At 36.5% G+C, this 144,179-nt stretch overlaps 1 protein-coding gene and 1 pseudogene across 5 annotated transcripts; one reads left to right on the top strand and one right to left on the bottom strand.

Annotated features, from left to right (window-relative positions):
- Window positions 1-26,306: 26,306 nt before the first annotated feature.
- Window positions 26,307-138,759, top strand: SCAMP1 (secretory carrier membrane protein 1). 4 transcript variants are annotated; one of them, XM_081289798.1, is made up of 9 exons: window positions 26,314-26,541; window positions 45,471-45,548; window positions 84,349-84,447; window positions 85,794-85,905; window positions 88,046-88,174; window positions 92,858-93,017; window positions 113,538-113,639; window positions 115,066-115,183; window positions 135,161-138,749. In XM_081289798.1, the coding sequence occupies exons 1-9, from the start codon at window positions 26,485-26,487 to the stop codon at window positions 135,323-135,325; spliced, it is 1,020 nt and encodes a 339-aa protein (XP_081145924.1). In that variant the 5' UTR covers window positions 26,314-26,484; the 3' UTR covers window positions 135,326-138,749. The 4 variants fall into 4 exon arrangements, with proteins under 4 accessions (XP_081145925.1, XP_081145926.1, XP_081145924.1 ...); XM_081289797.1 differs by having other exon boundaries at window positions 26,462-26,541; window positions 85,794-85,902; window positions 135,161-138,752; XM_081289799.1 differs by lacking the exon at window positions 45,471-45,548 and having other exon boundaries at window positions 26,307-26,541; window positions 135,161-138,759.
- On the bottom strand, window positions 77,153-80,425 carry LOC308652511 (large ribosomal subunit protein uL30-like; annotated as a pseudogene). Its single transcript has 2 exons — window positions 80,392-80,425; window positions 77,153-77,776 (listed from the first exon to the last, which is right to left on the bottom strand). The product of its transcript is annotated as a large ribosomal subunit protein uL30-like (transcript).
- Window positions 138,760-144,179: the final 5,420 nt, after the last annotated feature.

The following is a 144,179-nucleotide window of genomic DNA, read 5'->3' as shown; positions in this document are numbered from 1 at the left end:
AGCTGTTTCTTCTTGATAAAATAATTGTCGTTTCAAATGGAAAATTATTATGTAGGGCCAGAATAGAATGAAAATGGGGTGTCTTAGCATGACTTGATTTAGTGGCATATAAATAGGGTTTGAGAAAGGAAAGTGTAACATTAAAAAGTATAATCATTATGAATGGTGGATAAGCACTTTTCCAAAGGACCAAAGGGAACAATGCCAGGGAGATGTGACATAAGACTGAACAAAAATGCATCATATGTCAAATCCTTGCCTGTACATATTTTCTAACTCTATTTCATTGAAAGCACACACGCAGTGAGGACATTTTAAGCAATCTGCTTTGCTCAGACTAAAAGCTTAGTTGCTACTGGTAGCACAAGAAAACTGGCAGGGACAACTATAAGTATGATTTTTAGATATTTTAAAGGGCTTGGGTCAAGTATTAAGCTGTAATTTGCCTGCAGTAACTATTAGCTGAAGAAAGAAAGAAAGAAACGAGGGATGCAGCTATTTCTTTTATGTGTATCTGCAAAGAGCAGTTGAAAGCACAGACTGCTTAGGTCCTAGGGTGAGAGGGGGACCTTGGGAACCTGAAGAGAATAACTGCTAAGTGAAAGAAGCAGAGTGTGGGAGAAGGATTTCAATCCATGCTCCATGTCCTGATGCTTGGTGTTCTCATTCTGTGATACCTGGCCATGGTAAAGACCCTGAACACGCTGTACGTTGAGAATTCTTATGTTCTATATTATGGGGAGTGAGAGGGCCAAAAAGTATGGGTAGTAAAAATTTCAGAATGAGGAGAGCCCAGACATGGAGGCTGGGTAACTAAGCTTTTTGAGTTGCCAAATCCCGGAGTAGTGTAACCTGTATCCAGGGACTGATGCAGCTCTGCAGGCATAGCTCTCCCTAGTGCTCCTTGTCATGCCTCATTGAAGACTTCTGTACCTCATGCCTCCACCTTGACACATCCCAAAGAAGATCAGAAGTGAGAGAAATAAGCTCATTCATCTTTTCTGTCAAAGTAGAAATTGTCTTATATGCTACTCATTTCCTGATTACCATTTCCTTACAATGACTTGTTTGCCCCTCGCCCTTCACAAATTGCGTACATGCACTCCACCTAGAGAACACTCCTGCCACAGGGGGACAAAGGGAGGTGGGGATAACTAGTGGGATGTTTCTTTAAAAGATTCAAATAGAAGACGGGACCATCTACCCAGACCAACAAGGGGCAGCTGAGTGTTTCTTTCCCTCCTTACTGGTTCATGCCAAAGATTGTGTGGTCAGCCTCCATCAATGGGCAAGGGCCAAGTACCCTTGCATCAGGGATAAAAGTTGAGCACACTGCCTGCTCAGCACACCTGATTTTGTTTTGATGGCTATGTGCCTTTCTGTGTGTGGAAGTAAAATTCTTGCCCTTCTGACAGAGCTGGTTAGTCTCCGAGTGTTTATTCTTGTTGGAGTATCCAGGATCCCATGACCCCATTATTTCCAACAGAAGGAAGTCACCAGAAGCTCTGCTCACTGGGATACATCATTTGTTTATGCTGTTCTCACTCCATTTTTTTTCATGAAAGTTATGATAAAATAACCATAATCTGTCCATTATTGTTCTACTCCTAATTCCAACTTCTCAGACTTTGCCCTGAGACACCCAAAGCCCCTTTCATATTTTTATCCAGAGACCAGAGTAAGTTAAAGATAATATACCTCTCCTTTCATTTATTAATAATTCCTCTTTGCCCTTTTCTGTTCTTATAGTTTGGGGCTTCCTGCAATTACCTCTTTCTCCACAGTGCCAATTAATGAAATCCTAGGGCTTGACTTTTAAAAACTGGTGGCACTTATAACTGTTTCCTCTTCCTGAACTTCACTAGAAAAACCGGTAGTATTGTGCATCATAAAGCTGTCCTTATAGCTGGGTGTGGTGGCACACTCTTCACCCCAGTGGCTCAAGAGGCTGAGGCAGGAGGATGGCTAATCCAAAGCCAGCCTCAGCTGATTAGAAAGGTACTAAGCAAGTCAGTGAGACCCTGTCTCTAAATAAAATATAAAAAAGGCCTGGGGATGTGGCTTAGTGGTTAAGCACCTCTGGGTTCAATCCATGGTACTAACAAAACCAAACAAAACAAACCTGTCCTTATAAAAGATATTTCAAAGAAACTTCTTTTTCTTAAAGAGCCAGATAGAAAATATTTTAGTCTAGCAGGCTGTGTGGTCTCAATTGTGACTACTCAACGCTGCTGTCGAAGGGTAGAAGAAGCAGATATAGATAATATGTAAGTATATGAGGGTAGCTATGTCCCAGTAAGGTTTTATTTATAAGAACAGGAGGCTTGACTGGGCAGTAGGTTGCTGACCCCCATTAACTGCAATTCCCATTAGACATCTGGATACCTGAGATTGTTTTTCTAGCCTAAGAAAGCTACCCTTAACAGATTATAAACTGTCATACTTAAGAATGTGTAACTCTAGAAATAAATAAATAAACCTACATCCTTGTATATTTCTGCAATAATTTTTAAATATTTGTGACTTTTCTTTGTAGAACAGAACAAGATCATTGACCTTCCATCTTGTCCTCTATGTATGAAAGTAAAATGGTTGTTGTCATGTCCAATGAAATGATTGTTGTCGTGTCCAATGACTAAACACTCAGGATCACTCCAGGTAAACTGGCTGGCACGAAATAATCACACAAAGACAGAGAAATACCTTTTTCTTTGGGTTCTTTGATGGCTCCTCTGACCTTAGGGGTCTATGGAAAGAGAGAGAGGAACGCGTGTTGAACCCTTTTATTGGGTAGAAGCCATTCAAATGAGGCAAGGGATAGAATTACAAAGGAAGAGGTGAGTATAGCTCAACCCCTGCGGGTGACGCCTACACCTGAAGACATGACTTGCTCTGAGCTGGGACAATGCCCAGGTCACCACGAAATATAGTGAATGGTCAGGGCCTCATGTTTCAGGACTGGAAGGTGTAGTCATTCAGAGTGGCTCCCCACAGATTGTGTCATGGCTTGAGTTCTCTGGAAGCAGAGGGTGAGGCAGAGTTTCAGGAAAGAGATTTTATTGAGATCAACTTCATTGGGATCAATACTTGTAGAAAAAAAAAAGGAAGGAAGCAGACTGGGTAGAGGGAGTAATGGAATTGCTGTGCAGGACCAAAAAGCATGTGAACTGACAAAGAAGTTGGAGAGAATAATGCCCAAAGTGTTCAAAACCATCCCCCTGCCTCACACAGCCACCAGATACATACTGCCAAGGGAGAGGGAGGTTTTGGACAAAGTAGCTTCATGGGAGAAGCTCATCGCTATACACTGTCTACCCAGGGCTGGGCATCAAGTTCTTGCTTGATGGGTGTATGGGTAATGAATCTTCACATCTACTGCAGACAGCTAGATTTCTTAAGAAAACATAAAGTCTGAAAGTGAATCTCATAAAAGTTAACATGATGGAATAACCAGGCAAAGAACAGTCCCAAAGTCATTGAAAAAGTTAATTTGTGGGCTGGTTTTGTGCCTTGGTGGTAAAGAGCTTACCTAGCACATGTGAGGCATTGGGTTCGATCTTCAGCATCACATAAAAATAAATAAATAAAATAAAGTTGTTCATCTATAACTAAAAATACTATTGAAAAAGAGAAAAAGTTAATTTTATTCTTTTCATTCTGTTCTGTTTTTTAATATATAGAAGTGTGTGTGTGTGTGTGTGTGTGTGTGTGTGTGTGTGTGTTTGTTTAATGAAGGGAAGAAAAGACCACTGTGATACATAGACATCATGATGGAGACCTGGACATCTTTTTTCTCATCTGCCTTCCTTACCCTAGTTGTTATTTATCTCTGCACTGCCTTCCTCCATGTTACCTCTTACCTTCTCAATTACTTACTCACTAAGTTCTATACTTGCCTGGCTGATAGCTTCATGTATAAAGCAGGTCCCATAGCTTATAATCAAAATAAATTCCATACACTATATTCCTTGCTTTTGGTCACTATGTATACGAATCTTCTTTTCTTCTTCATTTTTTAAAAAAACCACTTTATTGAGGTATGACTGACATATAAAAAGCTGAACATTTAACATCATTACGAGTTTTGGGGTAAGTATTTCCTTTAAAACCTTTGTCAGAGAGCTCCTTCCTCCACAAAGAAGGATCAGACAGTGGCCCCTCGTGTGGGTGGGATGGTGTTTTCCTTCCTGGGAGTTCATGCTCCTTTGTTGTGGTCTCAATCTGGTGATGGATGGGAGGGGCTGCTTGTTTTTCCTATTGAGATGTTTAAAAAGGTCTCTGAGTCCATAAAATATGGAAGGGAAGGAAAGCTACCCAAGTCATAGTAGCTGGTATTGAGCGTGGAAACCAAGAAGAATTAATTAATAACAAGGATCGTTAATCCCCTGAGCAGGAAGCCAACAGCACAGATAATAGAATTTCAATTATTGGAAGATTTCTTGTCTATTGAAGTGCTTCTGTTTCTACAAGACAGCGTTTAACTGCCATGCACTCTAGGATGTCCTCCCAGCCACCCCATTGTACCCACTTCTCCTCATTCGGTCAACTCTGTTCTGTTTCATAGTGTGTGTGAGTGTGTGTGTGTGTGTGTGTGTGTGTGTGTGCTGTATGTGTGTAACAGAGAGAGGGAACCTAACCAGATCCCAGAAGCCTTGAGGGTAGGAAGCTGGGCACACACTAGAAAGAAGGTTGATGACATTAAACATGAAAGATACCCAACTTCACAGCAATCAGGAAAATGCAGAGGAAGGTGATGTTCCACATTTACCCATGAAATTGGTGGCATGCACAAAATTAAAGATTGATAATTTCTGGTGTTGACAGGAGCATGGGAGTAATCAGATCTTTTCACAAACTGCTAGAAGAAGGATAATTTTATACAGCCTTTTTTGGAGAGGAGTTTGACAATTCTACCAAAATTTAAACAGCATACAACAATGGCTCCACAATTTCACTTCTAAGACTGTACTACAAAAATCTTTACACAAGTGGGCAAAGACACATAGTTTATATGACCATCTCTAGTGATCCATTGGAGATGACCCAGTGCCGATGCATATGGGAGTGAGCGCACACAGGGCAGCTGTTGATGCGATGGAATGTTATCCAGTTCTCAAAGAGAAACAGGGTGATCAAATGAGATGATAGAAAAGTTCTCCAAGATGCATTTATGAGGTGAAAAGAGCAAGTCACAGAAACATATATGTTGCAGGATCTTGTCTGTTTTTGAAACACATGCATATATGTCTACAAATGCTGGCTAAAGTTTCCACAGATACAGTAAACAATTAACAGTGGTTACCTCTGTGGAATGGGAGGTAGAAGGAAAATAGATACATTCTCTTTTATATTCCACACCTGTTAAAATAGTTTGCATGCATTCATGTACTCGGCTGAATTTTTTAAATGAATATAAAAGAAAAAGATGGAAAGATGTTAACACTAAGCCTTTGTGGACCAAAGGGTCATAAGTGATATTTTCAGGTTTTGTGGCTCATCAAAATTTTTCTACGATAATTATGGCTACGTGTGCAATTGTGAAATTTTTTATTTGTAAGAGGGAAGATATTAATGGAATATTTTATAATAGAGACCACTAAGCAAACTGCAGGAACCAGCTTCCTATGTATACCAATCTTGGTGTGAACATACATTTTCAATATCCATGGGTATTGTGCATGGAATTGTTGATTTTTATGGTTGGTAACTCTATGTTTAGTTGTCTGAGGAACTGTCAGCTGTTTCCCAAAGTGACTGAATCATTTCACCTCCTTACCAGCAATGTCTGAGTCTTTCAGTTCCCCTACAGCCTTGTCAAAACCATTATTGGGTTTTTTTCAATAATTTTTTTAGTTGTAGACGGACACAATACCTTTATTTTGTTTAGTTATTTATTTTTATGTGGTGTTGAGGATCGAACCCAGTGCCTCACACTTTTGAGGCAAAAGCTCTTCCGCTGAGCGACAATCCCAGTCTCTGTTATTGTTTTTTTTTTTTAATAATAGCCATCCTAGTGGGTTTGAAGTAGCACTCATTGTGGTTTTGATTTGTATTTTTCTATTGACTAGTGATAAGCATAATTTCATGCTTTGTTTCATTAATATCATAACTTAGAACAATCTAGTTTGTTTGTGCATCTGCCCACCCAGTGCTGCTGGAGCAGGCACAATGAGCTGCATGAATCTACTGCAGGGTTGCAGCAGCCCCTGCTACTAGGCCCTCACTTAACCATTGGGAGTACCCCCAGCAACATGGGCCAAACCCAGGATGTTGCATGCATTGAGCAAGTGCTCTGTTGATGAACCAAACTCATTATAACCAAAGAAGCCTCAGGGAGAATAAGAAGTCCAACTGGAATCAAAATCAATTACTACACAATAAACTAATACTCCAAGACACATCATCAGGAGAAAGATGCTTACTAAGAAGGCCCTCACATAAAAGTAGAAGAGATATTCATCCCAACAGATGCACAAATAACAGGGAAATACAAAAAACATGAAAAAACAAAATAACATGATACCTCCTAAAGTTGATAACTCCACAGTAACAGATATCTATAGTAAAGATATCCCCATGGGTAAAATGCCAAGGAATTCAAAATAATGATTTTTATAAAGCTCAAAGAAATTCAAGAGAATACAAATAAACAGTTGAATTAATTAAGGAATACAATAAGATACAGGATATGAATAATCATCTCAACAAAGAGGTAAGAGATTTTGAAAAAAAAAAGTGAGTAGAAATCTTGGAAATGAAAAGCTCAGTTGAAAGCCTCAATAGCATATTGAATCACACAGAGGAAAGAAGACTGGAGCTTAAAACAACTCTGCCAAAATATTACATCAGACATCAACAAAGAAAAAAACAAGAAAGAATGGAGAGAACATACAAGATCTCTGGGACACCATTAAAAGAACAAGCATTTACACGATTGGCATACTGGAGGAGAAGAACTACCTGCTGACGACCTCTCTCTCTGCTTCCTGATCATCCCGTGAGCTCATTCCCTCTGCCACACTTTTCTGCCATGATGTTCTGCTTCACCTTGAGCCCGGAAGAATGGAGCTGGCCTTCTATGGACTCAGACCTCTGAAACTGTGAGCCCTCTAATAAACTTTTCCTTTCCTCTTATTGTTCTGGTTAGGTTCTTTTAGTCATAGCAGGAAAAAAAAAAAGCTGACTAAAACGATTTGTTTGTGTTTTTTCTTTCCTCTCAAACTCTCTTTACATATATAGTGTATACTTGATGATGTCCAAAAGGTCTCTTAGTATCTATTTATTTTTCTTCATTCTCATTTCCCTCTTTTTCTTAAGCTAGGTCATTTCAGTGGACTGACTCACTCCTTTTTTAAAATATTTTTTTTTTAGTTGTAGATGGATACCATACCTTTATTTTATTTATTTATTTTTATGTGGTGCTGAGGATTGAACTCAGTGCCTCACACATGCAAGGCAAGCGCTCTACCACTGAGCCACAACCCCAGCCCCTGACTGATTCATTCTTTATTTATTTGTTAGCTCATATCTGCCACTGAGCTCATCAAAAATTATTAATGTATTTTATTTTGTAAAAATTAATATATAAATACCATATAAGCATTGAATATTTACCCTTTCACAATGACATGAAATATTTACCCCTAAAATGGATCATAAGTCAAAAGTAAAATATCGCAAAAGTTATACTTTTTATTGGCTATATTCTTAGATTACAAAATGTACTTTTCTAACCATATTGGAATTAATTTTTTTTGTAGTTGTAGAATGCCTTTATTTTATTTGTTTATTTTTATATGTTGTTAAGGATTGAACCCAGTGCCTCACACCTGCTAGGCAAGCGCTCTGCCACTGAGCTACAGCCCCAGCCCGGGAATTATTTTTAAAAAGCTATTTTCCTAAATAACTACTGGATCAAAAAAGAACATTTAAATGAAGATCACAGAAAATTTGGACATTCATGAAAATGAGATAAGACATATGGGAGTGCTTCCTATATTTACAGGCCGATTCTTAGATACAAATGCTTTTATCATTAAAAATATAAGCATGCGGGGCTGGGGATGTGGCTCAAGTGGTAGCGCGCTTGCCTGGCATGCCTGCGGCCCGGGTTCGATCCTCAGCACCACATACCAACAAAGATGTTGTGTCCGCCGAGAACTAAAAAATAAATATTAAAAATTCTCTCTCTCTCTCTCTCTCTCTCTCTCTCTCTCTCTCTCTCCCCTCTCTCACTCTCTCTTTAAAAAAAAATATAAGCATGCATTTAAGGATCTCTGAAAATAACAGAAGAAACTTAATTTAGAATTAATAGAAATTATAGCCATGAATAAATTAGAAAAAAGATAAATAATCTATAAAACCCCAAATGTGCTTTTTTTAAAAAATTACTTTATTTATCTTTATGTGGTGTTCAGGATTGAACCCAGCGCCGTACACATACTAGGCAAGTACTCTGCTACTAAGCTACAGCCCCAGTCCCCAAAATGTGCTTTTAAAAAAATACATTTTTTATAGTTTTGGTTTGGCAATGGCTATTAATAAAGATTAATGAAACAGATATATTATGGTCAAAGTAACTCTTTCATAGACAAACTAGACCACATCTAGTCAACACTACTATAATTGCTCTCCTAATATAATAATGCTTAATATTCTATAGTTTCTAGTTGGTAACATTCCTGCTTCATTCACATATATATTGTTTGTGTAATTCATACAATATCATTGTGCCCATTTTTTCAGTATCACTTCTAGGGTAGAAGTGTATTTATGAGAATTTCTACTGCAAAATAGATTAACTGAATATTGTCAGGAGAGAGATATGCACTGTTTGAAATAGAAAACCTAACCATTTTTCACTCTAACTGGGGTTTCTGAATTTTGGACTCTGTAGAATTAATTAAACTTCTAGACAACTAAATCACCAGAGAATTCAACTAGAGGAGACTCCAGCAGGTATACAATCATACCCTAGTGTAATAGATGCATGAGGGAAACTGTTTGAAAATTGAAAACTATTTGTGAAACTGAGTTTTGGAGCAAATGGAAGCTGGAATTTGTTCTTGAACCTAAAATTACCCTTCCTTATTTCCTGGGTATGGCTGCTTTGGTGAACTTTTAAGATCATGTTGTTGTCCTGGATCACTGATGGACAACTTGAACCAAATGAAGAATTTTTCCAATTGAGTTATTATATTTTGTTTAACAACTTAAACTGGATTATGTCTTCCTAGAATGAAGCTGCTACAGAGTTAAGGGGGGGGGAATCTTTTTATTAATTTAAAAAGAATTGTTATTAAGGGATGAGTGACTTTTTATTCAGTTATAATCTCACAGGAAGTTATGAGACTAGGACTATGCCAAAGGGGACATATAGGTCTCATTTCCTCTGTACTGCATACTGAAAGGAAGACTGAAATGAAACTGCACTGAATTGTTGCAGCCTACCATGGGCTGGCTAGTTAATGTCTCACATGTAATGCTGCTTATAACTGAATGTGCAAGGGTTTAGGAAGTGTACTGCTGACTACTGGGTTTCCTTTGTATAAGTTATGAGGACTAAAGAATCCATGAGGATGAGAGTAGGGAAATCTCTTCTAAAGAACATGGTGGACCCATTTTCAGTTTTCCGGAGGAAGAAGGCTTGGACTAGAGGAAGAGAGGATTTCATCCTCTCTCTTGGTGCTGGTTGTTGGTGAGACTTGCCTGGGTCAGAAGAGCATGATAAAGATACATGTTGTGGAAGATAACATTGATCATTGTGACATACAAAGGGTTCAAGAGGGAAATGTCTGCAGGGGATCCTCAGAACAGGACAATGGCTGATTGACTCTAGGACAGAGATCGTCTACCTTTCCATTTTGTATGTACTAATCTCCCTTTAATATTTTCAAGATGTCAGTAAAAAGTTAAGTGCTGCAGGTCAGTGTTATTTATGTTGTGGGGAATTTAGAAATGGGTCTGTGGGTTCACAGATAATACAGAGTAAGTGTGTGAGTTTTCCCCGATTCTGCCCCCTTCCTTACAGTCAATGTGGTAGTAGTTGTCACAAAGTTGAGTGGACATCATGGCTGATTGGAGAGTATTTGTCCATGTGCCAGACAATAGTTGAAGTGCAAGTGGACACTATTGCCAATGTAAGAGTTTCCCCAAAACATTCAGAAGGGAAATTGGTTAAGAGGTGGGGAGCTAGTCTGTTATTATATAGATGGAATTGACAATTGCTATGGTTTTGATATGTGTTTGAATGTATTGTCCAAGGCGTTATGTGTTGAAATTTAATCCCCATTGTGAGGTATTAGGAAGGTGAAAACTTAATCCAACTTTGGTGTTAAGGGGTAGGGCCTTTGGGAGGTGATCAGGATTAGATACAATCATTAGGGTGGAGTCCCCACAATTAAATCCTGGTGGCTATGTAAGAAGAGTAAGAGAGACCAGAAGAGAAATACATACCCATGTGTACTCCTTGTCTCTTGCCATGTGATGCCCTGTACCATCTTGGGACTCTGCCAGCAAGAAGGCCATCACCAGAGACTGAACCGAGGGGGCAGTCCAATCTTTTTGAACCTCTAGAATTGTGAGCTAAAATACCTGTTCTCCTTAAAACTTCCATAGTCTGTGGTGTTGTGTTATTAGCAATAGCAAGAAGTGAGAGTGAAGGCCTATAATCCGATCTATGAGGGAGGCTGAGGCAGAAGGATAGAAAGGTCAAGACCAGCCTGGGTAATGTGGCAAGACTTTATCTCAAAATAAAAAATAAATAAAAGCATGGGGATGTAGTTCAGTGGCAAAGTAGCCCTGAATTTAATCGAGAGAGAGAGAGAGAGAGAGAGAGAATATTAAGATAACTATGTAGCCAGCAGATATTTTAGAGTATGTCAATCACTTAGAGTCATTCAAGCCAGCTAGAATAACTTGGCGATTAAATTGTAACAGCTTGTGGAACTTTATAACTACCATAGAAAATTCAATTGAAGGAATAAATTATCCATGGTTAATAACTAACAATAAAATAACAGGATTATTACCTTCTCACATATGTCTAATGTTAAGAAAGAATATGACAGGAACAGAAAACTGAACTATGTTACTTCAAAAGAAAATTAGTAGGATTTTTTTTTAATGCTACACTTTTTAAAAACATGATTGGAGGGACATGCAATTCATCAAGTCATGTAGACAAATATTTATATATTAAAAACAGATATTATTTGGAGACTTTTGGTTAATGGGCCAAAGGTACAAATTCCTCCGGTTTCTTAGGAAATTTTCAGAGCACACAAGATTATTAATAACTTCGTCTTTTCTTGTGATTTTTTTTGGCATCTCAGAATTCTTATTATGCAGCTTAATAGTCTTAAGCACAGGCTGAGAGGATTATTTTCTTACTACAATAGCACTGTGGGAAACTCAAGTTGATTTGCAAAGTACTGTAGTTCTTCAAAGACATTTTAAAAAATCTAAATGGAGATGGGCAGTAGAAAGGAGTACACATGCTAATATATACAGCACATATAAATATAGTGTGTGTGTGTGTGTGTGTGTGTGTGTGCATATGTGTGTCCAGCATCAGCTTTGTCACAAAAATGTTAGAGTTCAGTTATTCTGTATATACACATATATATACTTATAAATTTTGACAATTTTAGATTCTATTTTGATTGGTAGAATTTTGCAGGTTGTACACAGCTATGAATTTCACATGCATTACAACTAATTATGTGTACATTGGTGCTGCACGGCTATTTTAATGGATTAGAACAGGTTGGCAAACTATAGCCTGAGGGTTGAATTTGGTCACACACATTTATTTACATATTACCTATGTGCCTGGAGTTAGTCAAACTGTAAGGTGTGAGGACACAGTCCTCAAACTGCCCTCACTCTGACACTAACTGCCAGTTTGGGTGATTACCAAGGAATCAGGTTTGACCATTTGCTAGGTTTTATAGAACTTCTTTAAAGCTATTATACTCATGGTTACCATTTATTTCAGGAAAATGATACAGAATAAAATCAGCCAAAAGAAGAGAAAAATAGGACACTCTGGGAGGGTTCCAAATGTGAAGGTTTTATTGTCTTTTCCATGGGGTCATGGCCCAGTGATTCCCTGGCATCAAAGTGTGACAATGCATAGGGAGTACTACTAATCAGGAATAATACCTGAGCTTTGGTGTCCAGTTTTTTTTTGTTTGTTTGTTTTGTTTTGTTTTGTTTTTGCGAGGGGTAGGGGAAGAAGGTCCTGGGAATTGAACCCAGGGGTGTTTAACCTCTGAGATGGTTCCCCAGCCCTTTTTATATTTTATTTTGTGATAAGGTCTCGATAAGGTGCTTAGGGCCTTGCTAAGTTGCTGAGGCTGGCTTTGAATTCTCAGCCCTCCTGCTTCAGCCTACGGAGCCATGGGGGTTAAAGGCATACACCAATACACCTGCCTGTTGTTGAGAAGAAATCTTTCTATGTTGCTCAGACTGCCCTTAAACTCCTGGGCTCAAGAAATTCTCCTGCCTCAGCCTCCCAAGTGGCTGGGATTACAGTCTTGTACCATCATGCCTGGCTTCATTTGTGTGTTTAATAGAATCAAGTTTCCAGAAACTTTGCACTTGGGGAAGAAACAAAACTCAGTGTTGTTCAGTAAAGCTCAGTGTTGTGCAGTGAAACTAATGGTTTTGGCCTGTGATGGGCAGTTGCATGGTTCAGCAATGAAAGGGTGCCCTTTAAGATTCTGCTGCCCAGAAAGCATGCAGGGTGGTTTTAATCTTAGCTCTGCCTTGGCTGGTGGCCTGGATACATCTCTGCAGGTTCTATCATGACCATCTTCTTATCCTTCTACCTAGAAGTGCCCAATGTTTCCCCTACTGGTACAGCTGAACCCTTCTCTCCACTCTCCCTATATTGGCAAAACTATTTGTTCTGAAGTGAAGTGTTTTCTTTCCGGGCCTGAGGCAGAGTTATCTGTTCTCAGTTCCTTACTGCGCTTCTAGTGATTGTAGCTCTTTATTTAGCCTCCTTTCTATTGCAGCTTTTCTCTCCCTGGGAATTTGGCATGGGTTTATGAGGACTGTATGGGAAGACAGTGTGAGTGCTGCAGATCACATTACATTCAGAAGTGTCCTCCTAGAATCTTCATCCATGCCCACATAAGGAGCCTGGGTTTTCCCTTTCCTCTTCTGGGACCCAAATCTTCCTTCATGAGGCATAGTGCCTGTGAGGGAATAAAGGAAGTGTTTCTGTTCCCAAGTGGCTTCAAGTCTAGTGCCTCCCCAGAGGTTGGCCATATGGATCTCTTATTCCCTTCCCACTGCTCCCCAGCCCTCTTAAAGTTGTGCTCTGGTGAGCTGTCTACAGGCTACTTTGACATGTTTAAACCCATCTGAGTTTTCAACCTCTGTTAATGTTCTGGGACTCTCACTCCATTTATTTAGAAATTATTGAACTTGATTATTTTTGCAACATCAATTTTTAGAATCTCACATCACTAAATCTCCATTGAGTTAATTTTTCAAATTCATTTGTGTATTAAAATTACAATTTAATTAGGAAACTAGTCTAATACCCTTGTGAAAATGTGATTAATTTCTTTGGAGCCTTGCTTGACAAAGTAGATGTTTTCAGCTCTTATGTTATGGTCACTGGTCTTTTGGGTGAAGAGTCAGTAAGAAAGCAAGAAAAGAGAAGACAAATTATTTTGTAATTTTAGTTTTTATACAGAAATATCAGTATTCTTAAGAAATCTTTGAAGAAACATTTACTACAGCTTTTATATCCCATAGCACATAAATGTACATTATTTCCATTATATGGCAAAAATTCAGAACATATGGTAAAAGCTACAATTAGCAGAGAAGATCATAAAAATGGGTTAGAAAAGCTGTTAGGTGAGTACAAATCCAATTTGAAGGAAATTTCTTTAGTTTTAATTCACTGTATCCAACCTTTCATCCATCTGCAACCAACCTAGTCAGATGCTAGGTATCTGATACAGGTATCAAGGATGTGAAAATGAAAGGGGACAGAGATGTGTCAAGGGGTGGAATCACCTCTTGATGTCCCACATCACACTCTTTTAGCAGCCTCTGACTTGTGCTGTGGCTGCAGTAGACAGCATTAGTGCACATTGGTGGTTTCTCACTGATAGAGCCCATTGAGTTTCTCAGCCTGTTGGCTTCAAGACTTTTCCTGAAGCAATTTGACTGCCTTCTCCCCCTCCCCACCTCTCTCTCCTGGTGTGTGTGTGTGTGTGTGTGTGTGTGTGAGAGAGAGAGAGAGAGAGAGAGAGAGAGAGAGAGAGAGAGAGAGAGAAATAACACCCTTGGAGGAGAAAGCTTAACAATGGGGAACAAGAATTGGTAGATAAATGACCCTGGTTCACCATCAATTCAAAGCCCCAGTCTAAGGAACATTGTACAGGCTTTCTCAGCAGATCTGCTCTGAAATTGAGCCTCACCTACTCTTGTAACCTGCTTCATAATTCCTCTTTTACTTCCGTAGCTCAATCTGGCTTCCCAGGAACACCACCCAGATAAATTACTTGTAACCATGTTCCTTGTCACTTACACCCCAAATCCTGCTTTTGAAAGAACATGATTCTTGGGTTACCAGTACAAGGTAATAATTTCTATAGATAATAAAGATATAAATAGGCCTCTGGTTTTAAAGAAAAAGGAACAAATAATTCCTTACATAGGTGTTACCTGAATAGACTATAGGCCAATTTCAGAAGAATTCCAAAATTGATTGTTGAAGGATAAGGCTCTTCAATTTTTTTAACTGTAGATCAAGATGAGATATACAGTCCTCAGAAGTTAGAGAGAAGGCTAATTATATATATTCTTTTTTTATTTTTATATTTTGGTACCAGGAATTGAACCCTGGAGTGCTTAACTACTGAGCCATAATATCAGCCCCTTTTATTTTTTATTTTGAGACAGAGTCTCACTAAGTTGCTTAGGGTTTCACTAAGTTGCTGAAGCTGGCTTTGAGCTTGTGATCCTCCAGCTTCAGCCTCCTGAGCCTCTGGAATTACAGGTGTGTGCTACCATGCCCAGGTAATTATATATATTCTATTATTTTGGGTGAGTCATATTTGCCTGAGGCCTCCTGGGTCTTCTGGAAGAGTCGATGATGGGATAAGATGGAGCTAATGTCCCATCCTAGGACCAAATAGTTTTTAGAACAAAGAATAGGAACAGGTATACACTCTGACTTCTGAAACTATCCCTTGACTAGGAAGAATGCTTTAAGGTGGGAGATGTCAAAGTTCTCAGGCTTGGTTTAAGAGATGATAGCTGTGATAAGTGAATGAAGAGACAATCTGCTTGCGACATGGTGTGGTAGCTTTTTACTATCTTTTAACCAAGCTCCCAATGGAGTTTGTACCCGATTCCATGAGAATTGTGAAAATTTAAAGTGTTGAATGGAAAAGTTGTATTTCATCAAAGCATTATAAAAAACTAAAATAATGAAGACTTCCCTGTGGAAGGCCCCTCTCCCCAGAAGAACTCAATGCCTTGAAAAAGATCTTTGGAGAATATGAGGTTTGAGCAGGTTCACCATGATGTAAATGGGAGAACAGCATCCAGCCTCAGATCAAGGGCCTAAAATCATGCCAAGAGGTAGGCAGAACCACAAAAATTCCTGAGGCCACAAATGGAGGAAAACCAAATGATAGCTGCCCTAGAGACTGGTTAGATGAAGGGAGACAACACAATAGAGCTGGATAGGGACTGGGACACTATGCATATCCACATCTCTGTCACTATTTCTCCTCATTATCGGGTAGTGGGACATTGGGGTAGCATGAGTTACAATTGTGTGATTAAAGAACAAACAAGATTATATCATTTTATCTTAAAAAAATACCCACATACACACACACACACACACACACACACAATAATATGCCATTTTCTATTTGGGCAATATAATAAAACCTAATGTAGAATGCAAAGAAAAACAGTATAAACCTTAGATATGAAATCTCTATTTCTCATGATAATTCTCAAAATAACTCTCAGATTTACTTCATGTTCCGGGTTCCCATTTTCTCATTGGTAAAATGGAGACAATAATACCTCCCTAAAATGCATGTGGTTATAGAAGTACCTTTTGAAGTTCCAGCATTTTAGAATTTATATATGCCAGGAATTCAAGGAAATTTAAGTGTCTCTGTTCTTTCCTCACATGGGAGAGGGAAGATGATAGCCATTTTGAATAAGTCTGATTTTTTAAAATTCTCGGCATTATATTAGAAAGGGAGAATCTGAAAATAACCTTTATTTTCTTAAAGAAATAATCAGATTAGGGAGTACTTCTTTGGGGAAATTAGAAAATGGGTTAGATTGTTATGATATTTTCTTGCTTACTAGAGTCCCCTGAAGATTTATGCCTATTTTGCAATTTAAGAATTGTAAAGCAGACTAACTTTGAAGTCGTTTATGAAATTAAATAGACATAAGTTAGTAAAAAATATGATTATATAATTTATGGTTCACAAAAAACAGAATTCAGTTTTCTGAACCTGAATAATAATAGTGTAGATATAAATACTTAGATAAAAATAACAGCAGTCCTCTTTTTGACTCTTCACATGTAGATAAAATTGAATATTCAAAATAACCCCAAGACTGTAACATTTTACAATATATTAAATATGGTATCTGATAACTGCCTTGTTAATATGTACACACACACACACACACACACACACACACACACACACACAAATGTCAGTAATGTCTTTCTATTTTGCAAAATGAGGATACTTTCACCATAAAGCGTTTTTTGTTTTTTTTGGTGCTGGGGATCGATCCCAGGGACTTGTGCATATGAGCAAGCATTCTGCCAACTGAGCTATATCCTCAGTCTCTCACCATAAAGTTTTTATGCAGACCATTCTTGGAAATAAAATGAGCTCTATAATTAGTGCTATGGTCTGAGTTTTGTTCATATGTTGAGACAATCTCCAATGCAGTTGTTTCAAGAGACAGGGCATTAGGAGATAATTGGGTTATGAGAGTTCTGCCCTCATGAAGGGGATTAGTGTCCTTATAAAAGAAGCCCAAGGGGGGCTGGGTTGTGGCTCAGAGGAAGAGCGCTTGCCCAGCATGTATATGAGGCACTGGGTTCAATTCTCAGCACCACATAAAAATTAAAATAAGGGTATTATGTCCACCTACAACTAAAAAATAAATGTTTAAAAAAAATAAAAGAAGCCCAAGGGAACTTGTTTGTTCCTTCCACCTTCTGAAAGAAAAACTGAAACCAATGCAAGTTAACATCACATGAGAATTCAATAAGAAAATGCCATCTATGAAGCAGAGAAGGAGCCTTCAGCAAACACACTGATCTGTTGGTGCCTTTATCTTGGAGTTCCCAGCCTCTAGAACTGTGAGCAATAAATTTCTGTTTATAAGTTACCCAGTGAAAGGTATTTTGTGGATTAAGATAGTTATTCCTTGCATTTCATTGACCTATTACCCTCCTGAACTTTTGTTTTGAGATATGCTGCATGATCTCCTATTGAACTCTTGTGCTCAAGCAATTCTCCTACCTCTGCCTCCTGAGTATATGGGACTAAAGCGTGACCCTGTGCCAAGAATGTCCCACACCATTTAAGATGCTTCCACAGTGTTTCTGTGAAAACATTGTTAGAATTTTGTTCCAGAAGATATTATCATAATAGCTGCATGATTCTGTTTGAACTGACTTCTAAAATGGTTGCTTTTAATCTTATATTTGGACATGCTCTGACCAAAGACGTTAAGTGGCAATATCTTTTTGATAATGCTAGAGATATCTTTTATAAGCTAAGAGATTCTAACAGTTAACACAATTATTTGTTGAGTACTTACTATGAGCTGCATGCTGTGCAAGGTCTTGTGAGGGAAGGATACAAAGAAGAATTTTTTTTCCTGCCTCCAGAAGCTCACATTGTGGAGAGAATTATAGATATGTTCAATCTCACAAATATTAATGGAAAACCTACCCTACATGAGCATGTAGTAGTAACTTTGTAACTTCATGTCCATGGGACATGGGTCTATTATGAATTCTGTAGCAAAGATATGGAATTTTCTAATGTTCTATAAAGAAAGGAAAGATTATTTTGAATTAAAGATGTCTAGTAAGCATTGATATAGAACATGTTATTTGAAAATTTCTATGGAGGATTGACTGGACTTGAAAATTGACTGGGAGAAGGATTCTTGGTACAAAGGAATATAGGTGCATGAGCAGGTAAACAGACTCAAAATACATATTTATTTTTGTTATGTTCATTGTGTTCTTATATTAATGAATACTTTTACACTATGAATTATAAAAGCATGCCACTATGATATACACACAGATCATTTGGCCTCTCAAATGACATTTAACCACTTGGGAAATGGTGGTTACTGCAGATAACTGTTGGGCTGGGGTTGGCTTAGGTGCTGAGCATGGAGGCAGTGAGCTGGACAATGGGCGGTAGTGTGAAGCTGTGGCTTCGTAGTGGTCAACTCATGGAGTTGAGGATAACAGACTAATCAACCAAAGCACCTAGTGAGAAAGCAAGAGTACTTTTTCCCCTGCTCCCTCCTGGGATGTCTTCCACAGTAGATGTGCATGGTGAAAAGGTCTTCTATCTGTGCTCTTGAACATTTGTGCTTTTGCTCATGCTTTTCCCCCAATAGCTGTGCTCCTTTTGTCCTTTCCATGCTTCATGCTGATAGCCCTGTCACTGGGCCTTCCAGGCCCAAGTCATGCCCCTCCTTTTCTGTGAAGTCTCCACAGCCTACTCCAGTTCATCACCACCCGCTTCTCTCTGAATGCCTCTGTTGCCTATTGTCTTTGCCCATCTTTTGTTTGTTTGTTTGTTTTCTTTCACTTTTAAATTGATCTTTCTTCTTGAGTTATTAATTGTTCAATTCATTTCTTGGGCTACTAATTATCCTTTAGTCATAAGAGCTACCATTTATTGAACATTCTCTGATTTAATTCTTACAATTCTAAGAGGTAATATTGGTAGCCCTATTTGATAAAATTGTTAATTCAACACACAGTTATAGACCCTTATTATTATGCCGTGAAATTGAAGATACCTCTGTGAACAAAACCAACAAAACTCCTGTGCTCAAGGAGTTACATTTCACTGGCACAGAAAATATGTCAAATGGAAGAAAGTTCTCCAGAGAAAAATGAGTAGAAAGGGAAGGAAGAAGTGATAGAGAGTAGAGGATTAAAATGTTTAAAAAGTGTCCAGGAAAGGCGTTGCTGAGAAAATAACATCTGAACAAAGACCAGGAGTATGAGGGAGATACGTGGACACAGGAGGGAACACAAGGCGTCCCAGGCAGAAGGAAAAGAAGGACAAAGTCTATGGGGTGGGAGAATGCCTGAAGGAGATGTTGAACTGTGAGGTCAGGGTGCTGGGAAGAAAGATGTCAGGAGAACAATAGAAAGAAATTATACAGTAGTGATAATGTCTAGATCCCGTATGGCTTTGTGACGTTTACTGTAAGGAAGTCAATTTTAACTCTGATCTAGTTGGGAAGCTTTCAGTTGGGATGACTTTCAGTGGCTGAATGACATGATCTAACTTAGATTTTAAAAGACCGATTTTGGCACTATGTCCATAATAATTTTAGGGGGATGAAGACAAAGTAGAGAGATTAGTTAAAAATATACTTCAGCAATTCAGGTGAGACCAATAGTCTCAGCTAGGGTGGTATTGGAGAAAATGAGCAGTGGAACCTGAGGTTTAGGGAGAATGGGCGATTTGCCCAAAATCACACAACCCAGAAGGCAGCTGCATTACTTGTTTCCATTGCTATAAGAAAATTCCCAAGAATGGACAATTGGTAAAGAAAAGAGGCTTATTTAGTTCACAGTACTGGGACTGCATGGCACTATCTCTTTTCTGCTTTGGCGAGGGCCTTGTGGTAGAGGAATCAAAATGGCAAGGGTATGTGTAAAATAGCTGATTAGGGAAGAACAGGAAGCCAGAGTACCTAGAGTCCCACAAGAACTCTATTAATCCTCTTTGAGGGAGGTTTCCGCAGTGACCTGATCACACCCCCGCTAGGCTCCACCTTGTAAAGGTTCTACCACCTGTCACATCACCACTATGGATGACACAGGAACCTTTGTTTAGGAGACACACTCAAGCCATAGCAGTGGCAAAGCAGGAAGTTAAGTTCAGCAAACTTCCTTCAAAGCTCATGGTAGAGCTGGGATTGTAGCTCAGTGGTAGAACACTTGGCTAGCATGTGAGGCTCTGGTGGCCCTAGCATCATCAAAACAACAACAACAACAACAACAACAAAAACAAAACCAAGACACACAATCCATGGTGCTTTGTAATGCCAGATTCGTGGGACCCCAATAGACCTCCTGGAGCCGAATCCCATGCAAGCACACAAGAGTCTTTATTGCAAGCTGGAGCCTGGACTCACAACCTTCCCAATGCAGCGGTCCCAGGGAGTGAGTCCAGGCCCTTTGTTCAGTGAGATTTTGTAGGTTTTGGGGGAATACTCTATGTGTCACAATATCACACAGCAAATCATTCCATACCGCGGGGAAGTAAAACAACAACTCTTAACTTCGATTAGCACATTCACTGGCTGGAACAAGATGGGTAGGGGTGATTGGTTAGTACAAGAGACGGATTCCTTGAACTGATTGGTTTAAGCCATGAGGGATGTACATGTTAAACTACATGGTTTCCCAACATGTTATCAACCGCCATAAACTACTGGGGGGTCATCTGGCATCCCAGGTATTTTCCCTGTCTCAAGCTGATTGGAGGTTGCTACGGGGTTGCTATGGGTCCTTACCTAGCCTGACTCAGTCAGGGACACCTGGCACAGCAGATCTCTCTCCTGTTATTTACAGACAAACAACTCAGCAGGGTGGTATGTGCCTAGGAGTGCTCTGTGGGTTTTTCCCAGGATAGGGTCACATCCCTTCCTTAGGACAGGCCTTGAGGTAGAAGCTGCTGTTATTTATTTATCTTCAAAAATGGAGTTACATCAGTTTCTCAGCTTCTCTGTTCTTGTCTCATTTTACCATCTTGGTTAGAAGGTAGGGGAGGGATTGAGTAGTTGCTTGACCCTGTAGTGAATGCCTTCTTAAGATTTATGCTGTGAAAAACCTCCCTGGCCCCATCCTTATTTTGGCCCTGGGACTAAGCCTTTGTATTTCAGGTTTTGTTTTAGATCCTCAACCCAGAGATGTTCGATGGCAGTTCACATACCCATTAGAAGGTAGCAGTGGAAACATGCCCCTCTGTTTGTCCAAGTGCATGTGTGTGATACTGTGGGAGAACTGAGGCTGTCCTTTGGACACAGAGGAAGGCCTCAATACTTGTCTTTGTGCTATTAGTGTAGCTCTATTAGTGTTTTGTTTTGTTGTAATTAGTTACACATGACAGTACAATGACCTTGACATAGCATACATTTGAATCAGATGGGATATCTCATTTTTCTGAGTCTTTAATTCCAAAATTTTCTTTATTCAGTTTGGTTCATTCAATGAATACTTAAAAGTTGGGCATAACTGAGAGTTTTCTCTCAGAACAAGTCAAATTACATTCATTTTCTCTTTGCATTTTTATCTTGATCTGAATGATCTTCTGCTTAGAAATCTTGGATATCAAGGAGCTGAAAGACATGACCCTTCTGTTCCTTCCATTATTTTTCCACATCCCAGTGTGATGTATTATTTTTTTTTCTTGAAGCCCTAACAAATTCACATTTAGCAGCTTAAAATTTCTATCCTATAGTTCTGTAGGCTAGAAGACTAACATTGGTCTCCCCAGGTAAAATCAAGCTGCCAGCAGGGATGGGCTTCTTCCTGGAGTCTGTAGGAAAGAACCTATTTCCTTGCTCATTTAGATCATTGGCAGAATTGACCCCTTAAGGTTGTGGGACTGATAACTCCATTTCCTTATTGGCTGTCAGCTGAGGGTTCTTCCCAGCTTCTAGAGTTCTTCCACTTGCTTGCCTTGGCTCATGAACCCTTCCTCCATCTTCAAAGTCAGCAACACTTCTGCCTTCCTACTCTAGTTTTAAGGATTCCTATGATTCCATTAGGCCCACGTAGATAATCTGGGATAATCTACCCATCTCAAGGTCCTTAGCATTAATTATATCTGTTAAGTCCTTTTATCATGTGAGGTAACATAGTTATAGGTTGCAGGGGTTAGAGTGTGAACATATTTGCAGGGCTATTATTTGGCCTATCACACATTGCCTTCATCTCCTCTAATCCCTCCTGGGAAACATAGTCAGTGGCAGAATAAGGGGCCAGATATGTTCTTGTTGGGATCTCGTGGGTATCAGTGGAAGCAGATGCAGCAGTATTTCTGGAGAACGAGTCCCTTGTAAAATATGATAGATTTTAGTTCTGACCCATCAATGAAACCAGAATCCAGTGAACCTTTTGAGGTTAAAAAAAGTAAATTTCTAACTTGACATTTCCTCAGCATTTGCCAGTATAGAAAATATAGAATTTGGATCATAACCCTTGCCCACTGTATGCACAAATTACATTATCAAGCTGAGGAAAGGCTTCATGATAATGGTGTGTAGCATATCCTAAGGGAAAAAGGAAACAGGGATAGGAAGATGTGAACCACTCTCATGGATTAATATATTGTTATAGCCATTTGAAGGACATGAGGTATTGTTTAACCACATTTAGGGCCTTTCAGGAGGTTTCTTGGGAGCAAGTCTAACCCTTGTGTCTGTTTTACTGCTTAATCCCCAGCATCTGAAATATTACTTACCACTTAGTTCGTACTCAAGAAATACTTGTTGACTGATGGACTAGAGTGGAAACTCAGGTCATGAAGGTGAATTGATACAATCAAGGTCGCTCAACTGATATGTGGCACAACTGGACCTAGAAACTAATTTCGATTCTAGATTCTTTTTTACCAAATTGAAGAGGCAGGTCCAACACCAAACGGTCTCTTGTGTGAAGACTTTCTACCTTATATGTAGCAATTCCTCTTCCTATGTGAAATTATTACTAACCAAATCAATTAAATGTCTGAGATGTGAGTCAAAAGACATGAATTCTATTCCCAATTCTCCCATTCACTTCTTCTGCCACCGAAACAAATTACTAAACCCACCCAAACTCAGTTTGTTCACCTGTTATGAGAGAGGCTGACACTTCTTTCAGCTCTCATATCCTGTAATTCTAGTTTCACAAAAGCTAATGAATAAATAAACTCACCTATGGACTTTATATCTCGATATTTTTCTCTCAGTTTCTTGAACTGTGGTCAGCACATCACTGCTATCAGAATCTTGTGGGATCCTTTATATAGGCTTAGTTTACAGTATTTAAAAATAATGAATTAGATACATTGTTATAATTTGCATTTTATTTATTTTTATTAGAGCTTAATGATTATACATAGTAGTTGGGTTCATACATGCATAGAAATAAATCATTTGAATTTTAAATGTATCCCAGAAGCATATGTTGAAAGTTTGGCTCCCAGCTGGTGGCACAATTGGGAGGCCGGGGGACCTTTAAGAAGTGGAGCCTATTTGGAGGAAGTAGGTCATTGGGGCCATGCCCTTAAAGGGTATATTAAGAGCCAGGCCCTTTCCTCACTTTCTATCTCTATCTGCACTTTCCAGCTGCCATGAGGTGAGGAGCTTTGTTCTACCATGTTCTCTGTGATGTGATATTCTGCCTCACCACAGGTCCGAAGTGATAATGGGTCCAACCAACCATGGACTGAAACCTCTGAAATTGTAAGCCAAAGTAAATCTTTTCTGCTTTTAAGGTATTTATCTTCAGTTTTTTGTTTTGTTTTTTTTTTTTGTTATAGTGATCAAAATCTAACCTATGTATAGTTGTTGATTTGGGGGGATTTCCATTAGGCCATGCTTCCCAACTCTTTTTTGCCTCACATAATGTGATAATACTTATGTGGCAAGCTGGGCACAGTGGTACAAGCCTGAAATTCTAGAGGCTTGGGAGGCTGAGGCAGGAGGATCACAAGTTCAAAGACAGTCTCAGCAATTTAGTGAGACCCTGTCTCAAAACAAAAAATAAAAGGGCTGGGGGTGTTGCTCAGTGGTTAAATGTCCTTGGGTTCAATCCCTGGTAGCCCCCAACAACCCAAAAAGAATTACCAAAAAAAAAAAAAAATTTAAGTGGCATACTGGCATAAGAAAACTTTGTCTCTTTGCTAATGCACATATTGCTGAGAAACTCTGCCATAAGTTACCATTTAGTGAGGGGAAACAAGTTGCAGAAAAATATGCATATGGTCCTATTTTTTCACAATGTCAAGATGTAGTATGAGAGTACATAATCCTGTACTATGATTATGTGAGTGGTATAGTATGTGATTATGGATATATAATATTGTAAGATTGTTCAGAGATATATATAAGATTTTTAACATAGGGAAAGAGAAGATAAACAAAAATTTTCTTTGAAGAATAAAAAAAAGTACTGTATGATGAATCCATTTTATGCATTTATATAACATTAATATGAAGACATTTTAAATATAAAACAAAAATGCAAATTCAGGACCCCTATTTTAGACCCCTTGAAGTAGAATCTTAAGAATAGGAGGTATGAAGAGGTGGGGGGTCTGCATCTTTAACAAGTATTCCTAGTGATTTTACAACAATGAAGTCTTAAATCTTTGCATTAGGTGCAAACGCTATTAGTTATAAACAGCATAAGACAGGTTCAACTGATACTTATTGTCTTGGAACATACTAGATGCATAGTAAATAGCTACCAATTATTCGAGTCCTTTGGAGGATAGGTGGAAAGAGTGAGAGCCATATTGGTGAGAGAAGCAGATCAGCTGAGTAAAGTCAAGTTCAGTAGGGACGAGGCAAAGCACATAGGAACCTTTTTGGACATTTAATAGGCTGTAAATACATTTTTATATCATTTCATTTTATTCTTAAATAACCTTTTGCAGGTTCAGAGAGGTGAAGTGAGTGGCACAAAGTACTATCAGAATTGGAATTTGAACCCAACACATTTAGAAGCACTGTTATAAGCCAGGCACCAGGCAGCTGCTGAGTATGATTGTAAGCACAATTCATTGCTTGCTTTTTCATATCTAGACTCTTACAGCTCTGAGGGGATTATTCTCATCTGTTATCACTTACTAGATAGTTGACACTTTCAGTCCCACTGCCTAGGAGAAGCTGCTTTGTTATTCCAGCCTGGATCCTATCTAAGACAGATTACAGCAAGCGTGTTTTCTTTTCCAGCTTGTGTTTTCACATTGAGGAGAAAGTATTATTTCCTAGGTGACTTTGCATAGTGTAAGCCCTCCCACCCCAAAGGCCTAGGAAGATTAAATCTAGATACTGCCAATTCTTAGAAACTTAGAAAGTCAAACTAATTCTGGCTCTCACTAGCTTCATCTGAGTGCTTTTATGTCAGCGCTGAAGGAAGACAATTGTGAGGAAAGCGATATCCTCCCAACAAAGTTCAGGAGTGGCTCAATATACACAAAAGTATTCCTTACACATGCAAATGCTAATCTCATTCCTGACGTTCGGATGAGAATAAGCAAAAAATCAAGAGGTGTATATTTTACACCCAAATAAACTGAAAGTAAACAAAAACCCGGCTTCTGTCTTTCACTCCTATTAACTTGGAGGCATTGATATCAGGACTCAAGCCCCCTTCTCCTTTCCTTCTCCAGCTCCCACCCCGTCATTTGGCGGGTAGGGGTGGATGGGAAGTACTGAGGCCCGGTACTGCGTCTCATTTCTTTCCCAAACCTCCTTGGAGCAAGTTCGGATCGTCGAGATGGTTCTCCATGATTTTGAAGCAACCTAGAATGAGGGGGGGGGGCACGAAAATGGGAGGCTAGGATTCCCAGGTTCGGTCAGGCGTGCGCAAAATTCATTATCTAGGGCTGCGACCCGCGGCAGTTCTTTGGGGACAGCTGCCGAGGTTTCTCCAGTTCCCTGACTGCCGCGGTACCTGGCTCCCCAGGTGTGCGGGCCGCGTCCCAGACCGCCTCCCCAACCTGACAAGTGGGGTCAGGGTGCTTCTTCCCCACAAAACACCACCTCTTCTTTAAAGTCTGGCACGGTGGGTCTTAGGAATCCGATCTCAAATCCCTGTTAATATAATCTCTTTCAGCCAGACCTAATCGCTCGTCTCACTCGGTCCTCGGAGTGTGGGACGCGTCACTGTCGCTCCCCCTCCGTTCCCGGCTCCCTCCGCCCTTGCTCCCTCCTCGATCCTAGCCAAAGCCCGGAGCGTGGGATCCAGGCCCGGAGGAACAGGACGGCGAGCGGGAGCAGTGCCGCCGGCCCGGAGCCCGTCGCACCGGGCATGCTCAGTGGCACGGCCGGCTGGGTGGCCCCGCGAGCTGCACCCGGATCTGCTCGGCGGCAGCGGCGGCGACGTGAGCGCGCAGGGGGGCGGCGGCCTCGCCTCGTCTCTCTCTCTGCGCCTGGGTCGGGTGGGTGACGCCGAGCGCGAGAGAGATGTCGGATTTTGACAGTAACCCGTTTGCGGACCCGGATCTCAACAACCCCTTCAAGGTGAGCTTCGGCCCCAGCATCTCTTACCGCCACGACGCGTCGTTGTTTGTGACAACAAACGAGTTCCTTCGCGCCCCCTGTGCCTGTCCCTCGGCCAGAGAGGGGATGGGGCGGCCGCACCCCATTTGGGGGTCGTACCTGGCCCCCCACTACGCTCTTTGAGGTTTGGGTTGGAACCTCCCCAGCTCTGCGTCGGCTGCCCCGCCCCACGTCACCTGCCGATGAGGGTCTTGCCCTCTCCGGGGATTGGGCCCGCGCGCAGGGAAGGGTCCTCATCCTATTCTTGGGAGCTGGGAGGGTGGCGGCGGAAAGGCAGGTGGAGCCGTCACTTGCTGGGCAAGTGTGTCTGGCAGGCCCAGGCAAGGGCCAGGAGGCTGCCCAGGGGGCCCGCCCTGGGGTGGGGTTGTCATGGGGACCCAAGGAAGCGGCAGTGTAGAAGAAGACCAGCGTGGGGGTGATGGCAGAAGTCTGGACAAGAGATGAGGGTACTGAGTATGCTGCAATTAAAAAATATATTTATATGTGTTTATTATTTAAACTCTTGTTGATCCCAGGTACCACCAGCGGCGCTGCCATGCCGCCTCCCCCTATTAGATTGAGGTTAAGGGAACTGATATCAAAGCAGAAGTTAAAAATAAATAAACATATCTGGAAAACAATAGTGCACGTGGTCGACATCTTCCTACCTAGCTGCTCCTAGCAAGGTAAAGGACGGGATATTTTCCAAGCTCCTAGTGCGTCACTGGTGTTCTGGGCTGTTTGAAGATACCATTTCCCGCAAGAGCTGCTTTGCTTCTTGGATTCGACCTAATCATCCCCAGCTTCAAAAGGGGTTGGCACAAAAACCGGCAAAGAAAGGCAGCTAAAATATTCATTATCTGGGCTTAAATGCAACTATCTCTAGAAAAGTGCTCTGGATTTCTTAATGAGGGTAAAGCTTAGAAAGTGTAATATGTTTCCAACTGTTGGTTGTTTATTAATTTCCCCTGACCATGTGCTTTAGTAGCTTTAATTTGTAGTCACAAAATAGTAACTTTAATGTGTGGTCACACAAGTGGCACTTCTGGTTTATATCTCTTTCTTATTCCAGGTTTTACTTCTTATGGAGAACTCAGGAAGAGGGGGAAAAAATGCCTGTTTTGATGGTGGCCTGATAATTTCGTGAAGGATTATTTTAATGAAATGATCCTAGTTATAGTTAACAATTTGACTTACTTTATAGAAATATGAAGTACTCAGTCACTATTCTCTTGCCCCCAATGTCATTTGAGAAAATTTAGTACAACTGGCCTGTAGCTTTTAGCTTTTGTAAAAGATGATTTGGTTGCATTTTTGAGAACTTTTCCCTCCAGAAGTTTTGTTGTAGTTAGACTCCCTTCTATGCTGTGGGGGAAAAAAAAGTTATTCTGAAATCATAGAGCTCCTAAAGAGACATTTCATAATTTGCCAAATGGGTGTTATTTTAAAATATTTTGAAGGTATAATAGTAAGAACCTGTTAGCTTTTCCTAATTCAGATATCTCATTGGTGCTGTTTATTTTTTATTTAGTCACAGATTACATGGCTCATTTCATATTAACTTCTCTTATTAAGCAAGATATTGTCGTCTTAGCTCCGACTGCTCTTTTGTGACATCTAATGTTGCCATGACACTTGCCTCTTCTGACATCCATATTGTTACTGTAGTAATTCTAAACCCAAAAGAAGTTTTAAGTATACATTCAGTGTGATATAAAATTATAAACTTTGCTTTCTTTGAATATGGGAACAATGATTTTTCAAGTACATAAAATGCTTTAAGAAATAGATAATTTAGGTCTAAAGAAGACTTAGTTGTATACATTTTCCGAATGATCTTTTTCTATTTTGTATACAACTGCTCCTGCTCAAAGTTTATATCTGTAGTACATACTTTTTTTCTCCTGCTTCTTTGATTTTTTTTTTTTTTTTGGTACCAGGGATTGAATCCAGGGGTGCTTCACCACATCCCCAACCTTTTTTATATTTTATCTAGAAACAAGCTGTAGCTGAGTTTCTTAAGGCCTTGCTAAGTTGCAGAGGTTGGCTTTGAACTCATGATCCTTCTGCCTTAGCCTCCTGAACCACTGGGATTACAGGCATGCACCACCGCACAGGCCATAAAAGTGATTTTTGAAATAACATTTTTTATATTCTCTACTTAAAGCTAAATAGTTCCTAGATTCATATGTGTGTTACCTTATGATCATCCTTCTTTTCAAATCTTGTTTGATATTTCACATTTGCTATCTATTCTAACTTTTGATTAAATCAGTTTTGATAATCATTTTGTTATTCCTTAACATTACTTTTGCTTTACCATTATATTAGGAACACTTGTGCAAACATCTTCATTTGAGCCATGTCATAAAATGATTTCTGAGTAGAATCCTTTTAGGTGATATGACTACAGTGGTTTATTTGATTTTATTGGCTGTTGCTTCCTAGATTCAATTCATTCTATTTATTTTTTGGATCACCTGCTTTATTCCAGTGGTACTAGTCATAGTAAATGGCTTTATGAAGTTTGAATGTTTTTATTCATAAAGAAACTTGAAGTAATTGAAAAACTATAGTATTCCGAAATAAATAGATAATTGTATGGAAGTTTGAAAATCCATTCTGGAGTTGTTAAGTGTAGTTGTTAAGCTTGAAAGAAAAAAATGTTTTCTACATAATAAGTTTGTATTAACAATTGGCATATTACTTATTCTTTTGTTCAGTTGTTTGTTCATTCAACAAGTTTTGAAGAAATATCTCTATCCTTAATGGATATTAGTCTAATATGGAGACAAACAAGCCTGTAAAGGGAGAGTTCAATAACCAACTGAGATTAGTTATACTGGTTTCTGCAAGTCAGGATAAAAATGTATGACTAAGGGCCAGAATTAGTGCAGTTTGTTCACCCATGGGTAGGTAGTATAGAATTGGTGTCAACACTCCTGGAGTCCTGATTACCAGTCCATTGTTGGTGGCACAATGTGTATTCCATTGTATTTCTGACTTCAAAATTATTGTTTTTATTTGGAGCCCCCCCCAATAGAAGAATTTGATATTAAATATGAACACAATGTCCATTTTGTTTTGGCCTTAAGAAGTAATTCTGCTTTTTAAATAGAGTAGTCCCCCTCATCCTATTTTAGTTACCCATGGTCAACTGTTGAGAGCCACAGCCAAATTGGGATGGCTCCTAGCCTTTTGCCAGTACTTGAGTTCTGGCAGAGTTCCCGTTGAGTTCCGGTTGAGCTCTCGCGGGGATTCCATGGAGAGTTCGGGTTGGTTGGTGAAGATCCGGTGGAGGGAGTTTGGGTTGGTGTGTGGTGTGACCTGGAGAAGGCCACGTGGGTGTGTTCCCGGGAGTTCGGAAATAAAGTTTGTTCCTGCTTTAGTGATTTGTGCCCAGCCAGACTGCGGCAGTCAACCACTTGTAGAAAATATTAAATGAAAAAATTTCAGAAGCAAACAGTTCATAAATATTAAATAAGCTTTTTTATAGTATATTATGATTGTTCTATGTTTTAGTTATTGTTAATTTTTTACTATGCCTAATTTATAAATTAAATATTATCATGGGTTTGTGTGTGTATGTATGTGTGTGTGTGTGTATATATATATATATATATATATATATATATATATATATATATATTTATATATATAAATCTCTATTTCTGGTATCTGTAGTGTCTTAGAACATATCCCATAAGAATGTCTTTTAAAAATGGCCTGAAATTTACCATTCTCATTTATGTTATGTTTTAGCTTATAGTAATTTTAGTGACATCTTAAGAATTTAGTTGAACAATTTTAAACCTTGCCATTAAAAACTGACCCATAATTCAAGGTTGCTAATCATTTGTCTTATCTGTTCAGGCTGCTATAATAAAAATACCTTATACTGGGCAATTTATAAATAGCAGAAACTTACTGCTCTCACTTCTGGAGGCTGCAAGTTTAAGATCCAGTGGCCAGTAGATTCAGTGTTGATATGAACCTGATTTTCGTAAATGGTTCCTTCTGTGTGTCCTCACATAGCAGAAGGGGAAGGTAGCTCTCTGGGCCTTCTTTTTAAGAGCATTAATGCCATTCTGGGAAGGCTTAATCACTCACCAAAAGCTCCACCTTCTAACATCATCACCTTGGTGTTTAGCTTTCAACATATGAATTTTGGGGGACACAAGACTATGCCTCCACTTGTTTTCATTTTATAACATCAAGGATGTCATCCATTTTATTTTACTACATTTATAGTGACATTTACATGAAGCTGATGTTGCTGTTTTTCTACCAATTTAAAATTTTGAGTCAGAAGATTTGGAGCCCTAGAATTAAGATGCTGCCCATTTTAAGATGCACAATTATTTTATTTACCACTATCTCAGTTATCTGTTGGTGTTCAACAGTTTCAAATGTGGTTTTAAAGCAATTCATTGGTTAGTGATTTTGTTATTTAAGCTAGACTTAGCTGGAAGGTTTTGTGTGTGTGTGTGTGTGTGTGTGTGTGTTTAATTGTTGTGTTTTAAATGCTAGAGTCAGTCATGTGGCTTCAGTCATCTGACTGCTTCACTGGATAGTTTAAGATGTACTCACTCAAGTGCCTACTCATTATCTGGAGGCATCAGTGGGGGCAGATTGATTTTCTTTCATGTGGCCTCTTTACTGGGAATAGCCTGGGCTTTTTAGATAATAGTAGTAGTGTTCCAAGAAGACAAGAGCTGAAACTACAAGACTTCTTGAGTCATATGTCACTTCTGCTACATTTTGTTAGTGAAAAAAAAAGCACAAGGTCATCTCAGATTTAAAAAGGAAGGGTAAGATTAGACTCCACTTCTGGAAGGGAGTGCTGTGCCCAAGCTGATAGAGATCTGTGAACTGAAAAGACACACCCCCTCTAGCATGGTGATACAGGTACAGGATAACCTCCATAGACATTCCCCTTAAAACAGAGGAGGAGTAGAAGGCATGTAGCAAATGCTGATCTAGAGAAGTTCTGAAATCTAGCCAGGCACATATTGTTAGTGTCCCCTATTTTGGGGGCAGCGAGGTTCCTTGGTTATGACCCGTTCTGTCACCTGGAAATGGTTCTCTCATCTGTTGCTTTTTTTCTGCTTTTGACTTTGTTATCTGAGAGGTCTTTTATTTTCCCTGTAATAAATGACCCCTCTTTGCAGGCAGGTAGCATTTTCAGCTTGCTTCCTTTGGGTCCTGTTAAGAATTAGTAATGTTGGGCTGAGGGTATAGCTTAGTGGTGAAACTTGTACTTAATGTGTCTCCAGCAGAGGTGGGGGGAGGAAGCTCATCAGTTGCTGGAAACTTGGGTTATTCTCATTATGAGAGGGGCTGTTATGAATAATGCTGGTATAATATTCATGCATCTGTTTCAGAGGCTCTTGGTCATATACTTGGCATGTAATTAATGGTTCATATGGTAATTCTCTGGTTAATTATTTGAGGAACAGTCAGACCCTTTTCCAGAGTGACTACACCATTGTATATTCCCATTAGCAGTCTGTGAGGTTGCAAATTTCTCTGCATCCTTGCCAACATCTTGTTGTTGTTTGATTTTGATTCTAACCATCCTGGTCAGTGTGGAATGGAATCTTGTTATATTGATTTTCATTCCCTTGATGGCTAATGATATTGAGGATCTTTTCATGTCTTTAGTAAAATATTGAGATCTTTTGCATATATTTAGAGTGGGCTGTTTAGCTTTTTAAAAATTGAGTTGTAAGAAATTTTTATTACTCAATAGGTATTCGGGTATTTCCAGAGTATATATTACTTTATCTGGCTTCTGACATTGCCAGCGTTTGTGTTGCAACTACTTTTAAATCCTTATATACATTAATACTTAAAAAAACCCCAATGTAATAGGTGTTACACTTACTATTAGAATGTAATTATAAATAACTTATCAACATTAACTTGATACTTAACCTTTTCTTTAAACACTCTCTTAAAAAGAAACACTTCTGTCTATTTTACAAAATACAGGTGAATTACAGAATATATTTTTATATGTCAGCAAAAACACTGGGACTCAAACTCATTAATCAAAGAACAAGTGGATATTACAAAGTGTTGGTATATTTTGAGTATTGGTGAGATTGATTAAGCATCGACTATTGGGGAGATAAAACTAGAAATAAAGGATCTGTGATAGTTTGATACTGATAATTTTTACTTGACTGATAGTAGAAGAAAACACAATTCAGGTATTTGAAAGTAAAAATGACTGAGAATATTCAGCAAGTCGGTCCCTGACCCCCCCTCTCCCCACACCCCTCAGTACTGGGGATTGAACCCAGGGCTTCATGTTCTGATGCTGAGCTGCACCTCCAGTCCACTGTGCCTGGCTATTAAGGTTTTTGTTTGTCAAACAGTGAAAACAATGTATATTGTGGGAACATTATATACATAGGAAGTACTGAAAGTTCCCACTTTCTCCAAGAGAAATAATTAGTGATGGAGCTGTATACTTTTCAATCATTTTACCTGTGAGAATCCTCTAATGATGATTAAAATGTGCACATAGTAATTTGGAATATGAGGAAAGTGGTGACAAATTAAAGTGGTAGGTGTTGAGATAAAAGCATCAGGAATATGACCAAGGGATAATATGCTAGGTATGTTTTTACCATTGTTTGACATTTTTTCCTAGAGCTCTTGATACTTGTTTGGTAAATATGTTGATGTTTCTTTTAGACTGATTTGATCAGACCTGTGGTTTTATATATGCCTAACTTTTGGTATCTGAGTCATACATTTTAGTGAATTGCTTATAAGTAAGTAGTGTATTATAAACATGCCACATATTCCCTAAGCATAAAAGAAGTGTAGTAGATGCTTTTTGTTTGAGTTTTAATGGTAATATTTAGATTTGAATCCCAAAATAGGCTAACAACCACTTAGAGCTGAATGTATAAGAAAGTGTTCTGTGAGCTTTACATATTGCAGGCAAATATTTATGTGTTCTTAGCCCAGTGTTATAGGGAATTAGGGGAAGGTGTAAATGAGATTTGCATAGGGAGTAAGTAGGTAAGAAGGTGAGCTCTGGAACCAGGCTGCTTAGGTGACCTTAGGTAAATTACTTCATTTGGTATCTTTGCTGTTTCTAGTATTTGTTATTTGTCTTGATTCCAAAGAACTATAAGAAATGTTGGGGGATTGGGGGACAAATTCTCTTAAAATAACAGAGAAAGAAAATAAATAATAGTGCAAGATTCTCTGGCTGTAACATATGATTATTTATTTTTTATTTCATCCTTAAATTGCCTGCATTTTCTAAGGCAGACTCTAATTTTTATTAACTTTGAAACTTTTTGGTATTAATAGAAATAGTAACAGAAACAAGCCATACAAATTACTGGTTGCCTTACAAAGCTCAGGGATTTTTAGAAGCTATTATGTATCGCAACTTGAACTGAGGATAACTAATTTATTTTATTTTTTTTTGACAAATCACCTTATAATATAGGTTTCACTGAAATGTGGGAGACTTCTGCACATGGTAACATAATGTTAGAGATCTTTGAAAAGATCATTTAGTGTTCCTTTTATATTTGAATTGAATTAATAGTTTTTGAAGCTGTGATTATTATTTTTTTTTAAGTCATAGGGCTAGCAGAAGATAAATCCCTGGGTTTACAATGAATGGTCTGCACCCCCCTCCCCAGCCTGCCACTACTCCCATGGATTCATTCTTGTAGAGAATGCTTGGATTCGGTGGTACTATGAGTCTTAATATTGACCTTGAAAATTGGTCACCGTTTAATATTAGTTTATAAGAAAACATTCTATGAATATTTCCACCTGAACTTACTTTCTGGTGGAAAAACTATATTTAAAAGTAGATTGCCTATAGTACAAGTGAACTATTGAGATCTTTTAAAATTTGTTCATGTCTTTGCTTGACATTTTTAATGATACCTTTAATACCTTATGCTGAATAGAAAAAGCCCGTCTTTCACTACAAATTTTATGATTCCATTGATATAAAACATCCAGACTGATGGTCACTTAGGCCTAGAGGACTTGGCGGAGTGTGTGTGTGTGTGTGTGTGTGTGTATGTGTGTGTGTTTGTGTATAGTATTCCACTAAAATGTCTTAAAAGGCAAGATAAATGGAGTTTCTGTATGATAAAACAAGCTTTATTGTACAGAAATCTGTCAATAGTTTGTGTGGGAGAGCTCTGCTGTTCTCCCACCTTTAGGATCTCAATTCAGTGTCTCTTTTCCTGTCAAAGCATCCTGACCGTAAAGGTGATTTTAGTTCATGTGTCAGTTGGACACACACATGACCCAGAATTTTCCTGTTCTACATGACCAGCCTTTTTCTTTGTACGTCTGTAGATTTCAATGCATTGTTATTGGGACATCTAACTCTATTAGCTAACCACTTGCTCAAATTTCAGAACATATTTTGGTGATTCTGTGTAACAGAATGCTAGGGGAAAGCCTCTACTGTGTGGTGTCAGTGTAGTCCCTGATTGCTCATCCTCCACTCCCATCTCTCCTTACTTCCTCCCTAGTAAGCATACCTATTTGGTTAATGAAGGCAGGAGTGAGCTGGTATTTAGATTTGGGAGACCTAAGGATTTATTGTTGTTTGGCAGCAGTTCTTCCAAGAAATATTACATCTGATTGCCTGAGATATAATCATAAGCCATACAATTAATCCACCTAGAGGATACACTTCAGTGGTTTTAAATATATTTACAGTAGTGCCATCAACACTACCATAAATTTGAGAATACTTTCTTTACCCTGCAAAGAATCCCCATGCCCTTTAGCAGTCATGCCACATTTCCCCCCAACCCCTCTATGCCTAGGTGACCACTGGTATGCTTTCTGGACATTTCGTGTCAGTGGAATCATACAATATATACTCTTTTAGGCTGACTTCTTTCACTTAACATAATCTGCTCAGGGTTCATCAATATTGTGGCATGAATCAGGACTTCATTTCTTTTTGTTGCTAAATAAAATTTCATTGTATGGATATACTACATTTTATTTGTCTACTCACTAAGTGATATACACCTGTGTTTTCACTTTTGAGACTATTAATAATGCTGCTGTGAATATTTTTGTACAAGATATTGTGGGGACACATGCCTTTATTCTCTGATATATATCTAGGAGTGGAATTGGTAGGTCATATGGTAACTGCCAAATTATTTTTTCCAAAATGATTTCCCCATTTTACATGACCACAGCAGAGTGTGAGAATTCTATTTTTTTTTTCATATTCTTGCCAACACTGTCTTTTCTATTAAAGCCATCCTATTAGGTCTAAAGTGGTATTTCATTACAGTTTTGATTTATACTTCCATGATGGCTAATGATCTTTTCATGTGTTACTGGCCATTTGTCTATTTTCTTAAAGAAATGTCTATTCAAACCCTTTGCCCATTTTAAAGTTGTGTTGCCTTTTTAGAACTGTTAACAGTTCTTTATTCTAGATGCAAGTCACTTAGACACCAAATTTACAAACATTTTCTCTAGTTCTGTGAATTATATTTTTACTTTTTTGATGGTATGATTTACAGCATGAAAACTTTTAATTTTGATAAAATCCAATGTTCTCCTTTTTCTTTTGTTGCTTGTACCTTTAGTGCCATATCTAAGAAACTATCGCCTAACCCAGTGTAGTAAAGATTTACATTTATATTTTCTTCTAAGTGTTTTATGATTGTGACACATATCTGAGGATTTTGATTCATTTTGAGTTAGTTTCTTTATGTGGTAAGAAGTACTGGTTGTTTATTTAAAGTTAATTTATTTTAAAAATATTTCTTAAGAATTTACTACAGATATAAGACATTTTGAAAATATCTAAATCTCCAGTTCTTTGCCCACTTACTTGTTTCTGTAAGAAGTCATGTGTTTGGGGTTTTGCCACCACTTTATCTTTAGACATGTTTCCTCCTCTTCCTCCTCTTCCTCCGCCCCCTCCTCCCCCTCTCCTCCCCTCCTCCTCCCCTTCCTTCCTCCCTCTTCCCTCCTCTTTTTTGCTTGCTGTGTTCCCCAGGCTGGCCTCTATTCCTGGGATCAAGTGATCCTCCTGCCTCAGCCTGCAGAGTATCTAGGACTACAAGTATGTACCACTGTGCCTGGCTTTAGACATTTTATTCTTTCTGTATGTAGTTCATGTAGCTCAGGCGTGGTGTCACAACATAGAAAGTGAAATTTGGAATAGCAGGACCCTTTACTTCAGTGGTGTCTTAATATTTGCCAGTAAACAATTAAATTTCTGTTGTTTTGATTATATAATTAATGAGATTTGAATGGACTTAATTGTCATATTCTGGCAATGGCAAGCAAAGCATATTCTCAATTTTTACAAATCATTATACTTAAAATGGAGAGTTTATGTCTTCATAATTATTTAAAATTTTGTGTAATGATTATGACTGTACTAGAGAGTAAAAAGGACTGAGCTCAGTTGTCTCCAAGAGTTTGTTACCATTGCAGTGGAACAGAGTAGGATATTTATTTAGCAAATATATGTGGAGCTCCCAAAGTCAAACTCTATGAGAGTCATTATGGATACAAAGATGAGAAGTCCTTTATGTCAATAAGTCCACCCTTTAGTTGGGAAACATAATGCATGATAAATGCCTTTATGGTCAAGAAAAATGTAGCACGTTTTTCATATTGCAGGAGAAAAACTTCCTGAGAAGGTGCTGCCTAAGCTGTCTTGAAGGACAAAGAAGCATTGCTCACTTTGTAGCCTCTATTCCCCAAAGTGTAGCATCCAAGGCAGAAGGCATTTATGGATAGGAAATTCAGACACAGGATAATATTTCAGTTTACTCAGGAATAACAGACTTGGACTAGAACTATTACATGGTATCATTTTAATAAGTACTAAATCTTTGAAATAGAAAATCTGGTGTTTTATACTTTCAGCACATCTTAATTGCACTAGTTATGTTTTAAGAGCCACTGACCACCATATTGTTCAGGATAGGTCTAGATGAATAAAATATTTAAGTTAAAGCAAAATTCTTGAGACTGAGGAGGACTGGTCCTAGGACAAGATCCTGAAGCTACCAGTTGCAAAGAACAAGGCTAGATATAATTGGAAGTATATCCACTGGACCCATAAGCCAGAAAGATTTTTATAATGAAAATTTGGAGAAGGGAAGCATAAATTATTTATATTGAGCCTGTTTTGACAATAGATAAGAGGGAAGGATAATGAGAAGCAGGGAGAGTTTTAGGGAGGAGGATGGTCCGTAAGAAGTATTTGTTGCTGCTGAATTGGTTGGGGTTTGTAAGCAGGATTTGATGGTGCTTGGTGGTCCAGCAGCCTGGGGTTTGAATTTACATTGAGTTTAAGTTACATTCAGGAATGTAGAATAGATTTATTTATTTTTTGCTTTGGTCTATTACCTTTTAACTGATTGACTTTCTGTTCTTTCTCTCCACCATCCAGCCTTTGTGATTAAATAATTAAATTTAGAACATCTTAAATTTTTTCTTTATCAGTTATAATAACAGTAGATGACTTTTGCACACTGTAAAGTATGTGTGATGAAAGAATGTCAATTGAATGTTCTCCTCCAATCTAAAGTTTTCTACATTCCTTAGTTGTCATTTATGCAAAGGATGTGACTTTACCCATCTTTGCAGCCTCCACCCCATAAGTGATTTCACCAATTGTTCATTGTCCATTCTCAATTATTTAAAAAATTTTAAAGGCCTAAAATATGTTAATTAAATCCATAGGTATGACATGGATAGGCTTAAATCTTGAAAAGCTCATTTGAGTTCTTTATGGAGAATAGACTAGGAAAGGGTTCAAGGATGGGAAGGAGACTAGTAAGAAGTCTATTGGAGTTTATAAGTGAGAAATGCTGGCAGCTTGATCCAGGGTGAAGGAGGGGGAAATGGAGAAGTGGACTGAAAGGAAGTAGGAAAGGCAGCTGATAGTAACCTGAGGGTGACTTGGTTAAAACAATGTTTTTTGTTGTTGTTTGTTTTGCTTGTGTATATTTTAAAGTGATGAAGACTTGAAATATAGAGATGTGGTATTCTGATGAAGCAGTTGAACTTATGAGATAAAGGGATATTTGTTAGGATAATCCTAAGAAAAGGTGGCAGGAGGTGAAGCTTTGATACAAGGAGGATTTTTTGTTGTTGTTTTGCAGATTTGCTTTGTCAGGGTGGCATAAATTTTGAACTGTAGAGAATATCTAGGCAAACGCTCTACCGCTGAGCTGCTTCCCAGTCCTAAGCTGCAGGGAATATCTAACACCAACGGAAATAAAAGGACAGAAATTAGAATTATATTTGTATTCTATTATTTTTAAAATTGGAGGGGGGATAAAAAGAAGGTGAAACTAGAGTTAAATTAAGCAGTGCTCTATAGCAGTTGTTAATCAGTAAGTAAGTATGTTGGGGATCAGTATGTATACTAGTAATCAGTAAATGTTTATACTTACTAAAATCTCTCACAGATTTTATTTAAATATAGGATGGCCTCAAACGCTGTACATAGAGTTTTTTAAAAAATATTTTTAGTTGTAGGTGGACACATACCTTATTTATTTATTTATTCTTATGTGGTATTGGGGATCGGACCCAGAACATCATACATGCTAGGCAAGTACTCTACCACTGAGCTACAACCCCGGCCCTGTATATGGAGTTTTAATGGAATACAAAATGATAAAGAGTATTCGTTCTATCTGTTCTGACTTTAAGGCTTAAAGACATACCTTAAGAGATCCAAGTGTATTATAAAGGTTTTTTTTTTTTTTTAATTTTGTAGTTGTAGATGGACAGCATGGCGCTATTTATTTATTTTTTTATGTGGTGCTGAGAATTGAACCCAGTGCCTCCCATGTTCTAGGCAAGCACTCTGCCTCTGAGCCACAACCCCAACCCCTATTATAAAGACTTTTGAGGAGGGAACAAAGTCCATCTCTAAGTGTAACAAAAGTGACTCTGGGAGTTTACAGGGTGTTTGCTCAGTCCCAACTTTCTTCCTATTGACCTCCTCCATGCCAAGCAGTGGAAGCCATTTTCAAATGAAATCCGTATTTTTAAAACATAAAAGTTGAGATGCACTGATTCAAGTGGAGATTGATCTCTGTCACCCTGCTTTTCCTCTTTTGCCCCTTTCACATTTCCTCCTTTCTTCTCCATGCTGCTGTCTGAAGAACTGCAGGACTTTGTGAAAACTGCTTTCACACTGCCATTTCTCACCAGTTGGAATAGCAGAACAGTAACTGTGTATATGGGCTCTGTCTTTGCTCTGGAGACTTACTGGCAACTCTACTAATCGCTGTTCTCTTCACATGCTGTACTTGCTGCTCTCTGCTCTTTTTCTAATCACCTTTTTATGACTTCTTTTGGTCTCTCTACCATGACTGGTGGTGTCGGCTTCTACTGATAGTAATTAGCTATTTTTAATGTCTCATATTCCATCTCCTCAAGAAAAAGGATCTGATTGAATTGGTTAGGCATCATCCAATCTAGAGTTTCTTCTGTTGGGGCCTGCCGGTCATCCTCATGTCTGGTTCTAAAGATGGTACAGAGGCCAATTCCTCATCCTGTCATCTGTAGCTGTGTTTAGAGGGTCACAAGACACAAAAGTTCGACAAAGAACTGCTTCTGAAAAGTTTTCCTTAGAAGATGAGTGTGACTATTGTTTTTGGCTGATTCATGTATTGGTTATTTTTTATTGAATTCTCAGTGAATCATAAGCGGCTATAATGAGAGCAGCCTCAGTTTTTAAGTCTTTTCCACACGCAGTAACTTTACATGTAGTGCCTCATCAGCCATGTGATCCATTTTGTTGATTAAAAAACCTTATGTATGGTGAAGTATGAAGGCTTGTTCAAAGTTTACACCTTCTTGGTCTTGGAACTGAGATTTGAATACAGGCAGTTAACTTTCCAAGCAAGATATTCAGTCTGTAGCACAAGATATCAGAGCTGCAGCTGACCAGGGTGATTATCAAATTACCTGTTTTAAAGATGAGAAAAGTGAGATTAAAATTTAGGTGACTTGCTTCGGGTCACTAGTCATTGTTAGGATCAGTGTCTGATTCCTCCATTAGTGTTCTTTCTACTACAGAGAAAGTACCCAAGATATACAAGGTTTTGCATGCTAACCTTGAAATTTAAGCATTATATGCTAAGAGAGATTGTAATGGATACATGATATGTGGCTGTACACAATCATCCATGTAGAAGATCATTTAAAATACAGTGAAGATACACTACCCTGATGGGTTTGATAAAGAAATTGATATTAAAGATTTTTAAAAAGCTAATTATACTAGTTGGAAAAGTTTTACTTTTTCTCTTATTTAAAAATACTCATTTTCATAATGCATCTTGTTTTTAATGAACTATGACTGTGATGTTAAGTGGTATAACTAAAGTGCTGGCAGACTAGCTTTGGCTTCACTAATGAAATAAAGATATAGCCTTAATGTGTATGCAGAATGCCTTACTTGTTATTTAAAAGTTAATAAAATACAGGAGCCTAGTAGGTTCCTGTAAGCCAATAAAATAAGACTATCTCAGAATAGTTCTTTGTTAGAAATGCAAATTCTCAGTTACCATCCCAGACCTTCCGAATTAGAAAAAAGATACCTTCATAGTGAGGCTCACCAACCTGGAGTTCAACAAGGCCTCCAGATGATTCCAGTGCATACTGAAATTTGAGAACCACTGCCCTAGAAGAAACCAAGTTGTCAGTTGAAATAATTTCATTTTGATTTTGTTGAAGAAAAAGAATAACATTTTCTTGACAAAGTATTGGAATCATTTACAATCAATTCAACCATTGTCTTTTTTTGTTGAAGTTGTTATTGTGGTGAACTCTGTTTAATTTATCCAATAGAAAAATGCATATAGGCATTAGAAAGTCCTAGTTTTTAATTTTATCTGAGACTTACTGATTGACCTTGAGAAAGTTTCCTGAACTTGTTTTAAGATTACAGCTTCTTTCTCTGAAAATGAAACTGTATAACCAACTAGAAGGATCACAAGAAGGATTGGAAATAATTTTAGTAAATATTGTATACTTAATAGGCATTAAAAAAATAACTAATTATTTAAATCTTCAGTTCTATTGATTCCTCCCAGTTTAGAGGCTGTGAATTTTTTAACACCATTCACAATTATTGAAATTAACTTGAAACATTAACTATGTGATAATTCAAAGATATCAGTTCTTTACTTCCTAAATCAATTCTCAGCCTTGGCATATCCTGCACAGACTCTACTGCTTTGTCATCTAATACTGCATTAGGAAAGATTCCAAGTGGATTAGAAGCAAACTCTGTTCACTTGAGACAATGATTTTGTCAAACTGTCAGTTAACTTTCAGCCTGGATTAATATCAGAAGAAGCAAGTACAATTTGGTTACAATAGTTGGAAGTGGAACATTTGAAGAATGATTTCATTTTAGGTCTTTTGGGTACTAAGTTATACTTCTTTTTTTTTTTTTTTTAAATAGGGACTGGAGTTGTGGCTCAGTGTTAGAACACTTGCCTGGTGTATGTGAGGTACTGGGTTCGATTTTCAGCACTGCATATAAATAAATGAATAAAATAAAGGTCCATCAACATCTAAAAGAAAAAGTGTTTAAAAAAAGGAAGGTAAATTTTAGGATACTTGAGTATCTGGGTACATGCATTTGAAAAATAAAAGTTGGGACCCAGTATATTTCTGTGGCATTGAGAGAACAACATAAATAGTATGAATGTTGGTTAAGCTGTATGTTACTGTTTTAGATAGCTTTTGCATTGCTGTGACCAAAAGATCTAACAAGAACAATCAGAGGAGGAAAAGTTAATTTTGGTTCAAGGTTACAGAGGTTCAGTCCATGGTTAGCTGATTCCATAGCTCTGGACCCAAGATGAGGCAGTACATCATGGTGGAAGGGGATGCAAGAGGAAAGCAGCCCAGCTGTGGCAATCAAGAAGCAGAGAGAGCACCACTAATCTGGGACAAAATATAAACCCCAAGTTACACCCTCAATGACCTACCTCCTCTGGTCACACTCCACCTATCAACACTTGCTGTCCAGTTAATCCATATCAGTGAATCAATCCACTGATTAGGTTAAGGCTCTAAACCCTATCATTTCACCTCTGAAAATTCTTGCATTGTCTCACATGTGAGCTTTTGGGGGACACCTCATATCTAAATAGTATCTTTATGACCCTACTTATGCTTCTCTCCTTTTTTCCTTTGAATTAATTTTGTTCTGTAATAATGAAAAACATTTTTGTAGTTCCAAAGTAAAAGCTACAAAACAGGTATGTTTTGAGAAGTCTAGCTTCCAAGCCTTTCCTCTCTTTACTCTTTCCTTCTTCTCTTCTTCTCTCATAGGCACTCATTGTTGGTTTTGGATGTATTCTTTCTTTTAAAAAGCACAATAAATACATTCATTCTACCCTCCACCTTTACACACAAGATAGCATTGTTCTGCATCTTTATTCATTCATTCCTTAGCAATTTATATATCACCTTATATAATTTTACAACAAAGTAACACATTAGCACTATTTTATCATACCATCCTCTATTGATATACATTTAGGTTGCTTCTAGCCTTTTGATATTATATACAATGTTTTTGCCAGCATATCTCTGGAATAGATTACTAGAAGTAAGACTGTGGTTTAAAGGATAAATGCAGAGGTATTTTGCTACATGTTCCCAACTTTTCCTCTGTAGAGATTCTAACAAACGGTTGATTTTCCTCTTAGCAGTGGTTGAGACCCCTGTTTTCTTACTGCTTTGTCAAGGTTATGTCAGACTTTTGGATTTTTTGCTAATCTGATAGGTAAGAAATGATTGTGTTAGTATAATTAGTATTTCTTGTGAATGAGATTAAACATTTTTTCATTTACATGTTTTGAACTATTTTCATATTTATGTTCAATTTTTCAGAAAGCATTTCTTTTTTATTACTGCTGCTACTATCTTGAAGAATTGCTTTATTTCTTTTTAGGAGTGGTAATACTCTTTGAAGATTCGGTATCACCAGGCATGTATGATTAAACAAATAAAAAACCAAAAACCTTATTGATTCAAAGAGATCATAGTCTAACTTGGGGAGGGGGAAGACCTGCATAAAAATTATGGTTCAGTAAAATAAATGCTAATGGAGATAAATATGGAGGAGTGTGGGGCACTAAACCTGGGGTGGAGTGACTAGGAAAGAGGCCTCCTACTGGGAACATCATTGATTATCATATAGGATAATACCTGGAGCTTCTTAGGCTGACCCTGCTGGGAAGAGTTTTCCAATTGGAGGAAGCATTGCAAAAGAAGGTCATGGTATCTTGCAGACTCATAGATTATTGCTTTTATTGGGTGGTAGTGAGGGTCAGATTGAGACTGCTGCTGAACCCATCTGGATTTGACCTTCAGCTCTCTGCTTCTTATCTCAGATTCCTTCACTAAATTAGGTTGACTTCAGCAATGCCAACTTGAAAATTTTGATTAAAATATTCATTTTTTTTGTTTTCTTAATTTTCTTTCTGATGCATGCATCTCTTTTTGATAATCTCCCTTCTCCTTACACATTTGGGTAAACTTGGGGATGGGGAACCCTGGGGAGTAAGTAGAGTCATTTTAGTCCCTTCTTCCCAATTTATTGTCAAGCAAGCCTTTATTTATTGCTTTTCCTTTTATCCTTGCCACTTGCTTTTTTCCAAGTTTGAGGCTCCTGCAGTAGCTTTTTTCATTTGGCATTTGGCTAAAGGAGAAGGATATGCCAAGGTGAGGGTGATTATGAGATAGTTGATGAGTCCGGAAAAATAGGCAAGGGCCAGGCTACATGATCAGAAGCCTTGTATTTCATTTTGAGGGATTCCTATTTTATCTCACAGTTAGTGGAAAGCTACTAAAAATCCAAAATGGATGAAAGTCAAGGGAAAGGGTTTAGAGGAAGAGGAATAATAAGATTAGCTTTACATTTTTGAAAGGTAACTTTGAAGACTATGTTGAAGAAAATGGATTGGAAAAAGTACAGTATTGAAAGAGAGCAGTATCACCTAGGAACCTGTCAGAAGTACAGATGTTCAGACCCCACCCTAGACCTCCTGAATCAGAAACTCAGGTGGGAGGCAACAGTCTGCACTTTATTTAATCCTTATTCATGCTACAGTTTGAGACTAGAGCTATGAAGGCAAGTTAAGATGTATCACAGTTTGTAAAATGCTTTTCACATGAATTATCTAGTTGATTTTGTTGATGTTCATTATATTTTTCATATAATCAAGAGAGATAAGATAAATGTCTGGGATTTTGTGATTCAGTTATTTTTATGAAAGCCCAATATAAAAAGATTTGAAAAGCTGGTTTAGTAGAGTAATATACTTGGGAGACTGTCTAGGATCAAGTGGAAAAATAAACAGTCAAGTAGAGATATTGGCATAGAATAAAGCAAGTAAGAGGTACTTAATCTTGAATGCTCTAGATGTTGGCTGTATGTGACATTGATTTGTGATATGGTACTTAAATCTGCAGTCGGGAAAACTGATGGAAGATGTTATAAAACTGGAGAGCATGAACTCTTCCTGAGCCCAAAGGAAAGGATGGTGGTTTTACCCAAAATTTGTTCAGCTGCTCTTGTGCAGTCAGCTCGACACAGCTATTAGGAGGCAGTCTACTTTCTGTCTTTATAGAATAACTAGCAGCTGATTTGCATCTAACCCAGTTTTGTTTTGCTTTGAGGGTGTGAGATCTGTGGATTTAGATTTCAACTTTGTTGAAATGGGACGGATGCATCTGATAATCTTTATTTTCCTCTTTTACTTTGTTGAATGATCAAAAGTACAGATAAAGCAAATGTTATGTAAATGCAAATATTATATAATTATATCTCAAAGGATAAGTAATTTTTTTTTCTCCTTCAAATTTTATTCTAGGATCCATCAGTTACACAGGTGACAAGAAATGTTCCACCTGGACTTGACGAATATAATCCATTCTCGGATTCTAGAACAGTAAGATTATTCTTAATTGGACCATTTTTAAATGTTTAAATAAAAACCAAGTAGGAATTATATTTTAATTGTTGTAGTTTTTAGTTGATTTGTAAAACATAAAATAAGAAGTTAATGTTTTACTTAGAATTTAGCAAGTCAGGATTTTTTTTTTTTTTAAACAAGTAGGACTATCAATAGTAATTGAAAATTTCCATATTGGTCCTAGTGAAATACTATCTACAGTACTTGACATACAGGGAGGTAAGAAAGTGTTTCTTGGTATATACATTGTCTTCATGGTAATATGGAGTGATACTTTGTTACAATGGAAATTATATATGTAACTATACACAATGTTTGCATGATTATCATTTGAATAGTAGGAGCCTTCTGACAGTGGTAGACCAGAACCTCTGGAACTTTACTTGGTCTAGGAAAGCATATTCTTCCCCATCTTATTTATAAAATGCTGGGCTATTAAAAAAAATCATAAAGAGAGAAATGAATTACAGTAGATGGGGTAGAGAGAGAAGATGGAGGGGAGGGGGGATAGTAGGGGATACGAAAGGTAGCAGAATACAACAATTACTAATAGGGCATTATGTAAAATTGTGGATGTGTAACCGACGTGATTCTGCAATCTGCATTTGGGGTAAAATTGGGGGTTCATAACCCACTTCAATCTAATGTATGAAATATGATATGTCAAGAGCTTTGTAATGTTGTGAACAACCAATAATAAAAAAAAAATCATAAAGAGCATCCTTAGTTTACCTGTTAGGGTCCTAAGCTCTTATAGTTGGAGCAATTTTTTATGTTCTATCTATGGTTTTATTGTGAACCAGATTTGAGAACTATTGAGGTAGATTCTATTGAGAATTCTTTTCAAAATTTCTCTGGCAAATAATTTTGTCTTCTATTTTTGTGTCTCAGACATCACTCTCAGTTTTAAATGTTCTTGGCTCTTGAAATGCTAGTCATTCTCTGAAAGATATCAAAGTTCTTTACTTGTATGCTTGGAGTTACCTGTCAGTATGATGATCCTTAGGCGATGATCACCTCTTCCTGATAAATGTTTTTCATAGTCTAAAAACGAATTCCAAAAGATTATGTATCTTTTTGCTTGGAAATTTCTTCAAGATGCATTGTATTAACTCTATAGTGTAAAGAAGAGTGTGGGGGGAGGGGGCTGTATTAAGCTATATTATGAGCTATATTAAGCATCCTCTCTTAGCCTTGCGCCACAGTGGTGTTGGTGTGGCATTGCATGATCCATATCTGGGCTGCGATGCCTGTGGCCTCCACCTTGGCTCTGCAAAGAAGCCTGCTTTCTCAAGGTTCTGGATCTGGGCGTTACCTATTGGGGCTAGACCAGCCCACCCTCTGCCTTATTTGGTGAAGAACATTGTATCGAAAATCCTGGGTTAATTTCCCTATAAAAAAAGGGATTCCACACTACTCCCTCCTGCTCTCTTCCTCCCTTGCCTTCCAGTGTGAAAGCAGGACCCTTAAGGTGGCAGAGCCTTGTCTGTGTGGTCTTTTCTGCCGCTGCCCACACCACACAGAGTGATGATCAGCTTCCACCACCCAGGCAGCTTGTGGGTGGCAGAAGAGCTTTAGGCTAAATGGTGATAAGAAAGAAATGTTTAATCTTTGTCCCTAGTTCCTGGCTTCTCAAAGTTTTATAATCTCCAGAGTGATATGGGTTTTTTATATGCTAATGAGAGGACTGGGGACTTGGGACCCTAGATAGCTTCTGGGTGGGTACTGGTCCCTAGAAATTCCAAGCATGATTAGAGGGTTGGAACTTTAAACCTCCCTTTCAAGGGAGGAGAGAGGAGAGACTGGAGATTGAGTTAATCTCCAATGGACAATGATTTAGTCAATCTGGCCTCTGCAATAAAACCCTCCAGAAAACATCAATGGAGGAAAGTACACAGCAACTCTGGACCTCCTTCCTCTTTATTTTACCCTTTCAGCTATTCCATTTGGCTGATCCTGAACTGTATCTCTTATAACAAACTTGTAGTGGTAAGTAAATTATTTTACTGAGTTCTGCGAGTTGTTCTAGGAAAATGTCAAACCTTATCCAGTTGGTGTGAAGTACAGGTGGCAACCTGAAACCTATGACTGGCATCTAAAGTGAGGACCTTACAAATTAAGTACTGAGCCTTTCACTTGTGGGGTCTGTGCTAGTCCTGATAGGTAATGTCAGAATTGAACTGAATTGTGGGATACTTGGTTGGTGATCAGACTGCTGAAGAATTGGTTCATGTGTGTATGTGGGGGCAAAGCCCCACACTTGGTGTCAGAAGTGTTGTGAGTGGTGAGCCCAAAAGAAAAACCATAAAAATGAACTTTTAAATTTCACTTTATTTCAAAGCCCTTGTTTGGCAGTCCTTGCTTATGTGTAGCAATGGTGTCCCAGACTGGAATAACTGAATGCTCATTGAGCATGGGAGTTACAGGTTGAACCATGTGAAATGACCAATACTTAGACCAGTTTTGACATAAAAATCATGGGTTGATATGATTCAACTTTAGTAAATTAGTGCTGTGGATGTATGGAATTATAATTTGGTAGTAAATTGCTGAAAGAGAGAGAAGGAGCTAGCATCTTGTATTCTACTACATGAAGTTCTCTGACATGGTTTCTGGGGTGTGGAGATGGAAACAAGACTGTTTTTAAAGTTTACTAATAAAAAGTGAAAAGAGATTTTCATATACTTTTTGAAAGACTTTAATAGCAAGAAAGAAGTTGAACTTTTTTAATGTAACAGCTTGAGATGATTCTTATCAATAGTAGTAGTATTTTTTATCAAGTTGTCTTTGTGCCATGTGCTTTATCTACAGTACTAAATTGAATTGTCACAACTTTCAATATGGGCACTTTAAATTTTCATTTTTAAAGAATCTGAGACACAAGATATCCAGGTAGTAAGTGGCAGATATGATTTATTAACCTATCTTTGTTTTCTATAAAGCTTTTGTGCCTTTTGCTAGTGCTATATTTAGCAAAAGATGCCTAGAAGATAAAAATTTTTCATCTAAATGGCATTTTAAAGATTACATATAGACACAAAGAAGATACATCCAGATAAATAAAACAAGAATGTAAATTATGATTCTAAATGCTAAGTCTGCATTCACAGAAAGGCTTTATGAAAGAGGATAGTCTTGAGCAGGGAGCTGGGCAATAATGAGAAGTCAGTTAATAATGAAACACTTTTCTTAGATGTGATGAGCAGTGGTACTGTCTGAGGACCGGGAAAATCATTGGTATGAGAGAATTTTGGTGCATTTTCCATTTCCCTTTTTACATGAGGGAAAATACAGTTGAAATAATAAACAATTTAAACATTCCTTTGTTGCCTGAATGAGGTAATATCAGAAATTAGTACTTTTGGGGCTGTACCTATTTTCTGAAACAGATGGAACATGGATAATTAATTTAAGTGATATGTTAGACCTTAGTCCAAATACATTTTTAGTTGATTGGTGATATTCATATTTGGTTTAGAAAAGTTTTTGTGAAAAATTTTTGCATAAGAATATGGTCAGCTACTTAAAGTCAATAAGGAAGATCCTCCAACAGAATATTGGGGTTGTAAAATCTTGCAGATGGAGAAAATTCCTGACCTGTTCTTGTCTTCCTTTAAAAAAAAACAACAATTATTGCCTTTATAATTTCCTGTTTGAAAGAAAACTTTAAGGTATTTAAGGAAGACTATAAAATAAAGAATTTGAGTAATTTTATGATTTACATATTCATTTTATATTATAAATTTGGAGAAAGGAGTTATCACAGGACTTCTTAGAAAATAGACAAAGTCAGCCTGTTGGCAGTGTCATGGAACACTGGTGAGCACTTGAAAGGAGGCTGGTGTGAGTGGAGATGTGCTATATTATATAAATGGAGAGTAGTTTCAAGTTATAAAAGAAATTTTTTATTTAAATTTAAAATGCATTTCCCTACTGAGATTATGTTGTATGTGGTGAGTAGGTTCCAGGGACTACCCTGTAAAATCAAATGCATACATTACCAGAGGAATTATCTCGTTGAGAATTGATGTGTATTTCTTTTTTTTTTTTTATTGATTATTTATCGCATTACATAGTTCATGATATATCATCTTTCATACATTAGACTCAAATTGTGCTTTGAACTCCCATTTTCACCCCAAATACAGATTGCAGAATCACATCTGTTACATATTCGCATTTTTACATAATATTTCTGGGGATCATTTTCCTGTTTAATTAGGTAGCAGGGTGTTTGTTTGCTTTGTGATATTGGGGGTCGTAACCCAGGGTCTTGCATATGTAAGGCAAGTGCTCTACTACTGAGCTACAGCCCCAGCCCTAATTTAAAATAACTATTGTAGCTTGATCCTCAGTAGTTTCAGCCACTATTGATGTCACTTTTCTGGTGGGCTTTAGATAGGAATAAGGACACCTGTATGTGGGGGAAGTGCAGCACTGCTGATATAAATTCTTAGGGCTGGATCTGGTGGTGCATGCCTGTAATCCTGGTGGCTTAGGAAGCTGAGGCAGGAAGATCGCAAATTTTGAGGTTATACTTAGCAATTTAGCAAGGCCCTCAGCAACTTAGTGAGACTCTGTCTTAAAATTTAAAAATTAAAAGGGCTGGGAATTAAAAATAGCTCAGTGGTAAAAACTCCTATGGATTCAATCCCAAGTACTACTACTACTACTACTACTACTGCTACTATTAATAATAATAATTTTTAAAAGGGACATTTCTTGGTCCTGATTTACTGTTGGGTTTCCATTCTTTAGGAATAGTCTGCCTGGTTCCTTTTCTGTTTTGCTAGTTACTGCCAGGTATGATTTATCTCACATAGCAGCAAGATCTTAACCTTCTGGCAGAAAGAAGAACCACAAGAAGAAAATTCAGTACTAGTAGTGTGAGGGAACATGTCTAGGTGGTCACCTCTGACCATAGGGGACATAAATAATCAGATTGTGTAGGAAAGAATTGCATCTGATATAACTCGGGGTATGAAGTAAATTGAGCATTAGAACACAAGAATTTTAACCTGGGCTTTACCATTAAAGTAACTTCAGGTAATCCATCTAAACTTTGGAAAAAAAAGTTTTTTCATGTGTTACAATGGAGGCAGAGAGGAAAATGTAGAGTTAGACAATCTCTTGTCAGTTTCTTTTGAAAATGAAAGATAAAGCGTTCAGCTCTAATGACTATGTAATTATATGGTGATTTACCTATTTTTTTAAACACACACATATTTTTAAATATTTTTTTAGTTGTAGATGGACACAAGATCTTCATTTTATTTATTTATTTTTTTATGTGGTGCTGAGGATTGAACCCAGTGCCTCATGCATTCCAGGCGAGCACTCAACCACTGAGCTACAACCTCAGCCCAACTTACCTATTTTTAATATTGCAGAAGCATGCTCTACCCTTCAACACCTGTTTTTATTTTCACTCCTGTGCATTTCCTTTCCTCTCTGCTACTCACTATTTGTTATTCTTGGAGCTCATTACCTGGCCCTTCTTGAACCAATCTTTGTTTCCAGTCTTCATTTAATGATACTTTTGCCTTGTATCCTCCTGTGTCATTGGCTGCAAATACCTGAGTCCTCTTTGGTTCAAATAGCCTCTTTTCCTATATCTAATCAGTTGTCACATCCTGTCATTTACACCTCCAAGAGATATTACCTGTCTGTTTTCATTCCCAACTGTCCTAATTCAGGCACTCATGTGAAACAATACAGTAGCCTTTCTAGTTAACTGTGTCCAGTCTCTTTTTCTGCAACCCCCCCCCTCCTTTTTTTTTGGCTGAATGACTAGAATTATTTTCTTAAAGCAGAAGTCAAATTAGGTCGTCAGTCTTCCTTAGAAATGATTGTGTACTGCCTAATCAGTAGTTTGGCATTTGGGACCATGCATGGTTTGACCGCAGCCTGTCTTTTAATTTTTTTAAACATTATTTTTTAGAATGGTTTTAGGCTTGTAAAAGAATTGACGGCCTCCCAATTTACTCTCTCTAGATTATCTTTTTATTCTTATCCTCTAATATGCGATTTGCTGTAGTCAAAGCCATCTACTTACAAGTCCACAACCTTATTGAGAACACCGCCCCCTGCCCCCAAGCCTTGTATTGGTTAGTGAGTGGAGTCCAGAGAGACTGTGAGATCCTAATGCCTGGTTTCCCCTGACTATCCTCACCCACTGCAGAGGGTCCAGTGTACCCTACACACTGGATGTATCCATTTTCTATGGCTGCGTAACAAGTCACCTAAAAGTTAACAGCTTACAAGAACACAAGTTAATTTCAGTTTCTGTGGGTCAATGATCTGGGCAAAACATAACTAGGTCCTTTACTTGGGGTCTCAAAAGACTATAATCAAGGTGTTGTCTCTGTAGCATTCTCATCTGGAGATTTAACTAGGGAGGGATCTGCTTCCAAGTTCATTCAGGTTAATGGCAGATGGTTATGCTTGTGGTTATATGACTGACAGCCTCAGCTTTTTGATGACCACCATCTGGAGGCTACCCTCACACTAGCTTTATGGGGCAGTTCCTAGAGGCTGCATAGTTTCTTGTCACACATAGGCGTCTCTAACAGGACCGCTCATGTTGTTAAGTCTTCAGAGTCTCTTGCTTCAGTCTGCCAAGATGGAGTCTTATATAATGTAACCAAGGGTGGGACATTCCATCACTTTTACCATGTTCTGTTGTCTAATGCACTCATAGGGAGGTATTATTACAAAGATGTGAACACCAAGAGGGGAGAAACATTAGGGTTTATTTTAGGGTCTTCATGTCACACAGAGAATAAGATGGCACATTGGAACTAAGACTGTTTCTCTGTATCTTTTCACCCTAGAGTAAAGTGAAACCTATTTTTCTCTACCTCCAACACTCATCTGACCTAAATTTATCAGGATTTATCTTATTATGTTAATCTCAACAAGGAGCTCAGACTATCAGGGTTCTTCTCATCCCCTGATTTTTAATCCTTTGAGTGTTCTGTGTATTTCTTATTTTGTTCCCTTTTATTTTTCTTAATTCTCAAAATGTTCCAAAATTTTTCAAATCCTGTATGTTCTCATACTCTGAATGTTTTGTGTTTTGCTCTGTGGAAACTGCTCCATCAATGAAAGTACTTAGTAGTTTGGGCTCCTATAACAAAATAACTTACACTGTCTAATATATAACAATAGAAGTTTATCGCTTACAGTTCTGGAAGCTGGGAACTCTTAAGATCAAGATGCTGGCAGATACAGGGTACTTTCTTACAAATCCTCATATAGTGGAAGAGGCAAACAGGTTCCCTAACGCCCCCGCCCCGCCCCTTGTGGTGCTGGGGATTGAACCCAGGGCCTTATGCATGCAAGGCAAGCCCTGTACCAACTGAGCTATATCCTCAGCCCTTGGGCCTCTTTTATAAGCCACTAATCTTATTCATTTGGGGCTTTTCCTTGTGACCTGATCACCTTCTGAAAGTATCATTTCTGAAAACTATGGTACTGGGAATTAGGTTTTGACTTATGAATCTTGGGGTGAAACAGACATTCAGACCATAGCACATTGTTTCTCTTGCAACCTTCTCAAAAAGTAGCTACTTTTTCTCTCACAGGTCACAGACTGCTGGGCACAAAAGCAGGGGATATATCCTTTTTGTTTTTCCTTCCATTTTCAGATATTCTTACTCTTTCCTGTCCAAAAAAAAAAAAAAAAATCCCAGTATTTGAATCAGTTTTTTGAATCATCATCAGTTTTTAATTAAGTGCCACCTCTCATTTTGACTGTCATCTGTTGATCCCTGCATTTACTAGTCCTTGTTTCTTTTTTAAATTATATTTTATTTATTATTAACATTGTGGCTCTGGGTTCACCATCATTCTTCCTAACCCTGTTCCAATTTTGAATTCTTGGTAATCTTTCCAACATCCTGCTTTCCAACATTGATTCTTTGCTTTATACATAGTTTCAAATTGCTCCTTCCAGTGCCACTAACTCCTCCACAAGCTTAATTAATTTCCTGCATGTTTGACCACTGCCTCTTACCTTCGTAGTCCTTCCTCTTGTTTCTCCATTTTAACACAGCTTTCAAGTTCTCCAGCCTGTGGGGTGTTGATCCTACTATTTGCTTACTGCCCTTTATCCACCTCTTGTTCTGTCCCCTCAGCTTAAATTCTACATTTCTTCATTATAATCACTGCCTTGCAGGCACCCTCCACTCTCCTGCTGTTGCCCTTTCCCCTTGCTTTGCCATAATCCCTTCAGTGAAGCTCAAGCCCTTGTTAAACACTACTCTGGCCACTCCCTGCTCTCCCTCACAGCTGGCTGGGGCTGGAGGAGCACACACATCCTGCAGAATGGTCTCGCTTTCAGTTCCTGACCAGCCAATTCTGAATTATATTGAACACCCCAGTCCATTTTCATTGTTCACTCCCCTCTTCCTCTCTTCTCTTCAAAAGCTCTTCTCCTATTCTCCCTCCCCGCTGATTACCTCCGCTTTTATTTCATTGAAAAATACCAATCAGTGGAGAATGCCTGCAGACCTCCCCCCACCGCATCCACCTGCCTATGGGCATATGTACCCCACATGCTGCTTTGCTGTCTGTTGTATAGGGATGACTGTCTGCTTCTTTGCTTTAGATCCTGTTCACTCTTGTCTCAAGAACTTTGCTAAATTGTCTCTATTCTACATCATAAGGTTTTTCACTTTCTGCTTTATCATATCATCCGTAGTAAAATGTGTTACTTTTCTTTATTGTTGAAAAAAACACAAGTTATTTCAGCAGCATGATTGAAGTAATTAATATATCACATACTCATTTAAAGTGTATATTGCAATATTTTTAGTATTGAACAGATATCATCACATTATATTTATACAATATTTTTGTCCCTCTATACTAAAGGAAACTGCCTACTACCCTTCTGCAGTCCTAGGCAATTCTTAATTTACTTTGTCTCCATAGATTTGCTTATTATGGACATTTCATATAATTAGAATCATATAATATGTAACCTTTTGTGACTCCTCTCACTTAGCACGATGTTTTCAGGGCTCAACCATATTATGGCATGTATCTGTACTTCATTTCCTTTGGCTTTTTTTTTTTTTTTTTTTGCCCTGGTGATTGAATCAGGGGGTGCTTTACTACTGAGCTGCATCTCAGCCCTTTATTATTATTATTATTTTTTTTATTTTGAGACAGGGACTCTCAAAGTCGCTTAGGGCCTTGCTAAGTTGCTGAGGCTGTCCTTGAACTTGCAATCCTCTTCCCTCAGTCTCCCAATACACTGGGATTATAGATGGATGCTACTGTTCCTGGCTCTTTTTTTTTTTATACTACATTTTATTTATCCATCCATCAGTTGATGAGGATTTGTGTTGTTTCCTATTTGGGGCTGCTAAGAAGTTTTGTGCATTAGTTTTTGCATGATATATTTTCACTTCTCTTGGGTATATATACCTAGGAGTAGAACTGCAGGGTCATATGGTAACTCTATGTTTCAACATTTAAAGAGCTGCCAAGTTGTCTTCCAAAGTGGCCACCGTATTTTATATTCCCATCAAAAGCATCTTAGGATTATAATTATTCCAAATACTTGCCAATACTGGTTATTGTCTGACTTTGATTATGGACATCCTAGTGGATGGTATTTCCTTGGGCTTTTGATTTACGTTTCCCTGATGGCTAAATGATGATGAACAAAAAAATTTTTCACTTGCTTATTGGCCATTTGTATGTATTCTTTGGGAGAATGTTTATTCAGATCCTTTGCCTATTTTAAATTGGTTTAATTGTTGTTTAGTATTGAATTCTGTCATATATTCTGGACACAAGTCTCTTATCAGATGTGGGATTTTCAGATATTTTCTTCCATCCTGTTGGAAGTCCCCCCCCCCACCACCCGTTTCCTAGATAGTTTTCTTTGGAGCACTGAATTTTTAAATTTTGATGTTCAACTTGTCTTTTTTTTTTTTAAGGCACTCACATATACTAGACTAGTGTTCTACCACTGAGTTACACCCCCAGCCCACTAGGTATTTTTGGTATTATATCTAAGAAAACATTGCCACACCCATGGTCATGAAAATTAATTTACTCTTATGTTTTCTTTGAAAAGTTATATAATTTTAGTGCTTAGAGTTAAGTCTATGATTCATTTTCAGTTAAATTTTCTGTATATATGGTATGTATGATGGGTTAGATGTTCAACTTAATTCTTTTTTATGTGCATATCCATTTGTTCCAGCACCATTCTGTTGAAAAGATTATTCCTTCCTATTGAATTTTCTTGCCAGTCTTGTTGAAAATCAATTGACCATAAATGTAAGCATTTATTTCTGGACTCTCAATTCTTGTTCCATTGATTTGTATGTCAGTGCCAATACTATACTGTTTTTATTATTATGACTTTGTAACAAAGCTTTTTATTAACCTCAGTTTCCTTCCATCCCGTGGTCTCTCTTCTTCCCTGAAAATCTTTCCTATTCACCATGGTTGCCAAACTCTTCTAAGGAGTCCACTTGTATGTTTCCCAGTTCTTTCTCCTAAGAGATACTTCAATAAGAGTTGGTTTTCAATACTCCACCAAAACTGTGCTTGTTAATATTTACTGTTGTCTATTTTTTTTGATAATAGCCATTGTAAACGTGTCAAGGGGTATTTTTGGTTTATTTTCATATCTCCTATGATGAATGACATTGAACATGTTTCCATATACCTATTGGTTATTTTTTTCATCTTTGAAGAAATGTTTATTCAGGTCTTTTGCTATTTTAAAATTGGGTCATTCATTGTTTTACTATTGAGTTATATGTCTTCTTTATAAATTTTGGATATTAACCTCTTATAAGATACATGATTTGAAAATATTTTTCTCAGTTTGGTAGGCTGCTGTTTCATTTTATTGATGTTTTCTTGTACAGAAGATTTTCAGTTTATAGTTTCTTTTTGTTGTTTTTGTTTTTTGTGGCCTAAGCTTTTGGTGTGATATCCAAAAATATCATCAAAAATATCATCATCAAGGCCAACATCTAGGAGCTTTTCCTTTATGTTATATTTTAGGTATTTTATAGTTTCTGTTCTTATATTTAGTGTTTTGTCCATTTTCAGTTGATTTTTGTATATGGTGTATGGTAAGGATCTGATTTCATTCTTTTGCATGCGGAAATCAATTTTCCCAACATCATTCATTGAAGAGATTTTCTTTTCCCTATTGTCTTCTTGGTGCTCTTATCAAAAATCAGTTGACTGAGGCTGGGGCTGTAGCTCAGTGGCAGAGTGCTTGCTTAGCACATGTGAGGTGCTGTGTTCATTCCTTAGCACCACATAAAAGTAAACAAATATGGGACTGGGGTTGTGGCTCCATGATAGAGCGCTTGCCTAGCATATGCAAGGCCTGGGTTTGAGCCTCAGCACCACATAAAAATAAATAAAGGTATTAAAAAATAAAATAAACAGATTAATACATTCTTCCCATCTACAACTGAAAAATTTTTTAAAAAATCATGTTTGGATTTATTTTTTAACGTTTGCTATTTTTTCTGTTCCAATGGTCTAAGAGTCTGTTTTTATACCAATACTATACTGTTTTGATTACTATTAGCTTTGTAACATAATCTTAAGTTAGAAAGTGTGATGCTCTGACTTTTTCTTCTTCATAATTGTTTTGGCTATTTGGGGGACTTTCATAACTCCATGTGAGTTTTAGGATTTTTTTTTTCTATTTTTGGGAAGACTATCATTAGGGTTTTATATGGATTGCATTGAAACTGAATATGCTTTGGATAGTATGAACATTTTTTCTTTTTTTTATTGGTTGTTCAAAACATTACAAAGCTCTTGACATATCATATTTCATACATTAGATTCAAGTGGGTTATGAACTCCCATTTTTACCCCAAATAAAGATTGCAGAATCACATTGGTTACACATCCACAATTTTACATAATGCCCTATTAGTAACTGTTGTATTCTGCTACCTTTCCTATCCTCTACTATCCTCCCTCCCCTCCCCTCCTATCTTCTCTCTTTACCCCATCTACTGTAATTCATTTCTCTCCTTGTTTATTTTCCCATTCCCCTCACGACCTCTTATATGTAATTTTGTATAACAATGAAGGTCTCCTTCCATTTCCATGCAATTTCCCTTTTCTCTCCCTTTCCCTCCCACCTCATGTCTCTGTTTAATGTTAATCTTTTCTTCCTGCTCTTCCTCCCTGCTCTGTTCTTAGTTGCTCTCATTATATCAAAGAAGACATTTGGTATTTGTTTTTTAGGGATTGGCTAGCTTCACTAAGCATAATCTGCTCTAGTGCCATCCATTTCCCTGCAAATTCCATGATTTTGTCATTTTTTAGTGCTGCGTAATACTCCATGGTGTATAAATGCCACATTTTTTTTTATCCATTCATCTATTGAAGGGCATCTGGGTTGGTTCCACAGTATAGCAATTGTGAATTGTGCTGCTATGAACATCGATGTGGCAGTATTCCTGTAGTACGCTCTTTTAAGGTCTTCAGGGAATAGTCCGAGAAGGGCAATAGCTGGGTCAAATGGTGGTTCCATTCCCAGCTTTCCCAGGAATCTCCATACTGCTTTCCAAATTGGCCGCACCAGTTTGCAGTCCCACCAGCAATGTAAAAGAGTACCCTTTTCCCCACATCCTCGACAGCACTTGTTGTTGTTTGACTTCATAATGGCTGCCAATCATACTGGAGTGAGATGGTATCTTAGGGTGGTTTTGATTTGCATTTCTCTGACTGCTAGAGATGGTGAGCATTTTTTCATGTACTTGTTGATTGATTGTATGTCTTCCTCTGAGAAGTGTCTGTTCAGGTCCTTGGCCCATTTGTTGATTGGGTTATTTGTTATCTTATTGTCTAATTTTTTGAGTTCTTTATATACTCTGGATATTAGGGCTCTATCTGAAGTGTGAGGAGTAAAAATTTGTTCCTATGATGTAGGCTCCCTATTTACCTCTCTTATTGTTTCTTTTGCTGAGAAAAAACTTAATTTTTATTCATGAGCATGGGATATCTTCCAATTTATTTATATATTCTTCAACTTATTTTTATCAGTGTTTTATAGTTTTCAGTGTATAGATTGTATTAGTTTTTCATCATACCTAAAGCCTGAGATAATCAACTTATACAGAGAAAAGGTTTATTTTGGCTCATGATTTGTTGATTTCATTGCTTTGGACTGTGGTGAGACATCATGGTGGGAGCCTGTGGTAGACCAAAACTACTAATAGAGAGACAAAGAGAGAGATAGGAACAAGGGTCCCATAATCTCCTTCAAGAGCACACCCCTGATACTCTAAAGACTTCTAACTGAAAGTTGCCTCTTAAAGGTTTCACCACTTCCCAATAGTACCTCTCTGGGGACTCTCCCTTAAATACATACCCCTTTGGGAACACTTAAAATTCAAACCATAGCACAGATCTTTTATCTTTTGCTTAAATTTATTCCTAAGTATTTTATTTTTTATTGTTATCACACATGAAGTTGTTTTTTTTTAATTTAGTTTTTAGGTTGCTTATGTATAAAAATAAAAGTGACTTAATATGTTGATTTTGTGTACTATGACTTTATTCATTTACTAATTCTAATAGGATTTTAATGGGATCTTTGGAGTTATTTTTATGTGTAGGATAATATCTTCAAATAAAGATAATTGTATTTCTTCCTTTGTAATTGGGATATCTTTTATTTCTTTTTCTTATTGCTCTTGTCAGTACTTCTAGTAGTATATTAAATAGAACTGGCAAGAGTGTCATCCTTGTCTTGTACTGGATTTTAATGGAAAAACTTTTAGTTTCCCCCCATTGATTATAATATCAGCTGTGGATTTTTTAAACAAGTAGCCTTAATTATGTTGAGGGATTTCTCTTCTGTACCTGAACTATTTAGAGCTTTTGCCAAGAAAGTATATTAGGCTTTGTCAAATGTTTTTTCTATATCAATCAAGATGGTCATGTGGTTTTTACCATTTATTCTGTTAATATAATGTATCACATTGTTTTGTGAATATAAAATCAGTCTTGTGGATCAAGGATAAATTTCACCTGCTCATGTTGTATAATCTTTTTATATGAGTTGTTGAATTCAATTTGCTAGTATTTACTGAGGATTTTTGCATCAATTAATCACAGACATTGCCCTGTAGTTTTGTTTTCTTGTGATGTCTTTGTGTTAGGTTTCAAAGTGATGTTAGTCTCATAAAATGTGTTTGAAATTATTCCCTCTCATGCTATTTTTTTTTTTGGAGGTGTTTAAGATATATTGGTACAACTTCTTTGAATGCTTGGTAGAATTCAACTATGAAGCCCTCTGGCCCTGGACTTCTTTTTGTTGGGAGGTTTTTGATTACTTCTTCAGTCTCTTTATTATTGTTTCATTCAGGCTTTTTATTTCTTCTTGACTTAGTCTTTGTAGGTCATAATTTTCTAGGAATTCATCCATTTCCTTTAAATTTATTGGAATATTATTGTTCATTATAGTCCCTATGCCCTTTTTTTTTTTAAGAGAGAGTGAGAGAGGAGAGAGAGAGAGAGGAGAGAGAGAGAGAATTTTTTTTAATATTTATTTTTTAGTTCTCGGCGGACACAACATCTTTGTTGGTATGTGGTGCTGAGGATCGAACCCGGGCCGCACGCATGCCAGGCGAGCGCGCTACCGCTTGAGCCACATCCCCAGCCCCCTATGCCCTTTTTAAAATTTTTTTTTGAGGCATTTGTGATCATTTATTTGCTTTCATTTTTTATTTTAATTACTTGAGTATTCTCTCCTTTCCCCAGGCTAGCTAAAGGTTTGTCAACTTTGCTGATTTTCTTAGTTTAATTATTTATGTAGTATTTAAGTTTTGTATTTGTTTTAGTTACATTCTGATATTTATTTCCTTCTGCTAATTGTGGGCGTAATTTGGTCTTTTTCTTGCTCTTCAAGGAATACTGTTAGATTGTGTATTTGGGATGTTTCTTCTGTCTTTGTGTAAGCATTTATTTCTGTAAATGTACCTTTTAGAATTGTTTTTGCTACATTCATAATCTGTGGTGTATTGTGTCTCTATTGTCATTTTTCTCAAGATATTTCTTTTCTCAATAAATCAATCCCATTTGATTTCTTCTTTGAACCGTGATTTTTCAGAAACATATATTTCCACATTTGTGAATTTTCCAAGATTTCTACTTAATCTTGGAAACTTGATTTCCAATATCATACCATTATGTTCTGACATGATGCCAGATATGATTTCAGCCTTTAAAAAATTTTAATACTTGTGATCTATCATATGATTTGTCCTGGAGAATATTCCAAGGGCACTGGAAAAAAAAGTATCCTATTGTTATTGGATGGAGAGAAAGTTCTATTTATTTATGTTAGGTACATTTGATCAAGACAACAATTCAAGTTCAGTATTCCCTTATTAATTTTCTTTCAGATCTATCTATTGTTTTAGGTGAGATATCAAAGTCCCTGTGTCTATCTGTGTCTCTGGAGGTACTAGGGATCAAACTCAGTGGTGCTCTTTCATCAAACTACATCTTCTGATATTTATTTTCTTCTGTTTTTTTCTCTGCCCTTTTAAAAAAATATTTTGAGGCAAGATCTGACTAAATTGCTATGGCTGGCCTTGAACTTCCAATTCTCTCATCTCAGCCTCCCAAGTAGATGGGACCACAGACATGTACCTGTCTGTTCCTGTATTGCTATATCACCCTTCATGTTTATTTGTATTTGGTTTATATGTTTAGGTGCTCCAATGTTGGTTGTATACATATTTACAATAGATATATTTTCCTGATGAACAAAACACCCGCATCGTTAAATAATTTTGTCTCTCTCATGTGTGTTTGTGGCAGGAGGCTGGAGATTCAACCCAGAGCCTTGCACATGATAGGACACTGATTTACACCTAGCCTCTTTTACATTTTATTTTATTTGAACTTGCAATCCTCCTGCCTTACCCTCCCCACCATGTCCAGCCTTTTATTTTAGTTAGCTTTTGCATTACCATGGCCAAGACACATGAGAACAACTTAGAGGACGAAAAGTTCATTTGGGGCCTACAGTTTCAGAGGTCTCAATCGATAGATGATCCACTGACTCCCTTGCATGGGTCCAAGGTGAGGCAGCACATCATGGGTAAAGGGCCCAGTGGAGGAAAACTGCTCAGCTCATGGTGGGGTCCGGGAATAGTAAGGGAGGGGCAATATCTCTCCTTCCAGGGAATGTCCCCAGTGACCCACCTCTTCTAACCACACCCCACCTGCCCACAGTTATCACCCAGTCAGGCCATTCAAACTAGGATGGACTTAGGTTATGGCTTTCATAATACATTCATTTAACTCAAATTTCCCTTCATTAACAGGAGCTTTTGAGTGATATCTCATATTCAACCATAAAACCTTCTTTGTCTCTTGAGACAGTTTCATAGATGAAGTCTATTTTAACAGATATAAGTATAGTCACTCTTGATCTTCTGGTTATCATTTGCATGGAATATCTTATTCAGTTCTTTCACTTTTAGCCTATGGTCCTTAAAGCTTAACCTATTTTGTCTCCTTATCTCAGATGTGGAAATATAGTATATAATTATATAATATGTAACTGTATAATGGTAATAATATAATTATGGTAAAATATGTACAATTAAAATTAACATAGTTTTAGTTTTAATGTACATTAAAATTAATATATTAATATGGTTATATACATAAGCCTTAGATTATGATTTCCAACATACTTTAATGCACCTGTGTCAATTTCATTTAAATATTTGCAGAGTTGAAAACTTGGTATTTAATGGGTTTAGTGGGTTTATTATAGACATCTTATAATGGGATTTTTTAAAAAAGATCTGCTTAGCCACTCTGTCCATTTACACCCAGGCTTACTATTGATAGGTAGGGATTTGATATTGTTGTTTTGTTGTTTGATTTCTGGTTGTTTTATAGCTTTGTTCCTGTCTTGTTCATATTTTTGTTTTGATGATTTTTTTTTTACGGTGCTAAGTTTTGATTCATTTTCCTTTACTGTTTAAATGTCTGGTATATTTTTTTGTTTGGTGGTTACTGTGAGACTTACATGAAACATCTTGTTTTAAACTGATGGCAACTTCTATCACATACAAAAACTCTAGACTTTTGCTGTTCCCTTTACAATTCATGCTTTTGATGTCATCACTTGCATTTTTATATTGTATACTTTTTAACTTATTGTAACTATAATCATGATTGACCATTTTGAGTTTAACCTTCATTCTAGAGATACATGATTTATAGATTACTATCACAGTTTTAGAGTTTTGTAAATTTGTGTCCTTATTGCTACCAGAGTTTTATATTTTCTTACATATTCATTTTAGTAATTTTTGCCCTTTCATTTCCATTTGAAAAAGTCTCTTAATCATTGCTTAGGCAGGTCTAGTGGTAATGAACTCCCTCAGCTTTTGTTTATGAAAGAATATTTCTCTTCATTCAGAAGGCCAGCTTTTCTGGGTATTCTTTGTTTTAGCTCTTGAAATGTATCATCCCATTTTCTCTTGGCCTGCAAGAAGAAATCTGCTGATATTCTAATGCAAATTTTCCTATATGTGACTTGATGCTTTTCTCTTTTTTTGAAAAAAATTCACTCTTTGGCAGTTTGATTTTGATGTGCCTTTGAGAGAATATCTGTAAATTAGATATATTTGGGCACATTTGAGCTCCATGGATCCAATGTCTGTACCATAATTTTCCCAAGACTGAAAATTTTCAGCAAATATTTTATTAAATAAGCTTTTTTTCTCTCTCTTCTCCTTCAAGGAGCTCCTAGAATGTGAAAATTTGTTTGTGTAATCATGTTACCTATGTTCTGTGGGCTGTCTTCATTTTTCATTGTTTTCTTCCCCCTCTGCATAATTTCAAAAAGTCCTTTCTTCAAGTTTGTCAATTCTTCTGTTTAATCTACTGTCAATGAAGCGTTCAGTTTACTTTTTATTTCATTTAATTCTTTAGCTCTAAGATTTTTGTTTATAGCTATCTTTGCTGAATTTCTCATTGAGATCTTGAATTGTTTTTATGATTTTGTTGAATAGTCTCTTTGTACTCTTTTTTTCTGAGTTTGCTTAGTATCCTTTATATCATTATTTTGAATTGCTTTTCATTCAGTTCATCCATTTCTGTTTCTTTGGGGCCAATTATTGAAGAATTCTTGTGTTCCTTTGGTAATGTCATGGTTCGTTGCTTGTTTGTGTTTCTTGGGGCCCTGCATTGATGTCTGTACATTGGTGGGGCAACCATCTCTTCCAGACTGTACAGAGTTGCTTTTGTGGGGGAGGATTTTTTTCCTGCAGATGGGACCTGAAGTGCTGGCTGGCCAGAATGCAATAACTGTGGTTCCATATAGGTGCAGTGCTGTAGTCTCTCTGCAGTTTCTTCAGTTATTATCAGTGTAATTACTATGAGTCACTTAGTGGTCCAGGGTCCAGAAGTTTGTGACAGTGATGGTGGCTGCATGGTGGGGAGTTCTAGCTAAGGGGATATCTTTTGGTGTTGGGTCTGACATGGTTCATAGGCAGCTACAGAGGCACTGGGATCCAGAGCAAAGGTCCTCAGTGCAGCTATGGAGTTGGGTTTCTGACCTTAGGGTCTTACAAAACTATTTTATCACCAGTGACTTGAGATGTGTGTTCATTCTCTGAGACAAAAGTGGATGCATTTCTCCCACTAAGTCAGAATCTGTTGCTCTGAAGGATGTCCCAGCAACTTGGGCCCAGGCTACTAGGATATAGCCTTGATTCTGCGCCCCACGAGGGGCAGGGCGTAGCACTGCCATGGTTCTGGGGAAGAAGGGGTGCTCTAGATTTTCAGGCCCTGGGGAACAGGGAACAGTTTCAGTTTGGGACTTAGATCTAATAGTTCACAGTGGCATCTTGGGCTATAGGGGATGAGGTGCCACACAATGGTGATTCTGGGCCCTGGGGTGGTAGGACATGCATGGCCCACCATGGTGGGATAGTAACTCAGGTTTGTAAGGCTAAGTTTAGCAGCAGCAAGGACTCAGAATGGCAAGGTGCTGCTGTGGCTTGGACTTGGAGAACAGGGAGCAGCACAGTGATCACTGCAGTCTCGGAAAGCTGGAGTGCCTCAGCAGCTTTGACTTTGGAGGACTAGTAAAATTCTAGGCAGATAGGTTGCTGTGATTGTTTGGCCTGGTGGGGAGCATGGCATAGCTTAACCAAGGCTCTGATTTCCTTACATGCACAGTACTGTGTCTTTTGGGCCCCAGAAATTGCAGCTGCAGCAATTAGCAGAGCCTCAGGAATCCTGAGAATGGAGCACCATATCAATTGTTGTTGTGCAGGGAGACTACTTCGGTGTGAAAGGCATAGTCTTGGTTGGGGGGACAAGGTACCACTTCAGCTTGGCTGTAAAAGTGGGTGCACTAGTGACTTCAATGAGAGAAAGGGAGTGACTGTACAGTTATTTGGCCCAGGAGGTAGATTGTAATAGTAGTGCTGCATTGGGGTGGCACCTTACCAGGCTGGGGTGGTGCAGTGGCAGCTGAGCCTCATGAATGGAGAGTTACAGTGGCTGCTCACCCTCAAAGTGAGATGCGCTCTAGCAGTGGCTCTTTTTCTGAGGTGATGCAGAACAACAGCAGCATGGGCCATGGTGTGATTACTGGGGTGGTGGGAATAGCATTGGCCCTTTTTGTGGGAGTAGGTTAGCCTGGGGACTCCAGGGAGCACCCTCAACTGGGTTCAAAGCTTGAGGACTGCAGGAATCTCCTCCAACAGCAAGAGACTATGAGGCAGTACTGGTGATTGGGCTGTTGGAGTCCTCTCGCCCTTTCCTCACAGGAAGAAGTCCATCCTGCTTTCATGCTGATCCTGATGGTGTGAATGGGATAGTGGAGACGAGATGTTTTCTTTTCTTCTCTGTGTGGTCATCCTGGGTTTCTGCACTCTACAGGATTTCTGTTGCTTCTTTGCTGTTCTTCATTCTTTATTTTCATTACTGTGGTTGAAATGTAGTTGTTTATTTATTGCTTCTTTTCTTCCCGTAGGATAGAAGAGTCCTAGGAGCTTCTAGTTTGCCATCTTGCTGATGTTGTTTTGTTTGGTTTTGTAAGGAACTGCCAAAGTATCTTCCAAAGTGGATATCATTTTCCATTTCAGTCAGAAAAGAATGAGAGTTCCTTTTGTTCTACTTTCTCTCCAACATTTAGTGGTGTCATTGTTTTGGATTTTGGCCATTCTAATAAGTATATAGTAGCATGATACTGCTTTAATTTGTATTTTTCTGGCATATAGTAAGAAACAACTTTTTATTTGCTTATTTGCCTTCTATATGTCTCCTTTTGATGAGGTATCTGTTTGGATCTTTCGCCCATTTACTAAGTGGATTGTTTGCTTTCATATAGTTGATTTTTAAGAGTTCTTTATGAATTTTGGATAATAGTTCTTTGTTAGATGGATCTTTTGCAAATGTTTTTTTTTTCCAGTCTGTAACTTATGTTCTCATTTACTGGACATTGTCTTTTGCAGAACAAAGGGTTTTTAAAAATTTTAGTGAAGTCCAAGCTTATTTCTTTTGTGAATCATACCACTGCTATTATACCTAAAAAGTAGGTGTCATACCCAGGTCACTTAAGTTTTCACCTATGTTATCAACTAGGAGTTGTATAGTTTTGCAGTTTACATTTAGATATATGGCCTATTTTGAGTTAATTTTAACGAAGGGTTGAAGGTTTACGTCGTGTGTGTGTGTATGTGTGTGTGTGTATGTGTGTGTTCACACTATTTGTTGAAAAGACCGTGTTTGCTCCATCATAGTGCCTTTGTCCCTTTGTCGAAAATCAGTTGTCTATATGTGGCTCTGTTTCTAGAATCTGTTATTTTCCATTGATATTTTCTATTTATTCTTTTGTCAATGCCGTATTGTCTGAATTACTGTAACTTCATAATAAACCTCGAACTCACATATCATCAGCCCTCTAAATTTGTTCTTCTGTTTCAATATTGTGTCTTTGGGCTCTCCATAAAAACTTCAGCATCAGTTCATTTATATCTACAAAATAATTTGGTGGGATTTGAATTGGACTTGTATTGAATCTATATATCAAGTTAGGAAGAACTGACATTTAGGCAGCATTGAATCTTCCTGTTTATGAACATGGAACATCTCTCATCTAGTAGTTCTTTGATTTTTTTTTTGTCAGAGTTCTGTAGTTTTCCTCATACAGTACTTAAGATATTTTGTTGAATTTGTACCCAGATATTTTATTTTGGGAGGATACTGATATAAATGGCATTATGTGTTTAATTTCAAATTCTACTAGTTCACTATTGGTATATAGGAAAGTGATTAACTTTGTTATCCTACAACCTTGGTTTAATCACTTACTGGTTCCAGGATTTTTTTGTTTATAACTTTTGGATTTTCTACATAGATGGTCTTATTAATCTGTGAAGAAACGACATTGTTCTTTCTTTCTTCCTAATCTTTATAACTTTTGATGTATTTTTCTTTCTATTTATGATTAATTGGGTAGGCATTCCAGTACAGTGTTGGAAAGCCATGGTGTGAGGAAACATCCTTGCCTTATTCCTGAGTTTAACAGAAAAGCTTCTAATTTCTTACCATTAAGTATGAAGTTAGCAGTGTTTTTGAGATGTTCTGTATCATGTTGAAGAATTTCTCTAAGTTTGCTGAGAGTTTTTATTATGAATGAGTCTTAGATTTTGTAAAATGCTTTTTCTGCATCTATTGTTATGATTGTATGATTTTTTTCATTTTTAGCCTCTTGATCAAATGAATTATATTGATTGGTTTTGAATGTTGTACTAATGTTGCATCCCTGGGATAAATATCACTTGATATATGTATTATTATTTTAATACATTGGTGGATTCAAGCTGCTGATTTTTTTTCTTGGGGACTTTTCCATTTATGTTAGAGATGTGATTCAGTAGTTTTCTTGTCGTTTCTCTCTGGTTTGATGTTTTTATAGTGCTGGCCTCAAAATGAGTTAGGATATAATTCTTCTGCTCCTGTCTTTTGTTAGATTTCTGTCACTGTGACAAACTACCTAAGATCGACAACTTAAAGGAGAAAAGGTTTGTTTGGGTTACATTTTCAGAAGTTACTTAACCCTGTTCCTTTAGGCCTATGGGGAGTGCACTGTGGAGAAGTCTGTTCATCTTATTGTGGTCAGGGAGCATAGAGGAGAGGAGGGTCCAGGGTCCCAATGGCTACTTCAAGGGTATGTTCCCAACTTTTTTACACTAGGACCCACCCCTAAAGGTTCCATCACCTTTAAAACAAAGGCCTTTGGGAGACCACAAACTGGCAACCAAGCCTCTGGGGGACACTCCAGTTACAAACTATAGCACATCATGTGAAAACCATTTTAGAGAATTAATAAAATTTGTTCTTTAAATGAATTTGCTAGTGAACCTGTCTGGGCCTGGTGCTTTCTGTTTTGGAAGCTTATTATTTATTTAGTCTCTTAGGTATAAGCCTATTCAGATTGTCTAATTCTTTTTATGTAAATTCCAGCAGATCGTGTCCTTCAAGGAACTGGTCCATTTCTTCTAGGGTATCAAATTTGTGGGCATGGATTGTTCATAATATTCCCTGATTATCTGATTATCCTTTGATTGTCCACAGGACCTCAATGATATCCTTTCTTTGATTTTTTAATTCCATTGATTTTATCCTCTTTTATTCTTAGTTAGCCTACTTAGAGGCTTACTAATTTTATTGATCTTTTTAAAGAATCAAGTTTTGATTTTCTATTGGTTTCCTATTTTCAATTTCATGAATTTCTGCTCTTTTTTCTTTTGTTAATTTTAGATTTAATTTGTTCTTCTTTTGAAGTCTCCTAAGATGGAAACTTATATTATTGATTTTATAGCTTCCTTTTTTTCTGGTATAGGAATTCAGCACTGCACATTTCCCTCTAACTACTGTATCACTGTGTCTGACACATTTTGATAAATGGTGTTTTTACTTCCATTTAGTTCAAAATATTTAAAAATTTTTCTTCAGATTCTTTCTTTGACTGATGTGTTGTGTTAAACTTTGTTATTTAATCTCCATGTATTGTGGGCTTTTCTAGTTATCTTTCTGTTATTGATTTCTAGTTTAATTCACTTGTGATCTGAGAATAGTCATTGCATGATTTCTTTTACATTTGTAAAGGTGTGTTTTATGTCACAAAATGTGGCTTATCTTGGTCAGCGTTCCATGTGAAATTGAGGAGAATGCATTCTGTTGTTTAGTGAAGTACTTGATAGATATCAGTTATATCCAGTTGATTGATGGTGTTGAGTCAACTATGTTCCTAATGACTTTTTTGCTTGATGGAACACTCCATTTTTGATTAGAGAGATATTGAAGTCTCTAATCACATTAGTGGATTTATTTAATTCTTCTTGCAGTTCTATTAGTATTGCTTCATGTAGCTTGATGCTTTGTATTTAGGTACATGTATATTAAAGATTGTTATGTATCCTTGGAGAATTGACCCATTTATCATTATGTAATACACTATTTTTTTTATTTCTGATAACTTTCCTGGCTTTGAAATTTGTTCTTTATGAAACTAATGTTACTACTCTTGCATTCTTTTATTTTAAAATTTCTTTTACATGTTGATGGACCTTTATTTTATTCATTTATTTATATGTGGTGCTGAGAATTGAACCCAGTACCTTACATATGCTGAGCTAAAACCCCAGCTGTCTTGCATTCTTTTGATTAGATAAAAATATACCATGCTAACCTATCTACATAAACCGTTTTTTTTTTTTTTTTTTGGAGGTACCAGTGATGGAATCTAGGATCTCATGCATGTTAGAAAAAGCATTCTACCATTGAACTGCATCCCCACCCCTTTTTAGTTTGAGACAGTGCCTCCCTTACTTGCTCAGGCTGGCTTTGAACCTGTGATCCTCCTGCCTAAGCCTCCTGAGTCACTCGGTTTACAGGCATGAGCCACCATACACATCTTCATCTACTTTTAATTTATATATTTGTATTTAAAGTAAGTTTGTTATATAAAACATTATGGTTGGGTCTTGTTTTGTTTTTGTTTTAAGTGTGACAATCATTTAATTCAGTTCTTGGTAAGAAATAAATTTAAAACTCCAATTTGTGAGTATATATTTCATTTGTTAGAGTAAAAACAGATTACATATTGCCTTGGAGACAAAGAGTGGCTTTGATTTTTGGTAGAATTTGTGAGTCCACAGCTATCTGATTAACCTTGCACTGCTATAAAGCTCATGTTTCTCTTTTTCCACATTGAAGATCTCACTTTCCTGGCATCTCAGCTTCTATAAATGCTGCTTCTTGAAATAAGCGTCGGTGAAGTGTTTTGGTATTTACGCACTACTGATGTCAGCTTTTGTGGAGGTAGCAATGACAAATTTCTGGTGTATTCTCTGCAGAGGAATTCAATTGAGGGATAGAGGTCCAGTCACAAGTAGCAACTCGGAGCTCAACTGCTTCAGGAAAACCACTATCCTGCCTCTGTGGCCCCAGCAAGGATGAACAGGAAGGATCCAGAAGGGATGCTGGCTTCTAGTTTTCTCCTGCGCTGGCTGAAGGGGTGTTTGCTTTGGTCCAACAGCTCTTCAGGCACACCTTCAGTAGACTAATATGTAGGCACTTTGCAAAGCTTTATCACCTAGGTATCACCATCCTTGTCACCACCAAATGGTTTTGTGACAGGAATGAGAAATTTCTCCTTTGTCTGGATTTAAGCAGTTAAGTGCTGCCTCTTGTAGATGTCCTTTCTGGAAAACATACCACATTGGTAATATCTGCCAGTTCCTCTAAGGATGAGGTTTCAGCTGCAGTGGAGTTTCCCCTTTTTGTCATTTTAGCCTGGAGGTCATTCTTTTTAACCTTACTACTGGCATCAACCTTCTTGGCTTGGGGTTTCTCCTCTTTGCTATCCAGATTTTCATTCTTCATTTTACAAGATGAAAAAAAAAAAAAACAGGTGTTGTTGTTTTTGATCTATTCTGAAAAGTTCTGTGTTTTAATTGGGCACATAGATTTTATTGATGCTCAAAGTGATTATTTATGCAGTTGGATTAATATTACCATATTGGTTACTTTTTTGTCCTTATTTTTTGTTCCTATTTTTGTCTTCTAAATGTTTTAGATTGAGCATACTATATGATTCTGTTTTCTCTCCTTTCTTAACATATCAGATATACAACTTGTTTTTGTCTTCTTTTTAACTTTCCTTATCCTAGAGGGTATTTTTTTCCTTTTTTTTTTTTTAAACTTTGCTTGTCCTAGAGTTCCCACTATACATTTACAACAAATCCAAACCCACATACAAATAACTGCATACTACTTCATGAGTAGCTAATAAAACAAAATAACCCATTCCCCCCCATCATTTCAATTTTATATATGCATATATAAGAATATCTAATCAAATACATTGTTGCTATTATTTTGAACCAACTTTTTTGTTAGATCAATTAAGTATAAAAGTTATGTTATCTTCATCTCTTTCTTCTTAGATGCCCTACTGCTATTACATATACCTAAGTTTCTGACCTATATCATTTTTCTTTTCTCCAAAGAACTTCTTTAACAGTTTTTGTACCTGTGAAAATTTTTATATCCTTCAGTTTTGAAGCTGAATTTTACAGAGTACAGAATTCTAGGCTGGTGAGGGGTTTCCCCCCCTCTTAATTCTTTAAGCATTTGTTCCAATCTCCTCTTCCTTTCTTGGTTTCTTAGAAGTCAAGTATAATTCTTATCTCTATTACTCTATAGGTAAGGTGTTTTTCCCTCTGGGTTTTGGAATTTTTCTTCAACTTTGTTTATCTGTAGTTTCTGCTTCAGTGTGGTTTTTCTTGGCATTTATTCTGCTTAGTGTTCTTGAGCTTCCTGGATTTGTAGTTGATATCTGACATTAACTTGAAGACATTCTGTCATTTTTTTTTCAGACATTTCTTCCCCATCCTTTGTAATTTCTTCTCCTTCTGATATTTTTATTGTATATTATACTTTTTGTGTTGTTTCACAGTCTTTAGATCATCTCTTTTGTCTTTTGCTTTCTAGTTTGGGAAGTTTCTATTGTTATATCCTTAACCTCAGAGATTCTCTTCTCATCTGTATCCTGTCTACTAATAAGTCCATCAAAGATATCCTTTATTTCTGCTACAGTGGCTTTTATCCTGGCATTTCTCTTTAGTTCTTGCTCGGGCTTTCCATGTCTTTGCTTACATTGTCCATCTATTCTCATATGGTATCTACTTTATCCCTTATAGACCTTAGTGCATTAGTCATATTTACTTTGATTCCTGTTCTGATAATTCAACATCTCTGCTTTGTCTGAAGTTTCTTCAACTTCTGTCCATGTTCCTTCAAATTGTCTTTTTATATGTCTTATAATTTTTTTCCCTGATATCCAGACATGAGGTACCAGATGAAATAATTGCTGTAAATAGCTCTTTAGTTATGTGGTGGTAAGGTGTTGGGAAGTGTTCAGTAGTCCTGTTGATTAGGTCTGTCGTTTATTGAGTCTGTTCTATGAACTCCACAAGTGTTTTACTTCTCCTTTAGGTAGGACAGGATGGTTCAAGTAGGGGGAGTCTGACTCCCGTAGGTCAGTTAAGCACCAATAAAACCCCAGCAAGTTGGCATTGGTTAAATTGTTTCTCCCAAGGATAGTGCTTGTTAAGAACACTAGACTGTCCTAGTATTTTTCAGAATGGTCACTTCCCTCTTTCCCCTGTGACAAGTACAAGGGGATTTTTCTGATATTTACTGTGAGAACAAAAGTAAGTGTAGAGGGTCCTCCTATGATAGGGTCAACCGCAGAGCTGTCCACACTGAGCCTCCAGCAATTCATGAATTACACTTCAGACTTTCCTACCCCAGTTCTGATTCCTCCTGCAGTTTCTTAGAGGGCTTTTGCTCTGGCAAACCATTCTGCCCTATTCATTTGTCTGTTTTTCCAGTCTTGGAGCAGCAGTTTGCCCCATGTCCTCACCTCCCTTAAGGTGTCCAAGAAGAGTTGCTGATTTTTCAATTTGTTTATCTTTGTACTTGTTGGATTGGGATGGCAAATTCCAAACTTCTTATGTAGAACTGGAAATTGACAGTCCCCTTTACTAACTTTTAATTTTTTTTCTTAGAGTAAATCATGACTCTGCAAAATAGTCTCTACACTGGTCCCTGATTGTTGTAGTCCGGCTGGGTTAAATAAAGTGCCAGGTGCCATCTTGACTTGATTTCAGCCCTCAACACCTGATATCTCTTTGCTCTTCATCTCCTTATACCCTCTCCCTTTGTATTTCTGTCTAGCATACTGGTCTTTCTTGTATGTGCCTGGCTTTCTCCTAACTTTGTATTGATTGTTCTTTCTGATTACATGGTCTTTCCCAATATCTGCAAGACTTTCTTCCACATCTTCCTAAAGCCCCTGCTCAAATATTCCCCAACCACCTTTGTAAGATATCCCCAATCAACTTGCACTCATGACCCATTTACCCTATTATGTTTTGTGATTTCTAAGATGCTGTACAATGTGTTTGTTTATTACATGAATGTTTATTTCTGCTACCTGTAAGCTCCATGAGAGTAGGGGTGTTCGCCTGTGTCATTCATTAATCTATCCCAAATTCCCATATCTGTTTGTAGTCCATTGTATTTGATCATGAATCATGAATATTTGATGAACATATGAATGAATGTGTGTGCTCATGCTTGTGTTTCTTTTCTTTTTTCTTTTTAGTTGTAGATGGATTCAAGACCTTAATTTATGTTTGTGTGGTGCTGAGAATTGAACCCAGTGCCTTACACATGCCAGGCGAGTGCTCTGCCACTGAGCTTCTTTCTCTGTGTGTCTTTTTCTACTAGGAATCTCCCATCCATTGTTTCCCTTCTTTTCTCCTGTTATGCACATCCTCCTCCAAATAATTCTAGTTTTTTTAAAGCCTTGATTTAGAATGGTTACCTATTCTAATAAAATCATTTTTATTTGTCCTGATTTTGAGATTAATATGTATAATTGTCATCACCCTTAAAACCAAGGGAACCTGTGTTAAGCATAGCCACAGTTCAGAGGCTCAGTTCAGTGAGAGTGAAATCCGCAAAAGGTTTCAGAATTCTTTTGATAGTTTCTTTAGGTAATATAATTCAACTGTCGTTTATAGTAGCTATTTTAGGGGGAATTTCTCAACACTTTGTTGCCTAAGAATCACCCTGGGAAGCTTGTTAAACATGTTGTCTACAAAAAATGAGAAGTTATACTCCATGTATGTATGATATGTCAAAATACATTCTACTGTCATGCATAACTAAAAAGAACAAATACAAATTTAAAAATAATTTTTAAAAAGTTGGTTAGTTAAAAATGCAAATTCCTTTTTTTCAACCCCTAAAGTTCACTGCAGGGGGGCTCAGAGTCTGCATTTTTGGTAAATTCATAGGGTTTCTGATACAGGAGATCCATGAATACATAAGCATTCCTGTAGACTTAGGATTAAAAACAGGTATAAGAAAGAAGTTTTCTTGTAAGTGTTTAGAATGGGGTAGAAAACCAGGAAGGAGTTTGCTCATGTATGACAAAGATCAATTATGGACTTCCCATGCCTTGAAGGGATCCTGAATTTTCAGCCTTTTCTTTTTCTTTTTTTTAATAAAACACCTTGGAATTTCCAGTACAGAGAGTTTGCTACCTTATAGAACAGTCCTTCCACTATGTATAACTGTGACTATTATGCAATTCTTAATTTTATTGAAGCAAGATATATTTGTGTGTCATTTTTATCTATTGGTCCTGGTTGAGTTCTGTACAGCCAACACAGGACCTGTAAATGTAATTCATATCAAAATATGAAAGAATTATAACCCTTTAACTTTCCCAGAGATGTTTTAAAATACAATCTCATTCTAATTTGTGAAGTCTGATTTGCATGGGAGAGGGATATGCAGCGTTGCTCTTTCAGACTTGGTTTTTCATTCTGCCTCCAGAATCAGCTCCCCTATCCTTTTCCTGTTCTGTCCCAATTTTGTCCTTTGTTTCTATCCCTGCACCGTCTGCTTTTCTCAGTACAGGTTTGTCCAGGTATTGACAGAATAGTGGCAGACATGGTCCAGGTTGGTCAGGAGGAGAAGGGCTTCTCTTATTCTGGTACATCCAGTCGTGATGGAGTGTCGTCTTTCCTCCGCAGATAGGTTTGTTTTGTTTCGCTATCTGGAGTTTGAATGAATATCAAATGACGATGCTATTTAGTGTCCAGTGAGACGGAGAGGTCTTCCTTCTTGTGTCTCAATTGTTGCTTATAGTAAAATTTCTTCCCTATTCTTAAAGTAGAAGTTCCCTCATTGAGGGTTTACTGATGATAATTCTTTAGTATTTATTGTCACCTTGGTTCTGTGTATGTGTGTGAGAAGTATGATTTAATTCCTTTTGCATTGTAATGGTCACGACTGACACCCCAGAAATAAAATATAGCTTAAAAAGAGAAAAGCTTTACAGATTTATTTAATCAAAGTTTTATGTGACATGGGATCCTTCAGAAATGAAGACCCAAAGACCTAGGGAAACTGTTTTTATGCTTAAGTTTGTTGGAAAATGGACATTTTGTAGAAATGTGATTGGACAAAGGGGTTTGATGCATTGATGATAGGCCTGGTTGAGTTTCCGGGGTCTGTCTATTTAGGTTCTTCTTGACCTCTCTGTGTAGCTTTCCTTTCTCCTGGATATGGATCATGACCTTCCTGGTGTGAGGGTGGAAAAGGGACAGAGTGACCTTTCTAGATTTTGTGGCTTGATTTGGAGAAGGAGAATGAGAGAAGGCCAGAGAGACCTTGCTCCTGAGGCCAGTTTCCTCTAATTCAAAATATTGAGTGTGTCATGGTGCCATACGTTGAGGTAACATGTTCGTGAGCCCCAATTGTTCTCAAAAGTTTATCTGACTGAATTTACAGTTCTACATTGGTAGTCGTTTTCTCTAGTTCTACATTGGCATCTCTGCCTTCTACAAAATGGATGGTCTAGTTTAAGACACTCTACTTGGGCTTCCATTGTTGTATTGAGCAGCCAGCTGTTGGTCTTAGTGACATTCCTTTATGTGAAATGTTCTTTTTTCTCTTGCCATTTTAAGATCACTTGTTTTTAGGGTTTGTTATTTCACTATGATGTGTTTTGGTATTAAATTTTTTAAAAATGTGTGAAGTTTTCAGTCTGAGAATTAGTGTCCTCACATCCTGTTTGCACACTGATTCTTCATTCTCTGTTCCTTTCCTTTTGGATTCTGAATTGTATGTTAGATACTGTTATATGATCTTATCTCATAACTTCTAATATTTTCCAGTTTTTAATTTCTTCATGCTGCATTCTGTATAGTTTTCTTTAGCTATTTTCCCATTATTATATCTTCATCTTTATGTAGTATGCAGTTTAACTTATTTATTAAATTTATGCTTTCAATTGCAGTTTTTTTTCTTTTTTTTCTTTTTTCTTTTTTTTATTGATTATTTAAAGCATTACATAGCTCATGATATATCATCTTTCATACATTTGACTCAAATTGTGTTTTGAACTCCCATTTTCACCCCAAATACAGATTGCAGAATCACATCTGTTACATATTCACATTTTTACATAATGCCATATTAGTGACTGTTGTATTCTGCTACCTTTCCTATCCCCTACTATCCCCCCTCCCCTCCCCTCCCCTCCCATCTTCCCTCTCTACCTCCCCTGCTGTTGTTCAATTCTCTCCCTTTTTTCCCTCCCCCTTGCCCCCCATAACCTCTTATAATTTTATGTATCATTGAAGGTCTCCTACTATTTCCATGTGCTTTCCCTTCTCTCTCCGTTTCTCTCCCCCCATTCGTCTTTGCTTACTGTAGTCTTTTCCTCATGCTCTTCCTTCCTGTTCTGTTCTTAGTTGTTCTCTTTATATCAAAGCAGACATTTGGCATTTGTTTTTTAGGGCTTGGCTAGCTTCGCTTAGCATAATGTGCTCTAATGCCATCCATTTCCCTGCAAATTCTATGATTTTGTCATTTCTTAGTGCTGCATAATACTCCATTGTGTATAGATGCCACATTTTTTTTTATCCATTCATCTATTGAGGGGCATCTAGATTGGTTCCACAGTCTAGCTATTGTGAATTGTGCCGCTATAATCATTGATGCAGCCGTATCCCTATAGAGCGCTTTTTTAAGGTCCTCAGGGAATAGTCCGAGAAGTGCGATAGCTGGGTCAAATGGTGGATCAATTGCAGTTTTTGTTTTTAGAAGTTCCTTTTGTATCTTTTGAAACTAGATCATTTTGAGAGTCTCGTTGTTTAGTCAAACTTTTATTAACATTTTTTATTTATTAAACATACCTATTTTATATTTGATCACTTCAGTATATTCCAGTCTTATTTTGTATTTGTTAACATCTGTTGGCCCTTTCTCAAAGTGGTTTGTTTCTTGTATGTTTAAATCACAAGTCAAAGTGACTTAGACTTGATAAAAATTCTTTGTAATCTGTTCTTATTTTTATTTTAATGTTTTTAAATTTGAGGGCAGTTACTGCTGGCTGATGGCCAGATTACAAAAATACCATGCAAGATACTTTAGTTCATCCTTCTAATAGGTCTGTTGGCCTCATCTCTTCTGTTGCTGGCATCTCTGCCTTCTACAAAATGGATGGTCTTTTTCTTCATCCCACCTCATTTAGAAGATAATTTGAAGGGTCACAGGAAGTGTTTGCTTCTTTGAAGCATTTTCCAACAGTACAAATCTCATGAATCAGATTCTTCATGCATATGATTCCATGCTTACCAGAAGATCAAACAATGAAAGCATGAATAACCCTTGAAGTATAGTCAAGGCAATCACTTCTTATTGATTTTTGCCATAGCCACACTTGTAGTTCATCTCATTTACTGATTTCAGGTTATGGTATTCCCATGCAATATATGGTTACATAATCTTTAGTATGCTAATTGAAGCCCTGTTGCTCTTAACAAAGGTGCCATTGAAGATCAGGTAAAGGTGAAGTAGCTGGAACACCATGAACATTTGGGCTCATGCTATTGATATGCTGCTGATCCTGATGATAAATGCCAGTTTGGGTTCTTCAGGTACATAGAAGTTGCCATCTTTTCTTAACATCCTAGCAGTTCGAATTTCAGTTTTATACATCTGCCTGTATTCCTTGTGGTAGTGCTTAGCTTTTTCATAGATATTCTTGCTTCCTCCTCAACTTTCAAAGCATGTTTTGGGCAAACTTCATTCTCAGATGCTTAATTTTCAGCTCTGTGAAAATTTCTTTGCCATTTCAATAGGGTTTTTAGCACAGCAGATACCTTATTTTTCTTCTTTTCTGTACCATATATGGTTCTATCCTGAAAAGAGGTAAATCCTGGTTTTAAAACGTGTTCCTGTACCTTTACAAGGTACCTAAGGTTCTTACAAACTGGGATTCTTTGTAATGATAGTTTAAGCTTAGAATAATTTTCATCTATGTGGATAGTAGGAATTCTGGTCCCAGATATGCAAGTTAGTAGGTTTGTGATTAGGAATTAAAGATGATTTCCTTCTTCAATATTCAAAGTCAAAGACAAGGTATACAAATATTCCCACCATTTCTCACCATTTGCTTTTTTATTGCTCGTTCATGAGAATGGAGCTTATTAGGAAGTTCTGACTTTATGTGGGAATCTCAGATCTTTTACTGTTACCAATCAGTATTTTTTTTCCCTCAGTTCTGGAAAAAATCACCAAAAGGCAAAGCATAGCTCTTTTTTATATTAGTTGCTCATTTTGGTGTTACCAGCTCTCAGCTCTTAATGTTACTGGCTCATTCAAGAGTTCTTTTTTTAAAAAAATTAATTTGTTCTTTTTTAGTTATACATGAGAGTAGAATCTATTTTGACATATTTATACAAACATTGAGTATATCTTATTCTAATTAGGCTCCCACTCTTGTGGATGTACATGATGTTGAGATTCACTGTGGTGTATTCATATATGTCCATAGGAAATTTATGTCTGACTCATTCTACTGTCATTTAAGAGTTTTTTTTGCTCAATTCAAGATAGAAATCACAAAGATGCAAGCAGTGTCATCTGAAGAAAGCTTTATTGGGACTTGGGACTTCTGCTCTAGCATAAGGGGGACAGTACACAAGGTATGGTCCTGTGATTACTTGCTGAGGACAAGAGGAACAAAGATTATATAGACAAAAAGGGTGGGCTCATTCAGGCTCACAGTTCGGTGTTGCACAGGATCTCAGGATTTCTGTGCACAACTTGTCAGGACTTTGCTCTCTGTAGTACCTGGGTTTGCATCCCAGTGGTATTGGGTTCACAAAAGATATAGGTACTCATTACTGCTGTTCTGCTAAGATCATATATCAGTCAAGTTCAAGCTTGGGGGAGGAGTCAGCAGCTCCTAAACCTGGTCATTGGTAGATTTTTTTTTTTTTTAAAGCAGCTTGCTGGTTCAGTGGGAAACCTTCACCTGCTTACTCTTGTCTCTGCTTTCCATCAGCTCCCATGCTTCATCTGCAGCTTATTAAACCCTAGTGATTTGTTTATTGGCATGCTTTCAAGGCCCCTCTTTCTTGGATTTATAGTTTCTCCTACTTTCTGGTCTCCCAGTGTTTCTTGTTAGTTTACTCATGTATTTACAATATTTTAAAAATAAATTTTGATCCAGTATTTTTATTTTTATTTTATTTTTTTAATATTTATTTTTTAGTTGTAGTTGGACACAACACCTTTATTTAACTTGTTTATTTTTGTATGTGGTGCTGAGGATCAAACCCAGGGTCTCGCACGTGCGAGGCGAGCGCTCTACCGCTGAGCCACAACCCCAGCCCCAGTATTTTTAGATATTATATATTATGGGTTTCTATAAATGTGTGGCCTGCTGCTTTGTCAGAAATGGCAATCTTGAGTGGATTGTTCTATTCATTCATTCATTCACTCATGTGCAGAAGTGAAAACTTGGAAAAGAATTAGGAACGACCATCATCTTTAATAATTATGGCAGGAGTCTTCCTCTAGAGTTGTACTTGATTTGAGGTGGCTAATCAAGTGTGTTGTAGCTGAAGAAAATACTGGGTCTCAACTGGACAGAGATTTAGCTAACATCTACAAGTGTAAAGAAATTGTGGAGATAATAGCTGTTAGATTAATATCAGTGCTATTAGAGATTTGTTGTTCTTCAGCATTGCTGTCCTTCAAGCAGTCATAATCTCAAATGTATCAAATTACTAACTCTAACCCACCTTCATCCTTATCCATTGATTTATTTCACTTAATACCTCATTTGTTATTTAATAATAAAGTACTAACAGTAAGGTTTCTGCAGAGTGAGTTCCTGGGTAATTTCCTGTTTTCCCTGAGGTATGCTACCAAATTGACTTCACCAGGCACTTTATTTAGTCAATGTTTCATTGTCACTGCTTTTTAAACCAAGTGGGCAGGACTTTATGATCATACTTTATCTAACTGGAGAACAGTTAGAACTGATTACCTTCAGGATTTTTTGACTATTAATATGAGATACTGGGATGGGGAAAACAGGCAGGTGAAACAGAATTTATGATTGTTTTGGTAGCAATATTATAAAGGTGATTAAAATACAAAAGCAATTAATCCCACTATCCAGAAATAATCACTATGAATATTTTGATCTATTTTCATATTTTAAATGTTAGAATTATAGTGTATATTCAGCTTTGTTTTATTTTATTTATTTTTATGTGGTGCTGAGGATCGAACCTAGTGCCTCACACATGCAAGGCAGGCGCTCTGCCACTAAGCTACATCCCCAGCCCGTCAGCTTTGTTTTATAACTTACTTTTATCACTTATTATTTGTCCAAGCTTCCCCATTATATTAAATACTCTTTCAGAAATTTCTCTCTCTTTCTCTTTTTATGGGGCTGGGCGTGGAACCCAGGGTTTTGTGCTTGCTAGGCAAGCACGCTACCACTGCACTGCACACCCAGTTAGCCTTTAGAGCTTTTAAATAGCTGTATAATATACTCCCCTACGACTGAATCATAATTTATCTGACAATTTCCCTATTTTTGGGCTTTTGGATTGTTTCTAACTCCCCTTTAATAAATAAAGCTATAATTAGCATTCATGGCTTACTCATATTTGTGAATATCTTCAATTATCTCCTTGGGATATTTTTTAAAACCAGCTATTCATGGGACATCGGTATAAATGTTTCTGTGGCTCTTGATATACAGTGCCAAATTGTGCTTCAGGATTTTTATATGTGCTTGTTTATACTCCATGTAGAAGGATATTTGTTTTATTACATCTTTTCCAAAATGTATCGATACTTCTGTAGTAATAATTTTAGAAGTAATCAGGTTAAATTTGCACTCCTTTGATTACTAATGAGGTTGCATTTTATGTTTACTTTCCTTTTTGTATTTAATAATCTGCATGTGGGCTGGGGATGTGGCTCAAGCGGTAGCGCGCTCTCCTGGCATGCGTGCGGCCCAGGTTCGATCCTCAGCACCACATACAAACAAAGATGTTGTGTCTGCCGATAACTAAAAAATAAATATTAAAATTCTCTCTCTCTCAAAAAAAAATAATAATCTGCATGTTAAACGGTATTTCTAAAAATGCATTTCCCCCAGTAACATGTTTATCTATTCCTTACTAATTTTTTTATCTGTTGTATGTATTGCTTATTATTTAGATTTTGCCTTTAAATTTTGGTTGTGAAATAATTTATGTCATCAAAGTAGTATACTTTCATGTAGTCAACTACCTTTTCATGGGGTAGTTGCCAGTGCTTGCCTAGCACGTGTGAGGCACTGGGTTTGATCCTCAGCACTGCATAAAAATAAATAAGTAAAATAAAGGTATTGTGTCCATCAACAGCTAAAACATTAAAAATAAAAAACTAAAAATATTTTCATTGTGATTTCTCTCCCTTCATCTCTTGGAAATGTTTGGAATGGTTACTCTCTAACCCAAGATCAAATAGTCATCTATACTCTATGTAACTTGCCCACTCCTACTGTCTTTCTTTTTTACATTGGATTTTTAATCCATTTGGAATTTATTCTGCTGAGATACAGGGATTTGATTCCCCACTCCCAAATTTAAAGAACTGTCCCAATACCATTGGTTGATAGTCTTTTCTATTTCCACTGACTTGATAGGTTATCTTAGTTAATGCTTTAATTTTCATCTATTACCACCATTTTGAATGTACTGTATATTCCAGATTTTGGTATTGTTAGAGTTTACAACTTTCTGTCTCCTGATTTTGAAATAATATGTCATTGGTTTTGCTTTTTTTTTTTTTTAGTGTGGTCCTTGGGATTGAACCCAGGGTCTTGCACATGTTAGGCAAGATCTCAGCCACCTAGCCCTTTGCACTTTTTGATTAGTAGGGAGGTTGGACATCTTTTCATATGCTTATTGGCTACTCCTGTTCAGATCTTTTGTCCATCTTTCTGTTAGCTTGCATTTGTATGGATTTGTTATAATAACTACAATCTGAAATTGCTACCAAGAACATATAAAAATTATATCTATTTTTTCCTAGTTTTCCTAGAGTGTGGTTTGACTTTGTTCAATTTCAAAATAGTTGAATTTCTCAGTCTTTTGTAGTTTGTGTGTTTTCTAGTTTTTTTTTTTTTTTTTTTTGTACTGGAGATGGGTCACAGGGTGATTTAACATATGCCCAGGTCTTTTTTATTTTATATTTTGAGACAGGGTTTTGCTAAGTTGTTTTGGCTGGCCTTGAACTTGCAATCCTCCTACTTCAACTTCTTAAGTCACTGTAATGACAAGTGTCCATCACTGTACCTGGCTAGTCTTATTAATGATGAGTAATTATTCTAGGCACTGTTTGAGGCATTTGAGATACACCATAAACAAAACACAAGGTTTCTAGAGCTCACGTTCAAGAAGCTTTTGCTCTGAGTTGGTAAAAATATTCACCTTTTTTTTCTCCTAAAAGTATGTAAGTTTTACTTTTAGGTCATTGATCTACATTAGATGTATTTTTGTATGTAGTATGAAGTAAAAAATCTAGTTTTATTTTTCTATGTGATCATCTATTTATCCCAGCACTATTTTATTGATTAATAACATTATTTTTCCACTATTTAGTAGTGTTACCTCTGTTATGTATGAAGTTTCTACATTTGAATGGGTTTGTTTCTGTACCTGTTTTGTATGTTGGTATATTTTTCTGTCCTTGTATCTATATCATATCCTTAGTTAATGCAGCCTGTTAAGCCTTGATATCATAGGTCCCCCTATTTTATTTTTCCATTATAATTGTTTGATCTGTTTTTAGTCTTTATTTTCCATTCACATTTTAGAATCAGCCATACTTTAATTGTTATCTTTGATTATGACTGGCTTCCTTTTCAGGGTTACTCTTTGCTGAGTCGGGGTAAAATCCTGTTACATTAGTTGTATTTTCCATTTTGAATGGTACTGACCTTTCAACTTCTCTAGGTCCTGCCTGCCTGTTGTCCTCTCTCCCTCCCTTCCTCTCCCTTTTTGTGTCCTGCCTTCTCAAATTTCTGTCATCCTTTCTTTCTTTTCTTATGGTCATTCTAAATAATTCTTTTTAAGAATGTGTTTTTTTTTAACTTTAAAAAGTAGTATATGATGTACATGTTGGGAGAGGAAAACAATATAGAAATATAATAAAACAAGAAGTGAACATCTCTGAAAACTGTTTCCTGGGTCTTCCAGATATTTTCTGAGTATGTATAAATCTGTGTTTATTTTAAAAAAGATAATATGCATACTTCTCTGTAGTTTCCTTTGTTTCATTAAGTATTTAAAAAGTCATTCTTCCATAGCTTTTATTCATCTTAATGTCTGCACTACATTAAGATGTATGTATGGTGGTAATTCAATTCCCAATTTATTTTGTCTATACATATACTAATATATTTATTCATAGGGCTAGGGTTGTGGCTCAGTAGTAGAGCGCTTGCCTAGCATGTGTGAGACACTGGGTTAAATTCTCAGCACCGCATATAAATAAATAAATTAAATAAAGGTCTATCAACAACTAAAAAAATATTTTAAATATATATTCATTCCTCAGTGTCTATACTTCAGGTATATACCATAATTTAATAATTCCCCATGGGCTCATAGATACCTGTGTACTTTTTGGTCTTGAAGCTACTTTCAAATGCAGTTCATCTTTGTTGGCAAAGTGGAGGTCATGTAGTTTATTTTTCGATTCTCCATGCCTTCCCCCTTACTCCTCTCAAAGGGTCTTAGGGAGGTTCTACCAAGAGGTCTCCTATAGACTTTCCAAGACACAGGCATGGAGCTTTCTGAAAATGGAAGAATTGGCTGCAAATCTGAGTGTAGTTTTTTTAAGAGATGGGATTTCACTGTGTTACCAAGTAGAACCCAAACTCCTGGGCTAAAGTAATCTTGCCTCAGCCTCCTGAGTAGCTGGATCATACCCTGATACTCACTATCATTCTTTAGTTTGAGGCTGTCTGCTATACTGTAAAGAAATCCTTAAAAGATTTTTTTTAACATGTGGTGTCCTGGAGGAGAGTGTGTGTGGTACAGTGTTAAAGGTAGTAGGAAAATTGTAGAATTGAGAAGTGAATGAGTTTGAGAAATGGAGATGGAGAACTTAAGCACTTCTTTGCCATACACTCAAGGCTGAGAGGGCAGGGGACAAAGAGAGGCAGATCTTGGGATTTTGCTTTTTTATTAGTATTATAACTTTTGAAGGAAGTTTAAGTTGGATCTCTGTCTTATATAATTTGTTCTTTTCTTAATCTTCCTAGCCTCCACCAGGCAGTGTGAAAATGCCCAATGTACCCAATACACAGCCAGCAATAATGAAACCAACAGAGGAACATCCAGCTTATACACAGATTGCAAAGGTTAGTTTATGATAATTTATAGTAGAAATTATAGTATCAATAACATTTATAGTATCAATAGTATATTGATACTATAACATATTGAAATCATAGTATTAATAACATTTCAGAGCAAAGTAATTTTTTGTACTGTTGCCGTCCTTATTTTTTAAAAAGAAATTTAATTTACTTTTGAGTCTGGATTAGCCATCTTGTCACAGCATGTACTCCCTTTTCTCAGCCTGTAGCATTTGCTTTATTCCACTATTAGGAATTATTAGTATATCATCTTGGTGTACAATTTGTATAATGAAATTTTTCTTGCCTTTCATCTCAGTTTTTTAATACATTAAAATTCTTGCCAGGCTGGGGTTGTGTCTCAGTGGTAGAGTCCTTGCCTAGCATATATGAGGCACTGGGTCCGATCCCCTGCATCACATAAAAATAAATAAGTAAAGGTATTGTGTGAATCTGTAACTAAAAATATAAAAAACTTTTGCCATTATGGTAACAATGAGACTATAATATATACTGAGAAACAGAGTTACAGTGTATATTAAACAGAGGCTAGCAGGAGGAGGTAGAAGATGGCAAAAGTCCTAGAAAAATGGAGGTAAATAAGTTGTGTGGCTTAATACACAAGCAGATGGAGTTTTTAGACTTGTTAAGCCTATTGTTTTTCACCTTGGTGTCTTATTATGTTTAAGATATTATAAAATATTCCTACATTAGTAGGAGCCTTATATGTCATTTAACCTAGTTTATCAGAGCCAATTTAATTGCCCCCCCATCTTTTTTTCTATTTGTCAACTTTTCTTTAGTTGTTCCCTTTACCTCTGTTCTCACTTTCATTTAAGCACAAAGGTCACCTTAATTTCATTTTCCAGAATATCTGAAGACTGACTAGTGAGTTACTGAGGGTTTTTTCCTGTCCTGTGGGCTCAACCTTCCCATGGAGAGTTTTCATAACTGAAAGACCAGAATGGGCTACAGATCTCTATAATATTCTCTGAAATTGTAATCTTCCAACAAATTTCTGTATTTTGGAAGCACATTTGAATTAGTTTTTAAAAAACCTTTTATAGTAAAGGGGCTTGACTTTAGGGTCACTATGCTGCTACTGAGCTATTTTTCCAGTCTTTTTATTTTTGGGGGATAGCATCTCCTTAAGTTGCCAAGGCTGGCCTCAAGTTTGCAATCCTCCTGCCTCAGTCTCCTGAGGAGCTGGGATTGTAGGCATGTACCACTGTACCTGGTTGAATTAGATTTTTAGATTTCTAAGATGGTAGTGAGAGATAAGGAGATAGCTTATAAATGATAGAATATTTTATAATCTGACTATTCACATATTGATAATTTTTGTTTAGGAACATGCCTTGGCTCAAGCTGAACTTCTTAAGCGCCAAGAAGAACTAGAAAGAAAAGCTGCAGAATTAGATCGTCGAGAACGAGAAATGCAAAACCTCAGTCAACATGGTAGTACGCAGAGAAGTTTGAAATAAAAATATCTATCCCAGCTCTAGGTCATTTGGTTTGTGGATAAGATCCTGCCCTATTTTCCTGTTCTAGCAAGGAGATCAGACACAACAGATTGCCTACTTGATACTCTGTAGCTCTCTGATCCTAGCTAATTTGCATAGTCTTTTGATAGATTAGAACAAAGTTGGCCTCATCACAGAGAAAATAAATGCAATTTTGATACCTTTGGTTCATTCTCAGCCCAGGAGACTTTGATTCTGCTCTTGGGCTCTCTGGGTCTGTTGAACCTTGTAAGTACGTTTGAGTGTGCCCCACATTTGATTCTTACTGGATAAATTCAGTCCAGTTTCAAATTATTGGCTGCAATTCTCACAAGTACGTTATCTTTGTCAAAATATGTTGGAAAAATATGTTTATAGCGACCCCAGGAAGCCCAGGGTATTTATATGATGCCAAAGAAAGAAATTTGCCATGACATTTTTTCAGGCTGTTACTACTAAGGATCACTTGAAGGGAGTATTTTAGGGGAAGCCAGCAATCTCTGGATAAGAAGGATTAAGGGAGCTGGGAAAGTCATTCTTAGAATGCCTGGGGATGGAATAACACATTTAGGACAACAGTAATGAACAGAATTATTTCTTCCTTATTTCACAATGTGTAGATCTAGGGCCTCATGAAGACACATTTATTCTGGGTCATCTTCTAGCTTGCAGCATCAGAGATGGCATCTACAGGAGAAATGAAAGGTTTAATATGGGGACCAATGTCTAAAATATCTTTAACTAAAATTTGTCCTATTTTCTTAGCATCACTATAAAAAGATTTCCAAGAGAGGTTTTAGGAAGGGAAGTAATTAACAAAGAGTAAGAAATAAACAGATTGGTATCTATTAGTACATTTTTCATCTATTAGTTCATATTTAATCCTTAGTACTATCCTGTGAAGGGTGGCACAGTTGTTCTCATTTTACATAGATGAAGAAATTAAGCCTTCAAGAGGTGAAGGTGCCTACACTGGCTTAGCCAGTAAGTGGTGAGGCACTTGTGGTTCCGGAGCCTTGATCTTCACTCTGATTTTCTGCCATTTCTCAGATCATATGAGACTGTTATGAGAAATGTCTAAACTGTACAAAATTTGAATATTATAACAACTGTAATTGAGGGAGCATGCTGGGGAGAATCAGAAGTAGGTCATACTTTTTTCCATTATGAAAATTTTCCTGGTCTACAGATGTCTTTAGAACTTAATTTTTTTAAAAAAGTTGTGGGATGTGATATTTAAAATTGGAAAGTGATCTTTTGTTGATTATTTTTACCTTTTACTTTTATGTTTGACTTCCTGCTTTATTTTTAATTTTTCCCTTGCCATTTCTTTTTTTTTTCCTTGCCATTTCTTAAGTCTTATTTTTAATCTAATTTCTTTATATAGATACATTTTCTCTCCTCATAGTTCAAATTTTTTTATGTAGAATTTTGGGGATGCTATAATTTTCCCACTTCTTTCTTGTGATTTTTTTTCATATTTTCTCCCTGTTTTGTGGTTTTGTCATATATGTATTTTGGGCGGTGGTCTTTTAGCCAGACTTTGAGATTTCCAAAGTTGATTCTTTGATGTTAGTTTCATGGAGTTAACAGTAGAAAACTTGAGGTTCAGAAGATGGTGTCTATAGGAGAAATGAAAGGCTTAATGGGGATCAGTGTTTCTAAACTACCTTTAACTAAAGGTCTTTCTTCTCCACAAGGGTTAGGAATTTTAGCAGAATTATAATGAATGATATAAGATGCTGAGAAGAAAATTGAAGTGGAAAAACTGGCTGGCCTTTCCATGATAGCCAAATTTTAGGACAGAGTCACGGTGTATATACCTGTACTTTCTTTTTTGTGTCTGGTTTCTCCTGAGCATAAATGGTGCATGCTAAACATGATATGATGTGACACTGGAAAGCTATTTTACCATCTATTATTTTCTAAAGTGATATTCTGAAAAAATTTTAGAAATGTAAAACTTAGCCTTCAAATTTATAGAAATGCAAAGATAGTGTTACATTTAAAAATGTAACGTCTTTTAATAGGTTTCTTTACTATGAAACCAGTAAGAATAAAACATTTGATATAAGTAACTTTTTGTTTTCAATTTACAGGCAGAAAAAATAATTGGCCACCTCTTCCTGACAATTTTCCTGTGGGACCTTGTTTCTATCAGGATTTTTCTGTAGATATTCCTGTAGAATTCCAAAAGACAGTAAAGCTTATGTACTACTTGTGGATGTGTGAGTATAAAACAAATTTTTTATTTGTTTAAAGTTTACATTTTTTGTTATTAAAAATCTATCGTATCAGAACTGATATATTGAGGATAGGATAGTAAACTGGTCTTTTTCTGTATATCTTAATAATCATAATTTTCAGAATGAAATATCATATTTATATACTTAAAAATTGCACTGTATGTGGCAATATAAGCCCTTGGCTGAGGATAACCTGTAAATTGAGAACTGGCTTTTGAGGAAAGGTTACCTTCTCTGTCACATGGGTGGGATTTTGTAATGATCCTTTTTCCTTCATGGAAAGAATCATAGACATGATTTGCTTTGAAAAAATCATGCATACTATTTTTATGCAGAAGAAGACGATTTAAATTCTTTTAAAAGTAGGCATGATGGCTACTTTTTCAAAGGGACATAAAATATTATAATATTATAAACCATAATTTAAATAATAGCTTTGGGCAGTTTACTTTTCATTTTCAAGTGGTGTGAGTGCTTTTATTCTTGAAAGTACTTAAGCAATACAGTTCATCTTATTGAATAGAACAGTAGCGCAGACGTTTTAGGCTGTGATGCTCGAATTGCTTTGAGTGTAATTACAACTCATAGAATACTAAAATAAAATGTCAAGCTGTGAACAGTTTTGCTGTGTGTATACAGACTTCCCACTTACTGGGTTTTATTTTTATTCTAGACAGTAGACTCAACCTCACTTGATACCATCATGTCAGTCCGGAAGCCAGCAGTTATGGCTTCTCACCTATGTGACAGTGGGGGAGGCATGATTTTTAGGGTACACACTTAAAGAATAAAATTTGTGTTTTTACTTCATGATTAGTGAGACTTTTTTGCCATCCTAAATAGATTCTTCTTAGGAGCACTCTTCACGTAGGTGAAGTCATTTTGGAATATGAGAAGCAGTTCCTTCTGGATAATCCTTTTTTTAATTTTAACTCTTAGAGATTTCTTGTTGAGATTTTCTTTTTGGCCTTTATCTCTTGCTGGATCACCAGTATTGCTATTATTTTTTTAATATTTAAGGTGTGATTTCACACACACATGCTAACCAATTCATTTAATCAAATATATCTATATTATAGCTGCATATATATTTCTAATGGACAGAAATTGGCCTAGCATTTTGTAAGTTCTTTAACTGAATAAAAAGATTTTTTTTTCCTTTTTGATGAAGGGAGATAGAATTCTGTCTGAAGAAAATTATATAAGGTATTTAATAAATAGAGATTGAGTGGGGAAGATGGTTAATTTCAACTAATAGTTGACTACCAATACTGATGGTATCAATGCTGATATCTGTTTTGTCATCAAAATCTATAATGTTCTGAATCTCTGAGAAATAATGTAATTGAGTATAGTTTCCCCCAATTCTGTTCAGTTGGTAGATCTGTTAACTGGTATTTGAGAGGACTCAAAAATTCCGGTTGGGATTCTGTTTTGAAGAAGCATTTTTGGAACAAAGTAATGTTTACTGCCAGCTTAGTAATATGCCTAAATTTTATAGAATTTAGGCTGTTTTAGGAAGTTATTTTCAAGAATTATCTACTATTGATGATTTGGGGTTGACTAATGCTTCTACTGTAATAATAATAATGATATTAAGAGCCAACATTTGTGGATTTACTTTGTTCCAATCATTATACTAATCTCTTATATATATTATCTTCTTAAGTCCTAACCACATTGTGAGTCAGGCACTATGTTATTTAATTTTGTAAGTAGGGAAATTAAGCTTAGAGGATTTGAATCACTTGTCCAAATCACACAAGTAGTGCTGAAGTTGGATAGCCAGACTGGAGCCCTGGGTCTAGGTTTCCATGTTATACCATTTACAAGTACCAAAATGAAGAAATAATGTACATTTAAAAATGAATATGATGAAGATAAGTCTTCAAAGGTATCTGAGCTAGGGAAAATAATTTACCCTGTACATGAACTGAATCAATTAGAAATATCACTGAGCTGAGTATGGTGGTGACTCATTCCTATCATCCCAGCTATTGGTAAGGCTGGTGAGGAGAATAGCAATGTCAAGTCCAGCCTGGCAACTTGGTGAGACCCTGTCTTGAAATAAATGAAAGGAATGGGGATGTAGTTCACCAGAGTGCTTGCCTGGCATGTGTGAAGCCTTGGTTTTGATTCAGTAGTACACCTCCACACCAAAAAAATTACATATGTATTATTATATATATATATATGCATATACATGGAAATATCACTGTGAAATTAATCTTAACCCTTTTAAGTGTTTTTTCTAATTAAACAAAGAAAAGGGAAAAACAAGCCAGCTGTATTCAAGACCATTTAGCAAAGAAGGTAATATGCCATGTTGGGTGTCTGCACTGTAATTCAGGACTTATTGAGAAGAATATTGTGATAATTGCAAGTTTAGGTTCATTAATACTACATTTGAGTGCCTAATACAGCAAGGTGAAATTTTATGTAAAAGAGAATTATCCAACTTATAAATCATATAAACAAAATAGCCTAAAGATTTCTTTAGCATTCTACTTACACTTGGGAGTCAATCAGCATAGATTTATTGCTCCCTTAAATTGGATTGAAATTAGCAACATAGATCATGTGCATGTTTTACATTACATTGCCTTTCTTATACATTTTCTGATCTCTGTAAAAGTGGACAGATTGTTCAGTAAGTAGACATTTTAATCTTCACTGGGATACAAGTAAATGACTTATTGATCATGATTGTTGGTTACCAGGAAAATACTTAGGAAAAAAATTTTAGTAGATTATACAAAATTAAATTGATTTTTATCTATACCTAGAAGAATTTTTGTCGACTTTAAAACATGCATATATACATATTTTTTTAAATGGATTAGGAGATGAACCTTTAAAAATTATTCCTGTGAAGATTGAAAGTTAGCATGTTCTTAACATTTGAAACTTTTTTAGGTGACTAGATAATATATTAATGCTACAGAATAGTAATATAATATTTCACAGAATTTTGAATTCTATTTTTAAGCCCTAACAACTACCTTTATTTTGAGGAAAAGAATTTTTAGTGAATTTATTGGTAAGCTAATTTTCATGAGAATTAAAAATCTAATGGGAATAGAGTACTTGGTGAGTGTTTCTTTTGCGAATTAGCAGGGAATGAAATTTTCAAAGTAGAAGAGCTCCTGCTATTTCTTTAACTGAGAAACTAAAGCTCACAAAGGTGAAGTGGTTGTCTTAATATTAAATGGGCATAATCTGGGTGTTCAGGGCTCTGTTGGAGCTCTTTCACTTGAGAGTTTTATTGATCTAGTGATTAGATAAGAGCAAGTCTGGAGCATCCTAGGATATGTGGTTTTATCCTGTTCCATTAATTATTGATTTTATTTCATAAAGAGATCTTAAATCTTTTTTTAATATATGTTGAGTTTCTTATTTGGATTGAATAAGTCTTTTCATTTGTTAATTTTAATTCAAGTCATAATTTGGCATATTTTTATTGATAATTTACATTTTATAGTATTTTAGTTTTCATGAGAATTTATTTCTATAATTTAACCTGTGAATAAATTTTTAAAGAATCCTTTATTTATTTTTTGGTTCTGGGGATTGAACCCACATGTGCTTTACCACTAGGCTACATTCCCAGCCCTTTTCAAAAACATTATTTTGAAACAGGATCTCACTAAGTTACTAAGGGTCTTCCTAAATTGCTAAAGCTGTCCTTGAAATTTCAATCCTGCTATCTCAGCCTCCTGAGGCCCTGCATCACCATGCCAGGCATATTTCTTATTTTGAGACAAGTTCTTGCTAAGTTACTGACACGGGCCTGGAACTTGTGATCTGTCTGCATCAGTCTCTGGAGTCACTGGACTAATGGGCAAGCATCCCCATGCCTGGCTGAAGAATGCTTTTAAAAATTATGATGGGCAAATATGGTTCTTAGGATCATAACGTAGTGAGATGTTATTTAGACATTTTGTTTTTAATCTGTTGGGGAAAGTCTTTATTAACTACATAGGGAGAGCTTGCCAAGGTCTCTGAGTATTAACCCCTAGGAAAGGCCTGCCTTAGTAGCCAACATGCATCATGTTGTGTGTGCATATGGGAATCCTGGGGTGGGGTGGTATTAATAATAACTTTAATCCTCTACTAAAAAGGTATTTTTTAGGACTTAAAAAAAATGGACAACTCTCTGAAGATGAATTAATAATCCTTATAGATTGATTATAAACTCCCTGGCAATTGCTACTGTGTTTTTATTTTTAGAACACTTTTTAGTCTGTAGCTCCATTATCTAAAAATACAGTTGTGAGTATAGCACCTCGCTCCTCCTAAGTCCTGGCTCTTTCTGAGTAGGCACAATGTTTCTTCTTGGGCCTTGGATCCAGAGGCAACCACATGATTGCTTCAGAGGAAACCCTTACAGGGGTGCTTTTTTGGTTAGGTGTGTAATTCCCTATTAGGAGGAGAGGACCAATAGAATTTTTTTAAAAGTGCATGTATTAGGACTCACTTTCCTGTGTGTACTCTGTTTTTAAATCAAGTGTGTATGAAACAGTGTTTTAAAAAATAGTAAATGGAAACATGGGATAGAATACATTTATTCTTAGGAAGTTTTTTTTTTTCATTTACAATTTTTGTTGATGAATTAATAAATTGAATGTAAACATTTCTTTTCTATTTTGTTTTCTGATTCCACAGTCCACGCTGTAACACTGTTTCTAAATATCTTCGGATGCTTGGCTTGGTTTTTTGTTGATTCTGCAAGAGGGGTTGATTTTGGATTGAGTATCCTGTGGTTCTTGCTTTTTACTCCTTGTTCATTTGTCTGTTGGTACAGACCACTTTACGGAGCTTTCAGGTAAAATGTTGTGTACTTTGAAATATGCTCTTTAAAACCTGTGAAGTAAATAATTTGTAATATACCTAAAGGTAGAACTGACATATTTTCAATAAGATTTTTAATCATTTTATTATCTTCTGAAAGGTCTAACATAGCATGCCTGTATATTCATTGGATCATAAAGTTAATAAAATTCTATTCTTTTCTCCCCCTTGGGGGGAAAAAGACCAACTATGAAAATTAACAAAGGAAAAATAAACAGCGTCTTAACATTTATAAAATAGTCTATTCCATACTACATACTTGACTTGAAGAAAAATTTTGCTTTTCACCCTCCTTCCCCCATGTTTCTGCAATGACAAAATTACAATTGGAGATTACAGTTCTAATTTTTAAATGAATATAGATAAGGTAAATACACATGTGGTGTTTTCACCCAGCAACTTGGTAATTATTTTCTGTGTAAATTCATTTTTGGGTTTTCCAAAGGCAGTGACATTTTATAAACTTTAGACTATAAGATGAAGTATAATATTTTTATAGCATATTTTAGCAATGGTTAGGATTAACATTTCCTAAGTGTATGTTCTGGGGGATATTAATAGGTTGGGGAGAAAGGAGTTTATTAGCTTAATAAGTTTGAGAATAGCTGGTTAATAAAGTTAAACAAGTTTCTTCATTTCAGAATTTCTGGCCTAATTAAGTGACTGGTGTGCTTTGTGACTTGATCATAAAACCATTCTTTTTTTGTGGAATAGCATTCTTGGCTTTAAGAAGTAAGCATTGGACTTGGGAGACTGAAGCAGAAGAATTCCAGGTTCAAGGCCAGCCAGAGCAACTTGGCGAGAACGTGTGTCAAAATAAAAAAATAAAATAAAAGGGCTAGAATGAAATTCAGTGGTAGAATGCTTGCCTAGCATGCACAAAGCCCTGGGTTTAATCCCTAGTACTGGGGGAAAAAATGGAGCTAGGAGCAGTGGCTCACTCCTGTAGTTTCAGTTACTTAGGAGGCTGAAATGGACAGATTGCTTGAGCCCAGGAGTTCAAGGCCAGCCAAGATCCTATATTCAAGAGAGAGAGGGGAAAAGAGAGAAACCTAACCTAGATGTGACCTAGGTGTCTAAAGTTATGGGGGCCGGGGCTCAGAGATAGTAAAGAAAGGAGATTGTAAAAAAAGATAGTAAAGAAAGAAAGGAGAACAACAGGGAATTTGGAGAAATGAATGTACCAAACAACAGTAAAGTGAATTATTGGTTAGAAATGAAATGAAGGGAAGACATAATGAAGGGAAGGGAAAGGAGGAAGGAATCTTTGAATACATCCTTTGGATATATTGGAATATGGGAGATTGGTTGTCAATAAATGGGGAGAAGTTCCCCCATAGATGTGGGTTAGATATTAATAAGAACCTATTTACTTTTTGTACCATCTGGGAAGAATGTTATTTCTGCCTCTTCCTTTGTTATCTAAGGCTGCATTACAAGGCTTTTTTTTAAAAATTTTATTTTTTCCTTCTTCTTCTTTTAACATCTAAGGTTGCTTACTTCCATTATGTCACCAGTATATTATCTATAATGATGCTGGTGGGTGGAAGGAGGAATATCTTCATGAGAATTTTCTTTAATAATCTGAGATGAGACTTTGGATGATAAACCTTCTATAATTATGTAGCCAAAATAAACTCTAAAAGCCAGCTGTCTGCCTTTATTACTTGAAGACATGTATTATCTTTTTTTCCTTAATTAAAATGTTTCATGGAACATTTTTATTTTTATTTTTATTTTTTTTTTAAAGAAAGAGGGGGGGGAGAGAGAGAGAGAGAGAGAGAGAGAGAGAGAGAGAGAGAGAGAGAGAGAGAATGAGAATTTCAATATTTATTTATTAGTTTTTGGCAGACACAACATCTTTGTCTGTACATGGTGCTGAGGATTGAACCCGGGCCGCACGCATGCCAGGCGAGCGCACTACCGCTTGAGCCACATCCCCAGCCCTCATGGAACATTTTTAATTATGGCATTATCAATCCCTAGGCTAGATTATTAGCTGAAGCTCAGCCTTTTAGAGTTTATCATGAATATATTATCTGGGTTTCACTGTGCAGAGTAGAACTGAAAAATTTTTTTATTGATGAAGTTGAATTAAAGTACTTCATATCATTAGTGTACCTTATCAGCGTATTACTTTGGCCTTTCCTTTCACTGATATACTCAAGGACTTTGTCCTCCATAAGGTAATCCCATTGCATAAATCGGAATGAGAATTATATAGAGAAGTGTATGTTTTTAAAAGCCAAGTTTACTAGTTATGAATTAAACATGCCATTGTGTAACTTGTGCATTTTTAAAAAATTTTAGTTTTGTTTCACAAGTCCCTAAGCATTATGTAAATACTTCAACATAGTTGGTGATTATTAATGAGAGGGTATTATTGTTGAAAAAGCATAAATACTGGAAACAGACTGAGAAAGATTTAGAATCCTGGCTTCCCCACTTCAAAATCTGCATTCTGTGTTATTATGGTCAAATGTGTGACACCTTTCAGAACCTCAATTTGTTAGTGGAAATGGTATAATATCTGCAGAGTTTCTAAGAAGATTAGGGATAATGTATGCAAAATGTTTTTCATTCAAGAAGATCAACAAATGGTAGCTGGAATTTTTCACGTTTTATCATTTACTTTTGACAAGTGGATTGTGGTTGCTGTGCATTATGTTTTGCTTCTTTTAGTCCACTGTCCTCTTGTGCTCCAGTTTGAGCAAAGAGGAAGTATAATTTATAATGAGGTGTTCATTGTAAAGCTAAATAAAAATTAACTTTAATAATTCTAGTCTAATAATCTAGTCTTTTAATTGAAATTTTACTATATTTAATGTAATTACAAATATACACATGGATTTAAATCTACTTACTATTTATGTCATGTCTACTCCTTACTACATAAATCTTTTATATTCATTTTCTTTTCTTCTTTCAGATTAATAAAGTTGTATTCTATTTTTATATATTTTTCATCTGTTTCTCTTATTTATTTTGGTGCAGATCTGCTGGCATTGAATTCCATCAGTTTTGATTTGGTTGAAAACATTGTCATTTTCTGCTTATTTTTTAAGTTTAATGGTATAAATTCTTTGTGGCAGTGAATTCCTTATAGCACTTGAAGCATTCTATTCATTGTTTTTCACCTTTCATTGTTTCAATTGAGAAGTCAGTTGTAAGCCTTACTTATGCTCTTTAAAGGAAATGTCTTTCACTTTAGGCTATTTTAAATATTTTCTGCCTATGGTTTTCAGTGATTTTTCTTCGTATTTTCATACTTTTTGGAGTTTGTGGAGATTCTTTAATTTATGAATAATGTTTTTAAACAGTTTGGAAAATGATTGACATTATTTCTTTAAATATTGCTTTTGTATCTCTCGTAGGCAAAAAATGTCTTTGTATACACACTTGATTATCGAGATCTCTCTGTGGGTCTGTCTGTACTGCCTATTTTTTTTGTCTCTGTTTTCAATCAAATGTTGCTGTCTCTTAGCATACTTGAAAAGTCTTTATTAAATCTGGAAACTGTGAGTAAAAAATCCTAGAGGCATTCTGATGATGATAATTTGTTTTAGAAAGTTCATCTGTTGCCTTGCTCATTTTCTAGCAGACAAAAACTGAGTTGCAACTCAAGATTTGTGTTGCAATTTTTAATCTCTGGTTCTATACTATATTATATTCTCACCAGAAATGTCTGAAGCTTTCAATTTCTCTACATCCTCACTAACACTTTTTGTCTTTTTGATTATGGTCATTTAGTGGAGGTGTGGTAGTATCACATTGTAGTTCTAATTTGCATATCCCTAGTTACTTATGATATTGAGTATCTTTGTTTATGCTTATTGTCCACACTTGCGTCATCTTTGGTGAAATATCTGTTTTTTGTTTTTTAATTAGATTATTGGCTTTTTACTTTTAAGTTTTATATTCGGTTAGTATTTTGTAATTAAGAGTTATATATTTTGGATACAAGTTCTTTTTATGATTTACACATATTTCTCTTAGTCTTTGGTTTCTTTTTTAAATTTTTTTTGTTATTTTCTAGTTGTAGATGGACACAATATCTTTATTTTATTTATTCATTTTTATGCGGTGCTGAGGATTGAACCCAGGGCCTCACGCATGTGAGGCAACCGCTCTACCACTGAGCTACAACCCCAACTCCTAGTGTATGGCTTCTTAATTGTGCCCTAGAAAACATTAAAATGTTCAATTTTAATGTAGTATAACTTACTTTTTTAAACAAAATGTCTTGTTTTGTTAGTGTCAAGACTAAGGATAGTTTGCATAGATTCTTTTTTTCCTTTAGCTTTGGGTCTTGCTATGTTGTTCAGGCTGGCCTCCAACTACTGGACTCAAGTAGTTCTCCTGCCTCAGCCTTGTGAGTAACTGAGGACTACAGGTGTGTACCACCATGTCTGCTATGATTTACCTCTGGATGTTTATAATTATCTCTTATATTTAGTCTGTTATACATTTTGAATTCATTTTATTTATTGCTTGGGAGGGTTAATTTGTGTTTACATTGTGTCTAAATTCATCTCTCTGTTGTGAATATCCACATATCCTAATGCTGTGTATTAAAAAGATAATCTTAAGTTATTTTTGTACATTATTGAAAAATCACTTGCCCCTATATATGGATGTGTCTGCTTATGGATTTTCCTCATTGACTCATTTGTATACCTTTGTTGAAAATCTATTAATCATAAATATAAGGATATATATTTTGGGTACTATTTTCATCAATTGAACAATATGCTGCCTTGATTAACGTTGCTTCATCATAAGTCTGTCTTTTACCTTTCTTTGTTTTCATAATAGTTTTGGCTGTTCAAGTCCCTTTGCATGTTGTTTAAATTTTAGAATCAACCTGTTCATTTCTTTAAAAAAAAATCCTGCTGTGATTTTGATAGTGATTAAGGCAGATTTGTAGGTCAATTTGGGGAGAATATATACTTAACAATAACTTTATTATCCATGAATATGGATGTCTTCATTTATTTAGATATTTATGATTTTTCTCAACAGTGTTCTTCAGTTGTACAAATTTTATGTTCTATTTGTTTATTCCTAAGTACTTTATATTTATGTTATTTTGGGTGTATTTATTTTCTTAATTCCTCTTTGGATTGTTTGTTGTTAGTAGTAAGAAATACAATTTGTTTTTGGTATATTTATCTTGTGTCCTTCCATTTTGCTAAACTCAACTAATTTTAGTAGTTTTTGTGTGTGCATATATGTGCTCAGATTCCTTGGGATTCTTGATGTATAGGTAATGTCATCTGTAAATTAAAAACTTTGTTTTTTCCTTCCAAACTGATGATCTTTAATTAATCTACTTTCCTTCTTCCTTTTGCTTTATAAAACGGATTTTTATAATAGTAAGAAAAGAAGTGAAAAGTGAAGTGAAGATATCCATATCTTCTTCCTGGTATTAATGGGAAAATTCATTATTAATTATTAATTCATCATTAATTATGATGTTAGCTGTAGATTTTTTTTTTTTGGTAGATACCCGTTCTATTTCCAGTTTGTTGAAAACGTTTATTATGAATGATGTTGGATATTTCCAGATGCTTTCTAAGTCTGTCGATATGATCAGGCAATTTTGTAAGAAACTGGATCAGTCTCTGGACTTAGGTCCTTAAGCTCTGGGAAAATTGTTTCATTTTTTTTGATTATTACTTTCTGGTTTCTTTCCATTCATTTTTATTAAATTACCATTAGTAAGATATTGGGACTCTTGGGAAATCTAATGTTCTTATTTTTCTTGTATTTTCCATTCTTTTGTTTTTTTCCTATTTAATTGGAAATTAATTTTTTTCCTATTTAATTGGAAATTTCCAAGCATCAGAATGATATCAGTCTTTTTAATAGCAACACTAAGGTGAAACACAATGGAGTAGTGCTTTCATTCCAAAGGAAATATAAATTCTAATCTAGAATTTGATACTCAAACTATCAAATTAAGTGTAATGGTAAGGATATTATATATTTTGAAAAGTTTATCTTTCCTGTATTATGTCTTAGGAAACTACTGGAGTAGCTCAAAATGAGGAAATAAACCAAGAGAAAGGAAAACACAGGATTCAGAAATAGGAATTCTAACCTAATAGAGAGGTCCCCTTCATTCTCAGGATAATAGATGGCAAATGGGAAGCCAGTCTAGGACTCCAGCAGTTCAGATGTGAGCATGTCAGAAGGCTTGAAGAGAAACAACTTCAGGAAGATGAAATTGGTAGAATTCCAAATTAATTTGAATGTGTTAAGAAGAGATTGATACAAATTAAGGAGTGAATAGTGGTCAGTTAATAATAGGTATATATAAAAAATCAACAAAAGACAATTGCCAACTGTGGAGAACTTTAAATGGTTATGCAGGATAGGAAAGCTGGTTATATAGGATCCTTCCTATCTCAGCTGTGAATAATATGACATAGTCATAATAAGAAAGCAGTTATGTTAATCTAACCAAAACTGTGCTGATCAGACTTTTGGGAAGATGAGGAAAACAGCAAGTATCCATGTGCATAATAGAGGTTGAAATGGGGAAAAATATAAATAAAAGCCAAATTTTTCTTTTCTATAATAGTAAGTTACTAGTTAATGTTCAAATGGAAAATCAAGAAGTAGCAGGATAAGTATGCTACTCAGAGATGTGGAGGTCAATATCAAAATCATAAATTAAAATTTAAATCAATTAAATTTTAAATCAAAATTTAAAATGATCAAAAAAATTTTAAAATTTTATATCTGGGGAATGGCAGTTGGGGTGGAAGAGCTATAAGGGGGACTGCAAGACTTCGATTTTTCAAACTACCGTGTAGAATTGACTCAAATATTGCACACATGATTTTTTAAAAAAATCTATTATTGAAATATGACCTGAGATTCCCTAGCAGCCCTGAGTTCAATCCCCAGCACTACCAAAAAAGAAAAAAAAAAAAAACATAAAATCAACCACACTGAGAAACAAATAGAGTTTTTTGCATCTGGGTAGGACCTTCAACTGACCTTCAATAAGTGGGTTAATATTGCAGGATCCCTTCATCAGTGTGTTCCCTGTGTGACTAGGTCTTATGTGTTGTAGTGGTTTATTTTTCTGAGAAGCAAATGTTTCTGATTGATGTTTTCTACTCCCCCACATGGAATTAATTTAGCTGCCGGTTTTCTTGGAGGTTAGCATCAAGGCAGAAGACTGGGAATCATCTAAATATTCATAGTATGAATGTTCACTTAATTTCTCTGTTTTTCAGTGTGCTTGTGCATGGCTTGTTCTGATGCCCTGTTTTTAAGAATCCCTTTGGTTGTGTACTTTCTGAATAAACTGAACCAATCTTATAAGAGGGGAGAGGGAAGGATCTGGGGGTCAGACTGCTTCTTACAGTCTTTCAGCTCATCTTCTTGTTTTTACCTATGCCTGTCTTTGCCTTACAAAATAGTTGGTGTGTCTGTCTAGCTTTTTGAGCTGTTCTAAGGTTTAAGGAGTTTCTAAGGTTAGGGAATTTAAGTTTAGTTCTTCGTTTTCTCCATTGCTGACTTGGGTTTTAGTTTTTGTTGTTGAATCAATTATAAATTCAGCTCCTTTGCAGTTTACAAAATTCTGTTGCTGTCCTCTTCCCTTTTGTCCTTATGGTTGTTTGGTTTCTTGTTTGTTTAAAAAACAACTTTTTTTTTTTTTTTTTTTGTAGCCCTGGGTGGAAGCCAGTGCCTCATGTATGCTAGGGGCTGCTGTAGTTTTTTTTAAACCCCTCTCCCCGCTAAAAAGAAAGAAAGAGAAACCAAATTACTTAGTGTTTTCTTTGTAGAAGTAAACTTTCAAGTAGAAGTAAACTTGTTAAATATATTATTTTAATCTATTTTAAAATTGGACTGTTTTGTTAATGGACATTGGAAACTAAATATAAATGAACAATAATGCCTTTTTTTCTTGAAAAGCAGTTCAAACCAAAAAATCAATTTAATTTTTTCCATAAAAGTACTTACTGGGCTGGGATTGTGGCTCAGCGGTAGAGCACTTGCCTAGCATGTGTGAGGCCCTGGGTTCAATCCTCAGCACCACAAAACAAACAAACAAACAAACAAACAAATAAATAAATAAATAAATAAATAAATAAATGTATTGTGCCCAACTACAACTAAAAAAATTTTTTTAAAGTAATTTTTGAATATAAACATAAAACATATTCAAAGTTATAGAATAAAGTTTCATTCTTCAGTCTAAATTAGACAGTCTTTGGACTTAGTAAATTACAAAACATCATTTCATTAAATATTTTTTACCCTCTGTTTGTATGACCAGAAAAAAAGATAATTTTTCTTTTGGATTGCAAAATGAAATCTTAAACTCTTTCTAAGGAAAAATAATGTTCTTTCTCTCCCTGAAAAAAGAATCTAGTGCTTATATTCTCTTGTGTGTATATGAATATATAGTGTTTTAGAGTCTGTAAGTCACTATAAATCATGTTCAATACTTTATATTGTTTAATCTTTATAACGTTTTTTTTTTTTAGTGTGCTTAACCACTGAGCCACATCCCCAGCCCTTTTTATTTTATTTTATTTTATTTTTATTTTGAGACAGAGTCTCTGTAAGTTGCTTAGGGCCTCAGTTGCTTTGGGCCTCACTAAATTGCTGAGCTGGCTTTGAACTTGAGATTCTCCTGCCTCAGCCTCCAGAGTTCCTGGGATTATAGGCATGTGCCACCATACCCATATCTTTACAGTCTTTTGAGGAGATCATCAGGAGCTGAGTTTTGACCCATCCCTTCAAATTAGAAATTGAGAGCTCTGTGTTCCTTCCAACTTTATTACATTTACAATTTTTTTTCCAGTGGATTCAGGTGTTTCTTCTAAAGTTTAGCTTTAGACAATTTACTAAGTGATGTTTACTTCTCAAACAGTTATTTAACCAAGTTAGTGTTTACTACAAAGTTTTGTGCTAGCACAATGTTGGCAATGCAGAGAAGAAAAGTGATCTGTTAACTTTGTATGCAGGTTATTTCATAATACTTTTTCTAAGAGTGATCAAAGGACCCTTGGGGTCTTTCTTTCAGGGAGATTACCACTCCCCTTTTCTAATTATTTTTATTTGGGAAGATGCTTTCTTTATTTTCAACCAAAATAATAATATAACAGATTGAGTGCAGAAGCAGATATAAGAAGCCATGTAGACAGCAGGGCTAGGAATTTTAAAACTCTTGAAACTAAATCTTCTGCGTACACATGAAAGAATGGGTATTCCGCTGTTGGTTATGTAATGTACCTCTTTATTCTTGGTGATAATGCTTTTTTCTGCAATCTATTTTATCTGATATTGCTACAGCAACTCCAGCTTTCTTTTGATTCATCTTTGCATACTTTGCTTTTAACTCATCTAGGTTAGATATCTATTAGAAAGTAACTCCTTTGGGTTGGCATATTTGGGTCTTTTGCCTCCAAGTTGGCAATCTGATTTGATTACTGACAGCCCCGGTATGCATTTAGGAGAAAGTGTATTTTGAATTTTGATCTTTTCTGAAGTAGTGAAATGTGATGCAATATTATTTTGTGATACTGGGCAGCTCAAAGGGCCACAGCTCCTAGCCAGCCATGTGTATGATCATGGGTGTAAATAACCAATACAGTGTATTGTGTTGCTAAGCCATGCAGTTTTGTAGGTTAGGATATTAAGTGCATTTTGAATTATCTGCAGTGTGTTTATGCCATTTCATTTAGTATAGTTAACAATCAGATTGGATTAAAATCTGCAGTTTTATATTTGAAAGAAACAACTACTCTCATCCTTTTGCTTTCCTTTGGATCAATAAGTTGTTAATGATTCTGTGTTCTTCTGTATTTCTTCATTATATATTCCTGTTCAGATCTCCTTTTTTTAGTGATCCCTCATGTTTATAATATACATCTTTAATCATGGTCTATATTCATATAGTATTCTCTTTCATGTAGATTGTCAGCTACCTCCCAACAAGATAATTTGGCTTATTCCCTAAAGCCTTGGTGCAGTTTTGTTCTGTATTTTTGTGTATTCCAAAATACACAGTACATTGCTGCTGCTTTTACTTTAGTCAGTCAGTTGTTTCTAGAATTAAAAACAAAGAAAAATGAATTTTATATTGGCCTTTATTAGTGCCATTTCAACAACTTTTATGTGTGAGTCTTTTTTTCTTGATTGTTTTGTCTCTCGAAGATATTTTTTCCCTTGTTTCTTTTTATGCCTGGTGATTTCTTATTGAAAAGCTGGACATCTATTGAAAACAATAGAATGAGATAAATAAGAGTCCTGCTTGGAAATGGCTGTGCCTTTTCCCTTGGGCTAGGCTTGTAGTAATGTGTGTAGGTGGCTGAATAGGTTTCAAGCAGTACAGTCAGGAATTGATCTGAGTTTGGGTGTTTGGTTGCCATGTACACCACAGACTTCAGAGTCCTTTGGTGTTATTCACGTGTAAGGTGAGGCTTGGTTTTCCAGAGTCTTTTTTTTTTCCCCTTTAAATGTCGGCTCCACTAACTTGGTCTCCCCTTTGTGCCTATAGGTCTTATTTTACATTTTCTCTCTCCTTCTAGGAGTACCTGCTGCTGCTTGTTACTTTCTAACTTGTTACCCTGGTGAAGGTGGAGGGGGTTGAGGAGAGAAGGAAGTTCTCATTCTGGTTCTGCCTCAGCTTTAGAGACATGTCTCTGGAATGTGGTGTTTCACTCTTATCAGTGACCCTGCCCCTGTTTTTTTTGAACTTAAAGAAGTTTTAAAAGCATTTTGGTTTTTCTTTTTACCATCTTTAATTTTCTTATCTCTTTTTTCCCTCCACATTTTTTATTGGTGCATTAGAGTAGTACACAATCATGTGAGTTGTTATATATTCACACACACACACACACACAGTAGAACAATATAATTTGGCCAGTGTCACTCCCCAGCACTTCCTTTCTCCCTTTCTGTCTCCCACCTTTATCTATAGTTAAAAAATAAAATCTTCTTCTGTGCACTATTCTTTTTAAATGCAAACCTGTTTGTGAAGACATTTTACTGCCCTGTCTGGCATCATTTATTCTTTAGAGTAAATCAGCACTGTCATATATTTCCCTCTTAAAGACTAGCTGAGAGGCAGAAGGAGATGTTAGTAGTACTGTTAGAATATTTGAGATGTTCAGTAAGTATTTAAAAAAATAATGTTGGGCACATAAGATTAGTTTAAAAACTTTTTTTTTGATGAGTCAATTCTAGATTTTAAGTTCAAGTTTTAGTTTATTCAATGAAAGTTACTTGTTTTGGGCAATATTTCATGAGACATATTGTTTTTCTCTAGGACATTTTACTTTAAGAGGTAATACATATTTACTAACTTGACCCACAGTAAGTTTAAGATAGTTTATTTAGAATTTGAGGATATGTTCACACTTACAGGAAGAGTTTAGGGATATTGCAACATAGATGATTGAATAGGGAACTTGTAGTGTAAGTATGATAGGATTATAAAGTAAGAGGATTGATAGTAAACTGTCTTTTGTGACATAAGAAAAAAAAAAAGACACGCGTTGAATAGCTTCCAGATTTAATATTCTAGATGGTTCAAAACCCAAACTCTGTTTAGTGTTCTTTGTTGAAATAGATGGCATATTTGTAGAAAAATGTTTGAGTTTTCTGTTTTATAAGAGCATAGCCTATGTAATATCCTGAAAATAGTTTCATTTTGACACAGGAGCTCACCAATTTTGACTTCCGTTTTCCTTTAAATTATTAGTTTTGTTGTTCAAGGTTTATTAAAATGGTTGGGTACTGGCTTATTGTAGCTATTTATACTTCCTACATTGACTGGTAATGAAATCATGAGATTTTAGTTGTATCAAGAAAATCTTTGCCTATATCAAGTAGTAGTTTAGTGATATTTCATTCTTTATTTTAGTTTTTATGTATTTATTTAGTGATAATGGGAATTGAAACCCAGTGTGCAGGGGCTGGGGATGGGAGGAGTGTGCTCTGACACCAAGCTACATCCTCAGAGCTTTGTTTTTTTTTTTTTTTTTTTTTTTTTTTTTTGTGTGTGTGTGTGTGTTTATTTTTTATTGATTTTTTTAAATTATTTTATTGTTGGTTGTTCAAAACATTACATAGTTCTTAATATACCATATTTCACAGATTGATTCAAGTGGGTTATGAACTCCCATTTTTACCCCGTATACAGATTGCTGTGTCACATCAGTTACATTTCCATTGATTTACAAATTGCCTTTCTAGTGACTGATATATTCTGCTGTCTATCCCATTCTCCACTGTCCCCCCTCCCCTCCCCTCCCCTCCCCTCCCCTTCTCTCTCTCCATCCCCTCTACTATAAATCGTTTCTTCCACTTATATAATTTTTCTCCTACTCCTCCTTTCCTCTTATATGTAATTGTGTATAACCCTGAGGCTCACCTTCCAATTCCATGCAGTTTCCCTTAACTCTCCTTTTCCCTCCCGCCTATCATCCCTGTTTAATGTTAATCTTCTTCTCCAGCTCTTCGTCTCTACCCTGTCCTTGGTTACTCCCCTTATATCAAAGAAGACATTTGACATTTGTTTTTTAAGGATTGGCTAGCTTCACTTAGCATAATCTGCTCTAATGCCATCCATTTCCCTCCAAATTCTATGATTTTTGTCATTTCTTATTGCAGAGTAATACTCCATTGTGTATAAATGCAACATTTTTTTAATCCATTCATCTATTGAAGGGCTTCTAGGTTGGTTCCACAATCTTGCTATCGTGAATTGTGCTGCTATGAACATCGATATAGCAGTGTTCCTGTAGCATGCTCTTGTTAGGTCTTTAGGGAATAGACCGAGAAGGGGAATAGCTGGGTCAAATGGTGGTTCCATTCCCCGCTTTCTAAGAAATCTCCATACTGCTTTCCAAATTGGCTGCACCATTTTGCAGTCCCACCAACAGAGCTTTGTTTTTTAATAAAAAATTTTAAAAAAATATTTTGCTCAGTTATCAATGGACCTTTAATTTAATTTATTTATTCATATGCAGGGCTGAGGATCAAACCCAGTTCCTCACACATGCCAGGCAAGTGCTCTACCACTGAGCCACAACCCCAGCCCCAGCCCTTTTTATTTTTTTTAAAACAGGGTTTCACTGAGTTACTGAGGCTGGCCTCCAACATGTGATTCTCCTGCCTCAGCCTTCTGAATTTCTAAAACTACAGGTATGTGCCATCATGGCCAGTTAGTCTTTTTTTTTTTTTCCCAATTAGCTGCAAATATTGTTTTGTCTATTTTGTCTTCCATGACTCTAAAAGAGAATTTTCAACAATATAAATCATTGCATATGAAAATAAATTTTGTCATGTCCCTTTTTATATGAAACACTACATTAAGCAAATGGGGTTAATTTTTTTAGACAATGATGTTCTATTGATTGATAATTAGATTTCTTGTAGAAGATGGAATGAATTAAAATAGTGTCTTAGAGGTAATTTTATCAGATGGTTAAGGACATTAGCTATAGATAGGCAGACAAGTTATCTATACTGTTTTTGTTAGCAGCTGTGTTTTTGGATTATTTAATCTCTCTAAAAGGAGTCAAATGGAATTGGTACGAGTTCCTACCTCATGGGGGTGTTGTAAGAACTGAAGGGACAATGCTTGTGTTTATTGAGGTCTCTGGCACATAATGCTCAAAACAGGTTAGCTATTTTTGTAAAATAGTCAAGTATAGAGGATCTGGAACTTGAGCCCAGCTGTGGGTTGAAAATTGTATCATGCCTCCCTGCTTTTGGCAGAACACAGATGGGAAGAAGATAGAGTTCAGGATCCTTTCCATCCTCCTGTTTTTATCTGGGCTCAGGTAGTGAGTGGTTCTTAATAGTTTTAAAGCCATGGACTCTATTATAAAATCTTAAATCTTTGAACCTTCTTCCTTAAAAACACACACATTTTGCAGATTTTTTTTTTTTGCATGATTTGTGGGGCTCATGGTACTACCTTTTCAAGTCTGTTTCTGGAATCCCTGTTCTAGAGAATGAACTGATTTCAGCAGTTATTAGAGGGAAAGTAGGGCTGATTTAAACAATCATGGATTCCAAGATTCCACGTGACCAAGACAAGTAAAGCAGCCGTGCTTCCTAGGTTTCTTTTTATTCTAATGCCTTTGCCTCATCAAAGACTTCATATGTTACTTGGTACTAGTAGTAGTCATTAAGTTGTCCATGTTCCAGAAAGTTTCAAGATCTTTTCAGCAGCTTAATCTCACATCTGGGAGCAAAACAGTTTATTTTGGTGCAGGATTATAGTAGTACAATTAGTGGTACTAACAAGGAACACTTATTAGTTGTTTCCTATGTGATATGTATGCATCTTTACATGTATCATTTTATTGGAACAAAATTAGGTTCTACTGTCATCCCATTTTGTAAATGGAAACACCTTGGACATTTTGCCTGAAGTTAGAGTTAAGTGCGTTGGATTCAAACCCTATATCACTCACTGAAACTGGATTCTCTTAACCACTATTTTGAGTTGCCCAAAGCACAGGCAATAGTATTTTAGTTAACTGTAAGTTAATGTATAAAGTATGTTATTTCTTTTAAAATCATGAAATACTTTGTCTCTCCCTGCTCCCCCAAACTGTAGTTATAATTACTATCTCTGATATTGTTTTGGTTTGTGAAATAAACTTTACAAGAACATATAAATCTATTTTCTGAGATTTATTATGATAATTTAGGGAAGAAATTTTCTGTAAGCCTATGCTACAACGTGGCAGAACACATTAAACCAAAACCACTGGTTTATTTAAAATTCAGTTTTCAAATAGGCTTTGACCTGAAAAAGCCAGGATGTAAGTAATGGGAGGTTTTATTCATTCATTAATTCATTCACACCAGGAAATATATTATTTAGGTGTATTTATTAAGAATGAATATTCATGGTTACCACAAATACTTCCTTGTAAACTGAGGCAGATTACAATTTAAAGCACTTAGCTTTTATCAATTTATATTGTTGTTCTGTGTCTTTACTTTCTTACCTCTGTGATTTAAAATGGTTAAAGGAGCCTGAGGGTGTAGCTCAGTGGTAGATCACTTCCCTAGCACGTGCAAGGTCCTGGGTTGGATCCCTAGGGTGCAACAATAACAACAACAACAACAACAATAACAACAACAAAATATTAAGTACAAGCTATATTATTTAAACAGTTGGCTTCCTAGTCTCTTCCTGTATGTAAGACCCATTGCTTTTAGTGATGAAGGCCAGTAGAGAAGTCCTTCTACCCCTAATTATGATTTTTCTTCTGGTCCCTTTCTAATCCTGGTTCAGATAAACACCTCCTGGGGGATCTACAGACTCTTTCAGAGTTCCTCACCTTGATCTACCTTTCCCTTATGCATTTTGAATGAAAATTATGTTCCTGTGATGATTGCATTGCTTTAGCTTGTTAATCTACACTTTACAGAGTTTCCTACATTGTACAGAGTTCAGTATATTGGGAATTATAGTTAATATGCTTTTTAGCAGTGTGACTAAGTCAGGTTTTTGCATGTCATTCCTTAATAAATTTTAGATTTGTTGGGGAATTGCAATCCCACATTGCAGAATTTTTTTTCACAAAAGTCAGATTCACTTTTTAGGTATCATTTTGATTTATAAAGAGTTATATTTTCAATGATTGCTTGTCTAGCTAGAAAATGAGGCAACTTTTTCAAAGTTTGACTGATTTTGCATTTTCAATAATTTGGACATATCAGAGGAAGATTTTGTTCTTCTTGAAAATGAGTCCATATATTTAAATAAGTGCTGGAACACAGTTTTCTATTTTAGAGAACTTTGAAGTATTTTTTTATTTTTTTGTGGTTCTGGGGATAGTATTTATATTAGCATGGTCACTGTACAATAGAATGAATTTTACCGTTTCCTTTTTCAGGAATGATGTTTGTTAGACAAATAACATAAACACAGTCTGTTGAAAAAATTATTTATGGGTGGGAGTATAGTTTAGTGGACGCCCTGGGTTTGATCTCCAGTATCACAGAACTAAAAAGAAGAAACTCATATAGGCTTCTTCTTCTTTTCATTTTTTGGCTATTCTGAGCCTTTTAATCTTCCATATTAACTTAAGGACAGTTTTTTTTTTTTCTAATTCTGTGAAGAACGTTCTTGGTAATTTAACAGGGATTGCATTGAATCTTTGGATTGCTTTTGGTAATATGGCCATTTTAACTATATTAATTCTGCTAACTCATGCATGTGGGAGGTCTTTTCACCTCTATTGTCTTCTTCTATTTCTTTTTTGAGTGTTCTACAATTTTATTTATTTATTCTTTTTGTTGTTGTTCTTTTTAAATTTGTTGTAATTAGTTATACATGACAGCAGAATGCATTTTGATTCATTATACACAAATGGAACACAACTTTTCATTCCTCTGGTGTACACAATGTAGAGTCACACCACATGTACAATAATACATGTACCTAAGGTAATGACGTCCATCTTTCCTGCCCCTTTTTCTTTCCCCTCCCTTCCCCTACGTTCCCTTTGCCCAAAGTTCCTCCGTTCTTCCTGTGTCCCCGCTCCCGCCCTCTCCTCCGCCATTATGGATCAGCATCGACTTATCAGAGAGAACATTTGCCTTTTGTTTTTTTGGGGATTGGCTTACTTCGCTTATCATGATATTCTCCAACTCCATCCATTTACCTGTAAATGCCATGATTTTGTTCTCTTTTATTGCTAAGTAATATTCCATTGTGTATGTATACCACAGTTTCTTTATCCATTCACCTATTGAAGGGCATCTAGGTTGGTTCCACACTTAGCTGTTGTGAAGTAAGCTGCTTATGTAGCCTTCTTGAACAATAGAAGTAGACAAAATGGGGTTCAAAGATTTTTGAGGGTTCCAATTTATCAGTTTCACATACTAACTATACATTTGTGTGTACTCATTATACATACCAAAGAGGAAGGGAAGCCATCTGTATTTGGAAGTGATATTTTAGAAATATTCTTTTAGTAGGACTTCTTAATTTTTAAAAAACATACTTGATATCCTTCAAAAGATTTTTTGGGCTGCTGTTGTAGCTCAGTGGTAGAGCACTTGCCTACCATGTATGAGGCACTGGGTTCAATTCTCAGCACTTCATATAAATAAATAAAATAAATATCCATTGACAACTAAAAAAAAAATTAAAGATTTCTTAACTAAAGTTATAGTGAAGCAGTTTCAACTTCTAGAATATATCTGTAGATTTGGAAGGAAAAGATGGCTTTTGGGTAACTGAAATAATTGTGAAGCCTTTAGAAATTAATCAAGAGCCTTTTCAGCATATGTATTATGTAATTTTGCTATTCTGGTTTCTTGATACACAAATAATAAAAGTAAAATATTTAACAAGAATTAAGAAAATACTAAGTTATATTTTTATACTCTGATAAAGATTAGGGAAATAGGAATGTTTCAGAAGTGACTTCCTCAAAACAGTAATAAATAAATAAACAAATAAATAAATAAATAAAGTTGATTATTAAGTTAGTGATATTTTGTTTCCCAGAGAGATGAGGCACATATGGAGTTTCTATTTGGTATTAATAAAAATAGCATTTTATATTGTGGGTTTTGCTGTATATTGTTTTCATTGGCAGTTTTCTTGAACAACATGTCATTAATTAATACTAACTTTGCTTAACATATTACTGATAGAATTATCAACTACCATTTGATTTAAATGACTAATGTAGAAAACATTATTATCAAACCATTAAAATTGCTCTTTTGTTCTTTCAAATAATGGCTCATTGTGGAGCAGGAACAGGGAAAATGCAAGATGAGTACAGATTATCAAATACTAAACAGATTTTAAAAGGCTTAAAGCTGGAACAATTTGAACAACAAAATAAATGATAGTTTTTTATTTTAATCTAAAGAATAAAATATATATCTATGAATTCATGCTATGGAAATAAATGATTAAGAAATAGGTTGGGGAGAAGGAACAGAAGAATTTCAAATGCTCATAATCCACTCATGTTTTTGTGTGACTGTTCTTGCATTGTCTCACCCTTTAGCTTTTGGGGGACATCACATATCCAAACCATAACAGACATTTATTATTACCACTTGTATTCAATATTGCGTTGCAAGTTCTCGCCAGTATAATTGGGCAAGAAAACGAAATAAAAGGTATTCATTTTAGAAAGAAAGAACTATCTTTTTCATAGATCCATGATCATCTATGTAGAAAATATAAACAGATTCCAGCAGGCTCTTTTCAGGAAATAAGACATGGTGATTCTAGAAGGTAAATGTAAAATATGTAAAAGCCTTAAAATAGATAGAACAACTCTGAAAAGGAATCATGAAGCCAATAAACTAACACTACCTAATTTGAAGACTTTGAAGCTTAGATTGTTTCAGTAACCAAAATAGTGTAATATTGACATAAAGACAGACAAAGAAAAACGGCACAGAATAGAGCATCCAGGGGCTGGGGATGTGGCTCAAGCGGTAGCGCTCGCCTCGCATGCATGCGGCCCGGGTTCGATCCTCAGCACCACATACCAACAAAGATGTTGTATCCGCCGAGAACTAAAAAATAAATATTAAAAATTCTCTCTCTCTCTCTCTCTCTCTCTCTCTCTCTCTCTCTCTCTCTCCTCTCTCACTCTCTCTTTTTTAAAAAAAAGAATAGAGCATCCAGAAATGAATATAAATCCACCATAGACCAATGATTTTTGAGAAAGATTTAAAAAAACAATGCATTACAGAAAAGTTATCATTAAGAAATTATGCTGGCTGGGTGCAGTGGTACCTGCCTGTATCCCAGAGGCTCTGGAGGCTGAGGCAGGAGGAGCAAAGTTCAAAACCAGCCACAGCTACTTACAAAGGTCCTAACCAACTTATTGAGACCCTGTCTTATAATAAATTTTATAAAAAGGGCTGAGGATGTGGCTTAGTGGTTAAGCAACCCTGGATTCAATTTCTGGTACCAAGTTAAACAAAGAGTTTCAATTAATACCTTGTGCAAAAAAAAAAAATAATTCATAAAAGTATAGACTACAATGTAAAGCTGAAAAAGTTAAACTTCTAGAAGAGAACAGAATTATTTCCTTGGCTTTTGCACAGATTTTTTAGATACAATAAGAAAATCAAGATCCATAAAATAATGAATAAGTAGAGTGGAATTCAGAAAAGGCAAAACTTATCAAAAGCTGCTCTTTAAGATACTCTTCCCTTTAAAAACACAGATAATTGTCATACATACATACATCAAATTGAAAAGCCATGGCTGGGAGAAAATATTTGCCAAGCATATATATAATAAAGAACTTGTGTATATAGAATCTATATTATAAAAACTCTCAAAATGCAAGAATAAGGGGGAAAATAATTTAGTTAAAACATCAGAAAAAGATTTTAATAAATAATTCACCAAAGAAGATCCACAGATGACAGGCAAAGATGCTTAACAGAATTACTTGCTAGAAAAATCAAAACCAAATAAGATACTACTATACATACATTAGAATGTCTAGCACTAAAAAGACTGACATTACCCAGTATTAGTAAGATGTGGAGCTGGAATACTCATACCCTGCCAGCGGAAATGTAAAATGGAACAACCCCTTGATAAAACAGATTGCAATTTCTTCTTAGAAATTTAACGAACACTTCTGTGTCTCTACCTTTCCACCTGTAGGTAATTACTCAGGAGACAAAGAAATGTATATTCATATGAATTCTTATATAGTAATGTTCATAATAACTTTATTTGCAGTAGTAAAAATCTGCAAACAACCTAATTGTCCATCGATAGTGAATGAATAAACTGTGGCATATTTATACATTATTAAGCAATTAAAGGGAATGACTTTCTGATACATGCCACAGCATGGATGAATCTGGAGTGTTATACTCTATGATCTCATGTGTATAGAGTTCTGAAATAGGCAAAATGTGATGACAGAAAGCTGCTGGTAAAGTAAGGGGGAGAAAAAGAGAGGGATTATCCAGAAAACTTGGGATATGCTCGCAGTATTGATAGGGGAAAGTCCAGGCATGTACATGTTTTAATATGCATATATTAAATAAGTTTCAATATTATTAAATTGAATATTTTAAATATTTATACTTTATTGTGTATTATAATTCTTGTGAAGTTTGTTTTAAAAACGAAAGCTGAGTTGCCAAGATGGATTTTGGTGCAGTTAGGAACTGAAAGAACAAAGTAAGATTGGAATGATATTGAATATTTACATGAAAGGTTCAAATAAATTATTATAATATTACTATTTTAATTTTAAGCCTAAGATTATTGCCACTTTTTTTTGTTTGGTTATGTTTTTATTAGTGCATTATAATTTTTTTTTTTTTTACAGTTGAAGGGTTTTTTTTTTATTGGTTGTTCACAACATTACAAAGCTCTTGACACTTTTTTAAAGGTTTGAATGACAATCTGCATGTGAATACAAAATTAATGAGAAAAATGACATTTCTTCTTTCTTTCTCCTTCCCCCTCTTTTGTTTTTCAAAGGAGTGACAGTTCTTTCAGATTCTTTGTATTCTTCTTCGTCTATATTTGTCAGTTTGCTGTACATGTGCTCCAGGCTGCAGGATTTCATAATTGGGGCAATTGGTAAGTTTATTTACTTTATTAGTTTTAAGTTGTTAATCTAATATTTGTATATAATTTTTGTATCCTAATATAGTTTACACAGAAAAGTCAGATCAGCCAAAGCAAACAAATAAGATAAAAAAAAAATAGCAAGGAACACAGTTTTAACATGTCCCAAGAGATGTAGCATTTGGACAAACCATTCCCTTTGAAGATTATGTTCCCATTTTATAAAACGGCACATTCTATCTTCTTTAAATAAATTGTGCATGATTACTTTCTGATAGCCACACGCATAGCTCTCCTGCTCCCACTGCTTCCTTAACCCCAAGCAACCACTAATCTGTTTGTCATTCTGATCATTCTATCATTTTATGAGGGTTACTTAATTGGAATTATACAGCATGCAACTGCTGGCTTTTTTACTCTGAATAATCCTGTGGAGAGTTATCCAAGTTGTTCTGTGTATCAGTAGGTTCTTTCTTTTTATTCTTGAGTAGTATTCCATGGTATGGATGTACCACAATTTGTTTAACTATTCCCCAATTGAAGAACATCTGGATTGTTTCCAGTTTGAAGCTATTATGAATAAAGCCACTGTGAGCATTCATGAGCAGGTTTTTGTGTGAATATAAGTTTTCATTTCTCTGGGATAACACAATAAACAGTTGGGCCATAGAGAAGTTGCATGTGTTTTTTTCGTTTGTTTTTGTTTTTAAAGAAACTGATAAACTGTCTTCCAGAATGGCTGTACCATTTTATAATCTCACCAACAATTATGTGTGATTCAGCCTCCACCTCATTTAGTGTTGCCACTATCTGTTACATCAGCCATTCTGATGAATGTAGTGATATCTCATTGTGGTTTGAATTTGCATTACCCTAATGACTAAAGAAATTGAACAACTTTTCATATGTTTATTTGCCATCTTTCTGTCCTCTTAGTAAATTGTCTCACCATGTGTTTTGCCTATTTTCTAGATGATTTTTTTTGTATTGTTGAACCATAAAAGTTATTTTTATATTCTAGAAACTAATCCTGTGTTAAATGTGAGGTTTGCAAGTATTTCCTTCCATAATTCGGCAAAACTTAAAATGAGCATTTAAAAATATGGCTATGAACTTACAAGCTTAAACAGTGCAATAATGTGGTGGTAAACACTTGGGGCTCAGGGGTTTCATCTGCTTTTGAATTCAGATTATGCTTTATTAGCTGTGAGAACTTGGGCACTGAGTACCTCTGTGACCCAGTTTCTCATCTGTAAAATAGTAAAAATAGCACCTCTCTTATGAGATTATAATCTCATTAGAATTAAATGAGCTAATACATATAAAGAAGTTGAACACTGCCTGACTCATAAGTGCTGAATGTCGGTTAGGTATTATTTTTAAGAAGTCTGCATTAACTTATCTGCTTAACTACACTTTGCTTTTGATTATTTTGTAGTGGTTGGATTTCATCCCTTACTGGTCTCAACCAAAACATTCCTGTTGGAATCATGATGATAATCATAGCGGCTCTTTTCACAGCATCAGCAGTCATCTCACTAGTCATGTTTAAAAAAGTAAGTGCAGCTTCATGTCTGTGATTTTTCTCATGAGCCTGATGCAAAGATCTTGTTCTCCCATTTTGTGTAACCTCAAGTTGTTTTGTTGTTCTTGTGCAAGTTTGCTCTTCGAGTATTATTTTTTACAATGAATAATTAGGCACAGAGCTGGACTCGGTGGCACGTGCCTATAATCCCAGCGGTTTAGGAGGCTGAGGCGGGAGGATCTTGAGTTCAAAGCCAGCCTCAGCAACAGTGAGATGCTAAGCAACTCAGTGAGTCCCTGTCTCTAAATAAAATACAAAATAAGGCTGGGGATGTGGCTTAGTGGCCGAGTGTCCCTGAATTCAATTCCTAGTACCAAAAATTAAAAAAAAAATAGTTATGCACAGAACACACTTACCTTAGAAAAATCATGTTTGCAACTTCCAGGAAAAAAAAAAAGGAATACAGATTGAACATCCCTAATCCAGAATCCAAAATTTGAAACTTTTGACCATTGACATTATGCCCCAAATGAAAAATTCCACATCTTACCTCACATGACAGACACATTATAAAATTATATAAAATAACCCTCAGGCTATGTGTATAAGAAATGTATAAAGAATAAATAAATTTCATGTATAAATTTGGCTTCATCCCCAGGATATTTCATTATGTATTTGCAGGTATTCTGAAATCTGAAGCACTCTTGGTCCCAACCATTTAGAATAAGGATATTCGACCTCCATTTTTAAGACCTTTTAGCTGAAGGCTGCTTTTATGAATTGGACAGCCAACCAAATTTTAAAATTTTTGATCTTTTATGTTTTCCAATTTCTGTTTTGAATGAAGCCTATATAGCTTCTTTTTTTCTTTATCCACATTTTTATTGTTGCATTATAGTTATGCATAATGATGGGATTTGTTGTTACATATTCACACATGCACACAATATAACAATATCCCACCATTATGCATTTGCTTCTTCAAAACAGAAATATTGAATACCTACCAAAGCACTTTTTGTGATTTGTTCTAGTGCTGTACTGCTTCTGTCAATGCTTCTATTACCTTTTTTTTTTTTTAAATATATTTTTATTTGTAGATGGACACAATGCCTTTATTTTACTTATTTATCTTTATGTGGTGCTGAGGATCAAACCCAGGACCTCCTGTGTGCCAGGAAAGCACTCTACCACTGAGCTACAGCCCCAGCACATCCCCCCCCTTTTTTTGGTCACTTCCTGGGATACCTTCAGAACATTTTTTATAGGTCACTCTCATACCCTGCCCCCTTCTTTCAGTCCATTTCATATGTAGTTTCTATATTAACTAACATTGTGTAGATTTTTGGTGTGAATCTGGGGCTGGGAATGAGATTGTGGTGGTGGTGAGAAAAAGGACTAGTGGTGACGTTTCACAACTCCTGGAACCATATTTTCATCTCTAGTCAAACTGTACTGTTGACTTTCCTCAGATACGTCCCCAGCCATCCATTCCTTCACCCCCCTTGTCATTGGCTGTGCGTCTTAACCCAATACTTCATTTTCTCTTATTCCAAGACCAGCTCAGATCCTGCTGCCTACTCTATAGAATCTGTCTCATGACTCCCCATCTTTGGGATTATGCAAGTCTCTCTTTTCTTGGGGAACTTTCTGTCTGTTTTGGTCACTCTGGGACCTGAACATAAGCCAGTTTATATGCCTTGTAGAGCATGTATTCTGGGTACCCAGCTTGATAAACCCCTCCAGGGAGGACCTGTCTTTTAGCATTGGAATTAAACGAGGAGAGCAAGAGCTTTGCTTTAAAACCATGCAGCTCAGGTTGAAATTCTGATGCTTCACTTAACAGCTGTGTGACCTGAGACAGGAGCTTATAGCCGCTCAGGTTCAGTGTCCTCACTTGCACTCCAAGCTGCCCGAGAGCAGGGCCTTGGTCACCTCTGTGCTTTCAGCTTGGATTCCTCACATCTGAAGCAGTGATAGGCAGTGATTAGATATTTATTGAATGAAAGAAGAAATGGGAATAGCTACTTTTATGGGGTTGGTGTGAGGATGAAATGAAACAATAAATGCAAGTTATGTGGCACAATTACAATTAGTTTTCCTTTTTGATCTTCTTGACTCACGTTTTACCCTTTGATATTCAGGTTCTGGTTTAGGATTTTCTTGTGTTTTGCAAGTAATTAGCTTCCTTAATTGTGAGGGCTGGTTAGGTGAGTCTGGGAAGAGAAACGAATGAATGGGCACCACCATCCTGTGACTTAATGGCTGTCGCATAGGAAAGGGAGCAGAGGAGCACCTAGCCAAGTTTTGGAGGTCTTCCTAAGTAATTAAGTCCATTTTTTTTTTGCTGTTTTTTAAAATGAAATCTCATAGTACTGCCCAGGCTGGCCTTGAACTCCTGGGCCCAAGCCATCCACCTACCTCAGCCTCCTGATTACAGGGCATGTGCCACTGTACCCAGCTATGCAGTCTGTTGAAGTGTTGCCTCAGCTGAGTTAAAATGATATCTCTCCATTATTGTAATTATCTAAATAAAGGAATAAGGATAAGAGAGTAAGTAGGTACCAGACAGTGAGCATATCAGTTCATATTTAGTCACAGGATGTAACATGACAAATTTAGGGACTTACAAATAGCTCAGAATGGATGGAAAAGGAAGTTGGTGTATAGATTGGGGCAAAGAAAAATGTGGGGTGTTGGTGGTTGAGGGTGGGGAGTTGAGAGTGAACATGTAAGTGCAGTTCTGTCCTGCAGAGTCTTATTGACTAGGAAACCTTGTTAAGAAGTTTGAATTGTCTCCATAAAGAGGTGGTGAGCCATAGAAGAGTCTTGAGGAGGAGAGTAACTGAGTTGATCTGATTTGAGTTTTAGAAGGATTATTCTGAAATAGATTTGGGATTTGGGGAGCAGGGTTCTAGTACTTGGAAAAACCAAGGCTGGGAGATGGGCTAGGCAGCTAGTTAGTAATGATGTTGACCTGAACTAAATATAGTCTGCTAGGAGCCACAAGCAGATAAATGATGCATGGCACCTTTGGTTGTAAAGTGACTCCAGCTAGCCACTGAGATGATATGATTATGTTAAGATTTACATTCATATGGAAATTGGGCTCCTGCTGTTCACCTTGGCCTGCTACCGAACTCATGTTACGGGACTCCTGGAGAGTTCCCATTGGTTGGGGAAGGATAGTAGGAGGAAATTCCGGGGGGAGGTCCGGGCCCCCCGGTTCTGGGGGACGCGCGGTTCCGGCAGACGCCCGCGTGAGAGGACCTGGTTTGGCTTGCCGGCGACTACGGAGTATTGGCGGCTTTTTCAAAAATAAAGTTTTGTTCCTGCTTGAGTGGCTCGTGATTCTGTGCCCAGCTGACTGCGGCAATAGTCAGTAGGAAAGTGAGCAGGTAATGATTATTAATTCAGCTAGGGCTTGTAAGTAGTGGATAAAGGATGCCCTCCAAGTTTTTAGATAATGGGCCTTTCAGGAAGGGAGGGTATAAGAAGAGCAGGTTTGGAGATCAAGTGGTTTCAACCTTTTATATGGGGAGTGTAAAATACTAGTGGGACATTAAAGTCTAAGTATTTGGTAGGCTTTTGGATATACAAGTAAGGAGCACATGGGCTGGATTTCTAGACTGGGAAGTATCAACTTCCTAAAGTAAGTGAAGCCTGGAAAGCGCACGGAGTGAGAAGAGGGCCAAGGGTGGAAGATGCCCACCATGAGTCTGCTCTGGGAAACGTGGAGAGGATTTTAACTTAGCAGTAGTGTGTGTGGGGGGGAATAGGTAGAACAGCTGATCTGGAGAGTCAGCATGGTGGAAGCCTTCATCCTCGGCTGCTGTGTAATGGACTACTAAGTGCAGTGCTCCAAACTCCATCCTGGAATTCCCTTCTCCCCCATTTTCCAGGTACTCTATTTTTCAGGACCCAACCCATGAAAGAAATAGTTGTAGAGCTGTGCTCATATTCATATGCCAGGCATTCAAAAATATTACTGTTTCTCAAATAAAAGAATTGATCTTGGAATTATGTTACACACTCTGATATTTTGGTTGTTTTTTTTTAACCTCATAGTTAAAGAAGTTATCAGCTACCTCATTTTATATGTGTACTGTCTGTTGGTGCTGTCCAAATCTTTAAGCTAACCTGGGGGAGTAGGGGGGACCAGGGGACACCAGGGATTGAACTCAGGGGCACTTGACCACTGAGCCATATCCCCAGCCCTATTTTGTATTTTAATTAGAGACAGAGTCTCACTGAGTTGCTTAGTGCCTCACAATTGCTGAAGCTGGCTTTGAACTCACGATCCTCCTGCCCAGTCACTGGGATTTCAGGCGTGCATCACCACATCCAGCTAGGATCTCATATTCTTTACCTGTGAAACAAGGAGTTTAGATGAAGTGATTTTCTGTATCATTTATGAAGAAGAAGAAATGGGAATAATATAAGTGAAAGTATAATCTGAGGTGGCTTTAGTATTTTAATGTCAGACATATCTCTTACAATGATAGAAATTGAGATCCAAGAAAAACAACTGATTTCTTCTTTTTTTCTTCCATAATTGCTCAAAATTGGCTATTTAATAACACATTCAAAAAATCTTTTGGGGGTATGTAGCATAGTTTATAACCACTAGGGGTCATATTCTTCATAAACAGTTAATGCCCTTGAAAAGTTACCTGTGCACAGTATTTTGGTTCTAGAATTGTTGGGTTTTATAAGGCTGTTTCTCTTTCCAGCTCCAGCCAATTGTGGCTCTGTGGTATATGTTTGTTTTAATGGAAAGAAAAGTAATACTGAGAATTTTCTTGTTACTAAGTTTTGCATAATTGGAATAGGTTATCATTATTATATAGAGTACCCCAAATGTCTGTATTTCTTCCATAGTATCATTTTATAATCCAAGTTTTAAGTACGAAACAATATATGCCTCTTGAACATCTTCATAGATAAGGAAACAATTCAACCCTCATTTTACACAAATAGATTTCTTCTGTTTTCTCTCAGATTATTTCTTAATTATCTTTTTTTTAAAGGACTGATTTCTGTAGTAAACTATTAGAAAGAATTGGATAATGGTTTGGGGCCAAAGGAGAAGATACCATAAATGGGTCCACCAATAATAAATAAATGCTTCACAGGAAATTATTAGGGGAATCCTAAAATTTTTCTCTTCTTATAACTGGTAAAAGAGTTAGAATGACTTAATATAGGAGTGATTAATACATACTAAATAATTTGTATTCTTTTGGAACATGACTTTGATTTTCTTTTCCATGAAATTTGAAAACTTATTTATGAATTTTCATGTTCACATTAATAAAAATTATTAATGATTTTTTGCATCTTCAAAGAATTTTAGGTAAATATTATTTTCTTCTCTAGTAATGAAATTTGTTTAGGTGCTTTAAATTCGTTCTTTTTCATTTACTTAAATTATTCAGCAGATATTCTTTTAATATGTGTAGGAATATGGAATTAGGCATATGATCCAGAATAATGACAATAAAGACTCATTAAAATTGGTGTTTTACATAAGAAAATGCTCTGTGACCATATTCTATTATATATAAAATGATAATATTCTTAGATTAAAAGTGACTATTATGCTGGGCACCGTGGCACATGCTTCTAATCCCAGTAGCTTGGGAGGCTGAGGCAGGAGGATCGCAAGTTCAAAGCCAGACTTGGCAAAAGCAAGGTGCTAAGCAACTTAGTGAGACCCTGTCTCTAAATAAAATGTAAAATAGGGCTGGGGATGTGGCTCAGTGGTTGAGTGGCCCTGAGTTCAATCCCCAATCAGCGCCCCCCCCCCAAAAAAAAGTGACTTACTTTCATTGAAAGTATTGTGCTCAGTGCTCATTCTCCCCCAGCTTTTTTTACTTTATTCTGGACCTAGGATAGAAAGCTAATAATTTTACTCTTTTTCTAGAGTCACATATAGGCATGCTACTCTTTTCCTCTCTGTGTCTTTCTCAGAATGATGCAGCATTATAGCCTTTCCTGATAAGGAATCAATTCCAGATGACTCACATTGCCCATTGAAATGCTGATTCAAATACTTAACATTTTCATGCAGAGGACACATGTATGTGGAATAATACTTTTTGAATTCATAGGGAAAAAATGGCCCTCCTGGGCCTGGGGATGTGGCTCAAGCTGTAGGGCAGTGCGTGTGGCCTGGGTTTGATCCTCAGCACCACATACAAACAAAGATGTTGTGTCCGCCGAAAACTAAAAAATAAATATTAAAAAAATTCTCTCTCTCTCTCTCTCTCTCTCTCTCTCTCTTTTAAAAAAAAAATGGCCCTCCTGAGCAGTTTGTTTCTATACTAGCCTCAGTTGGTGTCTTTATATGTTTACTTTAAACTCCCCACCTTTTAATTTTGCCATGTTGGTGATAGAACCCAGAACCTCACATATGCTAGGCAAGTGCTCTACCACTGAGCTCCACCCAGCACATAATTTTTATATTCTTTTTCAGTAAGTACTAGTTACTTAGTTGATACTGACTCTAGTCAATATGTTATTGTGTGCCGCAGTCTGGCTGGGCACAATTCAGGAGCCATTTGTCAAAAGAAACGAACTTTATTTTTAGAACTACAAACACCAAACAAAACAGCTCCTCAGGAAAAAACCCTCAGAGCCCAACTGCCACCACCGGCTTCCCACAAGCCTCTCACCCCCACACAAACCTCACCACCTCCCACAATCCTCCTGCTCTTGAGGCTGATTGGCTGGGTCGCGTGGGCGGAGCCAAAGAAGTCCCCTAATGAGCAGCTCCATGGAGGAGCCAATCAGCTAGATGTTGCTGGGGCCGCTGTGAGCCAATCATCAGCTGGCAGTCTGAAGGGCAGGGAAACAGCCCAATGAACATCACCGCAGAGGAGCTAATCAGCTAGATGTTGCTGGGGCCGCTGTGAGCCAATCATCAGCCGGCAGCTGGAAGTTTGCTGGCAGCTGGAAGTTTGCTGGGGCCCCTTTGGCTGTGGCTCTCAACATCTCCCCCTCTCTGTTTAAACAACAAGCATGTATCTTAGGGACCGTGCCTGCCTTAGGTTGTCCAATACTACATATGGTCCTTACCCGTCATTGACTACCGGTCCAGTATACAGCCACACCTGTGGAGAGGTCTTTGTCATGACAAGCAGAAGGGAGGAAGATACACCAAGCCAATCGATGGCTCTTGTTGGAAAAATTGTACCACTGATGACATCATCAGCAAAAATACCCCAACACTACCACAAGTCGCTGCACCAACAGATAGTTCACGATGCATACAAGTGAGTTCACAATGCATACAAGTGACACATAGTTTAGGCAAGTTCTGCAAGCAGTTCAGTGATGGCTATTGCAGAAACTGTAGATTAGTTTTATCTTTGTCTTCACCGGCACTGGGATGAAGATAGGAATTCTAGCAATAATGGCTAAAGGAAAAATTATGTAACATTCCAGAAGGCACTAAAAGAAAACAATTTTCTTAACAATTTACATTATCTTGAAGAGAATTATTAAATATAATGAAAAGGAAAGGTGAAAGTAAACAAACAGATCTGTTAACCTTCTTTTTTGTTTACATATTAAAACAATTCTTAACAGTTATTTACCCAATTTAAATTAAACCATTTAAATCACGTGAATAAAAAAAAATTTGGTTCCATTTTTTCATGAGCGCTCATCATATATGATATATGGACATACGTACATTCAAACATATAACACAAAACACAAGTGTGCACACATAATATAATACATACAACACATAACATAATAGTAAAGGCCTTATAACTTTTTACAGGTGAAATCTCCATTGCAATGTTTAAAAACTCTATAGTCAAAAAAAAAAAAATAGAACTGATCAGCAAAACATTAACCTAGGTCTGTATGAGCTCAAAAAACAAAATAGAACTTCATGATATGGGAAAGGGCAATAATAAAATAGATATTGAAAAAAGCATCCTGGTTCTGTCGCAGATGTAAGGATAGCCAAATTGGAGTTTTGGATATCAGCTGTTATGGATTTGAGCCAAATCATCTTCTTTTTGGTCTGTAGAAATCGCTTTAGTTAATCTCTCTGGAATCCAAATCGGCTGCTGTTCTCCCTGTGGAAATACACAAACAGGCCCCCGACTCCAGACAATCACTGGGTCAGGATTTTAGTTAATCTTTCCGGAATCCAAATCGGCTGCTGTTCTTCCTGTGGAAACACACAAACAGACCCCCGACTCCAGACAATTACTGGGTCAGGACCTTTCCATTGTCCTGTTAGAATATCTTTCCAAAGTACCTTGGGCTTATGTACATTTTTTGGACACATATGCCTTTCTGCAGCACTAAGTCCTGATGAATCCAAATTTAAAAAGTTTAGAGTAAAAAGGGTTATTTTAAGTTTATCTTTGGGGAATATATACCCCTTCCCAATTCCGTCTTTTTGCTTTAATAAGTACATTTTAATAGTTTGATGAGCTCTTTCAACTATGCCTTGTCCCTGTGGATTGTATGGGATTCCTGTTATATGAGTAATTCCAAATGATGAGCAAAATTGTTTAAAAGAGGTAGAAGTATAACCAGGGGCATTATCTGTTTTTAACTGTTTTGGAATGCCCACAGTGGCAAAATTTTGTAAGCAATGAGCTATAACATCTTTAGTTTTTTCTCCAGCATGAAGGGAGCCCATCAAAAATCCAGAAGAAGTATCAACTGTAACATGCAAATATTTTAATTTTCCAAATTCTGGCAAGTGTGTGACGTCCATCTGCCAAATACGGTTAGGTATCAATCCTCTAGGATTGATTCCAAGATTAACTTGTGGTAAAAAGGTCACACAATTTTGACATTGTTTTATTATTTTTCTAGCTTGTTCCTTAGTTATTTTAAAACGCTTTTGTAAAGCATTAGCATTGACATGGAACCTTTTATGAAAATTTATAGCTTCTTCTAGTGTAGAGAAAATATGTATGTCATGTGTAGTTTTATCTGCTAAATCATTGCCCAAACTAAGGGCTCCAGGCAATCCTGTATGTGCCCTGATATGTCCTATAAAGAATGGCTCTTTTCTGTCCCAGATTAAACTTTGTATAGTGGAAAACAAAGAGAAAACAGTAGAAGAAGGGGAAATCATACCAGCATCTTCAAGGGATACTATAGCATTAACTATATACTGACTATCAGAAAATAAATTAAATACAGAATATTTAAACATCACAAAAGCTTGTAATACTGCATTAAGCTCTACCTTTTGAGCTGATTGTTTGGGTACTAAAAATGTAAAAGTTTGATCAGGTGTAACTATTGCTGCTGTACCATTATTTGACCCATCAGTGAATATATTTGGAGCATTCATGATAGGTGTTTTTCTTGTCATTTTTGGAAAAATTACAGGATGCAATGACCAAAAAGACAATAAAGGATTAGATGGTAAGTGGTTATCAAATGAAACATTAGATTTGCACATGATTATTGCCCAAGTATTTAACTCATTAGCTAATTCATCAATTTGATTCATAGTATATGGAGTAATAATTTTATTGGGAGAAATTCCAAATACTCCCTTTGCTGTTTTTATTCCTTTGAGTATTAATTGTCGTACAGCCTCAGGATACCTAGTAAGAATAGTGTTAGGAGCATAAGATAAATGTATCCATAATAATGGACCTTCTTGCCAAAATACTCTTGTAGGAATATTTTTTGTTGGTAGTACAATAAATAATAAAGGCAAACTTATATCAATTCTATCCAAATGCATATTTTCCATATATGTTTCAATGATTTTTAATGCCTTTCTTGCTTCAGGCATTAACATTTGGGGTGAATATGGATCTGATGGACCTTTTAGGATATCAAATAAAGGTCCCAATTCTCCTGTTGGAATACCTAGATAAGGCCTTATCCAGTTTATGTCTCCTAATAACTTTTGAAAGTCATTAAGTGATTTGAGTTGATCTACTCGTATTTGAATTTTTGGTGGACGGACCATGGTTGAGGATAATAGAACTCCTAAATAATTAGTTGGAAAATTTAATTGTACTTTATCTATTGCTATCTCTAGATTATAATTTTTTAATAAATTTGTAAGTGTGGCATAACATTCTAGCAATGTGTTTTTAGCTTTGTGTGCTAATAATACATCATCCATATAGTGAAATATTTGTAGTTCAGGATTTTGATTTCTAAGTGGCTGGATTACTTTGTTACATAAATTTGACACATAGTTGGGCTGTTAGCCATCCCTTGAGGGAGTACTTTCCATTCATATCTCTGATCAGGACCTTCATGATTCAGTGCAGGGATAGTAAATGCAAAACGTGGACTATCCTCAGGATGAATTGGAATTGAAAAAAAACAATCTTTAATATCTATAACTAAAACATACCAAGTTTTTGGCAAAGCAGACAATTGAGGAATCCCCGATTGAGCAGGTCCCATAATGACCATTTTATTATTAATGGCTCTTAAATCTTGCAATAATCTCCATTTACCAGATTTCTTTTTGATGACAAAAATGGGAGTATTATGGGGAGATACAGAAGGTTGTATATGTCCTTCCACTAATTGTTGTTTGACCAGATCATGGGCTACTTGTATCTTTTCTTTAGTCAAGGGCCACTGAGGAACCCATACTGGTCTTTCTGATTTCCATGTAATTTTTATTGTCTCAGTGGCCCTTTGTGAAAATCTAACCCATGTCTGTCTGTTCCTTGATCTATTTGTATTGGTGGTGCTATACCTTGTTCTTGTTTTTCTAATCTTTTTCCTTTCCTAAAACCTTGTCTAGCCATAATAGTGGGTGCATTTTGATTGGTGTTATTTGTTAATGTCAAACCTAATTCATCTAAGACATCTCGTCCCCATAAATTTACGGGAAGATGATCCAATACATATGGCTGTATAGTTCCTTCACATCCTTCAGGATCCTTCCAATCTAATACCATTGCGCTTCTATGGGGATTAGTTGCCACTCCTAGGCCTCGAAGCGTTTGAGTGGCTTGTTGTAATGGCCAATGTTTTGGCCATTCTTGACAAGAGATGATGCTAAGGTCTGCACCTGTATCCAGTAGCCCATTAAATTCATGTCCTTGAATATTTAGTTTTAGCATGGGGTGAGAATCTAAATTTAAAGAAAGCATAGCCCAATCTACACCTGTGGAGCCTAATCCCTTGGAACCTCTTTCTACAGCATGACTGGAAAATTTATCATGTAGGCTTGGTATTATTAGTAACTGTGCTATTCTATCTCCTGGTGAAATTACTGATATACCCTTTGGAGAACTGGCTATAATTTTTATTTCACCTCATAATCGGGATCAATTACCCCAGGACTTATCAAAAGTCCTTTTAGAGTAGAAGAGCTGCGTCCCAATAATAAGCCTACTGTTCCTTTGGGAAGAGGTCCTTTTACCCCTGTGGGAATGATTTGAACTCCCATCTCTGGAGTTAGTACTGATCTGGCGGAGACACAGATGTCCAACCCTGCGCTCCCTCTGGTTTGTCTGAAGAGGGATCTGATGGACAATGTGTCCTGGTCACTACCCTGATGGGGTTGCTGGGTTCCTCCAGTGCTCCGTATATTTGTGGTTTGGGGCCCCGGAGCATTGGGGCCCCCTGTCCATTTTTTGGCAACGGAGCCCAATGCCTTTCTCCACGATATCGTGGATAAACACTTGGTCCTTGTTCATTTTTTGATAATGGAGTACCCTCTATGGTGGTTTGAGAACGGCATTCATTAGCCCAATGTAATGGAGTACCCTCTATGGTGGTTTGAGAACGGCATTCATTAGCCCAATGTAATGGAGTACCCTCTATGGTGGTTTGAGAACGGCATTCATTAGCCCAATGTCTCCCTCTACGGCATCGTGGGCAAATACCCGGTATTCTACTCCTTTGATACCTAGTTTTGTTAAACCCTCCTCCTATGGGGCAATTCCTTTTAAAATGTCCTGTTTGTTGACAATTGTAGCATGTTCTTGGCCTGGCATATAAAGCCTGTTTTACTGCAGCTGCCACAATTTGCCCTTGTTCATTATTGTCTCTGGCATCTAAAGCCTGTTTTACTGCAGCTGCCATGACTTGCTCTTGTTCATTAATGTCTCTACATAATTTAATATATGTGTTTAAATCTTCCTGTTTCCATGGTCTAATGATATCTCTGCACCAACGATTCGCTTGGTCATAAGCCAGTTGTTTTATTAATGGCATTGCTTGTTCTGTATTCCCAAAAACTCTGGTAGCTGTTTGAATAAGCCTATCTACAAATTCAGTGTAAGGTTCATTAGCTCCTTGTATTATCTTAGATAATTGACCTTGTAAACCTCCATGTCCTTGTAAAGTCTTCCATGCCTTAACTGCATCTACAGCAATTTGTAAATATACACCAGGATCATATGCAATTTGTTGCTGCCGATCCTCATAAAGTCCCTTTCCTAACAACATATCTAGATTTCTCTGAGGATAACCAGCTGCTGCATTTCGCCTAGCTGTCTCCTTGCAAAATTCCTCATTGGCAACCTTCCATAACAGGTATTGTCCTCCATTTAGCACAGCTTTACAAATATTAGCCCAATCTGCTGGCGTCATGTTTAAGTTGGTAATGGATTTGACCAAGCTTACAGTGAAGGGTGCTTGAGGACCATAGGTTGTTACAGCCTCTTTTAGCTCCTTCACTGTTTTGAAATTTAAACCCTGGTAAATTCGCTGCCCTCCTACCTCAAATACAGGGCATACTTGAGATCCTGTCTCAGGATCCCAACTATCAACTGCGGGGGTTGGGAGTCTCCTAGCATATGGAGGTGGTGCTGTTGATTGGACACTTATGCCCTCTGGTGATAGAATGCTGTTAGTAGCAGTCTCCTGTAGAGGTGGTGCTGTTGGTTGGACACTTACGCTCTCTGATAGAAAGGTGTTATTAGCAGTCTCCTGTTGTAACTTTTCCCCTGATGGCTTTTTCTGCTCTGAACTTCCTTCCTCTGTCTCACTAGCTCGAAAGACCTTCTCTTTTACTTGAATCTTTTCCTCTTTCTGACTAACTTGAGAGACCTTCTCTTTTACTTGAATCAATATGTCTTCTCCTTCCTCTACCTTTGTCTGAACTGAAGGCTTTGGACTAAGCAAACCAGATACGAACGTCCACAATGGCAATGTGCCAACTGGCAGAGTCCCTGGGTTGTTCTTTTCTATTCTTTTTAAATCTTCACCATGATGGTTCCATTGTGATATATCTAACAACTCCTCCTTAAAAAGCCATGGGCTACATTTTTGTATTATATCAATGTATGCCCTGACTGCTCTTGATTTTACTGGGAAGCCTCCTTCCTCTAATAATTTACTTAACAGTCTTTCAGTTTGTTTTTTACTAATTTCTGATCCCGTATTTCTACTATAATACAACCCAACAAGGTGATGCCAAACAAAACCGAGACAGAATGCAATAAAAATGGAACAATAATTCATTATATCAGCCTTTCTATCCTCCTGAAATGTGTATCCGTCCTTTCTCCCTATCTGTTCCTCAGACGCAAATAGTTTTTCCTCAGATGTGAGTGGTTTTTCTTCCGTCTCACTCATCTCCAGGGACAGGCAAATTAAAACAAAAATGAAGCAAAACAAAAGAGGAAACTTAGAATGGCTACCCATCCTCTCGCCCTGCCCTCAGGGGCGAGCAGTTTACTTACCCTCAGTCGCTCCCCGTGCGAGCCACCAAATGCCCCTTTGGCTGTGGTTCTCAACAATTGTGAATCATATTTACTTAGACATCTTCAAATTTGACATATTGCTGAGTATTTATAATGCTGTTACATGATACTTCTACCTAAATCATCCTATATACACATTTGAAACAGCTATTGAAATATAATTCACATATTATGCAGTTCACATACTAAAGTGTACAATTAAGTGGTTTTGATATATTACATTTTAAAAATCATGGAAAAATATATATAACATAAAATTGCCATTTGATGTTCAACATCTTTAGCAATTAGAGAAATGCAAATTAAAACTACACTGATGTTCTATCTCACTCCAGTAAGAATGACAATTATCAAGAATACAAGTAAGAAGCAAATGTTGGCAAGGATGTGGGGAAAAATGTTCACTCATACATTGCTAGTGGGAACTGCATATTGGTACAACCACTTTGGAAATCAGTATGGAGATTCCTTAGAAAACTTGGAAAGGAGCCACCATTTGACCCAGTTATCCCACTCCTTGGTTTATACTGAAAGGAGTAAAAATCAGCAAACTACAGTGATACAGCTGCATTATTGTTTTATAGCAGCTCAATTCACAGTAGCCAAGCTATGGAACCAATGTAGGTACCTTCAACAGATAGGACTTTAAAAATGTTTTTTTTTTTTAAATTTAAAAAAACAGATGGATTTAAAAATGAGGTGTGTGTGTGTGTGTGTGTGTGTGTGTGTGTGTACGTACACATAGGCACACATATACACAATGAAATATTAATCAGCCATAAAGAAGAATGAAATTATGGTATTTCCAATAAATGGATGAAACTGGAGGCTAACATACTAAGTGAAAAAACCAAAGGCCAAATGATATGTGGATGCTAACCCACAACAAGAGAGATATAGAGAGGAAGAACAGAAGTTCATTGGATTAGACAAAGGGGAATGAGGGAAGAGATGGGAGATGGAAATAGGAATGACAGTAAGTACAATGAGTTGCACAAAACTTTCCTACACTCATATGAGTACATGGCCAGTGTAACTCCATATCATGTACAACCACAAGAATGGGATCCTAATTAGAATAAGTTATACTCCATGAATGTATAATATGTCAAAGTATACTCTAATGTATATCTAAAACAAAATTTAAAAATTGCCATTTGAATCATTTCAAGGTACAAATCAATGGCAATTCAAGGGTTTTACAACCATTACCACTGTCTGTTTGCAAATATTTTTCATTACCCTAAACAGAAACTGAAATCATTAAGCAATTACTTTATCCTCCCTACTTCAGCCCATCACAATCTCTAACATATTTCCTGCCTCTGTGAATTACCTGTTCTAGATATTTCATATAAATGAATCATACAATATTTTCTTTTTGTACTTGGCTTATTTCATAGTATAATTTTTTCAAGGTTAATCCATGTTGTAGCATTGAATAGTTGTATACTGAACATTATTCCACTATATGTATATACACTATATTATTTATTCATGTGTGGGACACTTTTGTGTGTGTGTGGGGGGTGGGTGCTGGGGATCAACCCAGGGCCTTTCCAATGCTATTCAAGTGCTCTATCACCGAGCCACATCCCAGCCCAGACACTTGTTTTTTCCCACTTTTTGGCTTCTGTGAATAATACTGCTTGTGAAGATTGGTCTAGAAGGAACTGTTTGAGTCCTTGCTTTCACTTCTTTTGTGTATATACATAGAAGTGGAATTGTTACATGGTCATAATGGTAATTTTCTGTTTAGCTGTTTGAAGAACTTCCAAACTCTTTTCTGCAGTGCCTATATCATTTTACATTCCAATCATCAGTTCTACATCCCTGCCAGCACTTGTTATTTTCTACTTTTCCTAGTAGGTATGAAATAGTATGTTTGCTTCTAGAACACTTAGCCTCTGAGGTAACTGCAAACTAACCGTTTTACCTTGTAACACAGGTAGTCTGTTAGAGCCATATTGCACTTATTTGGTAACTTTTATTTTTAATAATGAGGTCAATATTAGACCATTTAATTCCAGATAGGCAAATTATTATTCAGTGACTTCTACTGCAAGTTACTATGCTATGTCTTATAAGGGGGTGTAACAACAAGTAAAAAATTGCCCTTTGCCCTCAGATAACTAAAAGCATATGTGGGTATAAGACAAGTAGATGAACCCTGCAGAAGAACAGTGTACATGCCCTAAGCTGTACAAAGTGCTAGAGGTGCTTGCAGAAGGGAGAGCACAGATAGTGCAGGCACAGCAGAGGACAGAGCAGCAGTCCTGAGATATCAAAGGAGGAGTGGGTTTCAACTGCATGAAACTGGGTTATGAAAAGAATATCTGACCCTGTCTATGGGCAGGAGAGTTCATACTGGGTTTCTAGGAAATGTTTAATTAGAAAAATGTATACTTAGAGATTCATATGTTTTTTAAAAACTCAAAACAAGAATGTGAAAAAATAATTTTAAAACTCATTTTTATTTTACTAGCTTTTATAAAAGTTAAAATAACTTTGATATGACAGGGGTCTTATATTAATAGAAATGTGATTTTCTTTCTCTCTCTCTTTTTTTTTTTGGTACTAAGGATTGAACTGGGGGTACTCAATCATGAGCCATATCCCCCAGCTCCTTTTTTGTATTTTATTAGGAGACGGGGTCTTAGGGTTGAGTTGAGTTGCTTAGGGGCATCGCTAAGTTGCCTGAGGCTGGCTTTGAACTTGCGATCCTCCTGAGCTGCTGGGATTACAGGTGTGTGCCACAGCACTTGGCAAAATGTCATTTCTTGAAAAGGTATTCTACCTGCCATATTGGAGACATGTGTTTGGATTATTTCATATAAAGTGCCATGGTTCTTCACTTTCTGCGGTTTACAGCTTTTTGTTGCCACACACAGCCACAGTGAGCGCGCAGGCACATGAACAGAAACAGGTGCATCTCCACCTGGCTGTGACGCTTCTGCAGACACTTTAAAATTAATTTATATTATTTAACTTATTGGTATATATTCTGATTTGATCCATAGGTAAACTCTGAGCAGATAGGACAACACATATTCTTGTTCTATGGGATGTAAAGGTGAAGTTTCAAATGTTGATCAGTCAGCTGGAAATTAGAATTAGTAGATACCAAATCTATTGCCCTTCCTGTGATACTTACAGAACTAAATATTAAGGTCAATGCATTTCTCATAAATAGGAAAGATTGCAAGTATTTAAGTTGTTTATTTTATTTTTTGGTATTGCAAGTATTTAAGTTGTTTATTTTTTGGGGGGGGGGGCTTGAACCCAGAGGTACTTTACCACTGAGCTACATCCTCATTCTTTTTATTTTTTGAGACAAAGAGTCTATGTTACCAAGACTGGACTCAAACTTGTGATCTTTCTGCTCAGCCTCCTAAATTGCTGGGATTATAGGTGTGTACCACTGTGCCCAGCTACTTTTTTAAAAATCATAGTTCTTTAGCTAGGCATGGTGAGGCACACCTGTAATCCCAGTGACTCAGGAGACTGAGAAGAGGGATACAAGTTCAAGGCCTGCCTGGGCAACTTAGAAAGACCCTGCCTCAAAATAAAAACTAAAAAGGGCTGGGGCATAGCTTAGAGATAGAGAATCCCTGGATTCAATCCCCAGTACCAAAAAATAAAATGAAATGAAATAAAATAAATATTATAGTCCTGTGTGTTAAGGTTTTGTCCCTGATTTCCTAAGAAATGTGAATCATTGCTATATATACAGCTGAAACAGCAGGACAATAAGCCTTTTGAAATGTTGATCATCATGATTGGTCTATTATCTTTCATGGGGCTCTGGAATAAAGAAGTTACCCTTTAATGGATTTATAGCCATTTGAGCATTATACACAGAACATGCATGTGGCCTTTTCCCTCTAGGTGGCTCTCTGGGTCTATATGGATATAGACTGTTGGAAGCATGTGCTGCTCCTTACCTCTCTGCTCTGCCAGACTCTGGGTTACATTTTAAGTAATTAAACTCTGATGCCATGAACACATACATACACCAGCTGATCAATTTAATACAAGTTTGAGAAAGAAAATAATAGTAAAACAAGTTTGAAGTCACATTTATTTGTTACATGCCCACAGACTTGTGGGAACAGGGGATAAGACTGGCGAGTGGACTTGTACTTGCATTGCACTGTGACTGGGTTTAGTGTGTAAAGAAGGTTTATTAAATTTCTTTAATACACTTATTTTCCAGGATCCAATCATTTTTACTCACTGTGACCTACTTTTCTCCCACATCGGAGTAGAATTTGTTTGTATCTTTAATTTTCCATGGAAAACTTGGTTTGAAAAGGGAATAAAAATAATGACTTCTAAACTTACGGTAGTGCTAAAGTACTAGGGAAAAAGAATTGGAGGGTTTACCAGTGTGTGTATTTGTTGGTGCTCTTTTCTCTCCCTGACCATTTTATACTTCAGTCATAGTAATATGGCATTCACTTTCACCAATACATCAGAAGTACTTGGAGCTGTCTGTGTCTTTGTTTTTGCTTTTGTGTTTTTGTACTGGGGATCCAGAGCCATTTTATCATTGAGTCACAACCCTAGCCCTTAATATTTTTTGAGCCATGGTCTTGCTAAGTTGCCTAGGGCCTCACTAAGTTGCTGAGTCTGGCTTTGAACTTGTGATCCTCCTGCCTGAGCCTCTTGAGTCTCTGGGATTACAGGCATGCACCACCACCTAGCTGTCTTTGTATTTTTATCTTTTACCCAGGATTTCATTCTTGAACACAGTTTCTTCCCTTGGCATTAGTAAGAAGAACCTGGCTGTTATTGCCATTTCTCTTCTAATCATTCCTCCTTGCTTTAGATGCCTTTCAAATACTAGTACCTTAATAGGTTTCTGTATCTGACTTTCTTTTCTTTCTACTTTATGTTCTTTAAACACAGTTTCATCCAGGCCAAGATTTCAGCTACCATTTATATGGTACCTTAGTTCCTTTGTGCTACTCTAACAAAAATATCATAGATTGGGTGACTTAAAGAACATTAAATTTTTTTTTCCTCACAATTCTGGAGGCTGGGTAATATAACATCAAGGCACATTAGAGAAGATTCAGTGTCAGGTTGATTTATAAATTGCCATCTTCTGTGTCCTGATGTGGTAAGAGAGACAGGAGAGCTCTCTCTTATAGAGCACTAATCCCATTCGTGAGGGCTTCACCCAAGTGTCTACCTTCCACCACCATCATATTGGGGACTGGGGTTTCAGCATAAGAATTCAGAGAGAGAGAACACAGATAATATATATCAGTGGTTTCCAAGTTCACGTCTTCAGCCCGTTCCTCTCCTGAGCTCCAAACCAAATCTTCACCTGCCTGCTGTAGTAGGCCAAAAGTAGACATTCAGTAGACACTTGTAGAATAAGTGTCTTGACATGAGCTGTGACCTATTCTACTTTTTCTTATTCCACATCCACTTGGGTGTACTTAGCCCTTCCTAAAACATGCATTGACTGCATTTGGGGAGCCTTTTAATTTAGTTCTAATCACAGTGCAATTTAATTGCTGGTTCACTTATTGCCCACCCCCAAAGTTTTTAGTCATGTAATGAATGCTTGTTTTAATTTATATTATTAGTTTCTTTTTAAAATTTGTGTTAAGTGGCTCATGATATGTACTGATGGGCTTCATAATTTGATTATGCAGCTTAAAATGTATTATGATAGAAAAGTTTTGAACCCTGCTCATGAAAATAAACTTCAAGATTTTAGTAGCGGATCAGTATGGAGAGACAATTCCCCACAGCATTTCTTCATAAATCCTTTAGGACTTATTATACCCAAAATATTAAATGATATAGTGGACAGCAACAGTATGTTTATAGTGCTTTCTTTGCTAAATGATCAAATGGTATCACTAGATTATAATCGTGCTGTGTATGTGACCAAATTAGAAATAGATATGGTATTGTTCTCTTCAAATTGTCTGGGGCCATAAATTAAAGTCAGATTGTCTCTTTTGTTATGTTTAAACCATTCTGTTCTAATGTCGTTCATATCTTAATGAACTAAGTACAAAGGAAAACATAGCTTTTGTAGTTGGTTCAGAAATTGTTCTTTAAATTATTTTTGGTTCTAGTTACCATAATTATGTCTTCTGCTTGGGGAACAAAATAAAAAACCTGTATTTGGAAAATATTTCAATATTTGTGCCAGCATGGTGGCTATTGTTCCTGACCATAGGAATCCTGACTCGAATCTAGTCCTTGTATCTCTGAATAACATTGAGATTAATTTCAAGCTGCTGGAAGTGAATGTGTAGATTGCTGCTCATCTTCTCCATTTTCTTGTGTCTTCACAGGTACATGGACTGTATCGCACAACAGGTGCTAGTTTTGAGAAGGCCCAGCAAGAGTTTGCAACAGGCGTGATGTCCAACAAAACTGTCCAGACTGCAGCTGCAAATGCAGCTTCCACTGCAGCAACGAGCGCAGCGCAGAATGCCTTCAAGGGTAACCAAATCTAGAGAACCTTCCCACAATACACTGTTACCTTTTGACTGTACTTTTCTCTCCAGTTACTGTATTTACAAATATTTTTATGTTGGAAACACACAATACACACAGCATGGATATTTCCCATTCACACGTGCATGGGCTAAAATCAGAAAAATGTCCTTGTCTTATTACTTGACCTATTAGTTTCTTAATATTTCAATGCCCCTTGCAGAAAAAAAATATTACACGCTAAATAAATATTCTCCATATTTTTTGGGGGATGATGTTCAGCAAATTATTTCAGTGGTGACACACTGAAATTAATATGTTACTTACGATGAAAAAAGCACTTAGCACTAATTGTAGTTCTTTCAAGAATCTTTAGAGATAAGGATTACACATCAGAATAGTAAAGCAGTGTTTTGTTCTTTTTCCCCTATTTATATTGAAAGAAGTAGGCCAGCAGAGACTTATGGATTTTTAAATTGTCCCGCTTATTACTAGTTTCAGTCACCAGTGAAGAGCCTGTGTGCTTTGGTAGATAATGTATATTTTATCTTCCTTTTATTTTATTTTTTGAGAGTAGTTGATATTTTGATAACAGTCTCTTATCTTGCATGGGTACTATGTTTCTTAAATTAAAAGACTTAGTATTTTGGGTTCTGTACTGCTTATAGTTGTAGAAGCAAAGGTTGTTTATGGAATCATAGAAATGATTTTCTGTAATAGTTTCTTTTAAATAAAAATTTATTGGGGTACAATATGAGACTTTAATATGCAGTGCATTATCCAAAAAGAAGGTAGTTAATGCAATGGAATGTAGTGACAATAATTCCTTTTATTTTATCTTTTAATTTTCAGTATTCATACAGTAAAATTTTACTGTATGGAGACTTCAATACATTCTTGTGGCTACTCTTTTTAATTGGACTGAGATTGTGTTTGGCAGCTTATTTTGGGGTGTGTGTTTGTGTGTGTGTGTGTGTGATTTTTGACAGAGGTATTAAAAGCTAGCCTAACTCTTGTCTATAAAGAACATTCAGTATTTAAGGGACTTTTCTTTTATTCTCTCATTTCTAGTGGCATTAAAAATAAAAGACCCTAGCATTTCTAATATACTTGAATCCCTAAGTCACCTAAGTCTTCACTTTTTGAGACAGACTGAATACATTTAAAATTCAGCAATAGGAAAAACAAAACATTGCACCAAGCAAATAAATACAAATACAGTTAAATGCATTAATTGTGAATATAATCACGTTTAAATTGTTACTGTGCAGCATAGAACTTCATTCTTATGGTATACATGGGTTCAAACTTCAAGTTGTTTTTAGTACAGATTAAATGAATCAAAAGCATTTGTAAGTGATGCTACTGTGTTATGAAAGTCTTCAGCTAATTTTAGATTCTAGAATGACAGGTAGTGATTTATTCAACTTGATTTTAAGTAAGGATGGTCTATGGGACTCTATTATTTGAGACAGCAAATCCCCCTTTTTTAAAACATAAATGGTTAAGTCACTTTTATTCTCTTCCTAAATCTGGAATTAAAATAATTTCCTGCCAGGGGTGGGATGCCAAGTTCTTACTATTTATGAAGAAGCTATGTGTGATACTAGGTAATGCAAATACATCCAGATGGTGTTAACATTTGATTTATTTGATACTTTATTGAGTAATAATATAGTTGGAAGATATTTCTTCTATTCTGAAGAAAATGTGATTCAGAATATGAATTTAAAGCTGTTTTTATAAGTATTTCTGATCAATGATAATCTTCATCTACATTTTCAACCAACTCAGCATTTCTATTTTTTTAGAGCCTATAATCTTAATGAAAATCTGTTTCATCAGTGTGCTTTACTGAGGGTGGATTTTACAGACATTCAAAATACTAACCACAGAATACAAGAGCACTTAGAGCCACATTGACTTATATCCGAAGTCCATTTTTGTTTTTCTCTGAACTACAAATAAAAGATGTCAGATGATTTTGGAAAATACTATTATGTTTCCCTTCAGAATTGGATTGTTTCTCTTATGTAGAAATCCCCAAAGAATAATTCCAGCCCACAATATCTTTTCATGAATAAATGGAGGAAATCCCATTTTAAAACCATTTTGGGGGTTAACACAAGTTTGAGAGAGAAATCATGGTTTGAAAAATACTGCATTGAGATGATGACAGTGCCTACAGTTTGATCAGATATGAAACAGCTTTAAATTCTTATATTCACTATTCTCTTAATAACCAGTAAATAATTACATTTTCACTCAGCAAAAAAATTGACACTTATTAGTGTTTTATATTTAAAGCTAAAAATGGCCCAGTATCCCAGTCCTAAAATGGTCTTCGCATAGTAGGCACCAGGCCATTTTTCAGTTTGCAATATTAAATCATGGCTGTTTTATTTAAAACTACAGTTTGAACACTGGAAAATCATTGCTCAACAACTTGTAATTTGGAACTTGGACTCTTTGTCTAGGGTGTGTGTATATTTTGTCGGGTAGTAATACTGCGCTGCCATCATGGTGACTGTCCTGGTTCTGTATAAATGCCTTTCATCTGTCCCTCTGATGTTGCATGTTTTCAGTGGTTTGGAAGTTTTGTATATTTATTGTATTAACGCAGAGTGTCATAAAATAAAATACTGTTTACTGGATGTTTGTTTGCATAATTTAAACACTATATTAGCAGTGCAAAGACAGAAATGATAGATTTAATGTATGTAGAAATTTCCCTTTTGATTTTTAAAAATCTGTATATAATTTTTCATGTGCTAAACACATAATATAAAAGATTTAGTTAAAAATCATTAGTAGCATAAAATGGCATTTTTTTCCCTGCTGCATTAGGCCTTTTTTTTTTTTTTTTAGTTGTCAATGGACCTTCATTTATTAAATGTGGTGCTGAGAATCAAACCCAGTGCCTCACAAATGCTAGGCAAGTGCTCTACCATCAAGCCACAAACCAAGCCCTATATTAGACCTTTACAGGTAGTAGAACCTGAGCTTTACTTTAATACTAAATATTTTGACTACTATAAGGTCAAAATATACAGACTATCTAGAGGTTAGATGGAACAGTATTTTGTGGCCCACATATTTCTTTTTGGGTTAAATGGGTGCCTCTGTACCATTATTATATTGCTTTAATTGTGTTCTGTTTTCTAAACTGCTTACCTATTGCTATTTTATGTACTGATCAAAGTACCTATGTGTGTATTGGGTTTTTCACTTGGTTAGCTAAAGAAGATGTAAAAGTATAATCTAAACTCATCATGTTCATGGTGTATCTGATTTTGAGAAATACATGCTGAATTAAAATAGGAACAGTATTTTTTATTTTCTGAGTGTTATCTAAAAATGAATTTCAATTTTCACAATTTACTAGAAAAACATCTTACTCTGTAATTCATGTTGAGATAATAGAGTGTTTGCATTTTAAGGAGATTTATATTGTTAGGCTAGTTGTTTTTATAAATAATCTGTAATAACATAATAATGCTTTTATATTTATTGCTGTATCTTTTTCTGAAAACATTGACATCAACATCTAATTCTTTTATCTTTTTTGTTCAAAGCTATGTATAATGTGAGTTTATCTAAAGAATTGATTATATTTTGGACATTTTACCCTTAGTATTACCATGGGTATCATAAGCCATTTCACTATATCTCCTTCCATTTTTTTCCTTATGAAAAATGGGTATGGTGGTGCATGGCTGTAATCCCAAAGACTCAGGAGGCTGAGGCAGGAGGACCACAAGCTCAAGGCCAGCTTCAGCAACTTAGCAAGGCCGTAAGAAACTTGGTGAGACTCTGACTCAAATTAAAAAAAAAAAAAAAGGCTGGTGAGGATGTGGCTCAGTGGTTAAGCACCTCTGGGTTCAGTCCCCAGTACCAAAACAAAACAAAACAAAACCAAAACAAAACCAAACAACAATAACAACAACAACAACAACAACAACAACAAAAACAGTTCAGAGGAATTTGAGTCAATGTGATTAAGCTCTTCAGAGGTGAAAATAAGAATGATTAATTGAGGATGGTCAAAATAGCAAAGACCCCACTTTGATAGACGTTTTCAAGTGCCATGGTATAAATATATTCACTTAGAGCATAGTAGCATAAATATATAAAACCTTAAATATTTGTTTAAAATATTTTGTTATTAAATTCCAAAGCTGTATTCCAGTGGTCGAGTATTATGAAAAATGAAGTAGTTCCATTAAAATTTTAGGGCATATTTTACTTGTTTTATTGGTAGGTGTTTTTAAACCTTATTTTAAGGCTTTGTCACAGTATATAGAGAGCTAGAAAGAAGTCTACAGATACTTTTTCAGCCAGGCATTGCTCCTGTCTACCCTGTATGTATAGATAGCTCTAATTTATCTAATTCAAACATTCTGGGGAAATAGGAAAAGACTGTTCTCTAGTTTCCCCACATTTTCTATGGATTTTCATTTATAATTTAACTTTGTGGTTTAGGTGAAACAGTAAAAATGTCATTAGGACTGTTCAGTGGCAAGAGAACACAGGAGCCACCGTGTGGCAATGCAGTAAGTGTTAAATTTTGTTTTTCTTCAAATTCCAATTTATTTTTTAGCTCAGAGCTTTTTGCACTCAACAAGACTGATGCTATGGTTAAAACACTCCTAACACTAAACCTATTTAATCTGTTCTCTAGTAGGGACAGAAAATAGTTGATTTCCTTCTACCTAGTGATTTTTCATATGATGCTACTATTGTATATTTCTATAAGATTACTCTGAATATTATCTTCTCTACATTCAAACAGTTCTTTGTGGAATCACAGCATGCAAGTTTTATTTTTGAACTTGTCATTTATTTTCAGTACTTATTTGGATATAGTCCTGGAAAAACTCCTCAACTCTTTAGTTTTGTGGGCCAATGACTCTCAAGACAAATGATGAGCCAAGTGTGGTGATGCACACCTGTAATCCCAGCTTGTATTCAAAGCCAGCCTTAGCAAGTTGGTGAGGTTGTAAGCAACCTAGCGAAACCCTGACTCAAAATTTCAAAGGGCTGGGGATGTGGCTTAGTGGTCAACATCCTTGGATTCAATTCCTGGTGTGTGTGTGTGTGTGTGTGTGTGTATGTGTGTGTGTGTGTGTGTGTGTGTGAGAGAGAGAGAGAGAGAGAGAGAGAGGTGTGTGTGGCTGTAGCAGTGGATTACTGTTGTCGATTTGTAGCAATCTGCAGGTGTTGAGCCGGGGGTAAAACACCAAAACCCACTGTGGTTTATCTGTTATATAGGAACAGTGGTCCCTATATTATTCTAGTTTTTTATTACAAAAACTTGGCTCACTGGGCATACATGTTTCAGATGTTTTTCTAGCATGAAGGCAATGCATACCTGTTATAGAACAATTGAAAAATGCAGAAGGTAAAAAGTGAGAAAATCAAGCCCTTCTATTACATAAGGACACCACTGCTAATATTCTATTGTATATTCTCCCATTATTTTTCTGAGCATATGGTGTTTTTAAAAAATTTTGTTTTTCCCTTTGCTTAATATTATATAATCATTATGACCTGACAGTCATAAAAGCTAACTTTTAAAATTTAATCAATTACTATTTATTTCAATATAAATTATAGAAAACCAAAAGAAGATAAAATTGCTAAAGTTTTACCCTGATGAATAAAACTTCTATTGAAGTCTGGTTTATACTTTTCTATTAATTTTTCTAGGAAGACAACTTTCTTTCTAAAACTAAGAAATGTGCTTGCCCTGTACCCCCAGTAGCAGATCCTGCAGGGATGTTTCCCTCGCCCTCACCAGCCAGCCCCCTTTCTTTGGGCCCCTGAAGACTGCATTGGTACTGGATGTCATCAAGCTGTGGAGCACTCATGCCTCCCTCATCAAACTTTTATTCTGAATGCAGATGTGTCTGGTCTGTACTGTTTCAGAACTGGACCATATGGGGAGCCATATTCTTCCATTAAGAAGGATCCACCAAGAGCGCTGATCTGCCGTGAGAGTGAGTGAGGCAGATAGAGGGGGGCATGGGAGAGGTCTTAATAGCTTTCCATTTCTGATACGAAGCCCTATTGCTTATCTTCCTCTCATCCCATTATCCTCCTAATGTTGTTGACCTCCTTCCTCCCTGATCTCTTGAGTTGTTTTCCTGTTGTTTCCAGCTAGAGGATCTTAATCAAAAACACATGGTTTGTTACCTTTTTTCAGCTACTATATAAATATATAATGAAAGTATTTTCATATATCTGAGTAATTTCCATAACATTTAGTAGCTATATAGCCATCATAAAACCTTATTATTCTCTTACATCCTAAGTTTTTTTTAATTATAAGTGATTTATAAAGGAATATATTGTTGCTAAGTTTTAGGGACACAGGCTTTTGTTCTTAGCAAAGATCACAGTGTCAACTATGTGTTTTCTGAACACCTGTGATGGGCATTGTCAAATTGCTCTCTAGAAAAATTGTAACCAGCTCTGCCTCCATCAGCTCTGCACAAAAGGGCCTCTTTCTCTACAACCTAGCCGATATTGGATGTTACTCTTCCAAAAAGTCTCTTATACCACTAAGTTTTTTTTTTAAAGAGAGAGTGAGAGAGGAGAGAGAGAGAGAGAGAGAGAGAGAGAATTTTTAATATTTATTTTTTAGTTCTCGGCGGACACAACATCTTTGTTGGTATGTGGTGCTGAGGATCGAACCCGGGCCGCACGCATGCCAGGCGAGCGCGCTACCGCTTGAGCCACATCCCCAGCCCAGTTTTTTTTTTTAATTTTTTAAAATTGTAGATGGACACAATGCCTTTATTTTATTTATTTATTTTTTAATGTGGTGCTGTGCATTGAATCTGGTGCCTTACACGTGCCAGGCAACCCCTCTACCTCTGAGCTACAACCCCAGCCAGGCCAGTAAGTTTTGACCAATAATCAGGAAGTCTGTTTTCTGAGCATTCTGATTTTCCATGCTGTGGTTTCAGCCAGTGCTACCTGTTTGTTTGGGTTCTGTGTATCCTGCATTCACAAAGATGTCTACTTGGTGAAAGCTCGAAGGTAAAGATAATTAATTGAGTGCTTTACTATTACAGAACGGAAAACTGCATTGCTTGCCCTGTACCCCCAGTAGCAGATCCTGCAGGATCCTGGAAAAAGAAATGGTGGCCTCAGGTAGCCAATCCACTGAGTCTCTCTAGGTAAATTTAGATTGATTTTGGCAACAAGTATGTTACCCTTCACAAAATGTAATTTCTTAAAGCAACTCTAAATGATATTAGTCTGGGCAGATAAAAGGTTCTTTGAGTTTTCTTCTAATAATGATGACTTACAATATATTAGAGACTACAAGAAATGCTTTGCATATATTACAGTCTCACCAAATCTATGATGTGACTTCCATTATTGGCTGTTTTCTCAGAGAACTAGGAGATTACTTCAAGGTCACTCAATGAGTGACTATGGTAAAGGGCCAGGTTAACAGCAGCTGAAACACCTAGGCCCCCTGACTCCTTCCAAATGGGGGCTGCTTCTGCTCCTCAGCACCACTTTTCTCCAGGTCTTTGTGTTCCCTCCTATCTTTCCACATTTCTAGTAATCCATGCCCATTCTTTTTCTTTTTTTTTTTTTTTGGTGGTGGGGGGGTACTAGGGATTGAACTCAGGGGCTCTTAACCACTGAGCCACATCCCCAGCCCTATTGTATTTTATTTAGAGACAGAGTCTCGCTGAGTTGCTTAGTGCCTCACTTTTTGCTGAAGCTAGCTTTGAACTCACTATCCTCCTGCCTCAGCCTCCTGAGCTGCTGGGATTATAGGTGTGTATTACCATACCTGGCTCTGTGCCCATTCTTTAGGGAAAAAATTATAGCATGTTGTTGCAAGTTTCCAGACCAAAGGCTAGCCTTCCAGCCTGCAGGCAATTCCCTGGTTCCTGCTCTTCTAGTGTTTGTGTACTAAATGGCCTCTGATGTTTTTTGTGTTTGGAGAAACTTTGATAAAAAAAAATCCTTAATTATTAGGTTAAATGTGTTCTTATGTGATCATATGGGTACTAGTCCTGGATGAGAGATTATTTATACTAAAAAAATAATAATAATATAAACTGTGAAAGCCTATCACTTAAAAAGTTTGCCAGTCATGTAGTTGATTACTTTTAGTGTCTGTTGTCAGGATTGAGCTGAATCATCACTGATGAATTGAAACCTATGGTGTTATCTTCAAAAGTATGAGAACTTACAAGGTTATGCTCTGAGGGTAAGGACAGTTAGTCTGTTTGCCACACTGAGGTATTGGTTTTCCCACAGAGTGTGTATTGGCAGTTTGTCTTGCTCATTCTGGGTAGAAGAAATGTAACTTGGCAGCCTGATATTAAACCTGTGTTTGAGCTTTGGCTTTGCTACTTACTAGTTTTCTGATTTGGGGAAAGTGACTTAACTAATGTCAGTTATGTGACAGTTACTTATCTGTAAAATAAGGATTTTTCTACCTTTTAGGGTTTGATGAATAAATGAATTATTACCAAGTGATTACCATAACATTTGCAGACAGAAAGTGTATAATAACCAAAACACACTATCATTTCTCCATGGGGATGATGAATCCCAAATCCCTGTCCCTGAGTGGGTCTTCTCTTTAGTCTGTCCCGCACTCACACACCAGGGGCAGCCTGCAGGGAACCTCCCACTGCTCCACTCTCCCGGCTCCTTCTGGATCCTTCATCCCAGCAACTGTGCCACTTTCCACCTAAAGCTTACTCGAAACACCTGATGGTCATCCTGGACTTTCTCCTCCCTCCCCATTGCTTCTGATCAGTCCCTAGGCTGTCCATTCTTAAGCTCTAACATCTCTAGTTCATGCTTTGCTTGTCACTGCCCTAATGGGCTTGCTTC

This window comes from Spermophilus citellus, assembly GCF_964194105.1.
Source record: "Spermophilus citellus genome assembly, chromosome: 1".
NCBI lineage: Eukaryota > Metazoa > Chordata > Mammalia > Rodentia > Sciuridae > Spermophilus > Spermophilus citellus.
This window is presented reverse-complemented; position numbering and strand designations above follow the sequence as displayed.

What these genes read in the sequence shown, in the direction of transcription:
- SCAMP1 (XM_081289798.1), top strand. Translation starts at nt 26,485, where the DNA reads ATGTCGGATTTTGACAGTAACCCGTTTGCGGACCCGGATCTCAACAAC. An exon ending in CCACTTTACGGAGCTTTCAG is followed by an intron (nt 93,018 to 113,537) that starts GTAAAATGTTGT and finishes TGTTTTTCAAAG; the next exon opens with GAGTGACAGTTCTTTCAGAT. An exon ending in CACTAGTCATGTTTAAAAAA is followed by an intron (nt 115,184 to 135,160) that starts GTAAGTGCAGCT and finishes GTGTCTTCACAG; the next exon opens with GTACATGGACTGTATCGCAC.